General features: G+C 36.3%; 1 protein-coding gene across 1 annotated transcript; it reads right to left on the reverse strand.

The window, feature by feature from the left end:
- Positions 1-10,228: 10,228 nt before the first annotated feature.
- LOC150102859 (centrosomal protein 20-like) lies at positions 10,229-119,817 on the reverse strand. Its single transcript, XM_090397732.1, has 4 exons — positions 119,576-119,817; positions 100,120-100,317; positions 56,785-56,869; positions 10,229-13,687 (listed from the first exon to the last, which is right to left on the reverse strand). The coding sequence occupies exons 1-4, from the start codon at positions 119,601-119,603 to the stop codon at positions 13,591-13,593; spliced, it is 408 nt and encodes a 135-aa protein (XP_090253858.1). The 5' UTR covers positions 119,604-119,817; the 3' UTR covers positions 10,229-13,590.
- Positions 119,818-121,896: the final 2,079 nt, after the last annotated feature.

Raw genomic sequence — 121,896 nt, forward strand, 5'->3', positions numbered from 1 at the left:
ACATGAAAAACTTTAGGCTATTTGTTTTCAGTTCAAGGTTAACCGAACTGTGATACATTTTATTGAAAATCTTCAGTATCTTTCTTTATATACAACGCTGAACATTTTACTAGGAGATGTCTTCTGCTATATGCACTAGTGCAAATATTTTCCTTCAGTCAGCCAATGTAACCAGAGAGGTACTTGAGTTAAACTGAATTATATCTTGGGACCATTGTTATTTAATTTGTATGTTAATGATATTCGGCTGGGTTTAATTGGTGATATACAACTGTCTGAAGGCAATGCAAAACTGAGAAGGGCAATGAGAAATCAAACAGATGTTGCCTTACAGGAGGATTTGAATAGATTGTATGGGAACTGTCAGTTCAATGTTGCAAAGTATAAGGTTCTCAAATTTGGTAGACAACAAAGTCTATACACTTGGTGGGGAAGTTTTGGTGGAAGTTGAGGAGACGAATGGTGATGGACAAGGATCTGATGTTCTTAGGTCATATTGAACAAGTTATGAAGTCATCACATCAGATTACAGCAATGATGCAGAGAACCTTAATGTGCAGAAAAAAGTTTTGGTTCCATAATATACGATGGAACCAGAACCACTTTATTTTTGCATGTGGCCTTGATCAGGCCTCATACAGATTATTTTGCACAGATTTGGTTTCCTGGTTTTCATGATGATGATATACTGGAAAGGATCCAGAGAAGACTAACCTAAGGTGATAACTAGTCTCTAGGATATGAAGACAGATTGGGAGAATGCACTTTGCAAGGCCTTGTGAATAGAAGGAAGAAAGGGGATATGACTGAAACATTTTAGTTTGTAAAGGATTGATGTGGAAGAAATTTTTCATAGAATGGGGAAGGGAGTAGAACAAGGGGACATCCCTGTAAGCTATATAAGAAGGGTGTGTGTGGAGAGGTATAAGGCGCAGGTTCCTTGCATGGAGTGGTTGGTGAGTGGAATGCACTGCCTGACATTATGGTGAATGCAGACACACTGAATGAGTTTAAGACACAGCTCGATGGGCTTTGTGTATAACAGTGTAGCTCCAGAGATAAGTGTTTTGACTCCACGGAGTTTGGCATTAATAATAATAAAAGCAACAAAAATAAGAGACTGATGCCATACATTTTGCATAACAAAAGTGATGCATTTCCAAGGCACACTTAAGAGTGGGGAAAATATCACATATGCATGGGGGGAAGGGTGCAGATGGAAGAACACTCTGCCATTCATCTGGAAATTACCTGAGTTAATTTAAATTCTCATCGTGATGTGTTGAATCTTTATACAACACATCACGATGAGAATTTAAATTAACTCAACTGAAGATGAGTTAATTTAAATTTAAATTTATTAAAATTACAAGAATGCTATCAGTGGAAAGAAGACTGGGAATAATGATATAGTGTGCAAGGATAGTGACAATGTGAAGATAGAGGATTAAGAGTGTAAAAGAGTTGTGTGGTGTAGAGCCCCCCCCCCCCCCACGATATGAGTACTTGGACTCAGTGGAGGTGTCACGTAATAATAATTCTGTCATGATACATTGTGGTAGCGTTTTTGTCTATAATGATTTACAGACAACTACAATATTTTATCCTTCACCAGATAACTGTGAAAGGCAAACTGTTTGCACATGTTTTTTTTTTTTTTTCCATCTCCTCCAGAAAATGAAGTGTGCTCCAGTTAAGAATTGTATCATTTGCAAAAATAGATAACATCATGAACATGTTACCTAAACATGAACATGAGTGGGCTGTCTGTTAACTTCTACTGATATGACAGGTTGCTTAGAAGTCAGAGCTAAATAACTGGAAGGAGACCTCCACATAAAGTTGCAAGGAACTGATCAGGGCTTCTGATTTAATGTCCAATCCTTACATTCTTGCAGTGCATCATGTTAGCAGATATTTACCTGGATAATGAATAAAGAAAAATGGGCTGAGAATTTGGGATTTAGCTGACCAAATTGTAATCTTATTTGCTTAAACCAAAATACAAAATAATATAACATGATAGCTGCAGCATCACCTGTTCAAGCCAGGTGATGCCGCATGTTTCATATATCACACCGAAAGGAAAAGCATCAAGAAATTACTAAAACAGAGAGGCAAAAGGTATCAAAAAGTTTTGAAAAGTTGTAAGAAAGTTATAGAAAGAATCAGTCAAGCTACTTTCAGAAGTGAACTGCACACTCAAATATACAAATATTATTCAATAAAATATGAAGTTTGAAGACAAAAATAAAATCTTGGAGATCATTGACAAACTCACTGAAGAAAACATTCACCTGATTTACCAAGCAAGCATAATACACCCACAGATACGAGACCCTTTGATACATGTCAACAGAAGTGGAATCCATTCCGATAATAGGGTAATCAAACCTTATTGTGGGATGAGTTGTTTATTATTACACATCAGAAAATTAACTTTTCTTGGTAACTGAAAATTAACTTTTGCTTGTATAACAGTTGGAAAATTTTACCTATAAAGCATGTGATTTTGCGTGTTTATGACCAATTTGTACATCCTTCATTTCTTTCTTCTCTTCAGCATGAATCAACTATTCTTGGCACAAAGCCAAGCTAAGCTCAAGTGTGGGCATACTATACATGGTGAAGTTCTCTGCAAGAGTAGAAAAATCAGAACTCCACTGTGGACTCGGAAAGTTCAAGAGTAAGTAATGGAGGGGGAGGAGGAAAGAAAGCATACCAAAATGACTAGCAAATAAATCATGAAGTGCTCGGAAGGAATACAAAGAGAAATATATGAATATCTGCTTGTTCACTATTAAAGAATAAATGCTTAAAGCACTTCTGTTTTCAAGACCATTTGGCCATCATGTCCTTGGTCTAATCTCTCTCTTTCCCTCTGGTATCCAGTTCTTTACTTTCTTTGTTCATCCATTGTCCTGCATTCTTTCTATATGACTTTTCCTTTCTTGGATCTAATCATTTATTAGCTGTATTTTACAATTCTCTCTGATTTGTGAGTTCCGGAGTTTAATATTGTTACACCTTCAATTTTTCTTAATGCTTATATCTCAGTTTTGCTAATTTGTCTAATTTTTGTAGTTGCTTCACATATTTCTGCTGCATATTAGTACTAGTTTGATTATTCATTTATAGAATCTTATTTCTGTTTCTTTGCTTATGCACTTATTCTTTCAGATAAGGCTGATGAGACATCCAGAATTTTTACTAACTTTTATTGCTTGCTCTTTTATTTCATTTTGTGTGATACCTAAATATTTTATCTTACTAACTTGTTCACTTATTTTCCCTTTAATTTCTAATTTGCATTTTATGGGTTACTTGGCAACTGCCATTATTTCAGTTTTTTTTCTGTTGATATTTTCATGTTTTTCTTTTCTGCTAGAAAGATTATATTAACAGCATATCCAATTATACTTGATTTTTCATTTTTAATTTGTCTGCATTTTTTCACTTTGTTTACTTCTTTTACCATTTCATTCATCACTAAATTAAATATGGGACTTAATGAAATGGTTATTATAATTTCTTCAGTCTGTCCTTGATCTATATTTATTATAGGACAGTTATCTGTGTGTGTGTGTATATATATTTCTCAATTAGTTCAAAAATTTGTTTTGGTATTTTTCTCATTTTTAATGTATATCATGAAAACTATGGAAACAACTACTGTGTTAGAGTAAAAACTTTAGTTTAATATAAACCAAAATAAACACTTGATGTTTCGACCTTCGCATTAAGGTCATCATCTGGACTATACACATATAACAAAGAAACAAGCTGTACTACAATCTACATGGCATGCTAAAGTTACTGACCAACTGTTATTTATGTTATGTTATTGGCCTGACCTCTGGTGGGAAAAAAACCCTTACTACATCAAAGCTAGTGGCCATTACATACTGCTAAAAAATTATACCCCATTATGCCCGTTCTCCCAGAATATGTGGTGTTCCCAAGGTACACAAACATAACGTTCCTTTTCAGCCGATAGCTGAGGGAATAGCCAGCCATAATTATCACCTAGACAAGAAATTAGCATCAACACTCAAGGAGTTGGCAGGTCATCCTCCTCCTCCCCTCCTATATAAAGAACACACAACACTTTATAAACAAAATTAAAAACATAACACTTGACAAAGATGATTTATTAGTCAGTTTTGATGTCTCTGCCCTTTTCACAAATGTCCCGATCAATGACACAATTCTTCTCCTATAGAACAAATTTCCACCCGACATTACGGCTCTCTTTGTCCACGTAGTATGTTTAGGTTAACTTCGTGTGGCAAAATAAATTTTACCTACAAAAAAAAGGTACGGCCACAGGCTCACCTCTATTCCCTCCAATTGCTAACTTTTATATGGAAGCTTTTGAGCAATGTGCTCTTGATTCCTTTACTCTAAAACCTACAGTTTGGCTTAGATACATTGACAATGTTTTCATTATCTGGCCACACAGCTACCAAATGATAAACACCTTCCTTAGCCACCTGAACAGACAACGAGTACATACAATTTACTATTGAAAGTGAAAATCCGAACTTGCTTCCTTTCCTGAATATGCTGGTCACCAGTCTTCCCTCAGGCTGTCTATCCTTCAATGTTTACCACAAACCTACACATGCTGTCATTGTTGCCATCTTCATGGGAACTTAAGATTAAGACACGTGCATGCAGGCACAAGAACAGCAAATGAGGTAGAAGCGAGGAGACTACTGTCATTCCTAAAGTCCTGATGAGGCCCCCTAGCGAGCTATATTAGGTATTCTTGGCTGTTGGGCTGAAGCTCTCATGATGTATGTTTCCCAAATTTGGGACAGTCTCATGCATCCAAATTTGTTGAGGTTGGGCACGTTTTTTAGTGCTGAGACTGATTCCATGAATAGTCTTTCAAATTTATACTTGCTGCAGTGTATTACTGTGGCTTTCTTCCACTTTATTCTGTGGTGAGTATCCAGAGCATGGTCTGCAAGCTCAGAGCAGCTGTACTGGTGAAACCGGATGTAGTCGTGTTCAGAAATTCTGATATTCACTGTCCTGCCTGTTTGGCCAAAATAGGACAGTTTACAGCTGCAAGGGACCTGGTAAACACCAGGAAGGTCTAGGGAAAGTGGTTGGCCTTCTGTGGAGCAGATAAGGGAAGCCAATTTTCTATATGGTTTGTAACAAGAGGTCAAATCATATTGGGGGGGGGGGGTGTTACTGGTTTTAGTATTTTTTGGGGGTTATATTCACCAACGATCCTCCCCCCCCTCACAACAACCAAATTGTTGTGTGTGTGTGTGTGGGGGGGGTTGTTGGTGAATATACCTGCCTGTATGGGTGGGTTTTCTATAAACTGAGAAAACCAAGGTTCCATCAGGCTGGCAGGTGATTAGTGTGTCTAGGAAAGGGAGGCTGTTGTTATCCTCTTTTTCCAAGGTGAACTTGATTCTGGGGTGTTGGTTGTTTAAGTGTCAAGAAGGAGAGGAGTGTACCTGAGCCATGTGGCCAAAGAGCGAACACATCATCAACATAGCGAAGCCATATAGTATGTTTTTGTGGGTCAGAGTTTAAGGCTTTCTCTTCAAAAGTCTCCATAAAGAAGTTGGCCAGGGGTGGGGAGAGTGGTGAACCCATGGCTGTCCCCTCTATCTGTTTGTAGAATTTTCCCTGCCAAACGAAATAGCCTGAGTTCATTGTGAACTGAAATAGGGCTGAGATATCGGGAAGGAATTTGGATGAGCTCTAAGGTTTCCTTGAGTGGGACATTTGTGAATAGGGTGGAGACGTCAAAACTGACCATTATGTCTGTATGTTGGAGTGTAAGGTTTTCTATACTGGCTTTGAAGTGGGCTGAGTTTTTTTATGTGTGATGGTGTGTTGCCAGTATAGTGTGAGAGCTCTTTGGCTAAACGTTTAGCTAATTTGTACGTGGGGGAGTCTATGCCATCCACTATGGGGCTTGATAGCACATTTTGTTTATGAATTTTTAGAAGTCCATATATATGGGGAGGGGGGGGTATAGAGTTAAATGGTTTTAATTTCTTGGTGACTTCTGCAGGCCATGAAGTGACCTTCTTAAGGAGCTTGTGGAGTTTTCTGATTTGTGAGTTGGTGGGATTCAATAGGGAGGTAGGTAGCCCGATCTAGTAATAAAGCATTAAGCTTACCTATGTAGTCAGTATGGTTGAGAACCACAGTGGAATTCCCATTATCCACTTTGGTGATTACTATTTCTTTGTTTTTCTTCAATTCCTGTAGAGATTTGTATTCACTGTTGGATATGTTGGTTTTTGGTGGTCTTGCTTTGGTGAGAACACAAGCTACATCCAGTCTAATATTGTTGGCGATGTGGTTTGCAAGGTGGCGGATACCACATTCAATCTGGATCATTATATCTTCGACCGGTATTTTTCTCAGAGCAATGATGAAATTGTGGCCACGTGTAAGGACGTTGAGTGCCTTAGGCTTCAAATCCATGGAAGAAATGTTGACTACCGTGTTGAGTGGTAGTTTTGAATCGGAGGTAGCGTTCTTTTTCAGGTTATCATATTTCTTGATATGTCGATTCCTTATTTTCTCAAATTCTTTATCTGCAGAAGTGCATGAGATGTCATATAGAATCATCCAAAGTTCGTGATTCAGAGTATTGGAAACCTCCTCCTCTAGCACTAGAATAGCTTTGTTTGAGTCAGCTAGAAGAACGTGCATCGCAGTAATTTGTTTTCGTAGCAGGGCAAAGCTGGCGCGGTCATAAATTCAGAGAGCTTTCTGTGAAGAGAAACGGTGCTTAAATTTTACACAATTTGGGATTACTTGATTATCCCGGCAGTGTTTTAGGAAGGTGTCAAACGATTCAGTTTTCTGGATAACTTCAGCTTCAGTTTACCGTATTGGCGGGCCTTGCGTGTGATAGAATCACCGTGGATTATCGTAAATCTAGTAGAAAGGCTTATATGTTTAAAGGCTTAAGTAATTCAATAATCATGCTTATACATGATTATTGAATTACTTAAGGAATTCACAACGTAAACTGGAATATAAATTAAAATAAACTTTAATATATACTTCATATATTTCGGCAACATCACATTGCCATCTTCATGGGAACTTAAGATTGAGACACGGGCATGCAGGCACCATAACAGCAAATAAGGTAGAAGCAAGGAGACTACTGTTATTCCTAAAGTCCTGATGGTGCACCCTAGCGGGCTATATTAGGTATTCTTAGTCGTTGGGCTGAAGTTCTCAATACACTGCATACACCTTTAATACACCGCAGCAAGTATAAATTTGAGACTATTCATGGAATCAGCCTCAGCCCTAAAAAACATGCCCAACCTCAACAACGAATAACAGTAGTGTCCTCGCTTCTACCTCATTTGCTGTTCTAGTGCCTGCGAGCACGTCTTAATCTTAAGTTCCCATGAAGATGGCAACGTGATGTTGCTGAAATATTGAAAGTATATATTAAAGTTTATTTTAATTTATATTCCAGTTAACATTGTGAATTCCTTAAGCAATTCAATAATCAGAGAGATGACAAGGCAACAGGTAAGTATGGGAGCAAAGAAAGAAAATATCAGAGAGAGATAGGGATGCAGGTGAGCAAGGAAAAAATTTGTGCCCAACATCATTTCACACGACAGTGTGAAATGATGATGGGCACAAATGACTTGAGAGGCAATGTGAATTGGGTGGCATGAACCTTAGATCTCTTGTGGAGAGCTTGCATCTTGAGAGAAGGAAGATAGTGCTTCTGGTGCCCAGGTATGATAATGCAGGGAAGAGAATCAATAATGAATAGTATAATCGCCAGAATGTGTCTAAAAGGAGACTTGGAATACGTGGATGCTTGGAGAGCATTTGAGGATAGAAAGGAACTGTATACAGACAGCTCGCATTTGAATGAGGAAGGATGTAGGCATCTGGGGAGAATGCCGTTCTCTGAAGAAGTTAGTGTGTCAATGCCGGGAAACTAGAATTATCAGAGTGGATGGTAACAGGAGTGGCCTCTTATGGGAATAGGTGACTGGGAGAAGGGGAGGTACATTGGGTAATGCTGAATACAGTGGAGTCTCAAGGAGATAATGATAGGTATAGAAACAGTGACAATGCCTTGATTCTTTATAATAATGCTAGAAGTATCCGTAATAAAGAAGATGAATTCGTGGCACTGATAATATTAGCCTGTACAAGAATTATTGGGTTCTCTGAGATGTGGTTGACAGACGATGATATATTAATAGTAATAGAAGTAGCATTTTTTGATAGAATAGGAAGGGAAAATGGTGGTTTAGTACTGCTTATGATAAGTGATAACTTATGTCCTCTCAGAGTGGAGGATCTGGAGGGCAAGAGCACTAATGGTTTTGAAAGCATATGAAATATGTGAGGTAGAAGTGGGCAGGACAGGATATTTAGTGGGGTGTTGCTACAAGCCAGGGAACATAGAGGATGAAGGGCAGGAGATGTTTAGGCAAGTGCAAGAAGAATGATTGTTATGGGAGATTTTAACTACAGCAGTATAAATTGGGAAAAGGAAACCGCACGTACTAGTAAAAAAATGGAATTTCTGCAATTCTTGAGAGATAAATGTCTTAGACAACATGTAGTTGAAGGAACACGAGATTCAAGAATTTTAGATTTCTTCATAAGCATCAGAAGAAAAAATTATAACTGAGATATAATAATAACAACATAACTGAGATGGCACTTCTGCTCCCAGTTGGAGAGAGTCACCATGTGGTTTTCACTTGGAAGATGAATAGACATGCAGGAGTATCAAAGAGAAAGGAATGCATGTGGAATTATAAGGCAGGTGATTATAAGTCTTAGATTGGGCCAGTTCTATGGAGGGAGGAATTGGAAGGGCAAAACATCATCAGTGTTTGGGAACTTGTGAAGGAATATTTATTAGCAGCAATAGCAAGTTGTATACTGCAAGTGAAGAAGAGAACATAATCTGGTGTAAAGTGGATGACAAACAATATCAAACAGGAACTGCATGTAAAAAAGAGGTTATTGAAGAGATACAAGGATAGGGGTGGAGAGCAGATGCATGATGAATGTAAAACTCAGGCCAAGGAGTGAGACTCGTATGGTAACAAAGGCAAAACTGAAATTGGCCCCGAGATCCAAAGAAAATCCTAAGGAATTTGCTTGCTATGTGGCCAGTTGGAGGAGAAATGATTGTGAAAGAATAACATTGTTGGATAAAAATGGGAATAGAGTGACTGATTCAAAAGATATAGTGGAGTTGTTCAACGAACACTTTATTGGGGTATTTCATCCTGGAGAAGTAGGTTTTAATACTAGAGGGATAGCACGGGTTTGAGATTTAGAAGTGCAAGAAAACAGTCTGTTTCAAATACTGAGTACTTTGGATGTCAACAAAAGCAATGGGACTTGATGGTATTTGACCACTGGTTTTGAGAAAATGTGCTAAAGAACTGACAACTCCATTGACCTGACTCTTCAATGAAAGTCTGGTCATGAGAAAGGTACCCAAGGAGTGGAAGAAGAGTAAGATAGTGCCATTCATAAATGTGGTAGCAGACTAGAATTGCCAAACTATAGACCAGTTTGTATTTCATATGTGACAGATCATATACAGTGTTGGGCATATGAGGGTAATGTTATCTGTGAGTCACCATGGATTTGTTAAGGGGGTCCTCTTATTTTAGTAATATGACTGCCTGTTATAATAAAGTGACAAGAGCAGATGAAGAGGGAAAGGCATATTCAGCCTTTTTCTTTTTTTGACTTTTACAAAGGAATATTTGGCATGGTCGCACATGATTAGCTGTTATTTAAATTGCAGAACATTGGTTTAGATGTCAGGTTAGTGAATTGGTTTCAGGAATGGCTATCTAATAGGTATCAGAGAGTTGTGTACGGGGAGATGCAGTATCAAGGAGAAGGTTACTAGTGAAGTCCCATAGGGCTCAGTACTGGGACCTGTATTGTTTAACCTTTATATTAATGACATTGTCAATGGATTGCAGGGGGGGGGGCATTCAGTTGTTTGCAGATGATGTGAAGCTGGGAAGGGTTATTACTAATAGTGCAGATGTGGTAGCCCTATGAGAGGATTTGAATAAACTTGACAGTCTTAAAGTTTGGGATATCAATGGGAGATTGCATACTCTGCTGGAGGAAATGTACTGAAGGATGTGGAGAAACCTGAAATTCAGGGAACATATTGCAAAGGTGGTGAAGATAACCAAGAGAATTGCTGCAATACTGAGAAGGAAGCTGACCTGCAGAGATTTATTTATTTCATAGCCAAACACAAGTGGTACAGTAGTAAGTCGTACAACATTATTTACAACAAATTTAGGATACATTACAAATGAGAACAGCTTAAATTTGGTAGGTGAATTACGTATCTTGTGCAATCAACTGCTCTTTCTGTGCATGATATAAGTTCCTCTCTTTTGTGCAAGGTGAATGAAGAAGAGGACAAGAAAGAAGGTGTTCCATGGACTCACAATAATTTGGTCCAGTGAGGCAGCCCCATTTGATGATGTTTTGTTCGCAACGTCCTGTCGTTTGAAGTCTGCTGTGGCTTTTCCAAGTATTCCAGTCCAAGAGGACACCACGTGGAAGATGTTCGGATGTTGGAATACCAGTATTATTCTCAGAATATAGTGCAAGCCATTGCTGAATTCTTGTTTCTGGGGGATTTTTAGGTGGGTTCAACAGTTGCTAGAAAGATATGTCAGGATCTTAGTCTTTGGGACACTGTGGTCTGGCCAAATAGTGAGTGGTGTTCATCATTCATTTGTCTGCTTCTTTCATCAGCTGAGAATGCAGATCTTTGAATTGAAGGAGTGCAATACCAGCCAAAGTATACAGGTCTCTTAGTGGTGTTGGTTTCAAGCATTCTGTAATTCAACGGCAGCTTTCATTGAATGCTGGGTTAAGTTTTTCAGCATAGAAGGATCTGGACCATACCAGGAAGACATATTCAGCAGAAGAATAGCAAAGGGCCAAGGCAGATGATCTCAGTGTGTCTGCACCCCATTTGGAGGAGGAAAACTTTCTTAGTATATTGCTTCTTGCATTCACTTTTGCCTTTGTTTTTTCTATGTGTGTTTTATACGAAAGAGTGTGATTAAAAGTCACACAGAGGTAGACTGGGTTTCAGGAATGTTCTATATTAGAGCCTTCCCAAGAAATCTGTAGCTTCCTTATTGTTAAGGTAGAAAAGCCAGTCTGGGTGTTTCAAGATGTTTGGTTTTAATTTATTACTGCTATAATATGTGGTTAGACTATAAAGCAAGTGATAGAGTAGTTTCAATGGACTTGAAATTTTTTGATTGAGTAGCTATGGCAAGGTCATCAGCATAGATAAAATTTCTAGTTCCTGGAAAGATGGAGAGATCATTGACGTAAATGTTGAAAATACACTTCCCTGGGAGAGGCCAGTGGCTCTTCCTACCCCCCCCCCCCCAGGTCCACAAAAAAGCGTTTGTTTTTCAAGAGTGATTGGACTAGGAGGACAAGGTTATAGTCTCTAGTATTCTGTATATTTTATTTCTGAGTGTGAGATGTTTATGGTATCATATGCTGCAGTTAGGTCTACGAAGACTGCTCCTGTGGCTAGTTTTTGCTCATAACCATTTTCTATATATTGAGTGAGGTTGAGAATTTGTGATGTACAGGATTTGCCTGGTCTAAAACCAGCTTGTTGAGCAATAAAATGTGTTTGATTAGAGGTTGTAGCCTATTCAAAATTAATTAGTCGTTCATGGAATTTAAAGAGGTTGCTGAGTAGCGATACAGATCTGTAATTTTTTTGCTTCAGTTGGAGTTTTCCCTAGTTTCAGAAAGGCCATCACTTCAGCAACTGCTGAGATAAGTTGTCATTTCACTGTATAAAGCCCTGATCAGACCACACCTGAACTATTATGCTCAAATTTTGTTCCCAGGATTTGAAAGAGATAAATATAAAAGGAGTGCAGAGGCAGATAACAAAGATGGTATCAGTACTGTACAATATTAGTTATGAAGATAGGCTGAGGGAATGTGAAGTCTGGTATATAGAAGGAGAGATGATATGATTGAGACTTTTAAACTGTTGAGAAGTAGTTACAGGGTTGACACTGAGGAGTTCTTTCATTTTGTGGAACAGGAAGGAGCAAGGACATGGGGCCATCCCTGGAAGTTACACAAGGAAGTTGTGAGCAAGAGGGTAAGGAGTGGTTTCTTTGTGTGGAGGGTGATTGAACTGTGGAATGCATTGCCTGATAGAGTGGTAAGAGCATGAACAGTCATTGAGTTCAAGGAGTGGTATGACAGGCATTGTGTTTTCTAAGTTGGACCTCCCACGACGAGTCTTGAATCATCATCATCATAATAATAATAAATAAACTGTCAGTGGGCACTGCGAGTGCATTTTCTGTGAATATTTTCAAGGAGAGGTATAATCTACAAAATAACTTCCTCAATGAGTCTCTTACTCCTTCCGAGTTTCTATTTAACAATAATAAAAAAATGTCATGCTGAATACCCAATGGAGATATATATCAGAAAATTGATTGATGCAGTTGCAAGATGGCCTATTTTGGACAGATAGGAAGAAGTTCTTAATTTCCGCTGAGAAAAACATAAGAAATACATATGCTACCATCATTACGGCTAGCAACAATACTACGTAGAAGCTGTTATTACCTGAAAATTATTTAAAAAAATTTTTTTTTAAATATCTGATCCACACATGAAAGGTCACAAGACAGTACAATTTTGTTTGAACAGCTGAAGGTTGTATTCTTTTGTAATCAGAATCAGCAAGAATTCCTTATTCGATAAGTAAAGTTGTATTCATTTACCATAATGAGGAAGACTGATTCTATGAACATCTTCAGAATAATGGCCATGGGCTATATGTATCACAAAATGCTCACTAGAATTTTAGTTCTTGCTTTTTATGTTAAAATTTTTGAATTTTAATATAATATAATATAAATATAATATCATATCAGCAGCATAACAAATACATCATTTACTTGTCTTTCTATTGTGTTGAGTTAATACCAATAAAAAATAACAATAGCCAACAGACTTTAAGCCCTTTTTGTATAATATGGGAAACAGGACTCAATTTGAGTAAGCTGTTCATGTCTAATAAACAATAATTCTGCACTAATATAATTAGCTGATTATTGAAGCAAACTATTTTTTTACACATATGACTATACATAATTACAGAAAATTTCTAGCAGGTTCACAGCAATAATTTATTAACATTATACAGTGTGCAATACTAAAAGTACATGATAAAAGGTATAAAATCAGGATTCATATCATTTTATAATTAAATGTGATATGTATAACTGAGAAACAAATTCAAATAATATATAATTCATTTAAAATCAAGAATGTTGTATAAAGTATAACTGTAATTCATTTGTCTCTTAACATACTTATTTAACTATTTCATAATAAAGCAATAATTAAAAATAAGCATTATAGCAGGCTAAAAGTGAACACAAAATAACCTTATTAAAGTATGAACTCTTCACATCTTTTGGTGCATTATTTGCTACAATGGAGAAATAAACCAAATTAATTTTGTTTGTTGAAATTATCACTAAAATTTCACAATTTTTTTGGACGAAGTTGAGAACCTGCTGAGGATTCACTATGAACTGCACTGTCCTTCTTGAAATATGCCACCAAGCTGTACAGTAAAGGACTGCATAAAAAAAATACAGAGAAAATAAACAATTTGATCACATATATATATTCTTGTATTTAGTTTTATTTCAAGTATTTAAAGATTACTTGCATTAATAAATTAAATTTCAAAATACATTAAATAACATATCAATAAAAGGCGCATTATTCATCATCATCATCATCAAATTCCTGTCATGTACCCTCCAGGGGTGTACATGATATGACACTACTACATGAAAAAAATTACATCATTACTAACTTCCTATCTACAATTTTCCTCCAAATCAGTCTGTTCCTTGTCAAGACTCCAACATTATCAGATCGTATATTTCTATCGTCTAAGGCACTTTGTACCGTATCAATCCACCTATATCTTGGTCTTCCTCTGGGTCGTTTTGCTGCCGACGTGGCAGAGAACACTTGTTTTGCTAATCTTTCCTCGCCCATTCTGTTTAAGTGACCATACCACCTGAGATTAGCTCTGCTAACGCATTCCTGAATGCTGACAATGCCAAGTTCTTTCCTAATATCCTCGTTTTTAATATGATACTGCCATTGATGCCATCTGTTCACGCCTATAATCTTTCTCAGGACCCTCATATCTGTGGTCTCTAGTCTTTGGTCAAGTGTTTTACTTCTGATCCAGCTCTCAGATCCATAAGTTAAAACTGGTTTGAACACTGTCTTGTATACAGCTAATTTAGTGTTCCGACTAATTTCTCTCTTATTCCATATGAATTTATTCAATTGACTTCCCACCATTTACCAAAATTTACCTAAACCTCAAATTTACCTAAATATGAAATTTTACTTGTTCCACAGGTTCTCCAATCACAACACAGTTGACATTTTCAATGATTTTGCCTATTTTCATTGTCTTTGTCTTTTTATTGCTGACCTTCATACCATATTTATTACAACAGCTATTCAATTTAGTCAGAGAATCTTGCAGACTTGTAGCGGATTTATTTAGAAGTATAACATCATCTGCATAAAGCAAAGAGCTGACATTAACGTCTCCAATTTTGATATCATGTTTAATACCACTTTCCTTCATAATGTGATCCATATAGATAATGAATAACAGAGGAGATAATGTACATCCTTGTCTCACACCAGATTGAACATTAAACCATCTTCCTGTACTTCGTTCAATTCTAACTGCTGACTTACAACTCAAATAAAGACTAAGTATTGCTTGATATAATGCCCCATTGACACCATATAACTGTAGCGTATTGAATAGCTTCTCTCTTGGCACCTTGTCATATGCCTTTTCCAGATCGACAAAACTTAAATACAGATCTTTGTTATATTCCCATGCTTTCTCAAGTATTTGTCGTAAAGTGAAGATCTGATCCTGACAGCCTCTATTTGGCCTGAATCCAGCTTGTTCTTCACCAAGCTTTTCTTCCACAATTCTTCTCAACCGTTTCTCAAGTATACTTGCATAGATCTTACCAGGAACACTCAGTAGGGAAATACCTCTGTAATTCTCACATTCAGTTTTATTTCCCTTTTTATATATGGGTACTATGAAAGCTCTACTCCAATCATCGGGAATTCGTCCCTCTGTCCAGGCTTTCTGAACTATGCAGTGCAGCCACTGTAAGACTCTTATACCACCATACTTCAGCATTTCTGGTTGAATATCAGCTACTCCTGCTACCTTTCCACATTTCAAGCCTTTGATGGCTTTTTCTACTTCAAGTATGGATATGTATTCCTGACTGCATGCCTGGTCAATGTTTTTTACCACTGTGCTGTCATCACTGCTTGTTTCATTTAGCAGTTTTTCAAAGTAATTACTCCATACTTCAAGGATATCTTTTTCTCCCATTTTCATGTCACCTTTATCATCTCTAATTCCTTTTATAGCACTCTTTCCTCCATTCTTAAGCTTCTTCAACAACCTCCAGAATATTTTGCCACCTTCTTGATATTTATTTTCTATATTCTTGCCAAAGTTCTCCCATGACTTTTGTTTAGCTAGTTTTACACAGTGTTTAGCATTCTTGCAATTGTCTCTATACTCTCTAAGAGCACAAGCTTACTTATTTGACAGGAACTTTTGGTATGCTTTCTTCTTTTCCTTCACTGCCTCTTTAACTTTCTGTGTCCACCAGGGAGTTCCGATTTTTTTATCCTTACAGACAACCTCACCAAATGCCTCTCTGGCAGAATCAATCAATGTTTTCTTCAGAGTTTGCCACTGAATCTCCAAGGTTTGATTCCTGTTCTCAAACTCTTTCATTTTTTCTTCAATAATCTTTGTGTATTTTAGTCTACAGCTCACATCTGAGAGCTGCTCAACTTTTATTCGCTTTAAAACTTTCTTACATGTTATTCTTTTCAATATGAAATTCAATTTTATCCTGCTCAAGACTAAATAGTGATCACTTCCAATTTCAAATCCTCTGTACACTCTGGTGTCCTGCACCAGGGAGAAAATATCACTATCAACAATAACATAGTCAATGAGACTTTTCTTATTCCTAGCCTCTTCTCTCCATGTGAATTTGTGCACATTTTTATGTTGGAACATGGTGTTAGTAATAACCAGTCCATGTCCTGAGCAGAAATCCAACAGATATTTGCCATTATTATTAGCTTTGCTCTCTTCTCCAAATTTTCCCAAAATATTTTTGCATGTCTCACAATCATTTCCTACTCTGCTATTTAGATCCCCAACAAGGACCAACTTTTCATTTTTCATTGTGTCAGTTGCTTTTTCTAAAGCCTTAAAAAATTCCTCCACTTCTACCTTAGTAGAACCTTCTGTGGGACCATAGGCACAAATAAGTCTGATTGTCCAGTTCCCCATTCTCATATTTGCCCACATTACTCTACTTGACACTGACTGCCATTCAAGAAGATTAGCCTCATATTTTGTGTTGAATACTATGGCTACTCCTTCTTTTCCTTGATTGTCATTGCCTGAATATAACATTTTGTATTTATTGCTCAGAAAGATCTCACCAGTTTTGGTCTTTTTTGTTTCAGTCACCCCAATTATGTCGATCTGGTACTTATCTAATTCCTCAGATAGCTCCATTTCTTTGCCATTCAGGCTTCTTACGTTGATAGTACCGATCTTTAACTCTGGCGATGTTGAGTTGGGGTTTATTTTCAGATTTGTTCCAGTAGCTGACTTTTCGCTGTTCGCCCTGGTTCCCTGGCGAAAACAACGGGGGCCTTGTTTAACTGGGCGATGCCCCAGCCGGCATGAAATTTTGTCATGTTGTACCATCATTCTAGATTTTGGTTTAACCGATAAGAATACAATTTGGTCGGCTAAATCCCAAATTGCCAGCCCATCCTCGTCCGTTCAGTATCCAAGTAGATACCCAACAGGGTGCACCACGAGAAGGTGAGGATTGGACAATAGGTCAGAAGCCCTGGTCGGTTCTCCACATTCCTTTAAAGGCTATGTGGAGGTCTCCTCTCAGTTATACAGCTTTGACCCTTAAAGCACCCCCCACATTATTCATAGGACAATAATGAAACACAATAATAAAATTGATACAATATCAAGAGGAACTTTGAGAGAATTTCTCACTGATTCATATTTTACCCTCAAGGAGTATAGTGAATACTATGATATTGTCTTCATGTCAGTGGCACACAGCACTGAGACATCTATTCCAGTTAGCCCTGTCTTTTTGCAATCAATTCTGATTCTCTCCAACTATCCCAGCCAGCCATCTGTCTTTTTGTCAGTCTTTGCCAATTTAGTTTATGCCTTCCTATTTTCCATGAGCCATGTCAAAGTTACACTTGAAATTTCTTCTCTGTCCATTCTCAACTTTGAATAGAGAAGGCTATTCCTCTCATGAAATAGCTAAATGGGTGTCCTGTGGTACAGCTGCTGTCTAAAGTGAAGCAAATCAGATCTGCTGAAAGGAAGGGGATAAGAACAAAAGCCACTGTCTACACCATGGCAACATCAAGTTCTGGAAGTTGTGGCAAGCTCTGTAACTGTCAGGAGAGGACTCATTTGGCAGGAACTGTTAGCCTAAAAAGAAGCCTTGTTAACCAAAAAAAGAGATTGGCTTGGTTAAATTGGTGCAAAGAGCATGCCAAATGGACCCTTGATCAGTGGAAAAGAGAAAAAAATAGCAATTTGTTATAAAACAACTGTCTGGAACGTGTTACATGAACGAGGTATGCCTGTATAAAAGTTTTATTAAAAATTATCATATACATTTTAAATTTATGCTTAATAAACTGTGTGTTATATATATTTAATTTTCAGCCTCGTTGGCCAGATGGCTAGTATATCCATTCTCCAACCAACAGACTGTGGGTTCGAATCCTATCTGGATGTTTATGATTGTCTTTCTAATTCTTTGGGAAAAAAAGTTGCGACCGTGCCATTTCTTCTAGCAGAGACCTTACTCTCAAAACCCTACGAGGTGTGGGAGCAATCATATGACATCCAAGGTAGCATTTTTTTTCTTGGTCACATGGCAATGTGACTAGGAAAAAAAAGTACTTCATTTCCTGTTCTTATTCCAAAAACATTATCACACAATGCAGTAATGTATTAGTAAATAATTTTTCAGCTTTCTTTTCATATACTTTTATGTATGCATGTGTTATGCTACTGATTTTCAGCATCCATGACTGGACTGGACTAAACTGACAGACAGATGGGGGGGGGGGGGGGTTAGTTAATGATTCACATATGAAGTGAAGATGCTATATGGTCACTCCCATATCTCATCAGGTTTTGCCAGCGAAGTCTTTTGCTAGAAGTGGTAGGGTCACAGATGCCCTTTCCATACAGAATAGGACAACCACAAACATTAATGTCCATGGCAAGATTTGAACCATCAGCCTCTTGGCTGGAGAGTGGATACGTTAACGACTCGGCCAATCAGGCCAGCTTTCACAAAATAATGCCAATATTTCTTAAAAAAAAATTAAGATACAGCAGAAGCAAATACTGGGAATGAGAGTTCTGGAAAAGGTTAATAAAAATGCATAGTTTTTCATTTCCTTAAATGTCCAAACTTGACATTGGTTTGGTATAGATTCTGAAGCATTTTATGGAAATAATACATTAAAAAAATTTACTTGGACTCAGTTGCATTAATCTGACAAGTTGTAAATTGTTTATCACTTAAGATAGAATTGCTGTGTGTCCAGGTTTGCCTGCACATATCCTCTTTTTTTGCATCTTTAGGATTCATCAAGGGAATTTTTGATGGTGTCTGGGATTTTATGTATAATAACAGCACCAACTTCAATTAGCATTATTGGGGATATTTTGCTTGAACTTATTTTTATGTAAATATGATTCTACTGTAAGCACAACCTAACGTATAGAGAAGCAAGATCCATTCTGCACATCAGAAAAGAAAAAAGTTTCACAGCTTGTTGCAAAGAAAGAAATAAAAAAACAGTTAACAAATCTAGATTCCCATGAAATGTTTTGAGCAGAGCATATTAGCATTGTTATGGTTAATATTTATCTCTGACATTTTGCATCTATCTTTCTAGTTGTATAAATATTGATGACTCTGATTTCACAATCTGTAAGAAAACAATTCAAATGCAAATATATCAAACCATGGTTACTACATATGTTACTTAGTGTTTTAATAATGAACTACAATATATTTCAATGACTTGGGCATTTATTTCTAAATTTACCTTTCATTTAAGCTATCCATTACTCATTGGATAGCTTAAATGAAATTGGATAGCTCATAATGTTCTCTCGGCTGCATGACCATGCATGAGACTCAGACATCCACTCACTGTCAAAGACACTATACTAAACAATTTACTAATGAAGACTGTTGTCAAAAGACAACAAAAATGAGATGAACTGACAATTCATAAAGTTACATTATTTTATGTACAATTATATTTTCAGTCGAATAAAAAGATGTACGGTTGAGGTCCGATGATTAATAAACCCTCGACACCGCAAGGTAAAAGAGGAGAAAAAGGAAGATGAGATGAGATAAAAAGATATAACCTCTCAGCTTTAAAATAAGTTTGAGAGCTTATAAATGTAAAGTATGTCATAAACTTTCACAAAAATCACTGTCTTCCCTGTCCCCCAAACCAACTTCTGCTCATAAGACACCATGACAGGCTTAGAAGGAACAATGTCCATTAAAAAAAAATCATTTGAGAGGAGGCAAACTAATTTGCATATGCAGGACCGGCGCATAATATTTTTCTTGTGTGTGCGATTAATGCTTGGCGCCTTTCCAAAAAAGTTTTTTTTTGGATAAAGTGTGAATAAAATGAACAGGAAATGAAAAACAAATGAAAACCGTTTTACAGTATAATGTTATCTACGGATTAGTCCTGCTTATACAAATTTTTCAAGTTATATAAATTTTCAAAATAATATAAAATAGTAATATAAAGTTAAGAGATTTATTCAAATATTCTTTACATTAATTTTGCATTAATAAATAAATTAATTTTGAAGATTCAACGTAAATAGATAAGAGAATTTTACAAGAATGTTTCGCATTGAACTCGAGAGTTTGCCGATTATTTTGTGTCGCTGACGTGGCCCTAACAGCCCACTAATATAACAGGCTCGAATGTCGAGAAGAATGAGTTATCAGTAGTAAGCCGACTTTTAGGGCCGGACCACATGCATCTGATCTGATTAAAATTAGGATATGGCCCTTATACGGAACTCAACAATTAATCATAAGTTGATTTATGATACATCAAAAAATAAAGAACTATTTTAGGTATATTTCTGTAAATTTTAATCAAAAATTACAGTGATATAATCAGGTCCAGGATACAATTTCAGAATTTATTTGTTCATTTCCGGGAAGATCTGAAGGGCCCCGCACAGAAGACGATTTTTTGACATCTTTTAAGTGCCTTTTCTTCTGCGGCACCTGAGTATATTGCACATGCCACCAGCCGGGCCTGTGCATATGCACCATTACTAGAGCAATAAAGGGAAGAGAGACAGAGATATTTACAGCAAAAATACACTGTAATCTTCAACCTATAGTTTGGTGCATCAAATTACATGAATTCAATTCTCATGAAAATAACACAGAGAGATGGAAGGGCATAGTAGAATTATGTAGCTGAGTGGAGTAATAAGAGATATGGAAATACTGATAGTGTACTTTTTTTTTAAATATATATACAGTAGGCCTTGGTTAACGACGATAATCCATTCCAGGATTACCATCGTTAAACAAAACCATCATTATCCAAGGTGCGATTCCCCATAAGATTTAACTGAAAATCAATTAATTTGTTCCGGCTCTTCCCCACAACCATAGTACATATTAAAAATGCAGATAAAACTCATTTAAAATGTCATAAAAATATGGTAAATATCATTTATTTATTATATGTATTTGCTAAAAAAAATTAACACTAATAAAATGAATTGTTCATGAAAACAGTTTTTAATTATCAATCTTCACCAGAAGGACAATTGGGCTCACATCAGAGTTTTTTGACAAATGGACCTGTAAAAAACATGTCTAGGGATGTTTGCTTCTGCCTCTTTTTTAAAATGTTTCTGAAAAACTGCATGAACTTTTCATTCAATAGATCTGCAGTTCTGATAACCTCAGATTTGTTTGGATTCCATTTCATAGCAACATTTTGAACTTCCTCCCACTTTGCCAAAACACTGATTTCATCAGTCGTAATTTGTTCTTTCTCTCCATCCTCATCTTCAGATGAAATTTCCATTTACCTTTCTTCACATTGCTGCTTGAAAAGTTCTTTTAGCTCGTCAGTAGACAGTTCTCGGTCATGCATCTCCAATAATTCTTCAACATCTTCTTCCTCTACTTCCAAGTTCAGATCATGAGCAGTTGCCACAATGTCCTTTACCAATTTGTGTGCTTCATCTGAAGTTTCTTCATTACCAAAGGAAGGACACAGTTTCCTCCATGCTGCTTTGAGACATTTCATTGTTACTTCTTGCTAAGCCTTTACAATTTGCCTAATTGCTATGACAATGTTGAATTCTTCCTTCCAAAATTTTCTTAGGGTTATGTTGGTAGCCTCACAGCACCTGGTAAAAAGTGCCCTTGTGTAAAGTTTTTTAAAATTTGCAATTATCAGCTGATCCATAGGTTGAATCAGAGATGTAGTCTTGGGAGGAAGAAAAATCACCTTGATAAAATCTAATTCCTCTGGTAACTCTTCTTGTATGCCCGTTGCATGGCCAGGTGCGTTATCCAAGGTTAAAATGGCTTTTAGAGGCAGATTGTTTTGCTCAAGATAGGCTTTGACAGTTGGTCCAAACACTTCGTGAATCCAGTTTCTAAATTCTATTCTTGTGACCCAGGCTTTGCTGTTAGATCCATTCTCGGTGTTCCACAAAATACCGAGAATGGATTTATAGACATTGAACTTTTTGAATGCTCGGGGATTCTCTGAGTGGTAGATTAACATTGGTTTTACCTTGCAGTCTCCATTTGCATTTGCTGCTAAAAGCAATGTTAACCTATCACTCATTGGTTTATGCCCAGGAAGTGTTTTTTCTTCTTTTGTGATAAATGTCGTGTTGGGCATTTTCTTCCAAAATAACCCAGTCTCATCACAATTGAAGACTTATTGAGATAGGTATTCTCCTTCTTCTATAATTCTTGTAAAGCTATTGACAAATTTATCTGGTGCTGCTATGTCAGCACTAGCTGCCTCTTTGTGTCTGACCACACTATGAATTCCTGTTCTTTTTTTTAAAGTTGTCAAACCAACCTCCGCTACCTTTGAAATCATCATCATCATCTACCTCAGAACTTGATCCCGAAGTCTTCTTTTACATATCTTGATAAATCTGTTTAGCTTTCTGACAGATTGCATTTTGAGATGTAGTATCGCCCGCCATTTCTCTTTCTTTGATCCAAATTAGTAAAAGATTTTCTATTTACTCAAAAAGAAGCCCTCTGACATTCAACCTTGAAGTTCCCTTAGCAACTTTAGCTACCACAAGTTTTTGAAATAAAAGTTAACATTCTTATTTTTATCGCAAAAATTTTCGAATTTGTTATCCATTCAGGTTATTTTAGTTGGAAAAACAAGTTGAAGGCACTGCCATGGGTAGTCCTTTGTCTCCACCTCCAACTATTTTTTGAAACAATTCGAAGAGACTATGTTTTCATCCATTCACCCTCAACCGTCTCTTTGGCATCGTTATGTCGATGATGTTTTTGCTATTTGGTCACATACTGAAGATGAGCTTTCCACCTTTCTACAACAGATAAATAGCCTTCCTCCTCGTATCCAATTCACCATGGAAAAGGAAAATTCTGGTACTTTATCATTTTTGGACATCCTGCTTACTAGAACTTCTTTTGGTACCTTATCTACAAGCGTCTTTCAAAAGCCCACATTCACTGGCAGATACATTCATAAAAAGTCTGCTCACTATACATCTCAAAAATTTGGCATTCTTAAATCTCTAATTAAGAGGGCACATAAAGTTTGCTCTTCTCCAGAAATCTTACAACAAGAACTTTCCATCATTAAAAAGTTAATGGTATCTAATAATTACCACCCTAATCAAATCCAACAGATAATTGAATCTTATGTTCCAATACCTAAGGTTTCTTCAATAGTTCGCAGAGTTCCAATCCCCTACATTCCAGGAATCTCAGAACCTATAGGTAGAATTTTAAAAAAGTACCAATTGATTGCCACTTGTATTCCTATCAACAAAATTTCTTTCTTATTGCCTTCTACAAAAGATAAACTGTCATCTCTGTCTTTGGCTGGCGTTTACAAAATTCCTTGTGAATGCGATGTTTCTTATTTTGGACAAACTGGTTGTTTTGTGGAAAAAGAATTAAAGAGCATTAATATTATATTGATTACAACAAACCTCAGAAGTCTGGTCTAGCACAACACAGTATTACCACTACCCATAATATCCAGTGGGATAAAGCTATTCTATTTCATAGATGCAGGTTCAAATATGAACGCCTCTTTAAAGAAAGTTGTGAAGCTTTTTTTACACCGAACGAATTTAAATCTAAATGATTGCCTCTCTCTCTGGAAGATCTGGGATACTTTTATTTTATGTAATCATTAAAGAACTAATTATCTTAAATATTAATTATTTATTAATTTCTTTCATTTCCTAGCTCGAGACAGCATTGTATTTTAATAGGTGAGCCACTGAATATTCGTTACTTGTATTCTATTCCTATCTGTTTGTAACACTGAAGATGTACTATTATTTTTAGTACGAAATATCTACCTTATTTATTAAAGTTATTACTGTGGACTTACATGCTGTTTTTAATAATAAAAGTTAAATTCGAAACCTGCAATTTTTGACTTAGTGCATTTTGCTTGTAAGGCGACGATATTAGATACAGCATTTACTGTAACATACATTGATTAGCAGCTTATAGATACAATGATTATTATACAGATGAGATTTGATTTTGGCTTTTGATGGCGAACGAACAGTGACATGCACCCATCAATTTATTGTCAATATGAACCAACACATAAAAAATAAATGCTTAAATACTTATTTTCATCATAAAACGGATTTATAACACAAAGTTTAAAATAAAGCACAGTACACTACAAGAAAAGAAACAATAAACGGAAAACGTAAACAGTTGGCTATGATGGGTCAAACATATCTGAGCTTCACAGCTATGCCGCATGGCTGTTCTCTATTCGACAATGTCTTCCCACACGTGGCTGAGTGCAATCGGAAAATTCTGTTTTTTTAGATCGGATAGAGGTTCACATAATCAAGAGTCGTTAACCAAAGCCTGTGTCATTCACCAAGAGATTTTTTTCTTACAGTCACTAGTCATTAACCAAGTATGTCGTTATCTGAGGCCATTGTTAACCGAGGCACAACTGTATATATATTTTAATATATTAAAATATATATATTACATATTTTTAAATATATTTATATATAATATATATAAATATATTTAATTTATATTTAATATTTAATTTATATATATAATATATATAAATATACATACATAAGACTTCGTTTAATGCTCCCCGATTAACACTGATTTGATATAACACGTTTTTTTCCAAACCTTAAAAAAGCACTAAATATTCCATGATTCAATTTATCACTGTATTTCCCTTGATTTGTACACAATATGATTATTCCCGAATCCGAACCAATCAGCAAAAGGTGACAATTCGTCATAGTGCTGTAATTCCCCTAAATCTATATTTGTCCTGAGCATTTGTTTTTCCCATACATCGTATAGTTATTCACTGCTAGTGAAATGGTGCCCACATTATCAATACGATTTGGAGTGCTGCATAAAATGTTATTTATGCGCAGTAAATATCAATATTATTGACCAAGGAAATCAACAAAAATTCTATTTGTTCATTAAAAATTAATCATGACTATAATTTTTTAAATTATTCCAAATGAGCGGATGTAAAGATGATAAAACAAAATTGATACGAAAAGCATTTCACTCGACATTAAAATGCAGGTGCTGTGGCGATGAGAAAAAGGTCAACATCAAGTTGACATTGGAGCCGCTTTCAATTTGTCTACTTCTACTATATGAATGATTTCAAAAAACAAGGATAAAATTAAGTATTCAGCAACCACAACTACAATGTCTTTTGCAACAAAAGTAACCCAATTCAGAAGCAATGTTTTAGAGGAAATGGAGAAATGGCTTTCCATTTGGATTGATGATGAAACCGAATTCAACATGCCATTATGTCAACCAATAATCATAGAAAAAGCCAGAAGTATTTTTAATCATATTCAAAAACAAAGAGAGGATACGAGCAAAAACTTTGCAGCTAGCAGAGGTTGGTTCGATAGATTTAAAAAAAGAAGCAACTTCTGACAATTACTTAATGAAAGAAAAAGAAAATGACACCAGATGAGTTCATCACTAAAAAATCAAGAATTTCAGAATAGCCAGAACCTTCAACAGCACAAAAATAAACTTTGTATTTCTGTGTACATATGTATATGTGTTATGTATATTTTGCAAGTTAATATAAAAATAACTTAAAATTAAAGTAAAACTATTTATTATTGGTCGCATGTTCCCCTATCTCTAATTTACTGTGTGAAAATCGCCCCCGTTTAATGCTGTTTCATTTAGCCCTTTGTCTTCTAGGAACACATCCTGAGCATTAATTGGAGTATTACTATATATATTTATTTATAATATACCGTATTTTCCGGTGTATAAGACGCACTATTTTACCTTAAAAATTCATCTTAAAAATGGGGTGCATCTTATATAATGAAGGTAAAGATTGTTTCCTCTTTTCAAAGTCATATGCACTCCCTTTTATGTTCCAAGATCTTTGTAGGCGGTTAATGGTGCAATCAACTTGATGCGTGACCTTCACGTGACTTTTAGCGCGTCATTGGCTAAGAACAGGGAGTTCCTATTCATGTTTCATAATATCTTATCCGAGTAATCAGTTACCGATGTTTATCAGTATTGAGTTGACGTGTTGAGATATTTTGTGTTCAGTTTGATATTTCCCTGCAGATTTTAGTGATGGAAAAAAACAGGCGACATTCATATACTTCAAGTTACAAATTGCAGGTTGTAAAATATGCGGAAGAACACGGGAACAGAGAAGCTAAAAGACATTTCGGACCTCCGCCTACAGAAAAAATGATTAGAACTTGGCGTGGTCAGAAGGAGATTTTGCACAATTTGCATAATGAAAAGCACGTGGAACGTGGAAAAATTGCGAAGTGGCCAGAACTAGAGACCGAAGTTTTGAAATGGGTGCAAGAAAATCGGCAAAATGGCATTGCCATTTCAACAAAAATGATTCGTACACACGCAGTCAAAGTAGCCGGTGAGCGTAACAGTGAAGATTTTAAAGGTGGTGCGTCATGGTGTTACCGTTTCATGAAATGCAGTGGACTTTGTATGCGTACAAAAACAAAAATCAGTCAAAAAATGCCAAAAGAATATGAAGACAAAATTATTTCTTTTCATAAATATGTGATTCAACATCGAAAAAATTACAATTTTGAAATGGGACAGATAGCCAATATGGATGAAACACCCCTAACCTTTGATGTTCCCTCAAATAGAACTGTAGCTTGAATCTTTAATCTGATGTATCTTTAAACAAACCCTTTAAAGTCTTTATGAGCAAAGAGTGGAACAAGTGGATGATGAATGTACATCAGCTAACACCAAAGGGTGCCCTGAAACGGCCATCAATCTCTCAAGTGTGTGAGTGGGTTAAGACATCTTGGTCGAAAATGAATGAACAAACTATTGTTAAATCTTTCTTGAAATGTGGAATTAGCAACGCCCTTGATGTAAGTGAAGATCATTTCTTATATGAAGATGATGAAGAACAAGAGGAAAGAGAAGAAATTAATGATGATAGAGAAGAGTCAGATGACAGTGACATGAGTTTTGCAGGTTTCTGAAAGGTCAGTTTACTATTAAAAATTACTTATTTTATCCATTTTTATTTAAATCATACTTTAAAGTTTAGGTTTTTTCCAGAAAATTGTATTAAATTTCTTGGGTTCGTCTTATATACCAGAACATACGGTATTTATCATCCAAAAGGCAGTACAAGTGAAACACCAGGAAACAGATATAGTAACCTCCTATGTTTATCTAGGACAAAAGATCGCAGTAGAGGGAGGCTGTGAAGAAGATATGATATGTAGAATTCAACTTAGTTGCATAGCCTTTTGTAAACATTGAAGCACTCAAAGGAAATGTCACAATCTGCCTTAAAAGAAAAATATTCAACAGTTGTATACTTCCAGTCATGACATATGGAAGTGAAACAAGGACTATGAATAAAAAATTGACCAAGAAGTTGAAGATTATGCAGAGTAAAATGAAAAGATCATTACTTGGTATTACCATTCTAAATAGAAAGCGCAAGACTAGGGTTAGCGCTTAGACTAGGATGAGAGACATTATAACAGTCATTAAAAAATCAAATGGCAATGAGCAGGTCATATTGCAAGAAGTAACACTCAAAAATGGACAAAGTTGATTTCAAAATGGTATCCTAGAGACGGAAAAAAGAGTTACATAAAGACCAAAGAGAAAGTGGGAGGATGAGATTAAAGAGATGTCTGGAACTCAATGGCACAGAAAATCTCAAGATAGAATTGAATGGAAGACAGGGGAAGCCAGTGCTGGATTAAACCCTGTGGAGGCCCCTAGGCAGTCGAAATCTCGGAGGCCCTCCTCGCAAATTATCTCCTAATATGTTTTTAATTTTAAAAACGTATTAGAAGATAATTTTTAGCTTCATTTCTGGAGGTTTCTCATGTGCATGCTCTAGTGGGATAACACTGAACTAAGCAGTGTGCACGTCGGCTGTTAGATAGAGATGACCATCACTACTGTACATTACACATACTGTAATGTACAGTAGATTACATGTACATAGGTTGCACCAAAATCTTTTACTAACTGACAGCTGACAGAAAATGAGCTTTTAAGAGACAAACTGTAATGTGAACTTGATGTCAATGGTTTATGTACTTTAAGTTGTTAATGGGTACATTACATTAATTCAGTATTTTCTCTATACAGTCTTTAATGTAAAATTTTCGTTTCTTTGAGTGGATTCATTTTTTCTATCTTTTGGAAACAATTTAAGAAAGCTTGATTGTAATTTTCTTTCAACATCAAATCAATATTATTTTCATCCGTTCTCATGGGGGCCCATAGATTTTTTTTCATTAATAATATATCATGGAGAGTGACCAATCAAGGGTGATAAAGAAGAACAAATGACTAGATAATCTATAATTCGAAGGGCCAGTACAGACCTTAACCACAGACCATATAGCATTGTGCTTTTGGAAGATCATATCTCACGGGCTGTCATCACAGAAGATACATTTTTAATTTATTTCTCATGATTCTATATTACTCTTCATAGAACAATAGCTAATATACCAGTATGCCAACTTAAGTTATCATAAAAGAGTGATTAATGAGGACAGCAGCCTTTCCTTTATCTGCATAAGATAATTAAATTGTAATTTGTTTCCAAACATGATGAAGAACAGAGTTCAGATGGAATGATATTTGTACACGATGCCGCTTCCATTAGAAAGTATGATGTTTCAAAATATCTTTAATTAGTAGGAACTGTGGGAAGATTATAAAGATCACAGTCAGTGCTAAATCCGTGTGTTGAGGCTTAAGTGCTGTGCAGAATTCATGTTGGAGGTTTAATGGAATAATTATCAGCACTGAGAAAGGATTAAAAATAATTTTAATACTTCCAATATTTTCAGACATCTTCAGGGATTACAAAAAACTTTTTGAAACAACACACACACACACAAAAGCAATACAGTAGTGAGTGAAACTGAAGTCCTACTAGGTGGTGCACCCTCTATGGGCATTTGCAGGTGGCCTAGGATGTAAAGAGGGATCTCTAATAATTAATGTTTCCCAAATTTTGGGAAGTCTAATGCAACCGTATTTGTTTAAATTAGGTTGAATCTGTTTTTTGAATCTGCATCGACACTCAGGACTCGACCTAATTTAAACAAATACGGTTGCATTAAACCTTCCAAAATTTGGGAAACATTAATTATTAGAGATCCCTCTTTACATCCTAGGCCAGCTGCAAATGCCCATAGAGGGCGCACCACCTAGATAGGACTTTAGCTTCCCTCACTACTGTATTGCTTTTGTGAGTGTGTTGTTACAAAAAGTTTTTTTGTAATCCCTGAAGATGTCTCTGTGACAGAGACAAAATATTGGAAGTATTAAAATGATTTTTAATCTTTTCTCAGTGCTGAGAATTATTCTATTAAACCTCCAACATGAAGTCAGTGCTAACTATACCAAAAGTATTTGTTTAAGGACAGTAACAAAAACCTCTCTGCTTGCTAAATATTAGTTTTATTTTGTGTTTATTGACTTCAAGAAAAGTAATAGTCCTTTATTATTATTATTATTGTAAAATAAGATTAAAGCATTCTCAGGGGGCTCACATTGGTGAGTATGGGCATGGCAAACCTAAGATACCCAAGCTAGACCTGATCTTACTTCATAGAATATACACTTGGTATATCATATCTGGGGACTGGTCTTCTACTCTTCTTTCCCTCTACTCTCTCTCTCACTTCTTACTCCCCCCCCTCCCCCAGTGCTATTAGAGCAACTCAAGGACAAGGGGGGGGGGTGACTCTTTCCTCTCAAACTGTAGTTTCCACTCTCTACTAAAAAAAGGCAAACCTAGTTGTCTTAAGGTGGCAGCCCCACCACTAGGATACCTATCATCATGCTAGTCACTTGACATAGGGAAGCACATATTACTTTCAAGTCTCAACGAAATCCAAACTAGACAGAAAGCATGGAAAATGACTGCAAACTGGAAAAGGTTAAGAAACTTTGGAAAAAGAAAAACATGGTGAAATATGCTACATGGAACATTAGAAGCATAGCACATAAAGAAGAAGAATTAGATAAAATTTTAAATGATGAAAATATAGAAATTGCAGTTCTTACAGAAACAAAAAAAACAGCTAACTAACACCATATATAGTGGAGTGGACAAACAAATACATGCAAAAGCTGGTGTAATGATTTGGATCCATAAATCAATTAAAGCAAAAATAACTCATTATGCATACTGGAATGAAAGAATATTAGAAGTTCGATTAAAATTAAATAAAGAAAATGTAACAGTTGTTGGAGTATATGCCCCTGAAAGAGGAAAAGAAGCAGAAAATGATTACTTTTACAAAGAGTTACATGGAATATATGAAAAATTAAATAAAACAGACCATATAATTATAGCCGGAGATCTAAATGGCAGAATAGGAATGAAAAAAATTAACAATAATATACAAAAATTTGGAGAGGACAAAAATCAATAATAGACTACTTTATAGCAAATGAAAAAGCAGCAAACCTCTTCCTAGAGGTTAAAAGTTAGAAGAGGGCTAGAAATTGACACAGGTCACTATTTAGTACAGGCAAAACTAAGATTTCCACCAAACTGGCTACAAAAAATACAAAAATATAAACAAACTAGAGAAACAAAATCTAATTACAAAGTAAGACTACTAAATGATTCAAGTATAAGAAATTTATACCAACAGAGGATTAATAACTATTTAGAAAAAACACAAGAAAATGAAGACATTGAGAAAGAATGGAATAATATAAAAGAAATTATCGCATCAGCAGCATATGAAAGCCTAGGAACACAAAAAAAAAAATCATAAAAATAAAAAATTACATATATGGGGCAATGAAATAAAAACAATAACTGAAAATAAAAAGCTGGCTTTTAAAAGATGATTAAGTAGCAAAAAACAAGAAGATGAAATTGAATATAGAAAAAGACGAGCAATAGCCAAAAGAGAAACCAGAAAGAGAGACAGAGAAAGCTGAGAAAAATTTGTATCATACCTAAAAAATGACATATACAAAATAAGACCCAGTGCATACAAAATACTAAAACATATTAATGCAGATATAAAAGAAACTGCAAATATAAATTGTGAAATAGATGTAAAAGAATTCTTGTATTACTTTACAGATTTTTGGACAGTAATACTGGCATCAAAAATAATTACGCCAGCAACTTACAAAATATATTAAATAATATGATAACAATGAAAGAATTAAAGAACAACCTAAATAAAATAAAAAATGGCAAATCAGCAGGAGAAGATGGCATAAACTCTGAACTGTATAAATTTGCTGAAAAAATTTCACCAAAGATTACTAAAATATTTAAATAAAATATATACAAATGGACAAATACCAACAGAATGGAATACAAGCATAGATAAATAAATAATAATAAATAGAATAAATATATTTAAAAAAGGGGATAAAACAAAACCTGGTAACTACAGAGGTATTAGTTTATTGAATACATGCTACAAAATATACAGCAGAATACTTAATGAAAAATTAAAAATATACAGTGAAAAAATATTATTGGAATGTCAAAATGGATTTAGAAAAGGATGCTCTACAATGGACGCAGCTTTCTGTTTAAAACTACTTATAGAAAAAAGAAGAGAATTTAATTTGGAAACTCATCTTCCGTTTATAGATTACGAAAAAGCATTTGACAAAGTAAAAAGATATATACTGTTTGATATATTACAAAGAATAAATATACCTAATATTTTACTAAATGCAATATTGAATATTATTATTATTATTATTATTATTTATTAAAAATTATTATTATTAACTTATTATTATTAAAAAAAAATATTATTACCCCAAGACCTCATGAAGTCAAAGACTCATCTGGCAGGTCCTTTTATCACACCACATCTCATCATACCGTGTCTTAAACACACTCAAACTCCTTGCAGACACCACACTCTCAGGCAAGGCATTCCAATCATTCACAACTCTGAAGAAAAAACCTGCCTCTCACTTCCATACTCACACCCTCTTTATACAGTTTCCAGGGATGACCTCTGGCTCTCCCCTGTTCTCCCACTATTCTCTGTAGAACTTCTCCACCACTGATCTTATAACAACTCCTTACAAACTTGTAGGTCTCTATCATATCTCCCCTCTTCCTCCGAATAAATACAAAGATGAAGAAATAAAAATAAAGATAAATGAAAAGTTGTCTGAAAAACAATCTATAAACCAAGGAGTAAGACAGGGATGCCCTCTGTCTCCAATACTTTTCAATATTTACATTAATGAAATATTAATACAGTGGAACACCTTAAACGATCAAGGTATAGAAATTTCCCGAATAACAAAATAAGTACACTATCATTTGCAGATGATCAGGTAATAATATCAGATAAGGAAGACAATTTACAAAGGGCAATATATAATTTAAACATTATAGTAGAACAGTTTGGAATGAAAATTTCCATTGAAAAAAACTAAAACAATGGCATTTTGTGGACTAACTCCAGTTAGAATCAAAATAGTTATTAATAATAAAATAACAGAACAGATAAATACTTTCAGTTATCTTGGATGTGAAATATCATATGAAGGCAAAAAAGACATAAAATTAAAAACTTCAAAATTTTTACAAATTACAGGCCTGATAAATAGAAAACTCAACCCAAATATAGTACAAAAAGAAACACACTTGAAAATATACAATACTTTAGCAGTGCCCACATTATTATATGGCAGTGAAATTTGGGCAATAAACAAACAAGATAAACAAAGAATAAAAACAAGTGAAATGAGATTTATGAGAAGAACTGCAAAATACACATTATTAGATCAAAAAAGAATGACATTTTAAAAGAACTAAAAACAAAATCAATAGAAGAAAAACTAAACAATTATAAACAAAAATAGATTGAACATGAAAACCAAATGGCCAACATCCGATATCCAAACAAATACTAAAATATAAGCCAATTGGAAAGAGAAGACAAGGTAGACCTCAAAAAAGGATATTGGATGGATAATGAGACCGGAACAGACCAATATGGTCTATACCCACAATTAGTGTTATGATGATGATGATTAAAGCTCTCGAAGGTAATTAAACCAAACTAATAAGTAATTTAGTTTGAATATATATTTTATGTGGTGGATTTAGACTCTAAATCACCAGCAAAAGAGGTAGTAAAAGGTAAAAGAGGTGATGTTTACCCTGACTAAAATTATCAACAAGTGATTGATTGTGTTCGCACAGAAATTCCAACACTGAGTTATAAAGTTCTACAAGCTTTCGAAAACAGTTACCCTTTGACAACAATCTTACTTCTGTATGAAGGAACAACTGGTTGAAATTTTCATCATTTTTTTTTTTTTCCACAGAGCAGCATAGCAAACAGTCAGCTGTTAAGGGCATTTCTTTTATTTATCTTAATATCAATTTGCAAAGCAGCATGCAATTTTTCACTTATGTTTTTTGCAACAAGGTGTTGTCTGTGTAAAAAAAAAATGTACTGTTTGTACTTCAGAATTTTCATTTTTTAGCTAATAAAAATCCTCTGTACTTACCAACCATAGCTGGAGCTCCATCCGTTACAATTGCTGTTATATTACTAAAGAGAATGTTGTACTTTTCAAAAGACTCTTGCAGACATCTAAAAATTGTTTCACTTTGGAATCAGTTTTTAAAGGTTTGGCAAAAAGGAATTCATCAATTACAAAGGCAGTTAATACTTTTGTCATCGATGAATTGAACTTAAAAAGATTGCTGGGTATTTCTCTCTGCATTGATTTTGTTATTTTTAAACCGTCTTGAGGGTATTCTCAATTTCCTTTGTAACAGGTAATGATCTGATTCTGTTTTTGCATTTTTAATGTCATTTGTAAGGTATTACAGTACAAGTAAAAAAAGCAGTAACTAATGAATTCCTTTTTGCCAAATCTATAAAAATTGATTCCAATGTGTAACAATTTTGAATACTCCTTAAAACTAGATTGGCATCCTTTTTCGTAACTAACTCTATTGCTATTTTTTTATAGATGATAGAATTATTTCTTCACCAAGAGTATGTGGCTTTCCTATTTTTTGCAATATATCATATGATACTTGTGGTCCAGCACGGCAGATGATTTATAAGGGGCTTAAGCATTGTGTGATTTAAAATTTTTTCCTACAGTCTCTTGAAATATCGAGGTCTTTCTTCCTTTTATCATTATGCTATTTTTTAAAAATGTTCTTTCATTTTTACAAGTGTCATAGCATCATTTATTAAACATTTTCACACATAAAAGACACATTGGTTTTGTTTCATTAAGGGGAGAAGGCACAAACCCGAAATTTAAACATTCCACTGAATAATGACGACACTTCTCTTTTGCATCAGACATGATGATTAGAGGTTTTCTGTAGGAAATTATTTCAACACAACTCGAACTCTTGCTAAAATAATTATTTTAATAAGAAACTATTACAACAAAATGAATAATCCGCTTGCAATTACTGCAGAAAAAAGATCTACTGACACTAGAAATAGCACTGAAGTTTGACAACAGCAAATGGAAGTAAAAGGAAACTGGGCACAACCACTTGAATGAAAATCTGATTGGACACTAATGAAAACAATTTATTTATGTTTAGAGCACACAGTGGATGTTCTGCCAGGAGCACAAAGATAAGCCACTTTGCTGACTGCCCAAGTTAATGACTTGTTTTGTATACTAATTCTAGATCTCTAAAATTATCTTTCTGAGGAAATATTTTCTTTAAAGATCCCTAAAATAATCTTACTGGCCCCCACTGGCTTTATTAAGAACTAAAGTCCCTCTCAAACTTGCTCAAAAACATCTGGGTACTGACCACTTTGGGAATCCCTGATCTAGACAAAACTTTAACAGAAAGAAATATTAAATTAGCAGCAAAAACATAAACAAAATAAGAAACAAAAAGGTTGAGATGAAATAGATAACTACAAATATATATGTACTTTTTGACTTCACTGTACATATATATTTGTATTTATAGATAAAACTACAAATATATATGTACAAATATATATGTACAGTGAAGTCAAAAAGGAAGAAAGAGCAAAAGCAGGAGTAATAATTTTTAATTCATAAATCGATTTTAAAAAATATCACACATTACAAATACTGGAGTCAGAGAATTCTTGAACCAAGACTGGAAACAAGTTGTGGCTTCCTGACTGTCCTGAGTGTCTAAGGCCCAGAGGAAGGAAGAGAGAAGATAACAATGCTTTCTATTTGGATTTACAAAAATAAAAGATAAAATAAACCTGAATGATTATCTATGAATATTAATAATGGGAAATTTCAATGCCAGAGTAGGGAATATTTCATTTAGTAGAAATGTAGGAACAATGGATACACACTTAGAGATTAAGTTAAAGATACCAAGCAATTTTAAACCTGTTTTTACTCCATTTTTTCCAAGTAAGCAAACAGACAAAATGTCAAGTTTGCGCCTGCAATTTATGCAAGACTAGCTGATCCCACAGGTAGTGCAAGACCAAGGCAACTCGTGGTAAAGGTAGAGCAAGCTCTGATCACTAATCTTAATATTTACTCTTAATGCCAAAACACATCTCCAAGAAGGGGATGTATGATGTTTTGTATTAAAGGCAAGGGGCCACTACCCAGACCGGTTTCGACCTTTATTGAGGTCTCATCAGTGGGAGCCAGGCTAGAAACACCAAGATTTAGTAATGCAGAGCTTGTAAGTATTTTACCAAAACAAGTTACCATAAGGTGTTATAACCTTATGGTAACTTGTTTTGGTAAAATACTTACAAGCTCTGCATTACTAAATCTTGGTGTTTCTAGCCTGGCTCCCACTGATGAGACCTTATTCGCCAAGACGTGAAAGACAGCTCCAGTTCGAAGAAGAAAGAACCTGTGCCTACCAATCCAAAAGAGGATCCATTTCCCACGGCCCGAAGAGAGAGCTCCATGCTCACTTTCTACAGAAGTACCTCAGCGTTGGTAAGCCCTTTTTTCTTATTATTGGCTCTTTTACCCTTCCTTCTGGTATCTCTTTGCTTGTTGTGAGGGACACCGGGCATTCCCCGACTTCGCCCTCCTTTACCCCCCCCCTTCTACAGCCAGTAGTTAGGTTTTCCCCCAACAATGCCGTTATTCTTACCCAGAACTAGAACGCTTGGCATCGAAGTCAAGTGGCTCTCAGATAAGCGGACTTTAGTGAAAGCTCTGATTGATAGTAGGGGCAGAAAACATATATGGTTTCACACCGTACTCAAAAGAAAGATTCCAAATTGTAGTCAAAAATGACCAAACAAGAAGCAAATTACTAGAGGGTTTCCCCTGTGCGGGACAAACGATCAAACCTTATTTAATAGGGAGTTTACGGAAAACGTTAAGAATAACTAGATTTCCATTGGAATACCTGGAGAATGAAGACAATGTCAAGAAATTTTTTAGCCAATGGGACGATATTATTAGTATCAAAGCATTTGAACATGCTGATTACAAAGGCTGGAAAACAGGCGACATTGAAATACAGATGGATATGAAAAAGGAAGTTCCCAACTTCATTTTAGTGGGCCAAACAAGGGTCATGGTTAACTACCCGGGTGTTAAAAGATTGTGTTTCCGATGTAACTCTGAGGGTCACCTAGGGGCAGAATGCCCAAAACTACAGTGCAGAAATTGCAAATCAACAGAGCACAAAATAGTAAACTGAACAGAAGCTTGTCTTAAATGTGGGGACTTGACCCATAAAGTGGACACGTGCTCGCACAGAACACTCTCAGAAGCAGCTGGAGGGATCATAATACCAATCAGGGCTATACCCCTCGGTAAACCTGAGGTATCATCAGGGAGCGATTTTCCAGAGCTCTGGCAACAGACCGAAAAAGAAACACTAGCAGAAAACACAACCTCCATGAAACCCGTAACGGGTAAGACACCCAGGGCAACCCGCCACATCAAGGAAATAACAGCCAACTTCGAAACCCGCAGCAAAGAGGGAGAAGTCGTAACAACCAGCGCCCCAATAAAGCGCACAAGAGAGGCAGAAACAGAAGAGGCAAAAAAGGCTAAACAAAGCAGCCTACTCTCGTCAGAAGATGAAATGGACAACATCCAAACTACAAGCCAACGCGAAGGCACCCAGCCCCTTGAGGAGGCGGTAACAAAGACAGGAAACCTATCCCCAGTAGTGGACCAACCTGCAGAATCCCATTCACATATCTGCAGCATGGGCATTTATAGCATCACAGAAATGGAATTTCAAAACGACCTCGTTATGGATATTCCAAACAGCTCCGATAGTGAATCACAGGTGGAACATGTAGAGCAACAAACAGACAACCCCCCCCCTTCCTCCAAATACCAACATGGATTTTAAAATTGCCACTTTAAACACCAACGGTTTACGCAACCCCTTTGCACAAAGCACTGTCTGGAAGCTAATGTTAAGGTACAAAATTAATATCCTCCTGATTCAAGAAACCCATTTTTATAAGCATTGGGACGTGGAGAACTTCTCGAGAAGCTACCCAGTCACCAGCTACTGGTGCTTTGGGGATGCTCACTCGCGAGGGGTGGGGGATACTAATTCGCCCCCCAATCGCGGGAGGGGTCTTCAACGTCCAGAAGGACGCCATGGGACGTCTAATAACGGTAGACTGGAAGTACGGTGGCCGTACCATCCGGCTTGTTGCAGTATACGCCCCGAACAGCCCATACCACAGAAGTGGTTTCTTCTCTGCCCTTGAAAACTACCTCTTGGGAGCAGAACACCTAATAGTAGCCGGGGACTGGAATTGTGTGGAAGACACACGTTTCGACAAAGTAGGCGGGAACGCAAACTCTGGAACCGGTGGAACCGCCGCTCTAAAAAGATGCTGTGTAAATTTTGATCTCGTCGATGTCTGGAGGAGGAATAACCCATCGAAGGTAGAAACAACGTGGTGCCGCGGCCAGATATCGACGAGACTAGATAGGGTGTACGTGTCCCAAAACTTGGAACAGTATGTTCAAAGGACACGTCACACCACAGCACACAACATGTCAACAGACCACAAATTGGTCATTTTAAAAATTACACTCCCAGAGGTCCTTGGAGGCTTCCTCCTACTTTTCCCAGTCTTTTTAGCGACCAGCTACAGAAACTCTGTGATGAATGGACAAACATCAACTGGGACTGGGAAAACTGGCTGCACTTTAAGTGGCAGGCTAAGGAACTGTTTCAAAAATGTGGGCGCGAAAAGGTCTACCAACAACGTAAACGGCTGAGGGATCTCTACAGGGAACTCGGCTGGTACCGGTAAAGCGAACGGAGCGGAGTTCCCTGCGGACATCTTATCAGACAGGTAGAAATAGAGCTGCAGCAAGAGCGGCAGAGTAGAGTCGATGACCTCGACTTTCGCATGAGACTATCTCAGAAATTTGGAAACACCCTCTGCCGCATTCCACAATCAACAACGGGTGGCAGCAAACGATGAAAGAATGATTTACCAGATCGAGGAGAAAGGCCAGATTCTAAATTCAACCCATGAAATACTCCGTCACTTTCACCAGCAGTATCTCGGCATCTTCGCTGACCAGCAGGGCACGGATGACTTCAGTGAGTGGGACGTCAAACGTTTTCCTGAGCATTTTAGCGCCCTGCATGACAGGCCGATAACTGCAGCTGAAATAAAAGCCATGTGCAAAACGATGAAGACAAAAAAGACCCCAGGGCCAGACGGACTGGGGATAGAATTCTATAGATCTATCTGGGACCTTGTACTGCCAGCACTAGTAAAGATCTTTAACGAATTCCTCACTTCGGGAAACATCCCTGAGGAATTCGCTAAGAGCTATACAATCTTTATCCCCAAAAAAGACCGAGATCGGACCTTGTCAAATAACTGGCGTCCCATCTCCTTAACTAACCTAGACTATAAACTTTTCGCAAAAATTATCTGTACACGCATTAAGGCCGGAATAGAAAACATAATAACAAGTCTCAGGTTTCAAGTTTCACAGGTCTATGGAATCCCAGGTAGATCTATGGAATTTAATCTCTTCCTGCTAAGAGACCTAATCAGACTGGCCAAGGAAAAAAAATACCCCCTGGCACTTCTCTCCACCGACCTGGAAAAAGCGTTCGACAGCGTCAGCCACACATACTTACAGGACACCCTAAAAAAAGTAGGCATAGGCCCAAGATTTCGGCGTACAATTAAACATATGTATGCGGGGGCATCGACACAACTGTCTATTAATGGGTTTCTGACAGAACCAATCCGTATAAAGAGAGGGGTTAGGCAAGGCTGCCCACTAAGTCCCCTTCTCTTTTCCCTAGCATTAGAACCCCTCATCAAAAGAATAGAGAACACCCCTGCAATTAATGGTATTCCACTGCCCCAAATTTCCAAACAGTGCAAAATAGTAGCATATGCAGATGATGTAGTGGCCACACTCAGAGACTCTGAGTCTATCTGCATCTATCTTGACATACTGCAAAACTTCAGCATAGTCAGTGGTCTCCGAGTTAATGCACAAAAAACCAAAATCAAAAATTTTGGAAATTTCCATAACACCGGACTTCCCTACGGTTTATACTAGGAGTTCCCTTTTCTGAGTCGCTAGCTTTACCAGTTAAAAAATTACAGGAAATAAGTACGGAAAAGATAAGTCTATTCAAACCGACCTTTTTCTCCTTTTATGGCAGAGCCACAGTGATAAAAACAATCATTACCCCAATGCTGATGCACACAATCAATATCACAGGCATCACACTGCTACAAGAAAACCAATTATCCAAAAAACTCATAGATTTCTTCTGGAATGAAAAAAAAAACACGAGGTTAAAAAACAATACCTACAACTAAAACATGAAGAAGGGGGGGTACGCTCTGCCTGATCTCAAAAGCTTGCTTTATGCAAATACATTCAAAACCGTACGGAAGGCCCTAAACTCAAACCATATTTCAGGCCTCCTAATTAGATATTTTATAGGACTTTTCCTCCCCCTCTTTGGAACCATGGACTATGCTGGACCCCGTGCAAGGGTTGTGCCCAAGTGGTACTGCACACACTAGTAAAATCACTCACAAGTACTTAGAGACAAAGGAACAGAAATCCTCACACACAAACCGAAAGCAGTATACTGGGATTTCTTCCAACTCTCCAGGCGTGATACACCAAACCTCGGGACAAACAATGAAATTCTCTTTAAAAACATCAAGAATAGCTGGGGACAGCCTTTTCATCGGGATCTGGCCTGGCAAATAGCTTATGGGCGGCTCCCAGTGAAACAGGTTAAATCTAGGTACGTACCCAGCCTGTGCAATCCCTTTTGTGATGTCTGCCGGGGCATGGAAATGGTGGAGCATTTCTTTTATTTTTGCCCACCAGCCCAACGTGTCTGGCAAAGACTGAGCACAGCACTGGGAATCCCGATGCTATCACTAGAAGAGGTCATACACCTGCAATTCCCGCCACCAGTCAACAAGACCCAAAAATTTGCCATTTTTTTAATTAACGTCTTAAAGTATCACATCTGGAAGGTACGGAAAAAATCCCAGGTACGGGACGCAAATTTAATGTACGCAGGAATAAGGAAAGGTTTCTTTTTTTACCTTCCTAAATTTCTTGCACAAAAGAGACATCTACTAGGCGACTTTAAATTTGTGAACAAATACTGCAAACCACCGAAAATATGCTTTCTTATACAGGGACGCATCAAGCCCTGTATATTTCTTTAGTATCTCCAAAACTCCACCTAACTCTCCCTAGGAAAAGTAACAACCACTCTGTTCTTCCTCGCCATAAAGCTTTCGCTGGCACGGTTTCTTTTACTCCAAATAAGGGGGGTAGATCTGAGAACCCGGGCTGCGAAGGCTTACTGCGAGGCGGTGCTGCTCCTTGTGAGCGGCATCTCCTGGGCCAGTCTTCTACCCCATTCTAAGTCCCAGTGGTACCAGGTCTGCAAGTTCCTTATTTTGTTCCCTTTCAGTTCAACTGACCGGACCTTAAGTCCTTTGATTTTTATGTAATTTAAAAATTAAAAAAAAAAAGTTCTAACTGAAATTGTTTTCAAAACAGGTCAATGGATCTCCTTCATAGATAACTGACGAAATTATTAAGGATAAATTTATAAGTGAACTATTAGTCAAAATTTTTATGGTTAAATTTTCTTTTTTTTTAACAGATAAATTGAGAATATGTGTCACAGACCAATTAGCCATATAAGGCTAAACAGGTTGACTGAGGCCTCTTTTACCTCTTACTATCCTACTCTATCTTTCATTATTCTCCTCTCTTACTGTTTGCTGACCCTCAGCATGCTTTATTCTCCAAAGGCCGATGATGAGAGACATGAACTCCCATTCGACCTCAATAGAGCTCGAAACCGGTCTGGGTAGTGGCCCCTTGCCTTTAATACAAAACATCATACATCTCCTTCTTGGAGATGCGTTTTGGCATTAAGGGTAAATATTAAGATTAGTGATCAGATCTTGCTCCACCTTTACCACGAGTTGCCTTGGTCTTGCACTACCTGTGGGATCAGCTAGTCTTGCATAAATTGCAGGCGCGACATTTTGTCTGTTTGCTTACTTGGAAAAAATGGAGTAAAACCAGGTTTAAAATTGCTTGGTATCTTTAACATGACTATACCCAAGTTAAAAATACTTTCTACACTTAGAGATTTCTCCACACATAACTTAAAAATTACTAATACCTTTTGTGAGACATAAAAATTGTCATAAATTCACTTGGGAAACCTAAAAAGTATAATAGACTGCATAACAGCTAACATGATACCAGACAGTAGGTATTCAGAGGTGCAAAAACAGAATCAGATCATTACCTATTACAAGGGAAATTGAGAATACCCTCAAGATGGCTTAAAAAGAACAAAATCAATGCAGACAGAAATACCCAGGAATCTTTTTGAGTTCAATTTTTGGATGACAAAAATATTAACTACCTTTGTGTTTGCAGACAATAAATGAAAAACTGGAACAAATAAAAGAAAACAATGCTATTGAAATAGCTTTCTTGTAGAAAGGTTTATACATTGGCATTGGTTGTTTAAGAGCGTTAAAAAGCACTCATCCAAGCCAACGTTGTTGATGTGTTTGCTATTTGGCCACATGGCCTGGATACACTCCTCTCCTTTCTAACACACTTAAACAACCAACACCCTAGAATCAAGTCCACCCTGGAAAAAGAGGAAAACAATAGCCTCCCCTTCCTAGACACACTAGTCACCCGCCAACCTGATGGTACCTTGGTTTTCTCAGTTTTTAGAAAACCACCTATACAGGGAGATACATTCACCAACAATCCCCCCCCCCCCTCACAACAATATGGAGTTATTAAGACACTATTCAACAGGGCTAAACTAATCTGTTCAAATGACCAAGCCCTAACCACTGAACTAAATCACATCCTTAACACTTTCTCAGCCAATGGCTACCCTCCCTTCACAAAAACTAAATCCATCACCATTCCCTACATCCAAGGCACCTCGGAAAACATCAAGAAAATCCTAAAAAAACATGACTTGACCACTTGTTACAGACCATAAAGAAAATTGGCATCCCTTATCCGCTCCACTAAAGACCAATCACTTCCCCTAGACCTACCTGGTATATACCAGGTCCCTTGCAGCTGTAAATTGTCCTACTTTGGCCAAACAGGCAGGACAGCAAATATCAGAATCTCAGAACACAAGGACTACATCCGATTTCACCAGTACAGCTGCTCTGAGCTTGCAGACCATGCTCTGGATACTCACCACAGAATAAAGTGGAAGAAAGCCACAGTAATACACTGCAGCAAGTATAAATTTGAAAGACTATTCATGGAATCAGTCTCAGCACTAAAAAACGTGCCCAACCTCAACAAATTTGGATGCATGAGACTGTCCCAAATTTGGGAAACGTACATCATGAGAGCTTCAGCCCAACGACCAAGAATACCTAATATAGCCCACCGGGGGCACCATCAGGACTTTAGGAAAACGGTAGCTTCCTCGCTTCGTTTCTCATTTGCTGTTATGTAGTACTTGCGTGCACGTGTCTTTATCTTAAGTTCCCATGAAGATGGCAATGACATTGCCGAAATATCGGAAATAAAAATATTAAAGTTGATTTAATTTATATTTCTAGTGTTCAATGTCAATTCCTTAAGTATTAATTATCATTGAAATAGAATGTAATAATTTAAAAACCATATTAATAAGTGGAGCAACAGAATGTCTTTGAAGAAACAGAAAGTAAATGGAAAAGGGGAATAAGAAACTGGGATAAGAACACTGAAGCAATAATCAAAGACAAGAAAGAAGCATATAAACAATGCATAAAATACAAAAGAGAAACAGCAAAACACACACACACACAGAAAAAAGAATAGAGAAACATTGATCACTTCATAGCAAAACTGGAAAGAGATCATACAGTGTAGACACCAAATACATACAAAATTCTAAGAAACACAAATCAGAAAGTGAAAGAAAATGAAGCCTTAAATAATCAGAGAAAACTTGGCTGTTCTTCCAAAAATGATGGTAAGCCAGTAATGATACTAAAACGGACCTAATGCTAACTACATACTGGAAGAAATAACAATACATGAAATCCTAAAAAGCAATACATTAAAGAAAATCAGAGCAATCTCCAGGGTAAGACAGAATAAACACAAAACATGTTAATTATACAAGCATTCTGTTTGTCAAATGACTTATAAATTTATTTCACAATATCTGGTAGAAAGTAAGAATACTAGAAGTAAGAATTATGGAATAAAGCCAAAATTCCAACATATAAAAAAGCCAATAAAGGCAAATGTGAAAAGTATAGAGGAATGAGTCTCCTGAAAACTGGTTAAGTTGTATATTAACTTAACATGAATATTAACTTCAAAACTTTAATAATGAAAAAAAGGGGTGCTTAAGGGTCAAAGCTATATAACTGAGAGGAGACCTCCACATAGCCTTTAAAGGAATGCGGAGAACCGACCAGCACTTCTGACCTAATGTCCTATCCTCACCTTCACGTGGTGCACCCTGTTGGGTATCTACCTGGATACTGAACGAACGAGGATGGGCTGGCAATTTCAGATTTAGCCAACCAAATTGTATTCTTATTGGCTTAAACCAAAATACAAAATGATGGTACAACATGACAAAATTTCATGCCGGCTGGGGCGTCGCCCGGTCCGTTGTTTTCACCAAGGAACCAGGGCAAACAGCGAAAAGTCAGCTACTGGAACAAATCTGAAAACACACCCCAACTCAACATCACCAGAGTTAAAGATCGGTACCGTCAACATAAGAAGCCTGAATGGAAAAGAAATGGAGCTAGCTGAGGAATTAGATAAGTACCAGATCGACATAATAGGGGTGACTGAAACAAAAAAGGCAAAAACTGGTGAGATCTTTCTGCGCAATAAATTGTTATATTTACGCAGTGACAATCAAGGAAAAGAAGGAGTAGCCACAGTATTCAACACAAAATACGAGGCTAATCTTCTTGAATTGCAGGCAGTCTCAAGAAGAGTGATGTGGATATGAGAATGGGGAACTGGACAATGAGAATTATTTGTGCCTATGGTCTCACAGAAGGTTCAACTAAGGTAGAAGTGGAGGAATTTTTTGATGCTTTAGAAAAAGCAACTGACACAATGAAAAAGGAAAAGTTGGGGATCTAAATAGCAGAGTAGGAAATGATTGTGAGACATACAAAAATATTTTGAGAAAATTTGGAGAAAAGAGCAAAGCTAATAATAATGGTGAACACCTGTTGGATTTCTGCTGAGGACATGGATTGGTTATTACTAACACCATGTTTCAACATAAAAATGTGTACAAATTCACATGGAGAGAAGAGGCAAGAAATAAGAAAAGTCTCGTTGACTATGTCATCGTTGATAGTGATGTTTTCTCTCTGGTGCAGGACACCAGAGTGTACAGAGAATTTGAAATTGATCACTATTTAGTCTTGAGCAGGATAAAATTGAATTTCATATTGAAAAGAAGAACATGTAAGAAAGTTTTAAAGCGAATAAAAGTTGAGCAGCTCTCAGATGTGAACTCTCGACTAAAATACACAGATTATTGAAAAAAAAAAAAAAAAAATGAAAGAGTTTGAGAACAGGAACCAAACCTTGGAGATTCAGTGGCAAGTCCTGACAAAAACACTAATTGATTCAGCCAGAGAAGCATGTAGTGAGGTTGTCTGCAAGGATAGAAAAATCAGAACCCCATCGTGGATACAGAAAGTTAAAGAGGCAGTGAAGGAAAAGAAGAAAGCATATCAAAAGTTCTTGTCAAATAAGTCAGCTTGTGCTCTTAGAGAATACAGAGACAAGAATGCTAAACACTGTGTGAAACTAGCAAACAAAAATCATTGGAGGACTTTGGCAAGAATACATAAAATAAATATCAAGAAGGTGGCAAAATATTCTGGAGGTTGTTGAAGAAGCTTAGGAATGGAGAAAAGAGTGTTGTAAAAGGAGTTAGAGATGACAAAGGTGACATGAAAATGGGAGAAAAAGATATCCTTGAAGTATGGAGTAATTACTTTGAAAAACTGCTAAATGAAACAAGCAGTGATAACACAGTGGTAAAAAACACTCAACAGGCATACACTCATGAATACATATCGATACGTGAAGTAGAAAAAGCCATCAAAAACCTGAAATGTGGAAAGGCAGCAGGAGTAGATGATATTCAACCAGAAATGCTGAAGTATGGTGAAATAAAAGTCTTACAGTGGCTGCACTGCATAGTTCAGAAGGCGTGGACAGAGGGACGAATTCCGATGATTTGGAGTAGAGCTCTCATAGTACCCATATATAAAAAGGGAAATAAAACTGAATGTGAGAATTACAGAGGTATTTCCCTACTGAGTGTTCCTGGCAAGATCTATGCAAGTATACTTGAGAAATGGTCGAGAATGTTTGTGGAAGAGAAGCTTGGTGAAGAACAAGCTGGACTCAGGCCAAATAGAGGATGTCAGGATCAGACCATCACTTTACAACAAATAGTCGAGAAAGCATGGGAATATAACAGAGATCTGTATTTAAGTTTTGCCGATTTGGAAAAGGCATATGACAAGGTGCCAAGAGAGAAGCTATTCAATATGCTACAGTTATATGGTGTCAATGGGGCATTATATCAAGCAATACTTAGTCTGAGTTGTAAGTCAGCAGTTAGAATTGAAGGAAGATGGTTTAATGTTAAATCTGGTGTGAGACAAGGATGTATATTATCCCCTCTGTTATTCATTATCTATATGGATCACATTATGAAGGAAAGTGGTATTAAACATGATATCAGAATTGGAGATGTTAATGTATGCTCTTTGCTTTATGCGGACGATGTTATACTTCTAAATAAATCCACTACAAGTTTGCAAGATTCCCTGACTATTTTGAATAACTGTTGTAATAGATATGGTATGGAGGTCAACAATAAAAAGACAAAGACAACGAAAATAGGTAGAATTGTTGAAAATGTCAATTGTGTTGTGAACGGGGAGCCTGTGGAATAAGTAAAACACTTCAGCTACTTAGGCACAATTTTTAGTGAAGATGGTAAATTAAATATGGAAATAGACAACAGAATCAACAAAGGTGGTATGGTAGGAAGTCAATTGAATAAATTCATATGGAATAAGAGAGAAATTACAGTCATAGCAGACTTATGCGAATTCGGAGTCACGCGGTTTCTTATATGTATGTATTCCCATCCTGCTTCACACCTTACCACTAGTCGTATCTTTCAGGTGCCGGCTGCATTCGCCAGTGTCGCACATGCTGTGAACAAGCACTGTCGTGTTTCGCGCGGTCTCCATTCATATACGATTTTTATAGTCTACAAACCTTGCAATTGTTTAATGTTATATTCTTGATAAAAATTTTATCACATAAAAAAAAATAATGTCATCCAAAAGAAGCAAGTCCGATTCTTCTACTGCTAGCAAGAAAAGAAAAACATTGACTTTGGAAATAAAACTCAACATTATTAAGGATCTTGAAGGTGGAATGAAAATTTGTGAGCTAGTAAAGAAGTTCGATCTACAGGAATCCACAGTAAGAACAATCATAAAAGAAAGGTTTACAGATTTTGGAGGACATAGATTCTAACAAGGAATGAATTGTAGCCACAAGGAAAGGAATAAAAAAAATCATTAGCTTGCTATGAAGAAATTTTGCATGACAAGAAAAAGACATTATGCCGTCAGATGAATCTATTAGATTTTATGAAACCATCGACATCGAAATAGCTTTCTTTTTTTTTTATGTACGAAAAAATACAATTATGATTATACTTCTTTAAAAATATAGGTGTTTTTGTAAACCTTTGGTCCCAATTGTATGTTTGTATATATAAATTACATGCAAAATTATATCCGAAATTTGAATTTCGCAAAGTTACACGAATTCGACTTACGTGCTTTTTTGTAGGTCCCACCTAACGTGTAACTTCAGGGTTTTACTGTAGTCAGAACACTAAATTAGCTGTATACAAGACAGTGTTCAAACCAGTTTTAACTTATGGATCTGAGAGCTGGGTCAGAAGTAAAACACTTGACCAAAGACTAGAGACCGCAGATATGAGAGTCCTGAGAAAGATGGCATCAATGGCAATATCATATTAAAAACGAGGATATTAGGAAAGAACTAGACATTGTCAGCATTCAGGAATGTGTTAGCAGTAACTAACCTAAGCTAATCTCAGGTGGTATGGTCACTTAAACAGAATGGGCAAGGAAAGATTAGCAAAGCAAGTGTTCTCTGCCAGGTTGGCAGGAAAACGACCCAGAGGAAGACCAAGATATAGGTGGATTGATATGGTACAAAGTGCCTTAGACGATAGAAATATAAGATCTGATAATGTTGGAGTCTTGACAAGTAACAGAATGATTTGGAGGAAAATTGTAGATAGGAAGTTAGGAATGATGTAAATTTTTCATGTAGTACTATCATATCCTGTACACCCCTTGAGGGTATACGTCAGGAATTTGATGATGATGAAACTTTAATAATATGTAGAAGATAAACTTTGTGAAGAACAAAATGGCATAAAAAAGGATGATCATGTATTGACCCAGATTTTACATTAATGATCCAAATGAAGTTGACACAGAAAGAAACACCTAGCATTTGAAGATTCTCAAGAAAGCTATTCATAAAATTATGGATTCCACTCAAGAAGTTTAACATTCCAAATCAGTCGCTAGCAGCAATAACTATGATGTATCAAAACAATCAAATACATGTAAGAATCAATGAAAAAGTTACAGAATGAAAATCAATAAACAGAGGAGTCCATCAAGGATGTCCAATATCCACTCTTTTTTATTATTATTATTAACACCAAACCTCCATGAAGTCAAATGACTCATTATGGGAGGAACTGTGTCTGCATTCACCATGATATCTGGCAATGCATTCTGCTCACCATGCAAAGAACCTGCTCCTTATGCTCCTGCTCACACCCTTCTTATATAGCTTCCAGGGATGTCCCCTTGTTCTATCCCTTCTTCCATTCTATGAAAAATTTCTTCCATATCAACCCTGTAACAACTTAAATGTTCTCAATCAAATGATTGATACATTTAAGAATAATTCTTTCTCTACCTCATCACTATGAAAACCATAGATAACCAAATCTGTTCATAAAAACCCATACGAGGCCTGATCAAAGCCTTATACAATGGAACTAAAAAACCTCTTTATTTCTGTATGTTAAGGTCCTCCACATAATTGCCATAATTTGATGTGATAAGTTCACAACTTATTCAATATAACCTCTGAACTTTAGATCCTTGTCCACCACCACCACTCATCTCCTTAACTTCCACCAAGATACTTTGCATCCCACTGTTGCCTACCAAATTTCAGAACCCTACACTTTGTAACACTGAACTGACAGTTCCATACTGTTGCCCACTCATACAAACTATTCAAGTTCTCTTGTAAGGCAACATCTGAATCACTCTTCTCAGTTTGACATTGTCTGCAAACAATTGTATATCACCAGTTAAACTCAGCCCAATATCATTAATATACAAATTAAATAACAATAGTCCCAAGATACTTCTGTGGTATATCACCAATGCCTTTTCTCTTCCAGGATAATGCACTCCCATACACAACTTGCTGATACCTAACAGAGAGCAAGTTGCCTATCCAAATCACTAATCTAGCATCTAATCACATCTGCTCCAGTTTAGTTACCAACTTGTGATGTAGCAATCTATCAAAAGTCTTTACGAAATCTAAGTATACCACTGTATATGCATCTCTCTTGTCAAATATATTCAATGCCTTGGGAAAACATGGCATCCATTTAACAAATCTATGCTGATAAGTACAGAGAATACTGGTGTTATCAACCCACTTTTGTATCTTAGATCTCACCAACCTCCCCAATAATACCTTAACTACAAACTCCAGATATACATATCAGTCTAAGCCTTTTCATCACTTTTGTGAAGTGGAACAATTTTATCTTCCTTCCACTCCTTTAAGACTTGTACTGTTGCAAAACTCTTGTTAAACAAGTATACCATGGCTGATGCTAACTCTCCAGAACATTTTCCCCTTAAGATGCTATGTCATGAAGTCCTACTGCCATATTGACACTGAACTTAACTTCTCATGTACATATCTGATAATATATATATCTTTTAAGAGAGGGAGGAAGAGAGGGTGTGTGCATGTGTGTGAGTGTTGGTACATATCTCATATACTCATTTCATTCTGTACACTTGAATTTCTGATTTCAAACTGAGGATGAAATGCCTGATGAAATGCTCACTGACTACCTCGACTATGTTCTCTACAGCAGTTACCAATCTACCACTTTCATCTATTAACACCATCTTGCCATAATCATTCTTCTTTCTTCTTGCCACATATAGAAAAAAGTCCTTTGGGGTTTTTTTTGACCTGATTTGCAAATTTCTGCTCATACTGCACTTCTTCTGTCCTTACCAACTGAGTCACTCTTCTGGATTGCTCTTTATACCCTTCATGCAACTGATTATTACCATATACATATATATATTGGTCCATCTTGACTGCCTCCAAAGTGCCTTCTTCTTCTTCTTCTTCTTCTTCTTTCAGATTTCATGCTTAATCCCTTCATTCATCTATTTGACACCTATCCTATTCAGCCTTTTGACATCAGAATACATTCACAAAATGATGCTGTTATGTAATTCTTTGTCAGTTACCAAGCAGCATTTATTTCTATTCTGCTCAACTCCTGATTCAATGCTATAGTTCCAAGCTGAGCTGTCTCCTAAGCTTCTAATAATCACCAGCCATGTTATTCCACAAATAGCCTTTCCTCACCAAACCCCCACTCACAATCATGTCTTGTCTTAAGCTTTTCATGAACCATTGAGGTTCTTTCACTGTGGGCTTCACAACTAGAGGTTGACCATGCTTCCTGGTGTGTCCTATGTCTGTAGATGCATATGTTCACGGAGCCAGTTTGCCTGTTCTGGGGGACAAAAAACCCCTACCTCCATATGAGACCAGCTAACTTACCCTTAGTTAAAAGAGACGAGATAAAGGTTTCTCACATCTTGAACGGGAATCGAACCCAGGTCTTTCCGACCAAAGGGCTTTGTCTATACTGAATGAGCTATGGAGGCTCTCACAATCACATCCTCTGAAGAAATTATCAGATCTAAAAACTCTTGATCTTCACATATCCTCCTTTACATACTGCCTGAAATAGTGGTCTCTTGAGAAATCAAGAAATTCATTTTCCTTATTCCCAAATGCTATCTCTTCATTCAAAGCTATACTGCCATAAATAAAATTACCCATAACTCCCTTCCACTGTTCTCTAACCCAAGTTGCTTGGGTTAGAGAACAGTGGAAGGGTACATTTCTTGATCACCACCATTCACATTCCCTAGTCTATAGCAACATCCAACCAAATATCTTTTCATGTCAATCTCCACCTTACACAACCTTGCCTCAAAACCACTACTACTATTTCTTTCTTTCATGTCTATTTTGTCAGCATAATTCTCCTGCTGTCATCATCAGTAGCACTCCCTCTCTCTTATTGGCCTTTCTTATCTTTACAAAAAAAAAAAAACCCTGTATCCTCGCACTTCTATTCCTGTCAGGATATCATCCTCATTCTACTATGTTTCACTTATTCCATTTCTTGATCACCACCATTCACATTCCCTAGTCTATAGCAACATCCAACCAAATATCTTTTCATGTCAATCTCCACCTTACACAACCTTGCCTCAAAACCACTGCTACTATTTCTTTCTTTCATGTCTACTTTGTCGGCATAATTCTCCTGCTGTCATCATCAGTAGCACTCCCTCTCTCTTATTGGCCTTTCTTATCTTTACAAAAAAAAAAAACCCTGTATCCTCGCACTTCTATTCCTGTCAAGATATCATCCTCATTCTACTAAGTTTCACTTATTCCAACAATTTTAAGGCATATAAACTCAATGAACAAAATAATTTCATCTCCTTTATTTCTGTGGCACCTGGCATTTCATATAGATATCATATATATTCATATAGATGAAATAGTAAAGAAATGGAAGAAAAATATAAAACCAGCATTTAAACTGGATAAAAGAACTATACTTAATACCCTTTTGTTTGCAGATGACCAAATAATCATAACAAGAATTCCAAAGATCAATTATATTCTTTAAATCTAACTGTTAAAAAATTTGGAATGCAAATATCATCAAACTAAACAAAAATCATGGCTTTTAAAGGACCATCTTCAGTCAGAAGTAAAATCATGACTGAAAATAATGATTTTAGAACAAATTAACTGCTTCAAATGCCTCAGATGTGCTATCATATACAAAATAAGCTGATAATGATATCGAAATTTCAAATTTCCTAAAGATAAACAGGGATGATGAACAGTATTGTCAAACCTAACCAAGTTTAAATGGTAAGCAAAGGGTCTAACTTTTGACCCTTTGCTTACCATTTAATAATCGTAAGCCTGAGATCTTACTCTATTGGTTAGAGTAAGAGTTTATAGAGAATAAGAATTTATAAAGTTTAGCAAGATCCTCTCTATGTAAAAGTGAATTATCGCCCATAAAAACTACAGAAGAAAAAAACAACAGAAGCTGGAAAAATGAAATTCATATGATGTACAGCAGGTTATACTCTCTGGGACAAAAAAAAAAAAAAAAAAAGAAGCACAGAAATATGTAAAGAACTAAAAATAGACTCAGTATTTATAGAATATATGAATACCAAATGAAATGGATTGAATATAATGAAAGAATAGACAGTTCAAGACTACCCACAGAGATACTTGGATACTACCCAGTTGGAGGACACAGAAGTCAGGGACTATCAAGGAAAAGATGGAATGAGACCTGAACAGACCACTGGACCTAAATCCCAAATAATGTTTCTTTGTATATATTTGTATTGTGAAATGTAATATGAAAGTTGCCAAGAATTAGTGTATTAATTGTGTAAGTTAGGAAATTACTGCTAATGTCAGTCACATTTTCTTAATATTTTTTTTTAATATCAAACATACACTGAATGCTCTAAGTAATTTCCTCACGATGATGATGAGGAGGAGGAGGAGGAAATTACTTAGAGCAGTGTTTCTCAACCTTACTAAGCCCAAGGACCAGTAAAATGCCTAAAACAATTCTACGGAGCACTAAGTTATAGAGGCATAGCTGGGGTAGATCCGACCCGGGCAGCACTTTTTTGGCTTTTAAGAAATCTTGCCATACTTCTATAAAACAGCAACTGAGTATGAAATAGACTTCGGCAATGTCATCAACGATTTTGTGAACAGAAAAGCAAAAAAAATAACATTTTAGAATTTTGGAATTAAAGTTTTACTTCAAAAACTTTAATTCCAACATTTTGACTTTTTGTAATTTTTTTTCAAAACCTATGTAGGAATTACCAACATTTTGTAAAAACTGTGCCATTATATGACATAACAAATCTAAAAGCATGTTTTGAATACATATGGAAACATAATTAAATTGGAAGTAAACGATTAAAAGTGTATCATCATTGAACAAAATTTTAATTTTTATTAAAAAAATAAATAATATGATATAATTATGTTACTACTTACTTTTAGTGAGATGGTTGAGCTTCTCAGCCCTTGCAGAGTTGCTGGATATCTGGCTCAATATTGGTCAACTTCAGTCGAAGATCAGCACACGCACTAAGACGATTTCTGTATTTTCTTTTTATTCGAAGGAGCAATGAAAATCCTTTCTCACAAAGATAGGTTGTAGAAAACTGCATGACGATTTTCAATGCTTCTTCAGATAATTCGGGAAATTCACTTCTCACTGAAGATGAGATCCAAAATCGAGCCAAACCAAGATCATGGAATTGCATTTTAAGTTCACTGTCACTTGAAAGCTCAATTAACTGTTCTTTTTATGATAACGAAAGGTCGTTCTTGTGATTGCAAGCCTGAAATGGATCGCGAACTCACAAATATTTCTTATAAAAGTTATTCGGAAAATATGTTTCAAAATTCCGTTTCAGATTTTTGAGCGGTCACAAACCCTTTCCAGAAACTCAGAATCAACAAAAATATAATTTTCCACTAAAAAGGAATCCAATGTTGGAAAAGGTGCAAATTGTCTGTCTTTTACATAATTAATCCATAAAACCAGTTTTTTTCTCGAATGCCTTTATTTTGTCGTAGGCATCAAGAACAGTTAAAGAATTTCCCTGAAGGGAGAAATTTAGTTCATTTAATTTCAAAAAATGTCTGAAAGATAGGATAGTGTTGATAACCATGCTTCATCAACAAGGAATGATGCAAAATTAGAATTAAGTTCATTTACAAATAATAAAACTTCGTGCCTTAATTGAAATAACCTTGTTAGTACTTTGCCCTGGAAAGCCAGTGAATTTCAGAATGAAGCAAAAGTTGTATATATTCACTGCCCATTTCATCGCAAAGTACTGAAAATAACCCGTTATTTAATAGTCAAGCTTTAATAAATTAACTAGTTTTACAGCGCGGTATAGCACAGTTTTAAATTCTGGTGGGCATTTCTTTGGAGGCTAACGCTTCTCTATGTATGAAACAATGTACCCAAAATTCATATCCTGAGCTACTTCCTTGACCATAGAAACAACCCCACTATGCCTGCCTGCCTGCCTGTAAGGGCGCAAGTGCCATCCAAACAGAAGCCTATATATTTTTCCCACTGGATCCCTTTGTGTATTATGTAATTATTGAGAGTGTGAAACATTTCGAATGTTGTTATCATGTGCATATTAACTGCGCATCATTTGTAACATCAGTAGTCTCATCTATTTGTAATGCATAATAAGGGCTCTTCTTAACTCTTTCGAATAACTGAGATTCTACATCACCTGCATATCATTTGAAAGAGGAATCAAATCAACATCTTTTAGTAAGTTGTTGCCAAACATAGCTTTTACCACATCTTTTATAGCTAGAAGTAGAAAATTTTCCCCGATAGAATTAGGTTTCCCTGTTTTCGCTATGCGCAAACTTAAGAGATAGGATGCTTCCAGTGCCTTGCTATTAATAGAACCCATGGCCAAAACTATATATTTCCCATGATTTAATGTCCCTAAGCGTCTACTGAAAAAAATTCAATTGGTTTATTTTTCACATCACAATGTTTAGTTTCTAAACGTCGTCAGAGTTTCGCAGATTTCATGCACTCATTTGACAACACTTCATAACATAAAACACATTGAGGTTTCTCTTCACTTTTATCTCCACATCAAGTAAACCCGAATTCCAAATATGAATTGTTATATTTCCTACTGTAATTTTTCTTTGAACTGCTTGTTTCTTCTACTTTAATAGTATCAGATTTACTCGCTGTTAGAACACATGTATCACAATTAGGGTTAGCATCACCTGTTTCATTTGCTCTTTTTTTCAAAGTCCTAGTTCTAAGCCACTTTTCCATTATTAAAAACGTTTCCAAAAAATATATAAATATATAAATACCAAGGTTAATTCACAACACACTTTGTCCAAGTATCACTTAGCCCTTCTGAAGATATACTGAGCCTTGGGTAAAGGAAGGAACCTTCAATAATAAAAATCAATAAACAACAAGAAATTGGTTGAAATGTGGTAACACATGTTCACTGCAAATCTGACAAAACAGCAAGGGAAGGCAGAAGCAATAAAACTATATCATTGTTCACTTCACCTCTCATTCTGTCGCTAAATTTGTAGCAGCAGAATGATGAATAATAAAAGAGGGGTGAAGTGAACAACAATATAGATTTATTGCTTCTGCCTTTGAACATTCTAATGCTATTTGTTGTTGTTTTTTAGTCTCCATTTGATTTCAATAATTTTTACTTACTTAATTTTAATTTTTTTTTGGATAATTAAAAAAATTATATTTATTTAATTAATTTAAGTCTGCCTGAGGACCACAGGTCGCGAAATACTGACTTAGAGCATTCAGTGTATGTTTGATATAAAAAATTTTTTTTAAAAAATGTGACTGACATTAGCACACTTACTGTTGTTTGCCACTGCAGAAGGAATTCTGAAAAATGTAACTCATTATTGCATAGAGGATTTTTAGAGATGCTGCAAAAAATACTGAAGAAAAGTGCGAATAATAATATTTCAATGAAATTATAAGAAATGATTTACCTCTAAACCTCTAAACAAAGGCGCATGTTGATAATGACACTGGTAAGCATATGAGTGTGGAACCTGTGTGTGTGTGATTGACATAATTCATATTATGTCATACAGGCATTTGTTAGACTGGAAACAGAGAATGCTAGAAAATAACAACAACAACAGAGAGAGAGAGAGAGAGAGAGAGAGAGGTGATGGAAAATTTGAATGTTATGTAATAACTTGGATCCAGACTTTTTATAAAATTACTTAAAGAATAAAATAGAAGTTTCAAGAAATACATGGACTTATAGTCTATTAAAAGCAAATGATGTATACTGCTACTTTTAAAGTACTTCTTACAGGATTTGTTTTAAGTGAAACAGGCAAAGATACTGTTGATATTTCTTTTCATTAGAAAATGGAAAAAAAGAAATTAAATTAATATATGTATTTCTGTTAATGCTATTCAAGAACTCTAATTCTTCATAATGCATGGAAATAGTGTTTCTGCTGATACATATTCTCTCTGTCTACTACTACTACTATTTTAATAAGAAAGAGAATTTAAAAAAAGATAATGATGACTGAAAAAACTTGATATTTCAGTACAAGCAAGGAGTGACAATTTGACTTGCATTTGGTGTCTACACAAAGATTGACAACCTATTTAAAATTTACTTGGAATGCAGTTTGATGGATTACCGTGATGTTATTTCTTGGCCTATATTTTTCTTATACTGAGTTTGTGAAATTCAGTTAGGCTCAGTGCACAGCCATCTTTATTTATTGTACATTTTAATATGAATGTAAGTGTGCGAGAGTGAATTAATTATTATCAATTCACAACTTAATGGCTTGTGTATATATGTTTACTAAATCAGTATGTATAATTACTGTAAATAATATTTGGATTAAATTACTTTGATCAACTTGGAATAATTACCAACTTTAGCTAAATAATAAATAAAGATAAGGTGCTATGAACTGAGTTGAATACTTGAGTCTAAGCTCAAAGGGTTAAACAAACAAACAAACAAAGGTTAGCATTTTGGTATTTAAATTACTTGAATAGAAATATTAAAAAGGAAAGTTATATCATCATCAATTACAATGTAATACTTACATGTTTGATGCATTTCTGCTTGTTTGGACACATAACTGTTGTTGAAGAAATTCACGATCAAGAGGTATTTGTGGTTGATCCGATTCTAGAAAATAAGTAAACACATCATACTTGCATGTTATTTTTATAGTTATATCATTTTCATCATCAGGCCTCCATGGCATCAATATCCATTTTAAGAAATCATTATAATTATTTACCATATTATATTTACCACTAAATCTATCATATTATATCTTAAACTTAGTCAACGTTCTTGCACTCAACCACTCTCTGGAAATGTATTCGACACAGCTACTACTCTCCAAGCAAAAAGTTCACTTGACCTGCCTGCTTCACACTACTTAAAACAATTTCAGGGAATGACTTTTTACCTTCAACCATATTAATAATTTCCTCTATATTAAAAAAGTCAACTTCTATCAATATATCCTAAAATTTCAGCTCTATCTTCACTCCTTCCCCACTTCCTTATGCATCTTCAATCTCCTAAAATATATTTCATTTACTATTACAGTATTATTGGTCTGATTTTCCTGCTTTAGGGTTATTTTTGCCTGTTTCAACTGTACATCAGGCAAAGTCAATTGCTTCTGCCTTCTTTTAAAATGTTTATGTGCTTATTCTTCTAGAATATGCTGGGGATTGTTAAATAAATACTGTCCCCACATCTATTCTCTCTGCAAAACGCAGATCGAACACTCAGGTAGTTTAAAATTTTTGCCTGCATTTTTTACATACTCGTCTCACACTGTGAATGTGTGTGTGCACACACACACACATTGGTTTGGCAGCTTCACATACCAAGTGGTCAAGTCATTCACATTTCAAACAAGTACTCCATCAGTAAGATGAATATCCTAATATCATCATTATATTGTAGTATGATGTTTTAAATAATTGCTTCACACATTTACGAGAAAACTTTATACTTAATACTTTAAACCTCATGCAAGTCTTTTACTACAAATGCCCTCACCTAGTCAGTCTCAATTTATTGTCCTGTGTTATTATAACAGTGCAAAATCAGATGACTTCTGTTATTTCTACTAATCCTTTCTATAATCTGCTTTCATTCTTCTGATCCAAACACCTGCTCTGACCAAATTACAGAAGCAATTCTGACTGAAATAAAGGCAATCTGCATCCATCATATACTACTCAAAATCCTCTACTTCTATCCAAGCACTGATTCTCCAACAAACGTATCAAGAAAAAAATTCAACATACAATTGGCTTAAAACCTAATTTCCAACTTTGCAATCAGCCTACACTGCAGCTTGCAACAGCTAGAGAAAACTATTTCCAAATCTGAAAATCAGATTTGGAGATATCAAAACCCAGCCTCATGCTCAAATGACAGTAGAGACTTCTAGTGTCATTTGTCAGGGCCATTTGGGTGCAATGCCTGCTATTCCATGCTCTCATTTATTACACATGCCAAGATGGCATCAATGCAACATCATCCAAAGATAAGAAAGTCATCTTGACATTCTTTTTTCTCTCCTGCAAATTATATCCCACGATACCAAGAAGAACAGCTTACTCTCTGCTTCCACTACTTTTTCATCAGAAAGAAATCAGAAGAATCTCAGATAGTTTGAACATTATCAATGTTCTGGAACTCACAGTTTTGTTCCTTCCACTGTGCTCAAAATTTGTCCTCAGAATTAATACATATTGTATATATATTGTATTTTCTATCTTTACTGCTTCTCTAGTATCTTCTCATATTGCATGATTCTAGGAGGGAAAAAATGACAGAAGCCATGAAAACTCTCAATCGGCACTCTCAAAAATTGTGGAGAAGGTCACTAACAAACAACACATCAACTCTTGAAGATCTACCAGTTAATAAGTGACTAACTATATGGATTCTTTCATATCCCTTAGTAGATCTCTTAGCCATCATCACCCACCTGTGGGCATAAGGCATGGAAAGGTTTGAATGCCCTGTAAATGTTCAATGTGATCACACTGAACATTTCCAAAGCATGTTTGGTCTCTAGGCAGGGTTTCTAAACAATGTAAAAATAAATTAAAAAAATCCTTAGTCTACCCAGAGTACAAATGTACTATAGGTTTACTAATAACCCTTCATGGGTGAGATCAACATAAAAAAGAATAAAATAAAATCCTTATAGCACTTTAAAACCACATTAACTACCCTTATTCATTCTTCTAAACTCAAAGTCCATCCTTTAAGACATCCAGGAGTACATAAACTACCTGAAACTTAGACTAATAAGGAAAGACAAGAAGAACATAAGAAATACATATGTTACCAACATTATAGCAAATCAGGACTAGCAGGTCATGCATTGAACAAACTTTAACATAGAATTAAACACTATTATTGAAAGACTTTATGTCTGAAAGACTATTTTTGAGGTTAGTAACAGCAGCAATGGTGCCTGTCCCTACAACCCTCAATAAGTATGGCTGTATTAATTTATCCAAAATTTGGGTGACTGTCATTTACTTTGTTCAACTTTAAAAAGAAGATAAGGATGAGGATATGAATTAATGGCCAATCTGTGTGTCTTAAGCTGTTGTGAAGGTTTTGAAGAAGTCTGGTGAGGGCTAGGATCCACATTTATTATTAAGTGAACCCTGAAGGAGTACAAGGATTTATCGCGGGAAGGTACACACTTCCACACAACTTTATGTTGATAACAAAATCATTCTCTGTGACAATCAGCACGGCTTATTAAAGAGAAATTATGTGTTTAGCGACCTGCTTATACAAAACAAGGTGACAAATGCATATAGGTTTTGCAAAGGTTCTTGATAGTTTGCTACATAACAAGTTGTTAGCTAAACTGAAGGAACAGAGTGGATTAAATAATACAATACTCTAACAGTTATCCAATCTTCAAAACAGTGACCCTTGCATGTCAACTGACTTCTGGTAGAGCACAATGTAATTGTACTTCAGTTATCTGAGCCTTCAATTATCAGAACATGCCATTTTGATAATTGAAAGGTCAGATAAATGGTAATTACTCTAGGTTAATGAGTAGTTAGATAGTCAACTGGCTCTCTGAGAGGTATCATCAAGTTGTGTATGCAGAACAGTATTCCAGAAGAAGAAAGTCACTAGTGGTGAGTCCCAGGTAGAGGTTCGGAAACCCAGGTTTGGAATCATTGGTGTTTAACATATATTAATGAATGAGTAGTTAGTAATGTATATTAATGATATTAGTTTAAGTTTAACTGATAACTGAAATCCAAGATAACTGAAAGATAAATACTTTCAGTTATCTTGGATGTTACATATCGTATAAAGGAGAAAAGGATATAAAATTAAAAACTTCAAACTTTTTACAGATTATGGGCCTGATAAATAGAAAACTCAATCCAAATATTGTAAAAAAAGAAACACGCTTGAAAATATACAATACTTTAGCAGTGCCCACATTATTACATGGCCACAAAATTTGGGCAATAAACAAAGAATAAAAACAAGTAAACCGAGATTCATGAGAAGAACTGAAAAATATGCATTAAAGAAGGAATGAAGATATTTTAAAACTAAAAATAAAATCAATAAAAGAAAAACTAAACAATTACAAACAAAATTGGATAGAACACATAAACTGAATGGCCAACACCTGATATCCTAAACAAATAATAAAATATAAACCAATTGGAAAGAGAAGGCCAGGTACACCTCAAAAGAAGATATTAGATGGATAATGAGACCGGAATGGAAATATATGGCCTATATCTGTAATTAGCGTTATTATAATAATGATGAAATGCAGATCTTTGCGAACAATTGCAATGTTGGGGAAAAGTATGAGGAGTTTTTTTCCTTTGAAAAGCAAAGAAGGGATGCATGATATAACAGGCACTGATATCTTGCAGGAGAGAAAGCAGATTAGGAATCTAGGTGTGATGGTAGACCAGGACCTAAAATTCAGGGGGACATATCCCCCTGAATTTTAGGGGACATATCTCCCTTCATTATTATTTCTATTATTATTACTAATGATTTCATATTGCTAAAATTCCTATGGTGTCACAATGAATTTTGAGGCTGACACAAAGGACGTATCCACTCTCCAGCCAAAAGGCTGTGGGTTCGAATCCCGGCGTGAGCATGGATGTTTGTGTTTGTGGTGGTGGTCGGCAGTAGATGGCGTTGGTGTAGTTTCAGTCGGTAGGTGGATTGAGTAGTGGAGACAGAGTTGTAGAGCAGGTGCCCTCGCTCGATGAGTCCTTGGACTCCCTGGAGGTGTCAAATAATAATCCTTGTACAAGTGAAAGTATGAAGAAAAACTGAGGAAATGTAATTGCAGAGCCTAATGGATAAGAGGTATGATGAGTTGTGATGGGATTAATTTAGAAATGATTTTTCATAGAATGAAGAGGAAAACAAGAGTGCCTTGTCACAGAACTAATAAGTTCTGTGACAAAATGCTACGTTAAATTAAAGATACCAAGAAATTATATACTTGGTTTAATCCATTATCCAAGTGTAAGCAAATAAAGTGCCTGAAGTATCTTTCAGGACTGGGGCAACATGTATAACACTATGCATTATGGGAAAGGTCACTACCCAGACTGGTTTCAACCTTTATTGAAGTCTCATCAGTGGGAACCAGACCCAGAGGTGAGATACCAAGGTTGAAGTAATGGAGAAGTCATATTTTCTTATATGAGTTGCGAAAAGGTGTCACACCTTATTATTAAAATACTCTGAATTAGAGATAAATAGTTGTTGAAAGTTTTTCACTTGGTTATATTATAAATTAAAGATACCAAGAAATTATATATTTAGTTTAATCCATTATCATAGTGTAAGCAAACAATGCGCCTAAAGTATCTTTCAGGACTGGGGCAACTTGTGGAAAAGGTGGTATGACTTCACATCACTTTCCTCAGTATCCCATAATGAAAAGCATATCTCCTTGCAGACATGTATAATGCTATGCATTATGGGAAAGGTCACTACCCAGACCTGTTTCAACTTTTATGTCCGCAAGGAGGTGGCAACTTGTGGCAAAGGTCGTATGACTTCACATCATTTGCCTTAGTATCCCATAATGCAAAGCACATCTCCTTGCAAATATAAAAGTGGAAACTGGTCTGGGTAGTGACCCTTCCAATATTTATTATTTACTTATTCGTATGATGATGGTGCTGTACTTCCCATAAAAGGGGCTGTGAGGCCCCTTTTATGGGAAGTACGGCACCATCTCAATCCCCTCAAATTTTATCCAGGCTCGGGACAGACATAGCTGACGAATCAGGCCTATGGCTGGGTCTTAAATATACCTGACTGTAATCTGTGTGTTCACAGGGACGATTTGCCTGCTTGCGGGAGGAAAACCCCCAGATAAACTGGGGAGAAAACCCTGCTGTTCACGCCCAAGACCAGCTAACTTGGCTATGTCTGAGAAAGATCTTTAAGCTTCTCATGTCGGCTAAGAGAATCGAACACAGGACACTCCTCTTCCAGGTATATGGTTGTGAAGTGCATAACCGCTAGGCTAACTGCACGGACTACAATACATAGCATTATAGTCCGTGCAGTTATACATGTCTGCAAGGTGTGCTTTGCATTATGGGATACTAAGGCAAGTGATGTGAAGTCATACCACCAGGAAGCATGGTTCCACTAGGAAGCACAAACAGGGTGGTGCATCTGTCCCACAAGATGCCTCCCCAAACCATCACACTACTTCCACAGTAAGTGTCCCTTCGTGGATATTAGAGGGATAATAACATCCTTGGTTTTCTCTCCAAAGAATACCTGGTATTGCTATGTAGAGCAAACCAGGATTCGTTTGTAAACAATACAATACACACTGGTCTTGGGTCCAGTGGACATGGAATCTGGTCATTTCGAACGTTCACTCCTGTAACAGGACAGAGGTACACAAGATAGGGTAGCCTAGCATACAAGACTACCTTCATGAATCTTTCTGTACAGAATGGAAACAAATACTAATTTTCTGTAGCCAATGTGAGGTAAGATGATAGCTGATTCAGGGTAGCACTCCTGTTTCGGTAAAGCAGATAATCAGAGATATTGCACATCCACTGCAGTTGTAGCCTATGGTTACAACTGCAGTGGATGTGCAATACTGTATCTCTGGAACAGATGTCATTTGTGACTGTTAGAACTGGTTCCACAGTCTGTGAATCAGAGAATGACACATAACTATCTGGCTATCTCTGCCTGACTTTGACTGGCCTCTAGTCTTATGGTGGATTGCTACCTGAATTCATCATTCAAATGATGTCTTGCAGCCATATCCAAGAATTTCGCTTTCATGAAATAATAGCTTCATCAAACCAAAGAGGGAGCTGCAGTATAGCAGCCAGAATAGAGAATGTTGGTGCTTGTAGGATGGCCTCAAATGATTGTGTATAAATGTGCTATTACGTTTATACACAAATGTAAGGGGTATTCAAAACAAAAGAGCTGAGTTTGTGGCATTGATTGAGATAGTATGCCCTAAAGTAATTGGAATAAGTGAAACTTGGTTATCTGAGGAGGATGTAATATCAGGAATAGAATTAGAAGGATATATAATTTTCCAGAAGGATAGAGATGTGAAATGAGGAGGGGGAGTGCTGTTAATGATTGCAGAGGAATTGTGTCCACAAAAAGCGAAAGTTGATGGTACATACAGAGATTTTGAATCCGTATGTGCGAAGTTGAAATAAACAGGTTAGTATATCTGATAGGATGCTGTTACAGGCCAGGGAATGCAGAGAATACTGATTGTGAAATGTTTAGGCAAATTAATTGGTCATGTAAAAAGAAAGTGATCCTGATGGGAGACTTTAATTACAGGAATATAGACCGGAAGGAGGAGGAGATAGTGTATGGGAATGAAGAGAGTGAGTTTGTTGAATTTCTGAGAGATAAGTATCTTAAGCATCATGTGATTGAAGCAACTAGAGGCTTTAATAATAATTAAAGACTTATTTAATATCCAACGTTTCACTGACTAATATCTGTCAGCATTTTCAAAGGAATACACTGATAGGCGATAAAAAGTAACAAAAACTAGGAAACGATTTATTGAGTAATATTGAGTTCCCTAGTTTTTGTTACTTTCTATCGCCTACCAATGTATTCCTTTGAAAATGCTGACAGATATTAGTCAGTGAAACGTTGGATATTAAACTATTATTTATTTGGCTAGCTTACAAAATAAGTCTTTAATTATTAATACTAGTAGTCAAGAAAAAGGTCATCATAGAGGCTTTAATGTTTTGGATTTGGTAATAACTTCACAAGAAGTGTTGACACTGCGGCCTGTTGGGGAGAGTGATCATGAGATACTTGTTTGGGAAGTGATATAACAAGAAAAGGGTCACTACCAAAAAGGGATATATGTGGAAGTATAAAGCAGTTGATTATAGGAAGATCTGTAGCCAGTTAGCATCAGTATGCTGGGTAGATGAGCTCAGCGGAAAGGATGTTGAGAATGCATGGAAACTCATAAGTAGTATCTGACAAAAGCAATGTATGACTGCATATCGAGGGTTAAGCAAGTAAATAGAGTGAGAGTGAAATGGATGAACAGCGAAATCAAGCAAGCTGGCTGTGCTGGATAAAAAAATGTTATGGAGGTACAAGATAGTTGGTGGTGATCAGATCCATGAAGAGTATAAGGTGCAGGCTAGAAAGGATGAGCAAGGTAAAGAAAGAAAAGGTGCAGTGTAAAATCTGTTACGAAAAAATTTTGCTGTGTTTATTTTTCGCAACCAATTTTCAGTATTTAGTAATATTGAAAAAAATATGTGCTAAATGAAGTGTCACTAAAAGTGCATGTACATTGACTATATGTAAAGCTGTAAGTAGGGTTTAAACCAGATTAGCGATGGCAAAACACCAACCAAAGGTTGCAAGATCAACTGTTGTTGACCAATCAGGCAGAATCGACGTCATCGCTAGAGGCTAATCCCGAAAAGATGGCAATAGAGAACAAAGGGTGACAATTTTGCATAAGAGGAGATTGTGGCCCTTGGCTCAGGGCTTTTTTGCCTGGTCGTCGTCGGGCCTTTTTACCGTTCGTTGTTGGGACTTTTGGTTCCGGTTGTCATCAGGGGCTTTTCCTTCCACTCATCGCCAAGGTTTTTCTCCCTTTGAATGCTGTAGGAGCTACGTCTCCAAATCGCAGCAGACGATTTCCTCAGCAGTTATACGCAAGCCCAGCAGTAACTACGGATGATTCAGCAGTGAATGTCTGACGGATGAAAGATCTACTAGCAACTGCCTATGATGTCCAAGCAGCCAGGAAGTTTACCAAAAGAAGATGCTAAAGTCCTGAATAAGCATGCTATATTTTGGACTCTTTATCTATGGTGAATATGTAAGTAGGCAATATTTTTATAATTAGTTAGAAAGTGTATCTCAGGTTCATGAATGTGCCTACAAGAAAATGTATATATAAGGCGGTAACTAAGTCGTAAAGTTTTGTGGAAATATTATTAGAGAACTTGTCTGTTAAGACTGTGAAGGTGCAATTAGTTTAATATAGGGAGCTGCACTATTGATATATAGTCAGGCTATATTTATGTCAGTATTTCAGGGAAGGATTTTATTTTCTCTCTTTATGCAGTGTGCAAGTATGCACATAGTTCATGTTTAATGAGTTTACCCAGTAGTTGTGAATTTGTCATATAGATTACAATACCTGTTTGAAAAAGGTTAAATGTGATAACTACAAAATCTCTAGTGTAAATGTAATTCTTGTCTAGTAAAATAAATGTTTTTGCTTTGTAACTGCCTGATCTGTTCTTTTGCTTAATGCACTATCTCCAAAAAATGCGAACCTGTGGGCATCATAAGATACTAATAGTTACGACTTGCATATAGAAAATTTGGATATATTTAGTGGTTAATTCCTGTTTTTCCTCACCCTAACTTTCTAACAAAATTTAACCAAATTAGATGATGCAGTCGGAAAAAAAAAAATAATAATAAATAAATTTTCTAATTCGATTTATATGAGAGTGGGAACTGCACACATTAAACTTACTTATAATACAAAGTTTATTTAATAGCAAGGGGGGTAAGATTAACCTTGAGAGGTGTATGTTAAAGTAGTTTATAGGCCTAACCTAATGAAGTTGAAAGAAGTAATTGGAAAAAGTTAAGTAAAGTAAAAGTTAAGTTAAATAATAAAGAAACACATAAAAGAAACACAGTGATATTTTTAATTAGTAAAAGGACAAATATTTCATACTAAAATTAATAGAACATCTTCAGTGTCTGTTACAGTAATAGGAATGGAATACAAAAGAACGTTCGGTGGATCACCTATTAAAATACAATTATTGCCGCATGCTAGGAAATAATAGAAAATAACAAATTAATCTTTTAAGATAAATGGTTTTTTACATAAGATAAAAGTCTCCCAGATCTTTGAGGCAAAGATCTGGGAGAGAAAGGCAGTCATTTCTATTTAAATTAGGTCAGTGTAAGATAGTTTCACAACTTTCTTTAAATAAGCATTCATATTTGAATCTGCATCTATGGAGGAGAACAGCTTTATCCCACCAGACACTATGAGTAGAGTCAATACTGTGCTGTGCCAGACCAGACTTCAGAGGTTTGTTATATTCAATATAATATTGATGTTCTTTTATTCTTTTTCCAAAGAACGGCCAGTATGTCCAAAATAAGAGACATCGCATTCACAAGGTATTTGGTAAACACCAGCTAAAGATAGAGAGACAGTTTATCCTTTGTAGAAGGTAATAAAGAAGAAATTTTGTTGATAGGAATATATGTTGGAATCAATTGATACTTTTTCAGAATTTCAGCTGAAGCATGCTGAATTAAATTTTAAACATGCTGAATCACATTTCATAAATGAATATTTTGAACAAAAAAATATACACTGATTATTTTTTATCAGTTTTCAATGAGTGTTTCCTACCCCCTAAAACATTTGTTTACAAAATTTAATTCAGTATGATTCAGCTGAATATTTGGTGCTTTGGCCAAATCATGGTTTGTTGCATCCCTATAGGATACTACCAAGTCCTATTACCTAGGTTGGGAGGGGGGAAAAATGCAGGTGAAGCTGGTAATATGAATAAGAGGGTAGCTGATGGGCAGACATCAGAGGGCCATCTCTGATTCAACTCCCCCCATATAGGTGAAGATGAAGCAAAGAGAAGGCAGTTAATCAGATTTAGAGGGCACTATTTGGACCAATGCTGTTCAATTTGTACATCTGTGATATTTGGAATGACCTGAAGGAAATATCCAGTTGTCTGATAATGATGCTAAACTGGAGCAACAGTAAATAAAGGTGATGCAGAGATCTTGATCTAAACAGACTGATAAACTTTCGTAAAGGATAATGACTGCTAATTCAATGTGTAAATGAATAAAGTTATGCACTAAAGGAGGAAAAATCTACAGGATAGGTATTTCATAAGTAGTATTGCATGAAACTGATGAGCTAGAGAGTAAGGATGAACAGAAAGTTGAAGTTTAGAGGACATACCTGCAAAAGTGGGCAGAATATCTGAAAGGATTACTTGGATGTTTAGAAACAGATAAGCAAGGATAAGGAAATAATCTTCTTTGTAAATCTTTAATAAGACCACATCGACACTCCTGTGCACAGATTTATCCTCTGGGTCTCTTAGGAACATGGAAGTGGTGGAGAGGATTCAGGGGTGAGTGGTCAAAATAGTGACTGTTTGTGGAGTATGTTACAAAATTTAGCCGATAGGTGAAAAAAAAAAAAAAAGAGAGGGGAAGGGATATGATACAAACATGTAAAGGTTTTTTCCCTTTTATATAGTAGAAGCTAAACAAATGTTTCAATACTTGATTAGACAGGAGAGAACAAGGAATCATTCCGGAAAATTAAGGATGTGGTTAGCAAGTGCATGAAAGACTAGATATTTTCTTGGAGAATGGTAAACAAGTGAAAATAAGTTGACAGAGGTGGTTGCAAGTGCAGTGTCAATGAACGGCTAAGGAGAGATATAAGTAATGAGTCAATAACAATTGTTGTAGGTTTTCCACAATGAGTCTTTGGACTCCATTATTCATACAACACATATCTCTCCTTAAATTCCTTCGCTGACAAAGCAACAACAAAGCATGAGACCCTCTGGCAACCCATTCTTTATTTACCAAAGTAAAAAAAAAAAAAAAAAAAAAATTTTAAAACCGAGTCCTTGTGTTCTTTCTATTCACCCTTTATACAAATTTCAGGGGATGATCTCTTGTTCTCCTACACTGTTCCCCCTCCCATCTACTCTTTCTTATATTTTTATCATATCCTCATATTTTCTGCCTATCAACTATATTTTGTAACCCAGAAACCTTTAACCTATAGGAGGATATTCTACAGAACAGTCACATTTTGGTAACCCACTGGATTCTCAAGTCCCCCAAGAAACCCGAATTTGTGCACAATCAAAACCTTATAAAGAAGAAAAATAATCTCCTTATCTCTAAACATGAGACATTTTCTTTGGATTTTATCCAAAGAAAATCTCCTTATCTCTACTTATCAGTATCCTCAACATCCATCTGATTCTGCAAGTTATTAAGTGCATTTTTATGATAAGTTTCTGAAATTTAACTTTGTCCACTATTATTCCCAAATCCCTCTTATTCAGGTCACCAGCTTCATGTAAATCTCTATTTGCCCCAATTTACTTAATAAATTCTCATCATTATCCTGTCAAATAAGTCTGCAAAATTCAGAATTATCACAGTGCAGCCATTTCTTTTAGTGAACTCAACTGTCACTTTATTATAAAAAAGTAAGTCAATTACTGAGCAAGGCCTACCCTTCCCTTCAAGGCCATGCTACAATCCATAGTGTACCACATGTATATCCACCCATTCTGAATTATACCTTTTAAAACTTTTTAGTACCTTAACCAGGTTCAAAGATTTAAAAACATTATAGAAGATCATAATCATTCTCAGAGATACTTCCAATGGCTGTATTAGCAAGTGCATGAAAATGCACTTGCTAATACAGAAAACTTAATCATCACAAAACTTAATTATAACTATTACAATTAATTTTGTATATTACGCATGATTTCTCATTCATCTCATGTTTTACAGCAAGAAACAACACTATAAGAATGAAATAAATACAATATCGATAAGTGGCTGACATTTTGCTGGATTTCAAAACAGCACCTTCATTATAAATAAAATATTAATAATTGAAATTAAAAGAAACACATGTATTAACCACAGTGAAAATTATTTAATTGTAAATATTTCATCCTAAGGGCGCATGATTACAATAGAATCGCATTAAACATGTGTAACGTGTTACAGAAGTTAAAAAAAAAAAAAAAAAAAAAAACTAATAATAATTATTTTACATGATTTTGTATGACAATTTCCCATACTTTAGGAATAGTAAAAACATCATTGCAGTTTAAATTTGGTCTGTGTAGTAGGGCTTCAGAACTTTCTTTATATAAATGTTCATGTTTATATAAAGATCTATGTAAAAGTTTAGACTTTTCCCAATGGATCCTATGGTAGGGATTTTCAATTTCGTGTTGAGAGAGGCCAGATTTCTGCGGTTTAAAAAGACGAATGTGGTCTTGATGTTCCAAGATGCGTTTCTGAACAGACCTACCTGTGTGTCCAAAGTAAGACAATTTGCATGAGCATGGAATCTCAAACACCAGACAACATCAAAGGTGAGAGTTCATCCTTAGGAGAAGGTAACAAGTTGTAAATTTGTTTCACCAAAATGTTTCCCATATTTAGACTTCATACATAATATAGAAAGAAACGTCAGCCATCTCTCCAGTACTGATTCAAGCCAACAGACTTCTTTTTGAGGTAGCTAAAGTGATCTACAATGCCAAACCTTCGGAATTAAATATCCCACCATCAGAATTGAAAGCTATTATATCCTTAAAACGTAATAAAAACATAATCATTACCAGAGCTGATAAAGGAAATACCACTGTGGTTCTTGATACCAATTCATATGACCGAAAAATGAATTTACTTCTTCAAGATCGTAATACTTACGCCAAATTGGATTATGATCCTACAAAATGTCAACTCAGAAAATTAAATAAGCTGCTTAATGAAACTTCCTCCTTAGATGAAGAAACAATCAAAAAACTTAAGACATACCATGCCAGACCTAGAATTTATGGCTTACCTAAGCTACACAAAACTAATATTCCACTCAGACCCGTCATAGACATCAGCAGTTCAACTTACAAGTTATCAAGATTCTTATCTAACCTTCTCCGTCCTCATATAGGCCACTCAGTCTCTTCAATCAAAAATTCTACAGTTTCACACAAAAATGAAAGACATTCAACTGTCAAAAACTGACTTGTTAATCAGCTTCGACAGTGTCTCCCTCTTCACGAATATTCCCCATAAAGAAACAATAGAATTACTAACTCAAAAATTTCCGTCTGATATAGGTGAATTGTTCAAGTTTGTTATTGCATCAGGTTACTTCACCTGGAAAGGTCAAATTTACAAGCAAGAAAAAGGAACAGCAATGGGATCTCCTTTATCACCAAACCTAGCAAACTTGTTTCTAGAACACCTTGAGGAAAAAATATTCACTTTTGAACCCAAACCAAAAATTTGGTTAAGATATGTCAACGACGTATTTGCAGTCTGGGATCATCCCGAACATGAATTACAACTGTTTCTAGAATCTCCACAGGGTATCTCCTTTTTGGATTTACATATTCAAAGAAGATGGTTCCATCGCCACATCTATCTTTCGCAAGCCTACATTCTCAGGTCGCTACATTCGCAATTCTTCCGCTCATCATCCATCTCAGAAATCTGACATTATTAAATCACTAGTTTCCAGAGCACACAAATTCTGGTCCTCTGAAGAATCTCTAAACCAAGAATTAGAAGTAATCAAAAATACAGCCATCCTAAATGGATATAATCCAAAAGCAACTCAAAAAATCATCAGTCACTTTCCCACACATCACACCAAACAAGAAGTAGTCCATAGGATTCCCATACCTCACGTCTTTCTAAAATTATGAAGAAATACAATTTTGCCACTACTTACAAACCTATCAACCAAATTTACAACTTGTTACCTTCTCCTAAGGACAAACTCTCACCTTTGATGTTGCCTGGCATTTATGAGATTCCATGCTCATGCAAATTGTCTTACTTTGGACAGACAGGTAGGTTTGTTCAGTAACGCATCTCGGAACATCAAGACCACGTTCGTCTTTTTCAGCGGTAGAAATCTGGCCTCTCTCAACACGGAACTGAAAATCCAAGCCATAGGATCTGTTAGATCCTGAATGAAGGAATCTTGCAAAGAAATCATTCATTCAGAATCCAACATACTAAACTTTCTAACAAAGAGAAATACCTGCACATCAGCTGAAATGAAAAGTGAAACTTCTTCACTTTATGTATAAAATTTGCATTCCTTATTTAATCTATTGTGTTCATATTAAGATTTTATTAGAGTATGTTTTATAAGAGGGATAATCTGACTTAATTTAAGCCTCACTTAAGCTGTGTAAAATTAACTGTGAGTCATCAAATAGTTATTAAATAATAATTATTGGAAGGTATAAGGTATACACGTTCCGCTTAAGCAACTGCCGCCAGCGTAACGCTGGCAGCAGTTGCTTAAGCGGAACGTATATTGATGCGAATTCTGGGAATACAAGAGCATAACAGCGTCGGGAAAAAGCAAGGGATGAACGGGGTGAAAAGATAAGGGCCATGTTCAAAGGGGACTCCGAGAAAAAGAGGGCACTCTAAGGAGGAATATAAGGGGATGAGCGCCGTATCGAGAAATCTCTCGTCGTAATTTTTTCCTGTTTGGTGGCTCGGAAATTAGTGGGAGTTTGCGTAAAGGGGGGGGGGGGGGGGAACGTCTCTGCTAAGATGTCGGACATCAGGCTTTCTTGAAAATGGAGAAGGATTCTATGAAGAGGTGAAGGTAAAATTTCCAGTCCTAGCAGAATCAAGCTGTCGCTGAAAAGTCCCATAATGCAGAGATTGAGTCCATTTTTGGAAGAAATAACGAAGATAGCATAACCCCTACGTTGGCATATGGACAGCCAATAGACAAGAAGTAACCAGACGGACACGTGGTGCTGAAAGACGCGGAAAAAGTTTGGCAAGATAAAATCACTCTATTTTGTGTATAAAATTCATTAGAAGAGAGAAGATTGTTTGTGAATGTAAAAATTAAGAACAGTACTCTAAAGAACTTTGTGGACAGTCTCTAATTAGAAAGTTAACATCCTTTGAGAGTAAGAAGAATTGTTTAGAAGAGATCTTTTGTAATTGTATGTGATAGGATTAATTTAATGAGATTAGAATTGTGCATTTAGTAACTGAGTAGCATTACAGAAAGGAATTTAGCTTAACTTCATATCATTTGCTAACTTTCCCAATACGCAGTTACTGTGTTTTTCGCATGCTTTATGACCTTTGATTTAATTTTGAATATGTTAACCTCTTAACTCGAGTTTCATTTAGTATTGAATCATAATTGAGTGTATGAATTTTTGTGTATTCTGTTTAGATATTCCAATAAACATGTCATATTTATCTAAACCTGAGTCATGTCTGATTACAATTCCAAACTACCACTTATAAAAATAGAACTTATTTTGGTGGGAAGGAATTAGAAAGTGTATATAATTATAGATTTAGGTCACGACTGCAATTATCTGAATCTATACGGCAGCATTAAAGATCATTGTGTAAGAACACGTCAGAATCTAGTATTGTCTCCCTGAGTAAGGATCCTTTTCTGCTATAGGATACTGGCTGGCACAGTAAAATATAAATTCGCCAGTATCCGAAGAGGAAATAATCCTAGATGTAAGCATATTAGGCCCGATATCTGACGAAGTAAAATAGCGATAGAAAGATAGAAAAGGAAGAGATAAATCAGAAAATATAGAGAAAGTAACGACATAACAATAGAACAGCCGGTAGGATTTTAACTGAATAAGGTTTTGATAAGAAAGGATTTAATCAAGTAACAAACAATTAAGTATAAATCAAATAAATAAAAATATTTAACAGATCCCCCCCCCCCTTTAATTATGAACTCACCACTGGTTTCGTTATTTAAAAAAAAATATTAATAGTTGTTGGAAGTTTTTCCACTTGGTTATACTATAAATTAAAGATACCAAGAATTATATACTTGGTTTAATCCTTTATCCAAAAAAAAAAAAATTATATACTGTGTAATAATAAAAAAAATAGTTCAAGATAAAAACAGGAAGTGACCACCAACTGGTGAGAGCCAAAATTAAAATAAACCCCATTTGGAAAGAATAAAATGGCTAAACAACAAAAAATCAAGAAGTTCTGACTTAAAACCTATTGAAAACAAGAAGGATTACGAGGAAAAACTCAATCAAAAACTAGACAATAAATGTATTTGAAGAAGAAGAAATAAAATAAGCAAAAACTTAATGAAAGTAATAATCTCGGCAGCCAACGAATCCAAAAGCAACAAACAACAAAAAGACCATAAACATTCAGAGGAAACCTTATAACTACCAAAAAAGAGATGAAATATGAAACAAGACAAAATCTTAATTTCTAAAATAGAATATGCAGAACTATGCAAAACAATAAGGAAAAAAGATGATAAATGAAATAAGATCTTATAATACTAAAAAAATAAAAGAAACAACTGAAAACAATATAAATATGAAAATACTAAGAAAACATTTATCAGTTGGCAAAGGTCAAATAATTGCAATAAAAGATAAGAATGGAACTACAATAAGGAACCAAGAACAAATCCTAAGCAGGCTAGAAGAATTTTTATAAAGAACTCATATTATAGTGATCCTTCAATAGATAAATCATATATGAATAACCTTTCTCTAACGCACATAGAATTCATCTCCCCATTCACTTCAGATGAAATAAAACAAGCATTAAAACAAATGAAAAATGGAAAATGTCCTGGTGAAGACCTAATTCACATAGAATTAATTAAATGGGGAAGAAACTATATAATTTACCATGTCACAAACTTACTAAATCTATGCCTAGAATAGGGGAAGTTACCAGAAAACTGGAAAAATGTTACTCTGATACTGTTATATAAAAAAGGGGACAAAGAAGATGTAAAAAACTATAGACCAATTAGTATTCTCTCTAATTATTATTAAGAGAGACCTCCAGGGAGGCCACACGCACCAGCTATCATGCTTATTCTTGAATTCATTCACACTGCTTGCACTCACAACATCCAAAGGCAATCCATTCCAATCACACACCACCCTCTGAGAGAAAAATCTAGCCCTCACACCCTTCTTGGCAGCCTTCATTCTCAGCTTCCAATGATGCCCTCTCGTCCTTTCCCCACCCTCCATAAATTGAAAAATTTCATCAATTGAAATCCTATATGACCCTTTCAGAAGATTGTAAGTCTCAATAATATCACCCCTCTTTCTCCTGTTTGCTAGTGTCTACAGTCTACAAATTCTCAATCTGTCTTCTTAATCATTATTCCACAATCCTGATATCATTTTTAACCCTCTCTTTGTACTCTCTCCAATATATCAGAATCGCAACGGAAACCAGGAGACCTGACCTGTGAGGTCTTACCAAGGACTTGTAAAGAGGCAAAATAACATCCTTATCTTTGCATGTGAACGTTCTTTTCAGCATTGCAATTATCTTTTGAATTGCATTTGCAATCTTTGCCACACGTCCCCTAAAATTCAACTTCCTATCTATTAACACTCCAAGATCCCTAACCTCATCCCACCAATATAATACGACATTAGATATCTAATGATGCCGAAGTGAATGACTTTACATTTATAGTTCGCCCACTGTTTGTAGATCTCTTCTTGGAATTTTGCCAAGAATAGTCGATTCATGCTGAGGGGGAGAAAGAAATGAAGGATGTACGAATTGGTCGCCAACATGCGAAATCACGTGTTTTCTTGTCTGTCGCTGTACTAGTACCAGCTTGATTTTTGTTGTCGTTTTTTTGCATTATTTTTTTATTATTAATTTGTATGATGGGTCCAGTACAGTAACAACTTCTGTTGTTGTTTAACAACACAACTTGTTGACTGTAGTTTCAGTAGCTCTTGCAAAAGAATATTGAATAATGTGCTGACATTCTGCAAAAAAGAATCATCTCCTTGTTCCCCTTTCTCAAGTCATAAAACGTGCAAGTGCAATTGCGGGTGTATCGGGGTCGACTGTTAAAAGAATTCGTAGGGAATCAAAAGGTGAAGGTAGGCCAAAATTTAAATCTCCTAAAAAAAAAAGCGCCAGAGTAAAGAAAACCATCGAAACCGTAGCTTTGAATGATTTTGATGTAGACGTTATAAGAACTATTCACGAATTTTACGTGGTCGAGAAAAGAGTGCCAACTGTTCCGAAATCGATTCCTGTGCTTAAAGAAAAAATTAATTTTCCTTGGAAAAGAGAAACTTTAAGGAAAATACTTCATGAAATTGGATTTTGTTTTAAAAAGTCCCAGAATAAAAGGAAACTTATCATGGAGCGAAGTGACATTGTTTTATCTAGAATGCAGTATTTGAGAGCAATAAGACGTTTCAGGGAGGAGAAAAGACCGATTGTGTATCTAGATGAAACTAGGATTGACAGTAATTTAAATTATGGAAAATGTTGGCCGTCTAAAGAAGAATGTAGAGTGCTACAAACCGGAAAAGCCTCGCGGCGCATAATAATTTTGTGTGCAGGTGGAGAAATGTGTTTTTTACTGAATTCGAACTTACTATACAAAGCCAATTACCATAGGCAAATGAATTCTACGATGTTCGAAAAATGGGCAGAAGAAAAACTGATTCCAAATCTTCCTAAAAATGCTGTTGTTATAATTGATAACACTTCATATCACTCTATTCTAATAAGAAGCAAGTTCTTATGGATTGGCTCTCCTCTCTGCAAATAACATTTCTCATTCCCAAGATATGCGAAAAATTGAATTGCTTAATTTGGTCAAAAGAAACTCGCCCACAACTAAACTATTTAAATTCGATATAATGAATTTAGTTTAATCCTTTATCCAAGTGTGAGCAAACAAAGTTTGCACCTGAAAGTATCTTCAGGACTGGGTTAAGGTGGTACTACACCAGGGCAACTCGTTGCAAAGGTGGAGCAAGCTACCAAGGAGATACTGAGATAGGACTGTTGGTAGCTTGCTCCACCTTTGCAACGAGTTGCCATGGTGTTGTACCACCTTAACCCAGTCCTGAAGATACTTTCAGGCACAAACTTTGTTTGCTCACACTTGGATAAAGGATTAACCTAAATTCATTATACTCTAACCAAGTGAAAAATAAATTTTCAACATATTTAAATTCGACACGATGCTCAAAGAGCATGGATTTCTAGCTTTGAGGATGCCACCATATCATTGCGATATTAATACTATTGAGTATGTTTGGGCAGAAGTGAAAAGTTTCGTTCGGCATCGCAACGTAACTGGAGATAGTGACATGTCGAAACTTTTTAAGCTTTCAGAACAGGCGACTGAAAGTATTACAGTTCAAAACTGGGGAAAATATCTTTCATGTCACCTCATTGGAAAATATGTATTGGGACAGAGACGGAATTATCGAAGAATTATGCGAACCTTTGGTGATCAGTTTAAGTGAAAGTGATGCTGATTCGGACACCGATTCAGATGACTGAAGATTAAAAGGATTTGATAATGGTATTTTTTTCCAATTTTTTTTGCATAGGTTTGTTAAAAGAGTCACAACAAGTCATAAATAATTAATCGGTTTAGGACATTAACGTGTCTCAGTTCTCTCAACAGTGAGTTTAGAATATCTAAGTTCGTTTGAAAAAATTTCTTAAAAATAAACTTAGTTAAATATTTGTTTTATGCTATACCTGTTTTAATATTGTTAATACTCTATGTACATTTTTCCAACTGTTATACAAGCAAAATAGTCATCATCATCATCATCATCAAATTCCTGCCATGTACCCTCAAGGGGTGTACAGGATATGACAGTACTACATGAAAAAATTACATCATTACTAACTTCCTATCTACAATTTTCCTCCAAATCAGTCTGTTACTTGTCAAGGCTCCAACATTATCAGATCTTATATTTCTATCATCTAAGGCACTTTGTACCGTATCAATCCACCTATATCTTGGTCTTCCTCTGGGTCGTTTTCCTGCCAACCTGGCAGAGAACACTTGTTTTGCTAATCTTTCCTCTCCCATTCTATTTAAGTGACCATACCATCTGAGATTAGCTCTGCTAACGCATTCCTGGATGCTGACAATGTCAAGTTCTTTCCTAATATCCTCATTTTTAATATGATATTGCCATTGATGCCATCTGTTCACGCCTCTAATCTTTCTCAGGACTCTCATATCTGCGGTCTCTAGTCTTTGGTCAAGTGTTTTACTTCTGACCCAGCTCTCAGATCCATAAGTTAAAATTGGTTTGAACACAGTCTTGTATACAGCTAATTTAGTGTTCCGACTAATTTCTTTCTTATTCCATATGAATTTATTCAATTGACTTCCCACGATACCAGCTTTGCTGATTCTGTTGTCTATTTCTATATTTAGTTTACCATCTTCAGTAAAAATTGTGCCTAAGTAGCTGAAGTGTTTTACTTGTTCCACAGGTTCTCCATTCACAACACAGTTGACATTTTCAATGATTCTGCCTATTTTCATTGTCTTTGTCTTTTTATTGCTGACCTTCATACCATATCTATTACAACAGCTATTCAATTTAGTCAGAGAATCTTGCAGACTTGTAGCGGATTTATTTAGAAGTATAACATCATCCGCATAAAGCAAAGAGCTGACATTAACATCTCCAATTTTGATATCAGGTTTAATACCACATTCCTTCATAATGTGATCCATATAGATAATGAATAACAGAGGGGATAATGTACATCCTTGTCTCACACCAGATTTAACATTAAACCATCTTCCTGTACTTCCTTCAATTCTAACTGCTGACTCACAACTCAAATAAAGACTAAGTATTGCTTGATATAATGCCCCATTGACACCATATAACTGCAGCGTATTGAATAGCTTCTCTCTTGGCACCTTGTCATATGCCTTTTCCAAATCGACAAAACTTAAATACAGATCTTTGTTATATTCCCATGCTTTCTTGACTATTTGTCGTAAAGTGAAGATCTGATCCTGACAGCCTCTATTTGGCCTGAATCCAGCTTGTTCTTCACCAAGCTTTTCTTCCACAATTCTTCTCAACCGTTTCTCAAGTATACTTGCATAGATCTTGCCAGGAACACTCAGTAGGGAAATACCTCTGTAATTCTCACATTCAGTTTTATTTCCCTTTTTATATATGGGTACTATGAGAGCTCTACTCCAATCATCGGGAATTCGTCCCTCTGTCCAGGCTTTCTGAACTATGCAGTGCAGCCACTGTAAGACTTTTATACCACCATACTTCAGCATTTCTGGTCGAATATCATCTACTCCTGCTGCCTTTCCACATTTCAAGCCTTTGATGGCTTTTTCTACTTCAAGTATGGATATGTATTCCTGACTGCATGCCTGGTCAGTGTTTTTTATCACTGTGCTGTCATCATTGCTTGTTTCATTTAGCAGTTTTTCAAAGTAATTATTCCATACTTCAAGGATATCTTTTTCTCCTGTTTTCATTTCACCTTTATCATCTCTAATTCCTTTTACAGCACTCTTTCCTCCATTCCTAAGCTTCTTCAACAACCTCCAGAAGATTTTGCCACCTTCTTGATATTTATTTTCTATATTCTTGCCAAAGTCCTCCCATGACTTTTGTTTAGCTAGTTTTACACACTGTTTAGCTTTCTTACATTTGTCTCTGTATTCTGTAAGAGTAAAAGCTGACTTATTTGACAGGAACTTTTGATATGCTTTCTTCTTTTCCTTCACTGCCTCTTTAACTTCCTGTGTCCACCAGGGAGTTCTGATTTTTTTATCCTTGCACACAACCTCACCACATGCCTCTCTGGCAGAATCAATCAATGTTTCCTTCAGAGTTTGCCACTGAATCTCCAAGGTTTGATTCCTGTTCTCAAACTCTTTCATTTTCTTTTCAATAATATTTCTGTATTTTAGTCTACAGTTCACATCTGAGAGCTGCTCAACTTTTATTCGCTTTAAAACTTTCTTACATGTTATTCTTTTCAATATGAAATTCACTTTTATTTTAGCAAAATAGTTACACTTTAAAAACTACAATGTTCGTAAAAGAAAAGCTAAATTTTCCGACCTGTAATAATAAACAAACACATCCCAGAAGACAGATTGATTACCCTATTACTGGAATGGATTCTCCTTTTTCTGACATGTGCAGAAGTGTCAAGGGACCTCTAATCAGTTTGCGAACTATACTGACATTGAACTGACACCCATTTTCCCATGCCCACAATTCCAGCCTATTCAAATCATTCCGCAAAGACTGCATATCAGCAGCATTCCTGATTACCCTACCTATCTTTGCATCATCAGCAAATAACTATGTCACTTGTCAAATACTTCCCAATATCATTAATGTACAGATTGAATAACAGTGGACCAAGCACCGATCATTGTGGTACACCAGTTTTTTTTTTTTTTTTTTTTTTTTTTTTTTAATCTTTGTACTGGTTATGGGCAGTACTACCATTAGATCACGTCCAGACTTGATATAGGCCTAAGCCTTTACAAGTGTTTTACCCTATGCCTGTTCTAGTTATCATTGTAGTCATTCTCTGGTGACAACGCCATGCCACTGGTGTGCTCTGTAATGTCCTCAAGGAAAGAACTTTTATATCCTTCTGTGTAGGCGCAAGCTGTTTTAAGTCCTTATAGCTATCTGCACTCCATATGCCATGTAAAGAGATGGTGGCACTGGTAAACCTTGAAGTTGCCCCATGCTCCTCCTGTATCTTACTAACTAGATCTTGGTTATTCTTATAATAGTTTACCTTATTATTATGGCTATAGGCTAGTGGGCACCCTTTTCCCACCACCTGGGCATCAACTACCCAAATGTCACCATCTCTTTTAATCACTAAGTCTGGCTTATGAAAACCTGCAGAGGTCCTATAATGTGGTTCCACCATGGTCTCCCAACCTTTGTTCTTAAAGCGGTTGTTCAGAATGGAGACCACGTCGTCATGCCTCTGCACGTGGACCTGATGGGTGCAGAAACAACACTGGGCTATAAGAGATAATGTCTCACTGTAGTTGCAGCCAGCCCTACAGTTTGAGTCGTCTCTATCCCATCGAGCTGTGCGGGCTGGAGTGGGCAGGGCATTGATCCTTGTCCTGATAAGGTCAATATACTCGAATCCAGGGAGGAGTCTGGTGCCATCCCTTACCCAATCATTCTGGGGAGGCACCAGATACGACTCTTTTTAAGGAGCACCATCTACAGAACAGTGCAGCAGAGATGCCCATCTCTTGTGTTCTGCAGGTGCTGACCAAATTAAGGAACCTTGATAATGGAACCAGCCTTTAGCTCGTCTAAATTCTACTTGTATTAATGGGCTATAGAAAGCCTCTCTGAAGATAGGGGAAGAAGATAGTTCTAATTTCATGACTATGGACAGTTGCAGGAGTAGGATCAGCCATCTAAGTGATGGAACCCCAAACCCGCCGTCCTTCACCCTTGTGTGAAAATATGCAGTAGGGGTGTCAGACAGCAGTCGGAGCCATGATCTCATGGCTGAACGGATAGTCCTGTCCATTCGGGACAGTACCAAGATATATGTTCTACCAAGCACCAACTTGTTGTAAAAGCAAGGTAGGAGATAGTGGGAAAGGAGAAACAGTCTTTGCTGGGGCTTGAGCTTTCATCAAAGAAGCGATCCCAGCTTCTAGGATAGAAGGGACAGAAGACCTTCCCTTTCGAGGTATCTCCACTCTTCCAGGATGGTCAAAGAAAATGCAATGGCCTCCTGTGCAGGGAAAACTCTATAGTCTCGACCTTAAGCTTCTTGTCATGACCAGAGGGGACAAGAGGTAAAGAGCAGGCCTTCTCTACATCAATAGAAAGGCGTCGAATAGAGAAAAAGTCAACTGCTCGGTCAAGGAGTTTCTGCAAGCCTACCTTAGTAGAGGCTACGAGAATAAGATCGTCAGCAAAGGCCATAGCATTAAAGGAAGAAGCACCCAGAGTGTAGCCTATATAGCTAGGAAGAGAGAAGAAACTCATCTATGACGCAGTTAAAGAAAAGGGGAAATAGAGGATCACCCTAGAAACACCCTGCACTGCGGGAATAGAAGTCACACGGGACCCTGTAGTGATGGAGCTACCCAAGTATAGCTCCATAACATAGGAAAGAAAGGGTTTTGAACATCCAGCAATAGGCAGTGATCGAAGGAGAGCAGGAAGGGAGACGCTATCAAAGGCCTTTTGGAGGTCCAGCATTGCCATATATATAGAGGCTTAAGCCGGCATCGGGAATCAGAGAGGAGAGAAGAGAAGAAAGAAGATATATATTCTTGGCACAGCCGTCTGAAGGGACAAAAGCTGTCTATAATCATGCTGTATATGTTGCTGAAGTTGTTTAACTAAGATTTTATAATAGAGTCTTAAGTATCACAGGGGAGATGGTAATAGGTCTAAAGTCTGATGCACGGCTTGAAGTTTCTTTCTTCAGAATGAAGATAGTTCTTGAAGCACATAGGTATGGTGGTATTGCTTTACTGAAAAGGAGAATGTCCAATAAGTCTTAAAGAATCTTCAATGGCACCTTCTTAAGCCTAGTCGCAGGAAAGCCATCTGGTTCGGAGGTGGAGAAATTAGATGGAAGAGCTGCTTTGATCTCCTGGATGGAGACAGGCTGGTATATTTGAAGGGCAGGAATGGACCTCAATATCATAGGTTGGTGATCATCAGGGAAGTGTGGAGATGGAGCAGAAAAGACTGTACTCCAGAATTTAACAAAATCATCATGTAAGTCTGCTAGAGGTGGAGGGGAAGCACCATCAAGGATGGTCTTGGCACATTGCCCTTTATTCTTTTTATAAAGAGCCTGCATAGGCCTTCTTCCTCTGCTTCCTATTTGACAAAGTCATTGTAGAATGAGAAGTGGGTTGATGTTGACAAGGCATCAAGTGTTCGGAAAATTCAGCATGGAGGTAGTGATTTAACTGATCTGATATCCATTCCCAGAAGGTGAGTCTGGATGAGAGATAGAAGAATATGATGGTTATATTCTGGAAGAGGAGGATCATCTAGAGATCATGTCAGTCTGAGAATGAATGTCTCTTCTTCAACAGCAGGATGGTGGCTGGAAAATGGAGAGGCAGGGACAGGAGATACAGAGATATTACCTGTTCCTACCTGTGGCAGATGAGCTGCTAATTCTTGAACTAAGGCTTTGTAACTGGCTTTCCGTCTATGACACTTGATGGCATCCAAAGATCTTAATGGGAACACCTGAAATAAAGCCTCATCGATGTTCTTTATCCCTTGAGCTGTCAACTCGATCTCATGAGCGGCGAGGATCTTTTCTTCTTCAGCAGTCCAATGTGCTTTGATGCACTCAGTTCTTATTGCAGCGTTAGCTTCTGCTGGATGTTTTGAAGTGCAATGCATGCTAAGGCCAACTGCGATGGAGAATGCACGATTGCAAACCTGACACACAAAGTGTTTGAGATTTGGAACTCTTTGACTGCCGGAACAAGAATGATGAGAACTTGAAGAAATGGGTTAATGACAGTCCTTGCACAGCTTTCTTTTAACTTTCTTCCTGAGAACACTGCTGGGACGGGTGGCAGGATCACCTCCAAACAAGAAACAGACATCTGGAATCACACTCGACGAGTGTCCTGGCTCCAGCCTATAAGAGTCGGAGCCTTCATCTGATGAGTTATTGCAAGCGAGGAATAGTGTAGCAGGCCAGTCAGTCACCCTAAAGTGTCCAGGAATCGCCCCTAGGAGGCCGCCTACTGCTGCACTTGTGAAGTGTCTCAGGGGATGTGCAAGCCATCCCTGAGACACTTCGCAAAACGCTTCAGATTCCCAATTAAGGATTAATTGCTTTAATTTAAGGATTAACTGAGCCTGCAAGGTTTAAGGGAATCCTTAAACCTTGCAGACTCAGATCCCCCATATACCACTTTTTGATATCTGTCAGTCAGCCCATCCTCTTATCCATGCTAATATTGTATAATCCAAACCCATTTTCTCCAATTTATGCAGCAGTCTGCCATGCTGTATTCTGTCAAAAGCCTTAGCAAACTCCAAAACTATTTTGCTTGTCTCAAAGATTAAGTCATGCATGTCTAAGTACATGCCTAAGCAAGGTGAAAATGCGAATGGCTCTCTAATTTGTACAAAATTCTCACAAAAGTAATAACAAACAGGTTAACCCCTCTTCTAGACTCAAATCAACCAGTAGAACAAGCAGGATTCCGTAAAGGCTTTAACACAATTGATCATATTCATGCAGTAAAACAAATAATAGAAAAAGCAGACGAAATCCAATTGCTTCTCTGTTTAGCCTTTATTGATTATGAAAAAGCATTTGATTCCATCAAAACTAATGCAATAATCAAAGCACTCCAGAATCAGGGAGTTCCTGGAAAATATGTGGACCTCCTCCAGGAAATATATCACACTGCAACAACAACAATCCAACTTCACACAAGTAGCAATAAAATATCAATTGAAAAAGGTGTCCGACAATGAGACTCTCTATCACCCAAAATCTTTACAGCAGTCCTTCAAGAAATATTTAATAATATAAACTGGACAAACCTTGGTATAAAAATTAATAATAGAAATTTAACACAACTAAGATATGCTGATGATATTATAATTTTTGCAAACACTCCAGAAGACCTTAATATAATGATAGAAGACCTATATCATGAAAGCAGAAAAGTCGGTCTAACAATAAACAGAGAAAAAACTAAAATCATGTTTAATCATTTTGTAACACCAAAAAATGTAATAAAAGAAGACAATTTCTTGGAAAGAGTCTCTTCATATACATACTTCTCACTGATCTAAACTGTGGACTCCAAAAAGAAATAAATAGAAGAGTTCAACTTGCCTGGAGTGCAGAAAATTGAAAAGCATTTTTCAAAACAATGATGTCCCACTCTGTTTTTGTTTAAAAAGGAAGACATTTAACCAGTGTATACTTCCAGTCATCACATATGATTGTGAAACTTGGTTGCTAACAAAAGCACTGGCAAATAAACTAACAACAACTCAAAGAAAAATGGAGAGGCTCATCACATTAAAAGATAAGAAGCGAAACATCTGGATAAGAAGCCAGACTCACATCACTGACATCATTCTTCACCATAAGCGACTAAAATGGAAATGGGCCAGACATCTATCCAGAAGAGAAGATGGGCAATGGATCACCATACTAATGAACTGGGTTCCAAAAGAAGGGAAATGAGGCCGAGGACATCTTAAAAGAAGGTGGCGTGATCTCATCTTCTTTATACCCTCTTTTACCTCGTGGTGTCGAGGATTTATTAATCATTGGACCTCAAGCTGTTCACACGATAAGGTGGTCAGTCCTACACCCCAGTGTGTCTGTCTTATGTCCTGTAGTGTTGAGTTCTCAAGGCTGGTTTACCTGCTTTATGGGATGAAAAACCCCAGGATAAACCGGGGAAAAAACCCTACTGTCCATGCCCAAGACTTGCTAACTTGGCTATGGCTGAGGAAGATCCTTCAGCTCCTCATGTCACCTCAGGTGGCATGATGAATTTTTGTTGGAGAAAATTGGTGAACCATTGCCAAGAACAGAGAAAGGTGGAAAGAACTGGAGGAGGCCTTCGTCCAGCAGTGGACAGAAAATGGCCGAAAAGAAGAAAAGAAGAAGAAGCAAACAAGTTTGCGCCTGAACTATTTTCTGGACTGGGACAACTCGTATAAAGAAGCTAATGACTTCACATCACTTGCCTTAGTATCCCATAATGCAAAGCACATCTCCTTGCAGACATGTATAATGTTATGCATTATGGAAAGATTCACTACTCAGTCTGGTGTGATGTGAAGTCATTAGCTTCTTTATATGAGTTGTCCCAGTTCTTTTAAAATGTCCCCATATTTCAGCTAATTAATGTAGCCATACCTGTTAAGGTTAGGGATGTGCTTCATTGCTGTTGCTGACTTCAAAAATAGTATCACTTCAATAACAGCACTGTGCAATACTGTAATTTTACCACAAAATCCTGTAAGAAGGGATACCCAAAGCATGGTCCGCCAGTCTTGACTTGCCATAATAATGGTAGAAAGATTGAAATAATAGTTATATGGCACATTGTATACACCTGGATGTAAAAGAGAATGGTATTTGTCACTTTGGTGAGTAGATCACAATCACTAGTTTAATATATGATTTGAACATGTTACTGAAATTATATTTATTTATAATTTAAGCTATCTTATCAGATGTGGACAATATAGGGGATAAAGAACAATTGTGCTCTGGTATTAAGCGTAGGAGAAGGGGAAGAGAGTAGTATTTTATCTATTTTACTGATAATGTAGCCAATGACTAAAAATTTTGGAATGAAGGTGGTGGCGTTCTGAGGCTGTGTTAGAACAAATAGCTCTGGCTATATGAGCTAGCATTCTAAGGATATCATATACACTGCTTGGAAAAAAGTCAACAGACACCATAGTGTGAGGAACAAATAGCCATGGCATCCACCTTAAGATGTAGGACTTCCTTTCACTGAGATATCTGCAGCAATCCTATATTCCTGTAGGTATGTAATGAGGTCCTGGATTGTTGTGGGGCAGAAGTCCCTTGACTCACCTGATGCTCAAGTTCATCCCACAGATGTTCAGTAGAGTTGAGATCAGGGCTCTGTGAAGACCAGTCAAGTGTGATAACATTCATGTCCACAAACCATGCCATGACAGCAGCTTTATGACATTGCCTTGCTGAAAGAGACAATGGTCAGTTCTGTAGAACCATCACATTGTACGAAGCATGGCATTGTCCGGAATGTTCAGATACCTCTCGGAGTCCAATGTCATTGCAGAGAGCAAACAAGGAAAAACAGGACCATACCATCATACTGCCACCTCTGATTTTCATAGCTGGGACACTCTGGTAAGAGATATTCACCAGGCATCTGCCACACCCATCCACCTGCTCAGCAGAGAGTGTAGCGTGATTCATTGCTCCATAACACAGCTTTCACGTCCCACCATACACTCTCTTAGGACCACAGAAAACAATGCTGCATGTTGGTTTGGGTAATGTGGGGCTTGCATATTACAGTCCTATCATGAAAACCATGTTGTGGGCTTTGATTCTTGATATTTTTGTGAAGATTTGTGTTCCACTTGATGCCCGGAACGCTGCATTCAACATGTCAGCTGACAAATGGCGATTTTTACACATTATCCTTCATGGTGAGTGTCCGCTGCAGGTAGTACTTGCAGTTGACTCCCTGCTCTTCCATTTCAGCATGGTATCACTGATTGTTGACCCCTGGGATGGCCCAATTTGTCAACAATCTGCTGAACATGTAGGCCTGCAACATGGCATCCTATGATAAGGCCTCTTCCAAACACTGGAAATTCTTTTCTCACAGCCATTTCACCCAAACACAGTTGCACCGACTTGGGAGCATGAATTTATACCAGCTACAAACATGTGACTCATTACATGGCACGATGCACCTTGCCCATGGGAGTGTCCATTGACTTCTTTCCATGCAATGTAATTTGGGCTGATTGATTGTGTTTGTTTATATTAGTATCTAATCTTTAAAGGCATTTTTTTATTTCTTTATTTTTCTTTAATATGATTCCTCTAGCAAGTAGCAACATTTCAATGGTCAACTAATTGTATTTATCTTGTATTCCTGTCTTTTTGAATTGCTTGTTGTTACACACAAATGATGTACTTAATTTCAATGTGAAATATTTATGCTATTTTCATTAAAGTTTTTTAATGTGCTTAATGTGTTTTTCTCTTCTGCATGTTAGTATCTTTCAGTGTGTGTGTGTGTGTGTTGACTTTCTTATAAAAAGGAAAATATAATGAGCCATTTTAAAGATGGGACAAATGCACCTAGAAAGGAGAAACAATTATCAAATTCTTTTCTATTGCGTAGTGTATTTTAAGGTGATGACTGTTTAGAATGTTTCTGAGAGGCTGATCTGTCTTCTAAAAACTTGGGTTTTCCATTTCAAGTTTCTGGAAGGCAAATCAGCCAGAGAAAACACACAATAAACAAATGAGTGATAGATGGTATAGTATGGATGGTGTGGTGTACTGTACTTTCCCAAAATGAATCCTTGGATTCCAAGGGAACGTGATGTAATAATAATAATACATTAATTAACATTAATCCAATATATCTGTGCCATGGGGGCAAATGGCAAAACATATCTACATAGCATATCCAAACTAATGTTTTGAGTGTAATTATGCTAAGTGCCTTTGTTCTGCTTTGTTCCATCAACACTGTTTGAATTAAATTAGGGTTATCTGTTAATGGTACATGAAACAGAAATAATATGAAAGCTAATCATGATGACTGAATTTTTAAGAATATATTTTAAAGTGCTAAATAAATATGAACTCCTCAAGATATTCAAACCACACATCAAACTAGCAACCTTCATCTACTCACTGAAGGACAACCTTCATCCTCTGTCTTATCTAGAAGTGCATGAAATGCCCTGTGCCTATAAACTGGCCTACTATGGTCATATGGAGAGCACAACAAACACGTTCACTTTTATCATTATGGCAGATTAGGTCTAGCAAACCACACTTTGGATATTATTTCACACAGGAATTTAAGAATAACTACTACACAGAAGTTATTTGAAAGACTATTTCTGGAGTCCACAGCAAACACGAAGCACACTCTAATTTCAAAAACTATGGCTGCATTAATTTCCAAAAATTTGGTAGTCAGTCATTTTCAGACTAACTTCAAACCAACAGCTGTAAAATATTTTTTATTTAACATTAGAGGTTGCCAAAATAGAACTCTAGTTCTTTTCCCATTACAATTTGAACTGTTTCCAACAGTAATAGCTATTACTGTCAGGAACATGTTGTTTGGGTTCTGAAGATGCTGGTTTGCTATCCAACAAAATATCAGCAACCTGATATTTACTTTGTTTTTATGATGCTTAATACTGTTAAACAAGAGTCAATCTATACATACATTTTCTCATTTCAGTATAGATAAAAAAATAAAAATAAAAACACTTTTTTGATTAAGGGTTTTAGTAAAAAAAAAAATTTTTACTAAAATGAAATTTAAGTATATGAGAAAATCCTCTGACCAATATTTTCTCAGGATTGGCTCATACCAGGATTTTCACTTTGATGCCATTAACATATTAAAATATAAACACTTTCCAGTAAATTTTCTGACTAGGGGGAGAGTGTTAAGCATCAGTCATCATGTGGACTAAAACAAGATAAGTCATCATCAACAATTACTTATCAATTACTTATCAACAACAACAACTTCTTATCAACAATTTTCCTCCAGATTAGCCTGTTATCTGCCAACATTCCAATATTATCTGTTTTCTAAAGCAATTTTTACTGTATCAATCCACCTACATCTTGGTCTTTCTCTGGTTCTTTTTCCTGCCATCCAGGCAATGAACAGTTATTCAGCTAATCTCTCCTCTCCCAATCTGTTTAAGTGGCCATACCACCCAAGATTAGCTCTGCTAACACATTTTTGAATGCTAATAATGTCAAGTTCTTTTAGACTATTCATATTTGGTCTTTATATACTGAAATAAACACAAAACCTTATTCTGATTATAAGACCATCGGTTTAATACACATATGTACAAGAACGTCGACTAGTTTCACTAGAAACTATCTAGCTTTGTCAAGACTAAAAAGATGAAAGAAAATAATAAATGCAAAAAAACGAAAGAAAACAGTAAACCGTTAACAACGGTTAAGCAACCAAATCTAACCACTCGCGTGACAATGTATGCATGAAGCGAGATGTTTCAGTCATTATTGTGAATATGCATTATATAGTTTTTGCCATACTGTAGTTCTGCTATACTTAATGAATTAATCAGATTTTTTTTTCCATGTATCTTTCAATACTGCTCCTTGATTTCTGTTCAAGTTATTACCTGTTCGTAGGACCACTGCTGCTTCTTTGAAAATTCGGCATCTGTAATCATCCTCTATATATGGCATTGAGCTGTTTTCCCAATCTATTGTGCAGTTAGAAGTTGAGAAGTGATGTGCCAAACCTGAGGTATCTGATATGTTGTGATTTACATCTCCAACATGTTCTTTCTGTCTAATTTCCAGGCTTCTTGAAGTTTGGCCTATGTAGGAAAGTCCACAAGTGCATGGTATTCTATAAACCCCTGCATATTTGAAAAAAGGAACGCTGTCTTTAGGGGATCTTAAAAACTGTCTAATGGTTGCAGTCGGTCTAAACACAACTCTGATGTTGCAAGGCTTCAACATTCTAGCAATTTTAGTGGAGATTGAACCAACATAGGGGATGACAACGGATGAAAATTACTGAGTTGCTATCCTTTGTTGTTGGAGGTTATTTTTATAAAGCAAATTTGTTGATTATTTTTAGAGGATAATCATTTCGAGAAAGCAATTTCGATATTTGAGAAAGTTCTGTACATACATCTTGTTCATCTGTGACTATGTTTTGGGTTCTATTTCGTAACATATGGATGATGCTGTATTTTTGTGTATGATGATGATTGGAAGTAAAATGCAGATACTGTCCAGTATCTGTTGGTTTTCTATATATAGTAAGTTTAATATTATCATTCTCTTGTCTTTTTCCCAGTATATCTAAAAAAGGAAGTTGTTGACTGTTTTCCAATTCTAAAGTGAATTTGATTTTGTTATGAAACAAGCTGATTTTATTTAGGAACACAAGTAAGCTTTCTACTTTTTCTTTCCAAATGATAAAAACATCATCTACGTATCTCCACCAGACTGATGGTTTTGGAACAATGTTGGTTAGAACTTCCTTTTCTAATTTCTCCATGAACAAGTCCGCACATGGTGGTGACAGGGGACTGCCCATGGCGAAACCTTCCAATTGTTGATAAACGATGTTGTTGTTGACTTTAAAGAAATTGGAATTCAGGCAGTGTTGGAAAAGTTGTGTGCTATCCCTAGGAAAGAGATCTTTTATGTCTATAACCTCCTCAACTGGAATGCTCATGAATAAGGAGACCACAGATTATGTCTGTTTTTGATAGTTTAATGTTCTTGAGTTTCTCCACAAAGTGTTGAGAGTTCCTTAAATAAGACTCTGATTGTCTGATTTTTCCTTTTAGTAGGTTGGCAAAGTGTTTGGCTAGTAGATATGTGGGTGAGTATCTGCCACCAACTATAGGACGAAGTGGAACTTCTTTATGCACTTTGGGTGCATAAAAGCAAGGTGTTATTGGATGTGAAGATTTTAGTTTTCTTTTTAACTCTTCAGGCCAACTATTCATATTACGAATTAGAAGGTTTGTTTTGTTATGGTTAGTCATGGTTGGATCTTTGTTAAGTATTTTGTACGTGGAACCGTCCGATAGTAAATTGTCATCATCATCATCATCAAATTCCTGCCATGTACCCTCAAGGGATGTACAGGATATGATAGTACTACATGAAAAAAATTACATCATTACTAACTTCCTATCTACAATTTTCCTCCAAATCAGTCTGTTACTCGTCAAGACTCCAACATTATCAGATCTTATATTTCTATCGTCTAAGGCACTTTGTACCGTATCAATCCACCTATATCTTGGTCTTCCTCTGGGTCGTTTTGCTACCAACCTGGCAGAGAACACTTGTTTTGCTAATCTTTCTTCTCCCATTCTGTTTAAGTGACCATACCACCTGAGATTAGTTCTGCTAACGCATTCCTGGATGCTGACAATGTCAAGTTCTTTCCAAATATCCTCATTTTTAATATGATATTGCCATTGATGCCATCTGTTCACGCCTATAATCTTTCTCAGGACTCTCATATCTGCGGTCTCTAGTCTTTGGTCAAGTGTTTTACTTCTGACCCAACTCTCAGATCCATAAGTTAAAACTGGTTTGAACACTGTCTTGTATACAGCTAATTTAGTGTTCCGACTAATTTCTCTCTTATTCCATATGAATTTATTCAATCGACTTCCCATCATACCAGCTTTGCTGATTCTGTTGTCCATTTCTATATTTAATTTACCATCTTCAGTAAAAATCGTGCCTAAGTAGCTGAAATGTTTTACTTGTTCCACAGGTTCTCCATTCACAACACAGTTGACATTTACTAAATTGTTGATCTTACTAATACAATCTATGGAGTTCAAGATGACTGTGGAGTTCCCTTTGTCCGCTTTAGTAATTATTATATCTTTGTTCCTTTGTAAGTTCTGAATAGCCTTTCTATCATAGGGCATGGTATTTAATTTAGTTTGGGTGGTTTTTGCTGTGGCAAGGATGAGTGTGCTTTGGAATCTAATAACATTAGCTATAGTTATCTATAGTATATCCTCCAGGTCAGGATAAAGACCTTTTTCAATACCACAAATGAAGTCCATTTTTGGTATGTGGCTAGGAGCAATTGAAAAGTTGAAACCTTTCTTTAAAATTTTGAATTCTTGTTTAGAAAGGCAGTAATCTGACATGTTAAAAATGGCAGATACTCACCCACATATCTACTAGCCAAACACCTTGCCAACCTAATAAAAGGAAAAATCAGACAATCAGAGTCTTATTTAAGGAACTCACAACACAATGTCGAGAAACTCAAGAATGTTAAACTATCAAAAACAGACATAATGGCCAGTCTGGATGTGGTCTCCTTATTCAAATTTGCAAATGTTGACATGAAAGAGGAAACAAGACTCACAAGTGGCATTGTCTGAGGATTAGATTATTAGAGGTGTGGTAAACAAGAAGATGCACAAGATTTGTTTTCCAGGAGGTAAAATGAATAGAGTGATTGAAGCATTGGATATGAGGAGTAAGTGAGTAAACCAGTTGGTAGTAGCAGGAACAAATGACTTGACTAGGAACAAGAAGAATGCAAGAATGGATATCAGACGATTCTTAAGCGATTGAATAATAGTGTGATAAAAAAAGGTAGTCAGTGTGTTGCCCAGGTATGAAAATGATGAGATGAAACATAGAGTAAGGATTATGAATCATATGTTAGCAGAAATGTGTGAAGGGAAAGGAGTGCAGTTTGTTAATGAGTGGGATAAGTTTGAAAGATGAACTGAACTGTATAAGAGAGAGAACAATGAACTGCATTTGAATGGTTTTGCGCAAGTCATTTGGAAAGACTGTTGCTGGAAGGGAAAGTAATGAGTGCAGAGAAATGTATCTGAGCAAATAAGAAGTAATGTGAAAGGGCAAAAGAGCAAGGAAAGAGGATTGAAGTGGGGCTTATGAACGGAGAAGTGGATAGCATGAGTGTAGAAACTGAGAGAACAACAAGTATGCAACAACCTTTCTCACAGCTTGAGAAAGGTTGTTGCTCAAAGAGGAAATGATTGCGTACAGACAAGAAAGGAATGGGGTGGCCTAGGATGTAGGGAGAACAGTTGCATTTGAAGAAAGTTCTGGTAATATGGAGGATACAGACCAGGAAATGTAAAAGCAAATTAGCCAAGCAAATAAGAAAAAGGTGATCATTATGGGTGATTTTAATTGTGGCAATATAGAATTACTCAGTGCCTTGGATTTGTTCATCTCATCAGAGGATGTCATTATACATGAGGTGTCAAATCTCCCTTCAGTTTTTGAGAGTGACCATGAAGTAATTACTTGGGTGGTTGAAAAGGGTATATGCAGAACTACTAGGTGGTGATTATGGGAAGCTCAGAAGACACCTTACAGCTGTAACATGAAATGAGGAGTTGGGTGGAAAGGAGAATCAATGCTGTTTGGCTGATATTCAAGAACTATCTGGTAGAAGCAATGTCTAAATGTATTCCAAAGATCATAAAGTTAAATAAGGTAGGTGTGAAATGGATGAATGAAGAAATTAAGCATACAATACAGAGAAAGAAGGCATTATGAAAGCAACATGAGTAGTGATAATTAATTCCACGAGGAGCACAAAGAACAGGCAAGGAGGGTGACTTAGTTGATAATGCAGTATGAGCAGCAGTTGGTGAATGAAGCAAAAAAAAAAAAAATGGTATAAGGATAATTACTGCACAGGATATAGTTGAGCTTTTAAATGAATGTCACATCATGGAGAGTTAGAGAGTAGTGGATGAGGAGATGGAGAAACTTACTATGAGTGAGCAACAGATATATGTGGAATTGAGTAAACTACATGTTAATAAGGCTTTGGGACTTGATGATTATAACCATGTATTCTGAGGGAATGTGTATTGGAGAACAATAACTCAGAAGAGGAAAGTGATAGTAGTAGTATGCCTCAAGGCTCTGTTTTTAGGGCCACCGATTGGGATATTCAGTTATCCCAAAACAATCTGCAGATAATGCAAAGTTGGGAAAAAATATGAGAAGTAGAGCCGTAAAATTTGATGCAGCATAAATTTTCCATTTTTCTTACATCGACTTTTACAGAGGTTACATCTCGAAACCACACCAAAATAACATTGTATTGTACTATGTAAATAATCCAAAAAGCCCATGTATTTAAAACAAAGGAATTACCATGCTAAATTGTATAAACAGAAGATGTCTGAAAATGTTAAGTTCAAGGGCAATGCCTTTGAAATTATTATTATTATTCGTGACACCTCCAAGGAGTCCAAAGACTCATCGTGGGAAATCGGCAATATATTGATGTTAGTAATTTTGTATAAAGTGTAAGAGAAACTTATTGTATCCAAAGTCAGTCTAATACCACCTTCAAGATCGGTGGTAAAAGGGGCGATGTACATCTTACAGTGTTCCGCCGTTCTGTAAATGAGATTAAATGTGTACTTTCGAGGAGAACTAGAAGACCGTGTCCAACTGAAAGTCGACAATTTGTGCGGGAATGTTTGGGGGTCTCAACCCTTCGTCCAGAGTCCCTCAAAAATTGTATACAAGGCATTAAAGAATGAGGAAAGATATTAACACCAGGAAAAGAGGAAGGAACAACTGTCAATCCACTGGATTCGTCAAGATTGAATGTTGTCTGGGAAGACAGCCACCGGAACTGAAAACTTACCGAGGGAGATGCGAAGCAGCACCAGAATGCATTGCCATTAAGACAATCTGCATAGGACTCTATCATCGGACCCTTCGCCCGAATCTTAAGGAACGGGAAATCATGCTCCAGGCCCAGCGAGCCATTCCAACTGAGATAACGGTGCCTACAGAATCTCTGAGTGAAAGACCAAAAGCTGAAATGAAAAAGAAGCCAAGGAATCTGAGAGATAAAGAAGATACTTGATTTCACTACAATGCAATTTTGCTCATGACATGATATGAGAACTGTTTTAGTACTGATAAGTGTTTTGAGTTGGGATAATTAGTCTGAGAGTAATTTGTAAAAACAGATAGTTGGAATTTCTAGTTATAGTTACCTGAGCATGATATTCCTTACAACGTAAATGGGGAATTAATTTTCTTTTAAATTGTTGAAAAATTTGTATTATGTTGCATAATTCCGTGAATTTAGTAAAGATAATTTTTCTCTAGGGGTGCTTAAGGGTCAAAGCTCTATAACTGAGAGGAGACCTCCACATAGCCTTTACAGGAATGCGGAGAACCAACCAGGGCTTCTGACTTAATGTCCAATTATCACCTTCTCATGGTGCACCCTGTTGGATATCTACTTGGATACTGAATGAAAGAGGATGGGCTAGCAATTTGGAATTTAGCTGACCAAATTGTATTCTTATTGGTTAAACCAAAATAAAAAATGATGGTACGACATGACAAAATTTCATGCAGGCTGGGGGGTTGCCCGGTTAAACAAGGACCCCGTTGTTTTCGCCAGGGAACCAGGGCGAACAACAAAAAGTCAGCTACAGGAACAAATCTGAAAACAATCCCCAACTCAACATCACCAGAGTTAAAGATTGGTACCATCAACATAAGAAGCCTGAATGGTAAAGAAATGGAGCTAGCTGAGGAATTAGATAAGTACCAGACCGACATAATAGGGGTGACTGAAACAAAAAAGACAAAAACTGGCGAGATCTTTCTGAGCAATAAATACAAAATGTTATATTTAGGCAATGACAATGAAGGAAAAGAAGGAGTAGCCACAGTATTCAACACTAAATATGAGGCTAATCTTCTTGAATGGCAGTCAGTTTCAAGTAGAGTAATGTGGACAATGAGACTTATTTGTGCCTATGGTCCCACAGAAGGTTCTACTAAGGTAGAAATGGAGGAATTTTTTGAGGCTTTAGAAAAAGCAACTGACACAATGAAAAAGGAAAAGTTGGTCCTTGTTGGGGATCTAAATAGAAGAGTAGGAAATGATTGTGAGACATACAAAAATATTTTGGGAAAATTAGGAGAAAAGAGGAAAGCTAATAATAATGGCAAATATCTGTTGGATTTCTGCTCAGGACATGGACTGGTTATTACTAACACCATGTTCCAACATAAAAATGTGCACAAATTCACATGGAGAGAAGAGGCAAGGAATAAGAAAAGTCTCATTCACTATGTTACTGTTGATAGTGATGTTTTCTCCATGGTGCAGGACACCAGAGTGTACAAAGAATTTGAAATTGGAAGTGATTACTATTTAGTCTTGAGCAGGATAAAATTGAATTTCATATTGAAAAGAATAACATGTAAGAAAGTTTTAAAGCAAATAAAAGTTGAGCAGCTCTCAGATGTGAACTGTAGACTAAAATACACAAAGATCACTGAAGAAAAAATGAAAGAGTTTGAGAACAGGAATCAAACCTTGGAGATTCAGTGGCAAAATCTGAAGAAAACATTCATTGATTCTGCGAGAGAGGCATGTGGTGAGGTTGTCTGCAAGGATAAAAAAATCAGAACTCCCTGGTGGACACAGGAAGTTAAAGAGGCAGTGAAGGAAAAGAAGAAAGCACATCAAAAGTTCCTGTCAAATAAGTCAGCTTGTGCTCTTTAGAGAATACAGAGACAAGGCAAGAATGCTAAACACTGTGTGAAACTAGCAAACAAAAATCATTGGAGGACTTTGGCAAGAATACATAAAATAAATATCAAGAAGGTGGCAAAATATTCTGGAGATTGTTGAAAAAGCTTAGGAATGGAGGAAAGAGTGCTGTAAAAGGAGTTAGAGATGATAAAGGTGACATGAAAATGGGAGAAAAAGATATCCTTGAAGCATGGAGTAATTACTTTGAAAAACTGCTAAATGAAACAAGCAGTGATGACAGCACAGTGGTAAAAAACACTGACCAGGCATGCAGTAAGGAATACATATCCATACCTGAAGTAGAAAATATTCGACAACAAAATGCTGAAGTATGGTGGTATAAAAGTCTTACAGTGGCTGCAATGCACAGTTCAGAAAGCATGGACAGAGGGACGAATTCCAATGATTTGGAGTAGAGCTCTCATAGTACCCATATATAAAAAGGGAAATAAAACTGAATGTGAGAATTACAGAGGTATTTCCCTACTGAGTGTTCCTGGCAAGATCTATGCAAGTATACTTGAGAAACGGTCGAGAATGTTTGTGGAAGAGAAGCTTGGTGAAGAACAAGCTGGACTCAGGCCAAATAGAGGATGTCAGGATCAGACCATCACTTTACAACAAATAGTCGAGAAAGCATGGGAATATAACAGAGATCTGTATTTAAGTTTTGTCGATTTGGAAAAGGTATATGACAAGGTGCCAAGAGAGAAGCTATTCAATACGCTACAGTTATATGGTGTCAATGGAGCATTATATCAAGCAATACTTAGTCTGAGTTGTAAGTCAGCAGTTAGAATTGAAGGAAGTACAGGAAGATGGTTTAATGTTAAATCTGGTGTGAAACAAGGATGTACATTATCCCCTCTGTTATTCATTATCTATATGGATCACATTATGAAGGAAAGTGGTATTAAGCATGATATCAAAATTGGAGATGTTAATGTCAGCTCTTTGCTTTATTCAGATGATGTTATACTTCTAAATAAATCCGCTACAAGTCTGCAAGATTCTCTGACTAAATTGAATAGCTGTTATAATAGATATGGTATGAAGGTCAGCAATAAAAAGACAAAGACAATGAAAATAGGTAGAATCATTGAAAATGTCAACTGTGTTGTGAATGGAGAACCTGTGGAACAAGTAAAACATTTCAGCTACTTAGGCACGATTTTTACTGAAGATGATAAATTAAATATAGAAATAGACAACAGAATCAGCAAAGCTGGTATGGTGGGAAGTCAACTGAATAAATTCATATGGAATAAGAGAGAAATTAGTCGGAACACTAAATTAGCTGTATACAAGACAGTGTTCAAACCAGTTTTAACTTATGGATCTGAGAGCTGGGTCAGAAGTAAAACACTTGACCAAAGACTAGAGACCGCAGATAAGAGAGTCCTGAGAAAGATTGTGAACAGATGGCATCAATAGCAATATCATATTAAAAACGAAGATATTAGGAAATAACTTGACATTGTCAACATCCAGGAATGCGTTAGCAGAGCTAATCTCAGGTGGTATGGTCACTTAAACAGAATGGGCGAAGAAAGATTAGCAAAACAAGTGTTCTCTGCCAGGTTGGTAGCAAAACGACCCAGAGGAAGACCAAGATATAGGTGGATTGATACGGTACAAAGTGCCTTAGACGATAGAAATATAAGATCTGATAATGTTGGAGTCTTGACAAGTAACAGACTGATTTGGAGGAAAATTGTAGATAGGAAGTTAGTAATGATGTAATTTTTTTCATGTAGTACTATCATATCCTGTACACCCCCTTGAGGGTACATGGCAGGAATTTGATTTCCTAATGTGTTAAGCTTAAAATGAAGTAAGAGAGAGTATTTCACTATTGTGTGATGTGTATAGTTGCATTAGTATTAATAAATATGTTCGTTTTATTTACAAAATGTGCCACCTGGTCTTTTACGCAATGCACTGTTTCAAAATAAACTCGATCCTGTGAGCGGGGAGAATGATAGCTACGACTGATTATTGTTAAGAAGGGATTAATAGCAATTTAATGATAGCCACAACTGTAAATTATTATTGAAAAGGGCCTTAAGATAAGTTTAAAGAAAATTCTACTGGAAGTATTGATATTTTTTATACCACTAGAAGAGAACTAGTGGCGCAGTCGAAAATCAAAAATAAATTTCTAGAGTCCTCCGGTATAAGAAAGAATACAGAAAGTAGAGTAGAGAGAGAGTAAAGAATAAATAAAGATTGAAAGAGATTAAATAAGAATAAACAAGGTAAATAAAGTATAAAGAAAAAATAAACAAAACACATACGTTTACAGAGCAGATGTGATCTTACTACAGGACTTGAATAGACTGAGTAAATGGGCACAGGAGTGGGTATCCCAGTTCAGTGTTGCAAAATCTAAGGTTTTAAATTTTGGAAAACAAAGATGGGATGTAGAATTTATGCTTGGTGGGAATTTATTGTTGAAGGTGAAAGAAATAAGGGATCTTGGGGTAGATAAGGATCTAAAATTTATGTTGCAAGTTTTTTCACTTGGCAATACTATAAATTAAAGATGACAAAAAATTATATTCTTGGTTTAATCCTTTATCCAAGTGTAAACAAAGTTTTTATGTGTGAAATAACTTCACGACTGGGCTACTTATATATAGAGGCTAATCATTTCACATTACTTGCCTTAGTATCTCATAATGTAAAGCACACATCCTAATGGACAGTGGTGAGCTATAAGGGGCTAGGCCAAGCCCTTTGTTAATTTTTTCTCAAATCTGCGAGCCCCTTGTTCTTCTTGTTTACTTTTTTATTTTTTCAAAAAAAAAAAAAAACATAATTTTTTTAAATATATTAAGCGACAAACTCATACGGTAACCTAACAAAGCAATTTTATTAAATAAAATATTATAGTACTGTTACTACCAATTCACAAATAAGAATTCACTTTTGGTAATCGCATATAAATAAATAGGACTATAAAATAATGCTCGTTGATTGGTGCCATTTGTTTTTATACTTCATGTGATAATCAAAGAGAAATATAACATACTTCAATATTATTGTGTTTATATAATATTTATTTATTCTTTATAGATTGTTTGTCATAAAAACTTCTATCGTAAACAAAAGAAATTTATTTTGTTTATAATAAATGCAAACTATTTCATATGTGCGATTATAAAAGATTTTATTCTTATATAATTTTGATAGTTAAATAATGTGTTTCTTATGTAAGATAAATTAATACAGATGATTGTGGCAAATATTTCATGTTTAGATCATGAAATATTCATTGTGTTGTCCTCAGAATTTTTCTAACATGTCCTAAAATTTATGATCTAAATTTTAGATCATAAATTAAAGATTCCAAGAAATTATATTCCTGGTTTAATTCTTTACATTGGATAAAGTGTTAAGTAAAAAAAGTGTAAAGCGTAGTCTTGGTTTAATCCTTTACACTTGGATAAAGGATTAAACCAAGAATATAATTTCTTGGCATTTTTAATTTACGATCTAAAATTTAGAGGACACACTGGAAAAATTCTGAGGACAACACAATGAATTCTAGCATTTATGCAGAGGATACTGATTTGTTGATGTAAGGAGATTCTAGTTCCACTGTATAAGTCCTTGATTAGGCCACATATGGACTACTTGCCTGGTTTTCAAAAGGATGAAGAGATATTGGAAAAGGTCCAGATGGGATTAACTAAGGTAGTTTCTGATCTCTAGAATGCTGAATATGAAGAAACAGAGCCTAGTGGATAGGCAGAAGAGGTGGTGATATGATACATATGTACAAGCTGGTAAGGGATTAATGCTGAAGACATTTTTCATCAAAATTTGGAAGAACAAGAGGTCATCCCTGAAACCTGTATGAAGAGGATGTCAGTAATGGAGTGAGAAACAGGTTCTTTGGTGGCTACAGAGAATTTAAATATATTTAAGGCATGGTATGATGAGCTGTGTGTATAAAGCCTCATCACAGGAGCTACCTCCTGTGATGAGGCTTTGACTCATGGGAAGGGAGGGGAGTCTTGAGATAATAATAATAATAATAATAATTTTTCAAGTTGTAACAACTTGAAAGCCACAAGTTTCTTTAACACATATTAAAAATCATGTTTTTGCTTGTTTGCAGATAAACTCCATTTTTTCTATTGAAGCCATTCTACTATCTCCAACTCTGTGTATCTATATGAATTCAGAATTTATATAACTTAATATACTTCCTAAAAGTCTTGCATATAACAACTTAATATCCATCTAATAAGCATATTAGTATTAAAATTTTTTCAACTTTCAATCTTATTAAACATCTACGTACCTGCCATCAGCACAGATGCCGTATATTTATAGCAATTATATTCTAAATATTCTCGAATTAATTCATTAATCAGCAAATTTTCATTTGTAAGTGGAGTCTTAGCTAAACTTCTGTCTTCAAGTGAATGAAACACCTCCGCTCTGATTTGGGCTTTTAACTCTCCTAAAACACCTCGTTTTTCCAAAGTTTCTTTGATAGCTAACAAGTAAATATAATATTAGAGGTGATTAAAAATCATCTCATATCAATACTATATCAAAAATTGTAGCAGAACAGTTTCTCTCTCTTTATAGAAATAGATTAATTCACTTTTCTGCAGTGATTAATTTGTTAACATGCTTTATGTTATATCAAATTCATAAAATACAATATATGTTTTGTACTGCTGCATTAACAAAATGTTAATTTTTTTTTATCTATTTTGAACCAGTTTTTTTTTTTTTTTTTTTGAGGACAGGGAGGGGGCACTATTTTCAGAAGGGTTGTAAATTTGATTATAAAATGGAACCAGTTCTATAACATCGTTCACAAAAATAGGTATACGATTGAACATATAACTATGTTGAACATGCAATGATTAAAATTATGATTATAAGTATTTTGACTAACCTGCATATATATAGTGATAACTTGGGAGACAGTGGGTTAGAAGTTGTCTGATTTGAAACAAAGACTAATAGGGTGAACTAGATTTCCAGTAATCTACTTCACAAGGTTAGTCCCTATTTACTGATAAAGACCACAGATTCAATTAATTATAATTTGCAGTTGCAATTTGCAAATACAAATGCAATTTACAGAGTCTGGTGGACAGGAGGAAGAGGGGAGATATGATAGAGACCTACAAGTTAGTAAAGGGTTATTATAGGATCAATGCTGGAGAGGTTCTACAGAAAATAGTGGGAGATCAGGAGAGAACCAGAGGTCATCCCTGGAAACTGTATAAAGAGGGTGTGAGTAGGGGAGTGAGAAGCAGGTTTTTTTTCATGCAGAGTTGTGAATGATTGGAATGCCTTGCCTGAGAGTGTGGTGTCTGCAAGGAGTTTGAGTGTGTTTAAAGCACAGTATGATGAGCTGTGTGTGTGTGTGTGTGTGTGTGTGTGTGTGTGTGTGTGTGTGTGTGTGTGTGTGTGTGTGTATGATAAAAGGACCTCCCAGATGAGTCTCTGACTACATGGGATCTTGGATAATAATAATAAAATGTACAAATAATCATTATGAGTGTATTTCTATATTCAGATTTTTATTCTACATAAATTTTGGGGCACCACCCTATCTGCCCACCAGCACTAATCACAGAACATCACAATCGAGAGCACCACTGTCACCCTCCATATACGTGACTGTCCTTGCTCTGAAGCTCATTTTAATTTCAGTCTTCACTGAGATTTTCAATGTCCTTTTGAAAATGTTAGCTTGAGCTGGTGAAATGTCAGGTTGTAAATATTTAGTTTATTAGGTAAATTATCCATTTTATTCCTCTTTCTATGTGGTTTTAATCCAGAAACATAACAGGAATCATTATGAGTGATTTCAATCATGAGAATATACATCATGGAGGAGAAGGGAGAAAAAAGAATGCACAGTGTTGCTAACATAAAATTATTCTTGGTAATATAAGAAGAAGTAAGCATTCATTGCTGGAGGGTAGCAGATCTGGTTATAGTATCAAGTCAGATTATGTACCTTTAGATGAAGTGATCATACTACCTCAAAATGGTGTCATGTAACCATGCAGTCCTAACCAGAAATGTGAATAAGCATTAGGAGATCAACTACAGGGTAGAGAATTTTAATAAATTCAAGGATGGGAAATGGGAAGTTAGTGAAAGTGGTACATTAATACACTGCTGGGTTAGAATATAAATCCGGTCAAATGAGAATGACCACTTGCACGAAGAGTGATAAGCATGGTAAGGAATGGAGCAAAATCTGATAAGAAGCAGTTGGACTAGCTGAAAGAAATCTTAATCAAAATGATCACAAAATAACACCCTTACTGAACTCAAATAATAGAGGGGTGTAGCAAATTAGCCACTTGAATTATAGTAACCATTTTAATGGATCTATCGTTTTGTTGGAACTAACATGATACCTGATACTGCAGTGAGTACAAATCATGAGACAGGAGAACACAAATAGCATATACTAGAGATTTAGCATTATTATAGAATTATTATATACAGGAAAGAGATATTGCACCACCTTGATGAACTTGTTATACACATAAAGTACTTAATATGAAATAATTTATATTTAGTTATGAGAGCTAATAACATGACTACAGCAAACACACACACACACACAAAACATTACATGAAGCAAGAATAGAATTAAACAAATGCTATAAAACATATTCCTTCTAGCAGTATCACATTATATTCCTAATAGCATAATATGAATGCAGGTTGACTAATTATTATCGGGGATTTCAACTATGGGGGGCAAAGATTGGGAGGAATTGCAAACAAAAAAAAAGTTATGGAGGAAATATAAAGAAAAAGTTGACCAACATGCCCATGAGAGCAGTACAAGGTACAGTCAAGAAGCATTGCCCTATGCAGTAAGAAAAGTCAAAGCTAATTATGAGAGAAAGCTAGCTGTTGAGGCCAGAAGAAATCTTAAAGTGTTCTTTTGCAATGTGACAAGAAAATGGAGGAATGACTTTTGGAAGGATGACTTTAATAAGTGCTGATAGTGAGAAAGTAATAAAAGAAATCAAATACTTGAATTACTGAGTGAACTTATTGCAAGAGTGTACCATGTAGATGGTGATGTTGCAATGCTAGATGTGATACTGAATAATTGGAGAATAGAGGTTGAAGAAATGGAGAAGCTTAAAAATTACAGAATCTCAATACAAACACAGCCATGAGCTTAGATGGCATATTGGCTTGTGCAAGAGAATTATTAGCTCCTCTGAGCAAGCTGTTTAATTTAAGCCTCAGTACTGGAAAGGTACCAATGGAGTGGAAAAAAGGGCAAACTAGACCCATTACATAATGGGGGGGGGGGGGGGGGGCTCCAAGACAGAATTAGTAAATTATAGGCCAATCAGCATCTCAGGAGTGGTGGTTACTGAAGTACTGAAGAAATTGGTGAAAGACAGAATTCAGGACTGGGTGGATAGGGATATCATACTCTATGAGGGACAACATGATTTTGTGAAGGGTAAGTCTTGCCTTAGCAATGTGGTTACTTTTCATAATAAGTAACAATGGAGTTGGATAAGGGAAATGGTTACTCTGTGATTTTGCTAGACTTTGAAAAGGCATCTGACAGAATTTTACACAGACATCTGTTGAATAAATTGGAATTGAAAAAAAATGGGGATGGTTATGAATCTGGTGATTCAGATTAGAGGGTGGCTGATGGACATATATCAGAGTGATTTATGGAGGATTAGAGTCCAGGAGAAGGCAGATGACCAGTCGTGCACCAGTGCTCAGTACATGGTCCTCTGTTGTTTAATTTGTAAATAAATGATATAGGAAATGATTTGACAGGAAATATTCAGTTGTTTGCCGATGATCCTAAACTAGGAAGAGGCAACTGTTAGTGAAGGTGATGCAGAGATTCTGCAGGAAGACTTAAATATAAATAGACTAGCGGTATGGGCAAATGTAAATGGCTGCCAATTCAATATGGCCAAGTGGTAATGTGATGCACTTCGAGAAGAAAAAGAAGAGATCACAAAATGTTTGCTCTATCGATAGAACTCAGCTGCAGGAAACTGATGAGGCCTCGGTCTCGGGGATAACTGTGGACAGGGAGTTGAAGTTTAGTGGGCATATTGCAAAGGTAGCCAAAAACAACACATCAGATTATGTGGTTGTTAAAAAACACACTAACAAGCAAGGATAAAGAAGTTATTACTGTTCCCATTATAAGGCTTTATAAAACTGCATCTAGATTTGGAAATCTAGATACTGTGTGGATGAAGAAATGGTGGAGACAGTCCAGAGGTGAGTGACAAAGATTGTATTAGATCTATACAATTGTATTAGATATTTATCCCTATGAGAATAAATTGATGGCACATGGGCTTCAAAAACTAGCTGATAAGCAAAAAAGAAGAGACACGACAGAAGAATATATGTTATTTAATAGGATTGACACTGAATACTTTATTCGTTACATGGCAGGAAAAGAGAGAGAACATGGGGTCACCCATGAAAATTGTGCGAGTGTGTGGTTAGCAAGGGTGTTAGAACTAGACTTTTTTCTTGGAGAATAGTGAATAGGTTGCCAGAGATAGTTGTGTGCTTCATTAGTGAATGAGTTTAAGATGCGTTATGATAGATATTGTGTGAATAATGGATCTTCTGATTTGCCTCCATGGAGATAACTGTATAATAATAATAATATTACCAGCTCTTTAGCTAGTAATATGATATTATTAAGAACATGTGAAACAAAAAAAAAATATTACATGAAAATACATAAGCAAAAAAATTATAATATTTGCATAAAAATTAAATATACATATTAAAATTATTCATCAGATTACCAGTGAATTCAAAGTTACCATTTCCCAAAATTTTGAAATTATTAAACAATCACCGTGATCAAATTGGAATTATCAGTCAGCTCTAACAGGGTAATTAAGTTAAAAAATAACAATAAACAAAAAAAATTTTAAGTTTATAAGAGTTAGAATTTAGGCATGAGTGGACAGTGTTGGCACACTGCAAGAAGTACATCGTTCTGATTGGAAAAGTGGATAGCATCCCACTTTGTTGTTGTTCATGAATGTCTTTAGATAGTTTACCAGTCTCGTTGGCCGAGTGGTTAGCGTATCTTGTCTCTGACCAACAGGTTGAAGGTTCAAATCTCACTATGCACATGGATATTTGTGACTGTCTTTAGATGGGAGAAGAATTTCATCATCCACTGTGAGATCACCACTATGCCTACTGGAGGCTTGGAAAAAGTTCCATGTTTGGTCTCTAGAGCAGCGTTTCCCAAACTTTTCCTATGACGGAATACTTCACAAATCCTGAAATTTTCAAGGAACACCTTGGTTATTTTGTAACTTATTAATTATTAATTAATTGTTAATTTAGCTGATTTTTTATTATTAATTAATAATTGATTCTTAATTAAACATCATTCTTAATTCTTAATTAATTAAACATCATTAAATTAATTTGTGCTGATTTTCGTTGACATCTCCCATTCTGATCACCAAAAATTTATAATATTATAAGTACTTACGAGTGAATGCAGACTTTTTCTTCTGTGTGCTGGTAGTTTCCCCCTCCTTTTGTACATCCTGGAGATCGCTTTGTAGGTTGGTGGTGGATGACTCACTATCAGTTGCATCACAAATACCTTCAATAAGAAATTTCTTAATACCAATTACTTTTAAAAAATCACGGCACTACAGTTTCGAAACTTTCACCCTACAATATGAACTTGTGAAGAAAGTATTCAGTATTACTAGATTTGAGAACCGGATGCAGACTACCTTGATCTTCAATTTTAGTGGAAAAATTTTCTTTATACTTCCTTGCTGATTGGTCACTAACATTTGCAACACAGATGTTATTTCTTTCAGTTTTGAGAACAGAGGATACGCCGCCCATTGTTGTAATTGGCTTGCAGGCAATTTTTATGACTGGTCATAAACAGTGGTATTCCCTTTCCCAAATGTTGAAAGGTTTCGATGTGCGAAAATTAACGATAATTCATGAATATTTCCATGTTCAAAAATATGCCACTTGGTCACTGACATTTGCTACACAGATGTCATTTCCTTCAGTTTTGAGAACAGAGGATACGTCGCCCATTGTTATAATCCGCTTGCAGGCAATTTTTATGACCGGTCATAAACAGCAGTATTCCCTTTTCCAAATGTTGAAGGTTTCGATGTGCGAAAATTAACGATACACAGATGTTATTAGACGTTCTGGGTCTGAGCTTTTCAACATATTCACGAATATTATTCTCTTCAGAATATTTCCACTATAAAATATTTATTCATTAAAAATGCTTAGAAAACTAAAATGACAAATTCCAGGAGAACTTCTCACAGAACACTTATTCACCTTTCGCAGAACGCTAGTGTTCTGCGGAACAGTTTGGGAAACCCTGCTCTAGAGCAAGACTTCCAAGACTATGTAAAAAAAAAAAATAATAATAATAAAAATAGGGGAACATTCCTTAGTTCACTCACAGTACTAATGTACTATAAGCTTACTACCTTTTGTGAGTGGGAATCACATTAAAAAATAATAAAAATTATAATACCACCTTGCAGCTTACTAAATGCCTGAAGTGGCTTGAAAGAGCTCCAATGTTATCCTCAAAGTGGAGCAGAATGTAGCTGTTTTTCCAACAGTAACTAATGGATATGAAACTTGAAACTTAAAGAAGTCCGATAGCTGCTTTTGAGATGTGGTGTTATATAAAGCTGTTGAGGATATAATATAATGAAAGGCAGACAAATGGATGAGTGCCAGACAGGATCAGTAGAACTTCAAGGCCCCTTAAAGATATTGACAGAAAGTTGAAATACTTTGGACACATTGAAAGGATGGAAGGAGGACTTCTCAAAACAATAATAGAAGGTAAAGTCTCTCGAAAAAAGAAGGGCTAGACCATCAATGAGATGGATGGATAGTGTGTCTGAAGTCACTGATCTTCAGAGAGTTTAAGCCTCCAGAAAAGCATAAATCAGGACCACCTGTCTTATCTTGCCTTCCTTCTATTTTTTTTTGTCTGGTGAAGAATGGTGTGACACATCCCCAAGCAACTGAGTGTTCATATGGCTTCTGATGTCCAATGATTAGATGGATATAAAATGGAGGGGACTACAATAGAAAATAAACTGACTGGAGGGATGAGAGGATGGCTTACCAACAGGTATTAGAAAACAGTGTTTTGAGAGACAGAGATTTAGAGTTATCAGTGGAGTTCTATAGCCTCTGTCTTTGAGCCATTACTTTAATTTACATATTAATGATACTGGAAAGAGCTTGGAGAAAAATATACATTTATTGGTTGATGAAACTAGATAGGTAAAGTGATAAAGAACAATTCTGATCCCTGCAAGAGAATCCAAGCACCCTGGTACTGTGAGCCAGTTGTAATAGATGTCAGTTAATGATGGACTACTATACTGACCTAACTTTGCTCCAAAAACTAAAAAGGCTAGAGTTTTCAGCACAAGAGGGAATTGAAGTTCTGGAGTTACATTGCAATGACAGTAAGGAAGGCAGATTGCTTGTTTATAATAAGTAATGTATAGGGGGAAGAATAGCTATTAGGATTATTCCATGTTGGATCTGCCTTTCCTTAGTACTGGTTTTGGAAAAAACTTTCTGACTACTCAAGCTCTCTTGTAAAGCCACAACATTTGCTCCATTTTTCATACTTCTTTCCAACTTTGCATCTGCAAAGAATTGAATATACCCATCCAAACATTTTCCAATATCATGTTCAAACAGGTTAAACAGGTGATGACACAGCAAAAAATGAAATCATGGTGGTTCTCAATAACGAATGGGGAAAAAGAGTAATCGACTCTGTAAAATGTAGATTAATAATGGTAAAACTTGAAGCAAAACTAACAAATATTATAATAATACAAGCTTACATGTCTACTAGCGATCACAGTGATAATGATGCTGAAAGAATATATGCAGATGTGGAAAATTAAATCAAACTCACCAAAAAGGAAGACAATTTTATTGTCATTGGTGATTTGAATGCGATCATTGGTAAAGGCAAAGATGGTAGAGAGGTGGGAAAGTATGGACTTGGATGTCAAAATGAAAGAGAAGATACTTTTGGAGTTCTGCCACCAATTCAATCTGATCATTACTAATACTTAGTATGAGGTAGCAAAAAGAAGAAGGTATACTTGGAAAATGCCAGGGGATATAGGAAGATACCAAATAGATTATATTATGACAAGAAACAGATTTAAAAATCAAGTAAAATCATGCAAAAGTTACCTGGGAGCTGATGTTGACAGTGACCACAATCTGGTTTTATTGAAATCCAGTCTGAAATTTAAAAAGCTATCACAACCAAGGAAAACGCCCAAATGGAACACAGATAACCTGAACACAGAGAAAAACCATAGAAATTATAAACAGCAAACCATTAAAACTAGAGAGAGCCAAAAGAAAAACACAGAGAAAAAAATATAGGAATAAAGAAAATAGGATTAAGGAACAAGAAAATAAAAAAAAACCATGGATTACCCAGGACATTCTAGACCTAAGAAATGAAAGAAGAAAACATAAAACCTCCCTAAATGAAGAAAGCAAAGACAAATATAAACATATAAAAGAAAGTGTAAAGAAGCAAAAGAACAATGGTATATAGAGAAATGTAAAGAAATAGAAGATTTAACAAAGACTGGGAGAATTGATAAAGTTTATAACATTATAAAAGGAGCCAGCAAAGCAAAACAAAACAAGAAGCACAATTATCAAAAATAAACAAGGGAACATACTTATAGATAAGGAAGAAATTTTGGAAAGATGGAAGGAGTACTTAGATCTATATAGTGGAAAAGATCTAGATGCCAAGGCTACAGAAGATGAAACAAGACTTGATGTGGAAGAAATTGGTCCAACTGTATTAAAAGATGAATTTGAATGGGCACTAAATGAATTGTAGGTTAACAAGGATTTTTCGCAGTGGATGCATTGTGAAAACTGCTATATGTATGCACCAAAAAATGTAAAATATTTGTGGACTGTTTGAGTAAACAAGAAAAAGGAAAACATTAATGTATGTGAAAAGTGTCTGGATAGATTAGAGCAATTAGAAATAGGAACAAACGTCGGGACAGTAGTAGAAGAGCTTTGGCAGGAGTTGGTGAAAATGAAAAGCGAAATGAAACATCTGGAAGACAATATTACGCATCTAAAGGAGAGATTAGCTGATGACAAGGAGGAGGAAGTTAATATTATGAAGAAAGAGTCAAAGGATAGTCGTGTATCAGTGCATGGGGACTCGATCGTTAGAGGTATAATTTCTAATAAAGTGCATAAACATGCTTTCCTGGTGGAACAATGAAGCAAATAATCAAGGCATTACAGAAAATGAAATACTAAACATCAAAATTAGTGGTAGTCGTGGGCACAAATGACTTAGTTGGGGAGAAATAGAATGTTGATAGAAGCTTGAGGAAGTTGTTGCAGCAGGTAAAGATGAATAATATTGTTGGGAAAATCATAGGCGTGTTGCCCAGATACAACAGTGAATTGAAAAGGAGAGCAGAGATAATTATAATTATTATTATCATTATTACGGGCAACTCCAGGGAGTCCTTAGACTCATCGAGGGAGGCCCTAAACATCATGTCCACACAACTATACGACATTCTTACAGTATCTATCATACCTTGCCTTGAACTCACTCACTGTCATAGCACCCACAACAGACTCTGGCGCCTTATTCCACTCATTTAAATAATGAATTGCAAGATGGCTGAGTTGTGTGAAGCAAAGGCGGTTCAATTTGTGAATCTGTAGAGTGAATTTGAAGGGAAGTTGGAATGGTATAAAGCTGATGGATTACATTTGAATGGGTTTGGTGTTGGGCATTTAGAAAGACTATTGTATTCTGAGAAGGCACAGAGTCAAGAAGTTAATGTAGCAAATAATCAGAGTCTACCTGTGAAGCAGTATAGCACAAATCAACAGACTGTACGGCAGGAGGAAGATGAATATGAAGTTGAAGACATGGTTCAGCAGCACAAGATGATGGAATGCATAAAGGTGAGGATGAGACAGGTAGGAATGGAAATCAGAGTCAGGATCAGGGAAACGGGAGGTGGTCAGACCGAAGAGTGGCCTAAAAATATGGCTAAAAATAACTGGAATAAGCAAAACTTAGTTGTCTGAGGAGGATGTGATGTCAGGAATAGAACTAGAAGGATATATAATTTTCAGGAAGGATAGAAATGTGAAGGGGGGGGGGGGAGTGCTGTTATGACTGCAGTGGAATTGTGTCCAAAAAGTGTGAAAGTTGATAGTGCATTCACAGATTTTGAATAGCAACTGGACTAGAGAATGTTGGTGCTGGTAGAATGGTCTCAAACACATAATGACTGTCATGTTTATACACAAATGTAAGGAGCATTTGAAACAAGACAGCTGAGTTTCTTGCATTGATTGAGAACGGTATGCCTAAAAATAACTGGAATAAGCAAAACTTAGTTGTCTGAGGAGGATGTCATGTCAGGAATAGAACTAGAAGGATATATAATTTTCAGGAAGGATAGAAATGTGAAGGGGGGGGGGAGTGCTGTTATGCCTGCAGTGGAATTGTGTCCAAAAAGTGTGAAAGTTGATAGTGCATTCACAGATTTTGAATCTGTGTAGTGTGAAGTTGAAATAAACAGGTTGGTATATCTGATAGGATGCTGTTATAGGCCAGGGAATGCAGAGAATACCAAATGTGAAATGTTTAGGCAAATTAGTTGGGCATGTAGGAATATAGACTGGAGGGAGATAGTGTATAGGAACAAGGAGAGCGAGTCTGTGGAATTTCTGAGAGATAAGTATCTTAAGTAGCATGTGATTGAAGCAACCAGAGGCTTTAATGCTTTGGATTTGGTAATAACTTCACAAGATGTAGTTGTTAATGAAGCGTTGACCCTGCCGCTGGTTGGTGATAGTGATCATGAAGTACTTGTTTGGGAAGTGATGAAACAAGAAAAGGTCACTGCCAAAAATGGATACATGTAGAAGTATAAAGCAGATGATTATCAGAAGCTCTGTGGTCAGTTAGCATCAGTACATTGGGTAGATGAGCTGAATGGAAAACATGTTCACAATGCATGGAAACTCACAAGGCAGTATCTGACAAAAGCAATGTCTGACTGCATATCAAGGGTAGTGAGTAAATAGAGTAGGAGTGAAATGGATGAATAATGAAATTAAGCAAACTGTGCCAGAAAAGAAAATGCTATGGAAGAGGTACAAGGTGTTTCGTGGCAATTGGACTCAAGAAGAGAATAAAATGCTGGCTAGAAAGGTGATGAGCATATTAAAGAAAGAAAAGGTGCAGTATGAGAGAAGAATGGCTGGTCAGGCCAAGGTTCACTCAAAGAAATTTTTCTGCTACATGGCAAGCAAGAGGAAGAATAATTATAGCAGATTAACAATGGTGGATCATGGCAGCAGACTAACAGGCTGCAAAGGATATAGTGGAATTATTGAACGAGCACTTTATCAGCATATATCAAACTGGTGTAAATGATGCAGGAATATATAAAAGAGGCAAGTAATAGGAGAACTGGAAGTGAAAGAAACAGAGATGTATCAGATGTTGGTTGGTTAGATGTGAATAAGGTTGTAGGAATGGATGACATATCACCATGTATTCTTAAGAAATGTGCACCATGGTTGGCTTTGCTTAACCTGATTTGGTTATTTAATGAAAGCTTTGCAGTGGGTAGGGTTCCTAAGGAGTGGAAAGAAAGGTAAATAGTACCACTTTACAAGCTTGGTTTTAAGACAGAAGTCTCCAACTATAGACCAGTCCGTATAACTGCAGTTGTGGTCAAGGTGTTGGAGAGATTGGTAAGGAATAGAATACAGGATTGGGTTGATGGACATAGCATTCTTTATGAAGGTCAGCATGGATTTGTAAAGGGTAGGTCCTGTTTCAGTAATTTACTTGCATTTCATGATAAGGTGACAAGTGTATTAGATAAGGGAGAATCATATACTGTGATATTATTATTGCATAATAGAGTTAAAGAAGATATGTGAATTAATTTCATTGTGTTTGCTTATGATATGCAAAACTATCTGAGAAGGGCTGATAAGTTTCTTTAAGTGTTGATATAACTAGTCTAAGAATAATTTGTTTACAGTTATAGTTAGAATTACTAGTTACAAGTAACAGAGCATGATATTCCTTGAATTGTAATGGGCTGATAATTTTTTTGGATGTTGATATAATATGTTGCATGACTCTGTGCATTTTCTAACTGTTAAATTGCTGAAGAAGCACAATTAGCACAATTTTAAGCTTAAAGTGGAGTTAAGAGAGAGAATCTTTCCCTATTGTATGATTTTGTATAATAACAGTTTAGGGTAAATAAATATGTTTGTTTTGTTTACAAAGCGTGCTGCCTGATCTGAATGCAATGCACTGTTTCGAAATAAACACGCACCTGTGAGCAAAGAAATTTAATGTTAGCCACGACTGTTTAATGTTAAGAAGGGCTTTAGGATAATTTCAGAGTGAACTCTACTGGAAGTATTATTATATCTTATACCACAAGGAGAGCACTGGTGGCACAGTCGATTAATCTAAATAAATTTCCAGAGTTCTCCCGGTATAGAAAAAATACTAAAAGTAGAGTAAAGTTAATAAAGAATAGGAAGTTAAAGTATTAAAGGATAAAGAATTAAAAAGGCAGTAAAGATAAATTAATAAAAGAAAGAATAGAGTAGAGAAGATTAATTAATAATAGAAAATAAAGCATATAGGGAAATATTACAATGGCGCAGACAATCACAAAATAAGAATATATAAGAAAAGTTTACAAAGATGTTGCATTTTGGAGTGCAGAAATATGAGGCTGTGTATTATATCGATTGTGCCATGCTGCAGAAAGTGGGCGAGACTAGAGATTTGGAAGTGTTGATTGACAGTAGACTGCACATCGTAGTGCTGCTATGATAAGAAGTACTTTAACATGTAAGGATAAGGAAGTGGTTGTGCCGCTGTATAAGGCACTAATCAGACCACACTTGGACTATTGTGCTCAGATATGATCACCTGGTTTTCAATGGATGTGGAGCCATTAGAGAGGGTCCAGAGACATGTGACTAAGAGAATATCAGGACTTTGGAATGCTGGCTATGGAGAGAGGTTGAAGAAATGTGGATTGCAGAGTTTGGTGGATAGGAGGAAAAGAGGTGACATGATAGACATTTAAGTTAGTGAGAGGATTTTATCAGATTAATCCAGAGGGGATTATGAAATGAGTAGAGGTCATTCCTGAAAGTTGTGTAAAAGTATGGTGATGAACAGATTTTTTTTAGGTGGAGAATTGTCGGTGAATGGATCACATTACCAGAATGTGTTGTTAATTCTAGGAGCATTAAGGATTTTAAGATTCTATATGATAAATATGTTGTCAGTTGAATGAACCTCCCATAATGAGTCTGCCAAATCCATGGAAGGTATAATAATAATAATAAAAAGACTAACAAAAAAGGCTGAAGAATATATTGACAATGACCAATTTGGATTTAGGAAACACCAGGGAACAAGAGAAGCAATCCTAGCTCTAAGAACAATTATTGAAAGAAGATTTGATAAGAATCAAAATACTCTGATAGTCTTACCTAACCTGGGGAAAGCCTTTGATAATTTGACAAAGAAAACCAGGGCATCTTCTTAAGAGATTCAATGGGACTTCTAAGACCAGAACAGGCCTAAATCCTTGGTAATCATGATGATGATAATTACGCACTATTAAAATGCACTTTCCAAGAATTAGAAGAAAAAAAAAATTATGAGATGACTGGGAATCCCCTTACAAAAGCATCAACTAGATCCATGGGTATATCAAATAATGCTCACAATGCAGCATTTTTGAAGCAAGATTGTCATGGTCATCCAAGGTTACCACTAAAGAAAGTTGAAGCTACTTAGCTTATTTGAGTTGTTGGCAAAGATAAAGCTAATTTTAACTCCAATTCTCCCAGTTAAGATTTTTATGACTGAATTCAGGGCTCACCCTAACCAAAGTTGGCAAGTAATCACTGAAGACAATGTCACTCAGTTATTTACAGTGAAGGCATGTAAATTGGTGGTTAGAAGATAAAGAAGAGAGAAAATATAACTGAGACATTTAGGCTGTTGAAGAGCTATTATCAGTGACACTGGAGTCTGCGCGGTTAGCCTAGTGGCTTGGGTTCGCAACCATATGACTGGGGAAAGAGCGTCCCAGGTTCGATTCCCGTCGAAGACGTGAGGAATTTGAGGATCTTCCTCAGCTGTAGCCAAGTTAGCCGGTTTTGGACGCAGGCAGTAGGATTTTTTCCTCCAGTTTATGTGGCGTTTTTCATCCCGCAAGCAGGCAAACTGGCCCCGTGAACACACATGGATCTACAGCCATAAATACTTCACCCCCCCATGAGGGGGCTCAACTCGCCCCAATAGGGACGGGGGAAGAAAAAGGGAGGAAACTCCATACAAATAAATAAATAAAAGTGACACTGGACAGAATTTTCATATGGTAGAACAAGGAACCAAACATGGAAGTTGCAAAAGGAAGTAGTAAATAAAAGGGTAAAAAAACAATTTTTTTAATTACTAAAAAAGAACCAAAAGGCTTCAGTTCGGTGTTGCAAAATTACATAAGCAAAGTGGATGTTAGATCCAGCATTATTTCAAAGATGAATGTAGAAACCAACCCTGGAAATTACAAAAGGAAGTAGTAAGTAAAAGGTAAAAAAAAAATTTTTTTTAATTATTAAAAAAGAACCAAAAGGCTTCAGTTCGGTGATACAAAATTACATAGGCAAAGTGGATCCAGCATTATTTCAAAGCTGAATATAGAAACTATGAAAGTATTGTAAGATAAGTTGACCAGAGAGCTTATGGGAATAAACTCTCCAGCATTTCATGAGTTGCCTTAGTGTGGACTTCCTTAGAGAAATAGGAGGCACCCAAGCGTCTATATATTTGCCTTTTATTAGTCCATTTTGATTTCACTGGCCTGAAAGCTGTTTAAAACTGGTTGGTTCTCTTAGAGACCAGGAAGAAACCTTAAGAGAGCAAAAACTCTCGTTTAGTACTAAGGAACTTGAAATGTCAGAGAAATGTATTTTTCATAAGCAAACTCTTGGTTGGCATGTAAAAGTAATTACTAAAATAAAGAGTCAAAAGGCTTCAGTTCAGTAATGCGAAATGGTATGTGTGTGTCTGCGTGTGTGTAATATATATATATAGTGGTAGGAGTATGGAATGCATTGCCTGAGAGGATGGTCAAAGTGCAAATAGTAGATAAATTTAAGGAGTGGTAGAATAGACTTGGTGCTAACCTCTCATGATGAGTCATGTGACTCTAGAGGTCAGGGAAACAATAATAAAATCAATGAAAGCATGTCCTAAGTAAACAACACATCAATGACATCACCAGAAGTGATGTAATTGGCTGGTTTCCATTATTTTATTGAGGTATTTGTTTTTTATGTTCAGAATGGCGGCATATTAATTTTTTATGCAAATAGAATGATTTTTTTTTAAATATTCATACCTGGTTTTTGGTAGTAGAGTTTTTCTGTTAATTAATACATACTGTTTTTTTTTCTTTTTGATGGTGTTTGTGGTAATTTGATGGGTCTTTTTGTGTTTGTCTAATTTTTATATTTTCTCATTTCATTTTTACAAATGATGCATGTGACTGGATGGTTTTCCAGCAAAAGTGGTGTTTGGTTGTGCTACTTCTGTGTGTTTATGTTTCTTAATGGGGAGGGGGGTGTTAATGTGAAGTTGGGTTTCAAAGGCTAGAGGCCAGCATTGTTCAAATTTTCATACTTCCATTTCAGTTATTTTCTCTTTGTGTTGTGGATGTATCTGTTTCCTAACAGGTAATATGTTGGTTTTATATACTGAAATAAGCCAGGCCAGAGGTGTTGCTTTCTGTTGTTTGCTTTTTGTTAATTGCATGGATGTGTCTGCTTGTGATGGGAAGGTATATTGGTTTCAGCGATTTAAAAAAGGTCAGGTTAGCTCTTAAGTTACAGGCCAGAGGTCTTAGAAATGCTAGTTGTTTTTCAGTATCTACATTCCAGGTATTGGCTGCTTTTGTTTTCAAAGGGGTGATGTGTTAGTTTCACAGAAATTAAATGGTAAGGTTGGCTTTTGATGGTCATACGATTGTAGTGTTTTGTTGCTTCCTTGTAGCAGCATTTCTGATAATTTTTTATTGCATTTTTTTTATTCATTTTGATTTTATTTTTGTGTTGTAATAAAACATGAGCAAATAAGAGTTCGTAAATAATTATGCTTTTTATTTTTTGGAAGTTTTTTCCCACTTGGTTAGACTATAACAAATTTAGTTTAATCCTTTATCTAAGTGTAAGCAAACAAAGTTTGCACCTGAAATATCTTCAGGACTGAGGCAACTCATGGTAAAGGTGGACCAAGCTCTCATCACTCCTTGTCTTATTATCTCCATTAATGCAAAGCACATCTCCTTGCAGACACGTATAATGCTATGCATTAAGGCAAGGGCCACTACCCAGACCGGTTTTGACCTTTACTGAGGTCTCGTCAGTGGGAGCCAGACCTACAGGTGGTGATACTAAGGTGGAAGCAATGGAGAAGTCATTACCTCTACAAGTTGCCAAAAATTGTCTCACCTTATTATTAAATTACTCTGGATTTAGAGAAAGATGTTGGAAGGTTTTTTTTCCACTTGGTTAGTCTATAATAAATTTAGTTTAATCCTTTATCCAAGTATAAGCAAACAAAGTTTGCGCCTGAAGTATCTTCAGGACCGAGGCAACTCGTAGTAAAGGTAGACCAAACTTTTTTGGCAACTCATACAGGTAAATATGACTCCTCCATTGCTTCCACCTTAGTATCACCACATGTGGGTCTCTCCCACTGACGAGACCTCAATAAAGATCAAAACCGGTCTGGGTAGTGGCCCTTCACTTATTGCATAGCATAATACATGTCTGCAAGGAGATGTACCTTGCATTATGGGAGACACTAAGACCAGGAGTGATGAGAGCTTGGTCCACCTTTACCACAAGTTGCCTCAGTCCTGAAGATATTTCAGGTGCAAACTTTGTTTTGTTTGCTTACACTTAGATAAAGGATTAAACTAAATTTATTATAGTCTAACCAAGTAGGAAGAAACTTCCAACATCTTTCTCTAAATCCAGAGTAATTTAATAATAAGGTGAGCAGGGGCAAATGCTGGTCTTGAAATTCATGCTAGCTCTTGTTATCATTCAGAGAGGGAGAGGTGTGATTGAAGTCTGATTAGCAGAATAATGAATTACTATATATTTAAAACTATATATTTAGAAATTTATGTACATTTAATCATACAAATACAACATTTATTTTACAAATGATATTCTATCTTTTTCCATTTAGCTACTTGAATACAAATTTTATCCTACGATTCTTCTTTATGAATTGGTCAATAACATCGTCATAAAAAGTTGGTTGTAACTTAATTTTCCCAAGCAACATGCACACTTGTAAAGGCTGGCTTAAGCTCACTGGCTAGAGCTACTTTGACTGTGTATGGCCTGTGTTTACGACGACGTGAAGGGAGCAGAAATGGCTATGTGTGTGCATGAAACCACAGTGCGCTGCAGTGAGGACCTGGAAGCTCTGACAACTGAGCAACCCAGGGTAGCTTTGACTGGACGAGCAAGCATTGGTCTTCGATACACAATGCAAAGCTTAATTATTGCAGCACAAGCTTAAGACATCTTCTGTCTACAAAAATAAAAGCCTAAATGAAATGCTTATAAATGCATGCATTTATTAACAAATAAATATAATTTCTTTCTCAAGTAATGAGCTTGCACAGCAAGCATGGACAATTCGACCCTGAAGGTGAAACAACGTTTGGCAACTCATAGAGGTAAATATGACTTCTCCATTGCTTTCACCTTAGTATCACCACCTGTGGGTCTGGCTCCCACTGACGAGACCTCAACAAAGGTCAAAACAGGTTGGAAGCTTGGGTGATGAATGGCAATGCTGAAGCCCATGAAGTTTTAACTGAGGCACAACTGTTAATGTTACTCCTCAGATATGAGCAAATGAGCGACTCTGCTTGGTGGTGGGGTGAGCCTACCACGGTGTGGAACCAACTGGTTCTGAGAGTTCTTTTCAGTGGTAGGGTGAGCCTGTTACTGAGGGGAACAATGCTGAGTTTTTGGAGTTTGACCTGTACTTGAACATTCAAGAAAGGTCGAAACCGGTCTGGGTAGTGGCCCTTCCCTTAATGCATAGCATTATACATGTCTGCAAGGGGATGTGCTTTGCATTACAGGAAATACTAAGACAAGGAGTGATGAGAGCTTGGTTCACATTTACGAGTTGCCTCAGTCCTGAAGATACAGACACAAACTTTGTTTGTTTGTACTTGGATAAAGGATTAAACTAAATTTATTATGCTTTTTATATATGCATAAACAAAGATCATTAAGCTGCATTTTGAATATTTTTTTATTTTTTCTGTACTTACCAGCATCATTAATGGCACTGGTGGTGGTTTCTTCACTTGTTAGTGTACATTTTTTCATATGTCAAGAATACAATATCAAGCTTTCAAGTAACTTTCATGTAAAGGCTCTAGTTTCATCAACTACTTGAAGCAAATTCCTATTAATATAATGCTCAGTCTGCAATATCTTCAGCCCCAAATGTGTAATCTAACATTTAGCAACATTAAACTGACACTCCTTAACATTTGTCCATAGAATCAGTTTACTCATTCTATGACCTGCAAAAATTCTGTATCAGAAAGGTCCATCTAACTAAGCATCAATATAATTGCATGTTTGCCTCCAGCCATCCCCAATGTCTTCATTATATAAGTTACATAGGAATAGTCCAAGAATAAACATATAGTACCTACCACTAGTCACTCATTCTCTTGGATTCAGCTCCATTACCTTTACCTGTCCGATAACTACCCCTAATCAGCGCAACTAGCCTACATCGTATAATATCCGATTAACAACAATTTTTATTAACTGCATGTTTTCTCTGGCTTTGACTTTTAAGAGAGAAGAGCCCTTGCATGCTTTGTGTGAGACTTTCAACCTCACTAACATCTAGAGATAAAGAGGTTATTACGCCTCTTTATAAGGCATTGATACTGCTACATTTGGATTACTGTGCTCAAGTCTGGTCACCTGGATTCCTTGGAGATGAGGAATTGGTGGAGAGGGCTCAGAGAAGAGTGATTAAGTTGGTGAGTGGTGTAAAAAATGCTCCCTACATTGATAGCTTGTTGATTACAGAGGTTGGTTGACAGGCAGAGATGAGGAGATATGATAGAAACATTTTAATTACTTAAAGGTTTTTATAAGATTGATGCAAGGGAAATATTTCAGCTTCATGATAGTGATGGAAGAACAAGAGTCATCCCTGGAAATTAAGGAAAAGTGTAGTTAACAAGAGTGTGAGAACTACATTTTTTGGTTGGAGAGTGGTGAATGAATGGAATGCATTGCCTGACTCAGTTGTGAGTGCTTCGTCTCTAAATGAGTTCAAGAAAAAGGTATGACAGATATTGTTTCGATAGTTTGGGTCTATCTATGAGTCTTCTGACTCCATGGAGATACCAATATAATAATAATAATATGACGAAAATAAAACTCATATCTTTTCCAATCGAAGGACGCATGTTCAACTGTGTTAGCAGGTGCTAAATTTTTCGTTTTTATCAAACCTACTTATTTACGAAAACTGTTATTCTTACCATCCTTAAGCTCCTGTAAGGATGCCATATTTAAAACAAGCACTTTTTTCCTTGTTAAACTAACCACTAGATGCCATCATCCTGGAAATGTAATGGTAAACTTCGCAGAAAAAAAAAACAAAAAACAATTGGAATATTCATAATTCACTAATAAACACTAACGAAGATAACACTTAAAAATACGCGCACCAATTGTCTACTTTCTTCCACCTACCGGAAAAATTATGGATATCTATGAGAAAAAATTAACAGACATATTAATAAATTCAAATTAATATGGACGCTTGGGAAAGGATCATGTCTTCTAGGTGGTCAGCGCTAGGGTAACTCATGAATGCCGATGAGTGTATTCTCGTAAGCTCTCTGGTCAACTTTTTTTAACGAAATTTTCATAGTTTCTACATTCGGCTTTGAAATTAGATTATATAAATCAATTGGATTTAATATCCAATTGATTTATATAAGTTTGAATCGCCGAACTGAAGCCTTTTGGCTCCTTATTTTACTAAATACTCTACGCACAGACCGAGAGTTCCCTTACTAAAAATATACCTCTCCAACACTTCAAGTTACCCTCGACAGATTCTGCTTTTCTTTATCGTAAGAGTTGTTAGCGAGATAGTGAAGTCGAGTTTTGCGTTTTAGATTTTGTGAATCTTCTTTGATAGAGGAATACAAGGTAAGACTTTGACATTTGATGCAATTTTCCGGCCCTAGCCCGTTCTCTTGGCCATTATAAATATTTCTCAGGTAAGCATACTTGAATATTTTTAAACATGAAAAGTTTAAGTCCCGACGACTTTCTCCAATCTCTCGATAAGAAGCTGGCGATCGACCTCCTCAAAAAAATGTTCAAGAAATTTGAGCTAGAGGGGCCAGGGTTTCTACCTATATTCAGCGATAGATGACTCCACAGAAGGGGGAGAACTCAACACCAGGGGAAGAAAGGAAGATGAACCTGATAATCTCTGCTCCAACACCAAAAGACGATACAGAAAACCATGCTCAAAAAAGCGTAAAACAGCGGAGACTCGGGTAAACGAGGGGATGGAAGAAGATGCCCCAACACTGACCTCCCCACACCCAAAAATGAAACAGTTCCTCTAATTGTACTGCGGGGAAAAGAACGATGGACGGCCTCAGGCCTGTTGTGCAAAACCACCAAATTGCCTATTCAGTGGCAAAAAACGTAGACGACGGAGTTAAAATACAGCCTGCTACACTAGGCAACTACAGACACCTCACAAAAACCATGGACGAGTGAGATATTAAATATCATACTCACTGAAGTCGGAGAAAAACCTAAACGTTGTACTCAGGGGAGTAACAGAAAACATCTGCACAGATGAAATAAATGATGACCTCCGCCTCCACGATCTCCCACCTGTCAAAGTCAGCAGAATGTTATGGGCTGACAAGAGTCCAATGCTCCTAGTACTTGTGGAGATACCCAACACACACACAAGAATATATACAACATAACAACGATCTATGGTCTGAAAATCACAACTGAACCACTAAGGAAAAGAGTCTCGTCAGGCCAGTGCCACATATTTCAGAAGTATGGACACGCACAGAAACTCTGCAGAGCAGACTACAAATGCCTCAAATGTGGGCAAAACCATCCCACAGCAACCTTCTCAAAACACAGGACCTCACCAGCCAAATGCGCGAATGCGTGGGGCCCTACCCGGCAAACTACAGAGGCTGCATTCACTATCCTAAGAATAAAACAGACAACAAAAGCAAACAGATCTCTCAACCCCCCCACAGGCACCAGAGTCGATGGCTAACCAATTGCCTGTCACCCAATAAAAGACAACAAAATACCAGCTCTCACAAATGGAAAATACCAACAGTCTGGAAAGCCACCGTCGAAGCAGGACATACGCCGAAGTAGCCCGTTCATCCAAAGATATCCAGCTTTACCACATTCTTCCAAACATGACAACAGTCATCACAGCCTCATTGGCAAACATGCTTCAAGACTTCAGTAGGTCAGACCCTTCACCAAACTCCACAAAAAGATTTCTAAAAGACACTCAAACCATCTTATCAATGCTTGCTAATGAACAAAACTAGAATATACCCAGACTCACTACAGATCGCCGCTTGGAACGCCAATGGTCTAAAAAATAATACACTGGAACTTCAAGAGTTCTCTCACAGATACAACCCTGACATCATCCTAATTAATGAAACTCATCTAAGACCTGCCGACAATCCAAAACTGAGAGGCTACACACTGCATAGAAATCACCGACTGGACTACAGAGGAGGTGGTACAGCCATATTTACCAGGAAATGCATCAGGCACAATG

Source organism: Typopeltis vanoorti, chromosome 9 (genome assembly GCF_054136105.1).
Source record: "Typopeltis vanoorti isolate ZY-2024b chromosome 9, IOZ_Tvanoo_1.0, whole genome shotgun sequence".
NCBI lineage: Eukaryota > Metazoa > Arthropoda > Arachnida > Uropygi > Thelyphonidae > Typopeltis > Typopeltis vanoorti.

Coding starts and splice junctions, on each gene's coding strand:
- LOC150102859 (XM_090397732.1), bottom strand. CDS start 119,603: ATGGCATCCTTACAGGAGCTTAAGGATG. Junction 100,318..119,575: donor CTTACAGGAGCTTAAGGATG/GTAAGAATAACA, acceptor TTTACTTGTTAG/CTATCAAAGAAACTTTGGAA. Junction 13,688..56,784: donor AGCAGAAATGCATCAAACAT/GTAAGTATTACA, acceptor TTTTTTATGCAG/TCCTTTACTGTACAGCTTGG.